This window comes from Adiantum capillus-veneris, chromosome 30, assembly GCF_014529385.1.
Source record: "Adiantum capillus-veneris isolate H3 chromosome 30, ASM1452938v2, whole genome shotgun sequence".
NCBI lineage: Eukaryota > Viridiplantae > Streptophyta > Polypodiopsida > Polypodiales > Pteridaceae > Adiantum > Adiantum capillus-veneris.
In genome coordinates, this window is record NC_140960.1 from 52,965,754 (window position 1) to 53,109,932 (window position 144,179).

At 42.4% G+C, this 144,179-nt stretch overlaps 3 protein-coding genes across 4 annotated transcripts; 1 reads left to right on the forward strand and 2 right to left on the reverse strand.

Moving 5' to 3' along the window:
• The first annotated feature begins 39,698 nt into the window (after positions 1 to 39,698).
• Positions 39,699 to 93,748, forward strand: FIP2 (potassium channel tetramerization domain-containing protein / pentapeptide repeat-containing protein). Of its 2 annotated transcripts, none has more exons than XR_015187253.1 (11): positions 39,699 to 39,875; positions 42,842 to 42,948; positions 43,181 to 43,315; positions 43,493 to 43,645; positions 57,121 to 57,204; positions 57,316 to 57,358; positions 90,927 to 91,000; positions 92,337 to 92,395; positions 92,569 to 92,628; positions 92,873 to 92,953; positions 93,288 to 93,344. XR_015187253.1 is itself a non-coding variant. In XM_086506658.1 (11 exons), exons 1-11 carry the CDS (start codon positions 39,827 to 39,829, stop codon positions 93,339 to 93,341), a joined length of 903 nt encoding a protein of 300 aa, XP_086362784.1. In that variant the 5' UTR covers positions 39,701 to 39,826; the 3' UTR covers positions 93,342 to 93,748. The 2 variants fall into 2 exon arrangements, 1 of the variants encoding a protein (XP_086362784.1); XM_086506658.1 differs by having other exon boundaries at positions 39,701 to 39,875; positions 57,316 to 57,362; positions 93,288 to 93,748.
• A 3,259-nt stretch (positions 93,749 to 97,007) lies between these two features.
• Positions 97,008 to 98,818, reverse strand: LOC147417962 (large ribosomal subunit protein eL38z/eL38y). Its single transcript, XM_086507246.1, has 3 exons — positions 98,664 to 98,818; positions 98,389 to 98,572; positions 97,008 to 97,315 (listed from the first exon to the last, which is right to left on the reverse strand). Exons 1-3 carry the CDS (start codon positions 98,664 to 98,666, stop codon positions 97,293 to 97,295), a joined length of 210 nt encoding a protein of 69 aa, XP_086363372.1. The 5' UTR covers positions 98,667 to 98,818; the 3' UTR covers positions 97,008 to 97,292.
• Positions 98,819 to 137,771: 38,953 nt separating this feature from the next.
• Positions 137,772 to 141,660, reverse strand: LOC147417963 (pentatricopeptide repeat-containing protein At3g53360, mitochondrial-like). Its single transcript, XM_086507209.1, has 2 exons — positions 140,535 to 141,660; positions 137,772 to 140,399 (listed from the first exon to the last, which is right to left on the reverse strand). The coding sequence occupies exons 1-2, from the start codon at positions 141,031 to 141,033 to the stop codon at positions 138,679 to 138,681; spliced, it is 2,220 nt and encodes a 739-aa protein (XP_086363335.1). The 5' UTR covers positions 141,034 to 141,660; the 3' UTR covers positions 137,772 to 138,678.
• Between the last annotated feature and the right edge of the window lie 2,519 nt (positions 141,661 to 144,179).

Below are 144,179 nucleotides of genomic sequence, written 5' to 3' on the forward strand. Positions count from 1 at the left end.
ACTCTCCTCTAGTCCGCATCCAGAGCGGCTAGGCTCCGCAATGTCTCCTCAAAAATTTGGCTTTGACGGCTCTCCCATTTTCCTACTGCATCCACACACTGACGCATACGGCTCCAATGGACCATTTTGGAGCGGATTTCCCAAGCGAGCTCAGATTGGGCTCACTTAGTTTAGTATTTTGTTTATGCTTGCAAATTGTTGAGCTATTTTACGCATATACTAACATCGGCTTGATGCAGTTGATCATGGTTTTCATGATTGTGTAGTGGTTGAATAATTTCCCACTTTGTTGCCATTTTGACACAGTTTATGGTTGAGATTTCTCCCAGGATTCCTTGCCATAGTTTGGTTTCTTGGCATCCATATAGCAGACATGTGTGATAGTTCAGAGTTGACAATGATGACTCGTGAGAGATGGTGGTCTTGTAGTTGCTGATATATGCAATGTTTGCATTGTGGTCACACAGGCACATTAGGTGTCATTGCTTTCAATGTATGAGGTAGTGACTGTGATTTACGCAAGATGTAGAGACAGTTTCGACAAATGCTAGAGCAATGGTTTCATATACCACTGATGATGATGGCACGTTTACCATTACATGTCTTCGAGAGGTGACACTTCTCCCCATTGGTTGCTAGATGTGGATGCAATGTTCCACATCACATTACATTGTGAGTGGTTTAGCACTTTCTTTAGTGGGAGCTTTGGTCATGTACACTTGGTCGATGGTTCGGTGTATGACATTGCGTGTGTAGGAGATGTTTGCTTGTCATTGTCCAGTGGTGCATCCTATACACTACAACATGTGTGCTATGTTCCTCGGGTGCAACAGAGTTTGATCTCAATGGGACAATTAGCAGATTGTGGGTGTCAGATACTTCTCAGAGAGCAATATTTCTAGATGCATTGCAAGTCACTAGTGATTACCAGAGGAGCCAGCAGTGGCTTGGTCTACCCTATGCATGTATCTAAGGTATGAGATGACATAGTCTCGGATTTGTTGCTAGCATGTGGAGAGAGAGAGAGAGAGAGAGAGAGAGAGAGAGAGAGAGAGAGAGAGAGAGAGAGATGTGTCTCCTTTACTATTGAGCTCTAGTATGCTTAGGAGACAGAATGTAGATGTGTAGGACATGTCGGTAGAATTTGTAGAGATAGAGGTAGAGCGAAAATGCTCTATTGAGACATAAGAGGTGTTGTCAGAGTCCGTGCAGATAGAGGTAGAGTGGATCTGCTCCCTAGAGACACGGGCAAAGATGATAGACATGGAGTTCTTTGATATTCTCATGCCAGATATTGATGAGTTGACAACAGAACACATAGTTCCACCTATGGATGAGAGGGATGTAGCCATCCTAGTGTAGACGATGACACATCCATATGTGATGAGTAGTTTTGATGATGTAGTGCATGCAGATAGTGCTCAAGAGGCTAGTACAACCAGATTTGCATAGATTTTGTCAGTGTTCGGACGTCTCATGTACGACTACTAGTGTCGAGTCCTAACCTAGCAGCTATTGTGGGAACATTTGCAGTAGGGATTGTTAGTTGTATGGAGAGTGACACTAACATGATGTATTTTGGAGCTATGCACACTATACAGAGTTGTCTATAGGATCTACATGTAGGCTCTAGTGTGGATATGCATGCTTGTCTATCACTAGAGTCGGTACAACTGCATGTAGATCGACTAAATGATCCATTGGGTGTAGGTTGAGAGAGTCTCTCACTTGTTTTCTTGTACATGCTAGGAGTTTAGCTAGTACGACCCACTTATTGGCACATTCGCCTTTAAGTGGTAGGTTGTTGGGGTAAAGGCAACGTGCCTTTGCCAGGGGTCGGACATCTGGTGTCCGGCCACCCATTGACCACTACACAAGAAGCTGCTTTGGTCTACCCCTGAGTTGTTGGAGCTCTAGGAATGCATGATGCAACCCGCTTGAGCTTTTTAGGTGAGAGTGCTCATCCGCCTTGTTCGAAAGTGCTACATGAATTTTTTAGTGGTGGAGAGAGATAAAGTGAGAGGGTTGATTTTTCATGAGCACCCTTGCCCATCTAGTAATTTAGTGTAATATGGAAATGTTAGCAGCGGCTAACACAGGCTACATTGATTATGCATCAAGTGGGAGATATGCTGTGGATGTGCAGAATGTTTCCTACTCACTTTGTATAAGTCTTTGGCTCATTGGGAGTTCCAAAGATGTATATGCTAGATAGAGGGCTCAAACTTAAACCCATAGTAGAAGGGATTGTGGTGAAAGCCTTTAAAAGGAAGCCTTTATGCAAGGAGGCTTCATTCTTGAGGATCCACTTTTGAGAGCTCTCTCTCTCTCGAGTGTTCACTCTATGGTGGATGGCCTAGCCTTGAGTTTAATGCCCATGCTTAAGAGGCTAGTACTAATCCATTGTAATTAGAGAATCTTGATTAATCTAATCCCTATTTTACTCATTAGTCTTATCTTCTCTACATTTCATTATGTCATGAAGTAGTTTTACACTCTCATTATTCTAGATTTGAGAGAGGTAAGTACTTCTTGCTTTGATCTTAACTCTCTTCTTCCATAAGTATTTTAATTAGTTGATTACTTCTCTAATTCTCTTGATTAATGTAGTGTGTGTGCACTCTTGGTCATCTCATTAGAGTTTGTGCCTAATTTTGTGCTTCAGTGTGTGAAGGTTTAAGAGCGTTGAGCTCAATGCTACTTGTGTGTGATGTGATTAGAGTACCTTGGTTGGCATGTGATGTTTGGGAAAGCCAACTTCAATGCAATTAGTGTGTGCTTTGATCATGGATGCTTGTGTTGGTTGTGTTCTTGTGACTCCAGAAGATTGGCAAGTCGAACTTCGGTGGGCTTGATGTGTGTAGGAGTTGATTGATTAGTGATTAGAGTATGATTAGAGTTAGTCTTGCATGGATAATCTCTACTTGCATTGGTGAGGTATTCTCTTGAATCCTCTATTTCTATTCATCTAATGCTCATGCTTCCATGCCCTAGCTGGGTTGCTGATCCACGGATTTCATAATTTTGTGTGGGTTGCGATTAGGTCATTGCTACAACGCCTCCCTACATTTTTGGTGCCGTTTTTGGGGATCGATAACCTAAGCTAGTGAGTATAGGACGTTTACAATAGAGTAATTTCATTACTAATTTCATTGGTTTTGAGTGTGTGTAAGCCAATTTTGGTTTGATTTGATGATGTTGTGTAAGTAATTGAAGCTAATTTTTGAGTTATGAATACCGCAAACCCCCAATTCCACCCGCAATTTCACTAACTTCTTACTAACCATTGTTAATTTCGCTTCATTTCCATGCTAATAGTACTAATTCCATGCTAATTTTTACTAATATTTTACTAACTTTGCTAACCTAACCGCTAACATTTGATGTGTAATGTATGACTAATCCCCTCATAAGAGGTGGAATCATCACTCTAATCAAGTTAATTGTGCTAATTTATGCCTAATTTGATTATTTGAGTGTTTGATGTTTGACCTACAATGGTCAATTTTGGAGCCGATTTGATGGTGCACACACTTGTGTGTGCAATGATGCGTCTTCATGTGGAGCAAAGGAATAGCGATGTAAGTGCACTCACTTGCTCATGTCAATTCTTGATTGATTAATGTGGTTCAATGTGTGCTAATTATTTGCTAAAATTAGGTGTGTAAATCAATTGACCTACACTTTGCACCTAATTTGATTCACTTGGAATGGAATTGATGGTCAAATTTTGACTAATGAACTTTGTGTGTGTCAAGATAATGCTTAATTCTCATCAAGAATTCATGTGTGTGCATAAAAATCATTGTGTTTGAAATGGACCAAAGAGTGAAAAAACTGTCAAAAAATTCAAGTGTGTGTGCACCTAATCTTGAGTGTGTGCATGCATAGAAATTCATGGAATTGATGGTACATGAGTATGCAATCATGTAATTGATGTGTATTTTAGACTAATTCAAATATTGGATAAGCCTAAATGCCAAAAAAATTGAGCAAAGATTGAGTTTGTACGCCCATCCAGGACCACTTGATTTTTCAATGATGGATGGTCAATTGGGGCACCCAAATGATTTTTTATTATGGAATGTTCATAAAAAGTGTGCAATCATTAGGTATAAGCCTAAATGCATTGCTAGTTGAGCCAAATTTGAATTTTTGTGCTTAATTTTTGAGTGTGTGCATTGTTTGGTTGTGTCAAAATAGTGTTAATTTTTTAGAAATTGAGCATGCATGCATTCAATTATGCTTGATCGAGCTTGCAATTTGTGCATTACAATGTGAAATTGATGGATTCATTGCATAAATTTTTGGTCTAAAATTGGGTGTGTGTGTGTCTACCCAATGGCATTTGATGTCCAAATTGAAGATGAATGATTGGCCTTGATTGCCAATTGTGATGATTAAGACCTAAATTTTGGTACATGTATGATTTATTGATTTGAAATGACTCAATTGCACAATATTGAAATGCACTACCGTTGCATTGAAGCCAAATTGATTGGAATTTTATTGAATGTGTGCCTATGTATGATGTAATGGAATGTGTATGGCTATGCAAACCATAAATGACAATCCTAATTGGGTTTGAATGATTGTGGATACTGGATATGAGCAACTCCTAAGTTTCAATAATTGAAAATTTGGTTATGCAAATGAGAGAATCGGTATACTATGTAATGTGCGTATGTAATGCTTGAGCCACGACCACCTTTGATGTCATTGGAACTTGCATTATGATTTGATTGGAGATGTTGATTGGAGATATGTAGGTTCTAATTAAGTTGCTTGTGCACCATGCATCAAATTGAAATTGAGTGACAAGTGCTTCATTAAGGTTAAAATGAAGGAGCTATTGTGTGTTTCCGTTGTGATTCTTGCTAATGTCAATTGAATATGGAAATACATAGGAAATGTTTCATTTGTATGCTCGATGTTGTGTGTCAATCTTTTGGCTCATGGGTTTTGTGCATGCACAAATAAACATCGTCAAGATGACATTATAAAGTTGAAAATAAGCACCAATGTTGAGTATGTATTTCAATTGAAGAAGAATAGCAATAAATTGAGCAATATCCCGCATACTTTTAAGGATGTGAGTCAAAATGTATCATGAGTGCAATCACGAACTTTAAAATGGACTATATCCAATTACTCACTAATGTGCAAGGAAGAAAAATTTCAAATTGTGGTTACTTTGAGTAATGATTTGGCTTTTTTTGAGGACGTTGTGTTCAAATTGGGTCGCACGAACACACGAGCACATACACTGGGTTCCTCGCAACTGCCAATGGGCTTTGACTGTTAGTGTAGTAGTGTTGGCAGTGTCCTGTCCAACACCCAAATCAGCCATAAGGCATCTGAGCCATACACACTCAACCGTAGCTATAAAGACTGCCCTGTACTCAGCCTCACAACTAGAAGTGGCCACAATAGGTTTCTTCTTGCTCAACCATGATATACATGAACTTCCAAGCATGAAACAAAAACCACTTGTGGACACTCGCATTTCAAAACAACCAGCCCAATCTAAGTCCAAAAAAGCATGTAAGTCTGGCGTCAATGATCCCCCCTTGGAATAAAACAATCGAAGAGATGTAAATTGCCACTCAAGTAGCGAAAAATCCTCTTCACGATCTGCCAATGCTTAGACCCTGGGCTATGCATAAATTTGCTGACCTACAAGACTACAACTGAATATTCGGCCTCTATTGCATACATAAATGAGGCACCCAATAGCAGTTTGGTAAAGAGTGACATTTGCAGGATCACCAGCATCATGAAGACTCAATTTTAAATATGTTTCCATGGGAGTGACAATAGTTTTGCAATCCTCGAGTCCAAACTTACATAGCAATGTCTCTATGTAACTTTTTTGACACAAGGCAATACCACCATCACACTGCTTGAACTGTATGCCCAAGTAATGATGCAACAACCCCAAATCTTTCATCTTGAAAGTAGCATTCAAATCAGTCTTAAATTCAACAATATGTCTCTCATTTGGTCCAGTGATCAGCAAATCATCTACATAAAGAACCACAATGAGAAGTACATCACCCTCACGCTTTACATACAATGTGTGTCATAATAACTAATATCTAATTTTCCTAAATGATTTTCTCATGTTAAACTGATCATTTAATATGGGGAAGTACAAGGGGAGAAAAAGCTAGAATATTGGTTAAGCTAGCAGACCGGCCACACTAGGGATCCAAAGGGGGGCCATCTGCAAAAGACCAATGTGCAACAATGGGCTCCAAAGACCTTAGGGTTCAGCCCATTAAGACTTCCAAAATGCTAAGGTTCCAAAATTCAAAGGTAAGTCCAAATGGTCAAGCTTAGTGGATTTGGATGCTTTGTGAGCTTCAAGACTCCTACATAGGAGGGGGCGAGCCATGTACGTAGGGGATGAGAGAGAAACACACACACACACACACACACACACACACACACACACAGGCTCCCTTTACACAAAGAGAATAGGGGACACTTGTCAGCTCCTTAGCCCAGTTGCCCACAAGGTGCACTCAAATCCTATTGGATGGCCATAGAGGTGGACCAATGAGGATTAGGTTAGAGTAAATCAAATTTTTTAATTTCTTTAAAAACACTGAAAAAAGAACCAATAAGAATTAAGCTCTCTAGAAGACTGTTGGACGGTCTCGCAAGGTGGGGTCCAATGAGCATTCATCAGCCCAATGGCTTGCCTGCTTCATATTGGCCAGAAGACAAAGGGGTCCAATGAGAGTTTAGTTGCATTATTTAATTACCTAAAGCTCTCGCAAAAGGGGAAAGGGGGACACATGTCACAAGACTATCACTTATGCTTCTTAAACCCTATTGGCTAAGCTTGGAGAGGTCCTATGGGAAGCCAGCAAGAGGATTTAAAAAGAGGGTCGACCAAGAGAGAGAGGGGGCCGATTTTTCAAATGCATTATCACACACACAATCTCATGTGTGGAGCAAGAAGACTCTCTCTCTCTCTCCTTCTCAAGCTCCAATGGAAAGCTCATCAGCTACTCCAAGCTTGTGAGAAGGGAGGCCTACACCAACAACTCTTGGCATTGTGATGCAAATCCAACCAAGAGCCAAGTTTCAATGCATGCTCATCTCCTCTACCATGATAATTACTAAGCTATGCTAAGATTTTATGAGTGATTATATGAAGAGATATACTTTTTTATCGTAAGACTACTCCTTCCTCTCAATCTACTCTCATACCCCGCTAGCTCTCACCATCTTTGAAGGTGTGTGAGGTCTTGGGTATGAGACCGTGAGGGAATTAATGTTGTGTTTTATAAGTGTTTGCTTAGTGCTTGAACCTTCCATCTTCATTGCACTAGCTATTTATTGAAGGAACACAAAGAATTGTATTGTAAAATGTCTCCCTTGATGGGGGAAACCTATAATACAAAGCCTTTTGGAGGGGGGACCAGCTCCATGTAAATCCGGTCCTCAAGTGTTGTCAATAGCTTAATTTCTCTCTCTTTTGAAGTATTGTTCATGCCTATCTAACTAGGTGTTATGCTTTTTGTTGCTCTCTCCATCCAAGCACTCTTGCTATGCTCATTAGGAATCTATTCTAATGAAATGCTCACTATGTTCATGTTATTTTCCAATACACACAAGTTACTAGGCCATTAAATGTTACATTGATATCAGAGCACAAGGTTTCTCTTTTCTTGCTCAAGAAGGGAGGTCCTCAAGCTAGCTATAAATGGTTGGTATTATTAATTGCAATAGAGTAAGTAGAATAGGGATTTTTCAGCCTTGCAGTGTGCCTGCCTTCGTGTAAATAATGGGGCATCACCGTCGAGAGCTATGGTCATAATAGTGGAGTCCTACGGGGATTGCCTACGGCTTAACCACTATTGAGCTATTAGAAGCTTGATAAGAGCCGATGTTGTTTTGGTGTTGAAAGACCCTCTCTTCTATTCCTTGCAATGATGATATTCGAGCCACGGGTCCAGTAGCCTGTGTCCTTTTCTAAACGGGTAAAGGAGCAGGAACTAGGGCTTGAAGTGCCAAAGTACACCTAAAAATTATTAGATTGGCTGACAAGAGTAAAGAGAGTAAAATTAATGCTGATAGATTTGATTTTGCTAATGAGCAGGCTACTAATGATGCCCCTGTCCTTGTTAACTACCTTGTTTCTAGGCTTCAACAAGCCATGGGCAATCCATCCCTCCAAAGTGAAGTGCAATGGCAGCTTTGTGTTAATGGGATTCTCCAAGCTCCCCACCATGACAAGAGACTACCTAGGAATCCTCCTTGCGAGACTTCCAAAAGAGGCCTCTCTCCGATTCAGGAAGAAGAAGAGGATGCATACGAAGGGCTCAAAAAATTGCTTCTTGATGAATCTCCTTCCCAAAGGAGAAATCAAGAGCCCCCACCAAAGGAACGAGAAAGAAGTGAGTCTCCTACCACCTCGGCGGAGATGGCTCCACGAAGACAGCGGGCAAAAAGCTCTCCATCACCTCCTAAACGGAGCACTTCTCCACACCATAATTCAAAAAGGGATGACAGAAAACAAGAGAAGAAAAAGGCAAGAAAGAGGTCACCCTCTTCTCCATCTTCCTCAAATTCTTCATCTTCTGAAGAAAGCGATGGTGCAACTTTTGAACCATCAAAATGAAGATCCTGTGCCATGTGGAAGAGATCGTCCAAGCTCAAGAAGTTCAAAGAGGGAGGAAAGAGCATCTCTTTCCTTACCTACGATGGCACCTTTGGTGCTACGGACAAAGTCTTGGCTTTCAGATGAGGGCTTCACGGAGTCCTCTAAGCTACACCATGTAGCTATGCATTTTCAAAAGTCCACCGGGCAATGGTGGTCTAGCCCACGGGCCAACAGTGAAGCTCCACGAACATGGAAAGCTTTAAGAGCTTCCATTATGAAGCAGTTTTTGGCCACTCATGCCAAAGACAAAGTACTCACCAAATGGCGAAGCTTGAAGCTCTCTCCCTACGAATCCATTCACAAATATGTATACAAGTTTTGGGACTTACATCTCAAATCCACTGTCTTCAAAAAGATGGATTTTGGAGAGAGAAAACAACAATTGTGTGCGGTCTTAACTGAAGAAATGGCGGAGTATGTCAACTCCCAAAGGCCACGCACCATATCTGCGGTCATACACCATACTATGGTGGCTTCTTGAATCAATTTCCAAACAGGGGCTAAGAGAAATCTTAAGCCCACGAAAAACAAGGGTTCCAATGAGCCTAAGGGGAAGGACAATTTCCAAACAGGGGCTAAGAGAAATCTTAAGCCCACGGAAAACAAGGGTTCCAATGAGCCTAAGGGGAAGGACAATGTCCCAAAGTCTCCTAAGAGCAATTCCAATAACAACAAAGCTAAGGAGAAGGGAGTTTACAACAACAAAAACAAACTCTCTCCTGAAGAGCTTGAGTGTTATGACAAGGATAACCGTTGTTTTAAATGTGGCAAGCAAGGGCATGTGTACCGTGTTTGCCCCAAAAGAACACCCGCCATGAGCCTCCTAGAGCTACCTTGGTCAAAATCCAAGAAGAGGAAGTTCAGCACAAAAGATCTCCTCTATGACATGCTTGGGGAAAGGTAAGAGAACAAGATGCTTTTATTCTCTTTGACCCTATTTCTACTCACAATTTCATATCCACAGAGTTGGCCACCAAGCTAGGCATCCAAGCCTATGAGATGGGAGATGTCCTACCTGCAGATGGTGCTTTCAAGGGGCAAGAAGCTTCAGTCACTCCCTTAATTGGGAAATTGAGGCTCCATGTCCAAAGCTATGTGGACAAAGAGGACTTCTTTATCTCTCCTCTCAAGCACCACGATGTAATCCTAGGGGCATCATGGTTTGATCTCATGGCTGCCAATGTTAAATTCCTTGAAAGGAAAATCTACTTTAAGTACAGGGAAAAAGATATGTACATAGATGCCAAAGAGATGGGTAATACAATACCCATTGTACATACGCAAGCTTTCAATATGTCAATAAAGAGCTCTATTTCTGTGTACATGATTTTAGTTAAAGATTCTCAAAATGAACCTAATGCTTTAGCAAAAGAAAATATAAACAATCACAAAGAATTAGGGCTATCCAATTTTTTCTCAAGGGATTTCAAGATGTTTTTATTGACGTCATCCCTTGTGAACTACCTCCTAAACAAGGCAATGATGACCATGCAATTGAACCTCTTCCAGGAAGTTCACCGTCGAATAAACCTCCTTATAGAGTTTCTCAAGCTCAACAAGGAGGAGATTATGCGGCAAGTGCATGAGTTAGTTGAGAAGGGCATGGTTAGGCCTAGCTCATCTCCATTTTTCTCACCCGTGTTATTAGTGCAAAAGAAAGACGGCACATATCGTATGTGTGTCGATAGGATCACTATCAAAAATACGCTTTCAGCTCCATGGGTAGAAGACCTATTTGATAAGCTACAAGGGTCGACCTACTTAAGTAGGATTGACCTAAAACGTTGCTACCATCACATAAGGATAGTTGATCAAGACATTGTAAAGACCGCATTTCGCACTACATTTGGTCTTTACGAATACATTGTCATGCCTTTTGGTTTGACCAATGCACTAGCCACATTCAACCGCTTGATGAAGAAGCTATTCAGGCATCAACAAACCTTTCCTGGAGTGTTCTTTGATGATATTATCATCTACTCTAATTCACTAGACAAAGACAAGCAACACCTCCAAGTAATATTTCAAGTCTTAAGAGAGAAAACTTTACGTTAATCGAACGAAAAGTGAGTTTTTCTTACAAGAGATTCAATATTTAGGTCACATTATCTCTCAAGATGGCATCCAAATGGATCCATCAAAGCTAGATGTAATAAAAGGATGGCCTAATCAAAGGAATCTTCATGAACTAAGAAGCGTTATAGGTATGTGTGCATACTATAGATGCTTCATAGAAAAGTTCTCACTAATAGCAGGACCATTACATGACCTAACAAAGAAAAACGTTACGTATACATGGTCTGCCAAGGAGAACAATCCTTTTGAAAGCTTAAAGAAAATCTTATCTCTTTCTCAACCTGTGCTTACACACAGTGCCGGATCTCTCAAAGCCATTTGAGGTCCAATGTGATGCTTGTGGTGATTGCCTTGGAGCTATTTTTGCTCCAAGAAGGGCATGCCATAGCCTATGAAAGTCAAAGGCTTGACCCTGTTGAGCAAGCTTTAGGCATATATGAAAAGAAACTCCTCGCAGTTCTACATACCTTAGACTTGTGGAAGCACTATTTATTGGGGACTCCTTTCATTCTGTAGACGGATCACCAAAGCCTTAAGTTCTTTATGACGCAAACCAAGCTCTCCGACAAACAAATGAGGTGGGTAAATTTTCTTTCACAATTTCATTTTCATATTGCTCACATAGCTGGCAAGCATAATCAAGTAGTCAATGCACTCTCAAGACGGCTGAGAGTGAATGTGGTTCCATAGCAACTCACAATGATCTATCTTCTATGATAGATGAGTATGCTATTGATCCCAATTTTAGAGATGTGATTTCAGCCCTTGCACTAGGGAAGAAAGAGGAACCATTACTTTACAAGATGGTTATCTTCTCTATGGCAATAGAATATGTGTTACTAACTCACTACGTGAGAAAGTAATGTATGAATCTCATGCTCCTCCTTATGCGGAGCATATAGGGATTTAGTCTACCCTAAAAGGGATTGAAACATATTTCTATTGGCCTACCATGAACGCAAACATACAAGAGTATGTTTCTAAATGTGTGGTATGCCAAAAGACTAAGTCTGATAGAGGGAAGCAACCTAGATTGCTTCAACCTTTGCCAATCCCTAATTCATTATGGGAGAGCATATCCATGGATTTTATCTTTGGATTGCTTAAGTCTATCCATGGGAATACGAGAATATGGAGGATAGTAGACAGGCTTAGCAAACAAGCTCATTTTATACCTGTCAAAAAGACTATCAAAGCCCATCAAATGACAACCCTCTTCATATCATAAATCTTCAAGTACCATGGCTTGCTAATGTCCATAGTGTCGGATAAAGATCCTAGAATGACCAGTAATTTTTGGAAGGGTCTCTTTGAGAATTTAGGGACAAGGCTAAACTTCTCTTTGGCCTATCACCCACAAACGGATGGCCAAAGTGAAATAGCTAGCCTAACAATTCTTGATCTACTAAAAGCCTATGTAACGGAAGTAGATCAAAGGTCCCAATGGGAGAAGTACTTACCCTTAGTGGAGTATGCTTACAATAACACTGTACATACTTCCACGGTAAAAGCACCTTTTGAGGTAATTGAGGGAAGATCCAAAAGTCCCCTGCTACTTAAGGTACACAGGAAGATCTTTACTGCTGCACATGAGTATAGCTGAGACCTACAAGGATCTTTCCAAAAGATTAAGGATGATATCTCTATCTCACAGCAAAGGCAAAAGGTTGTTGTTGATAAGCACAGAAGATTCCAAACCTTTAAAGAAAATGATTGGGTCTTGCTTAAATTTCCCAAGGCTCAATTAAGGCACACGATGAGCAAGAATCCTACGGGACACCAAAGTACTATGCTAAGTTAGCAAAAAGGTACTATGGTCCCTTCCAGATTCTTAGACCAATAAATGAGATGGCCTATCAACTCAAGTTACCCAGTCATTGGCTCATACACAATGCTTTTCATGTGAGCCTACGAAAACCTTACAAAGGAGATCCACCTCAAGAACCAACTATTGAAGACCCATCGGAGATCGAGGACCAAGAAGAGGTGATGCAGCCCGAGTCCATTCTCCGACATGAAGAAAAGGTATTAAGAGGCGGTAAGACTATCCGACGGTATCTTATTAAGTTTAAGAGTTATCCTTTTGAAGATGCTAGATGGATGCAAGGCATACAGTTAAAGGATAACCTAAACCTTTTCAATTCTTACAATGCTTCCCTAGAGTAAGAAAATGTACAAATGTTTAAAATGAACAAATTTTTTGTCTTATAAGACTCTCTTTTTCTTTATTGTGCACAACTGTTAAGTAGTATGCATGCTTAGAATCAATTTTGTGGAGACGACGTCTTCCAAACACCAAGTAGAGCTTGTCACTCTACTATGGGTCCATTCTCCGACATAAAGAAAAGGTATAGAGGCGGTAAAACTATCCGATGGTATCTTATTAAGTTTAAGAATTATCCTTTTGAAGATGCTAGATGGATGCAAGGCGTACAATTAAAGGATAACATAAACCTTGTCAATGCTTCCCTAGAGTAAGCAAATGTACAAATGTTTAAAATGAACAAAGTTTTTGTCTTATAAGACTCTTTTTCTTTATTGTGCACAAATGTTAAGTAGTATGCATGCTTAGAATCAAGTTTGTGGAGACGACGTCTTCCAAACACCAAGTAGATCTTGTCACTCTACTATGGAAGATTGATAGGACTAATGTGCAGACATGCTTGCGGCAACTTAGGCTTTCAAGCACCAAATTGATTAGTCATCCATTCTGGAACGATGTCGTAGGGTAAGATAGGGATCCTCTACCCGCTAGAAAAAGGACTAATGAATAGGCTTTATCTTCTCTATCCCATAGTCGAGGACGACTATCATTTCAAGAGAGAGGTAATGTCATAATAACTAATATCTAATTCTCCTAAATTATTTTCTCATGTTAAACTGATCATTTAATATGGGGAAGTACCAGGGGAGAAAAAGCTAGAATATTGGTTAAGCTGGCAGACCGACCACAATAGGGATCCAAAGGAGGGAAAATAGGGATCCAAAGAGGGGGCCATTTGCAAAAGAGTAATGTGCAACAATGGTCTCCAAAGACCTTAAGGTTCAACCCATTAAGACTTCCAAAATGCTAAGGTTTCAAAATTCGAAGGTAAGTCCAAATGGTCAAGCTTAGTGGAATTGGATGCTTTGTGAGTGTACAAAAAAGTCTTCAAGATCCTCCTACATAGGAGGGGGCGAGCCCTATAAGTAGGGGATGAGAGAGAAATAGACACACACACAGGATCCCTTTACACAAAGGGAATAGGGGACACATGTCAGCTCCCTAGCCCAATTGCCCACGAGGTGCACTCGAATCCTATTAGTTGGCCATAGAGGTGGACCAATGAGAAATAGGCTAGAGTAAATCTAGTTTAATTCATTTAAAAACACTGAAAAAAGAACCAATAAGAATTAAGCTGTCTAGAAGACTATTGGATAGTCTCCCAAGGGGTCCAATGAGGATTCAACAGCCCAATGGCTTGCCTGCTTCCTATTGGCCAGAAGACAAAGGGGTCCAATGAGAGTTTAGTTGCATTATTTAAATTACCTAAAGCTCTCACAAAAGGGGAAAGGGGGACACATGTCACAAGACTATCACTTATGCTTCTTAAACCCTATTGGCTAATCTTGGAGAGGTCCAATGGGAAGCCAGCAAGAGGGATCGACCAAGAGAGAGAGGGGGCCGATTTTTCAAAGGCATTATCACACACAAAATCTCATGTGTGGAGCAAGAAGACTCTCTCTCTCCTTCTCAAGCTTTAATGGAACGCTCATCATTTACTCCAAGCTTGTGAGAAGGGAGGCCTACACCAACAACTCTTGGCTTTGTGATGCAAATCCAACCAAGAGCCAAGTTTCAATGCATGCTCATCTCCTCTACCATGCTAATTACTAAGCTATGCTAAGCTTTTATGAGTGATTATATGAAGAGATATACTTTTTTCTCGTAAGACTACTTCTTCCTCTCAATCTACTCTCATACCGCACTAGCTCTCACCATCTTTGAAGGTGTGTGAGGTCTTGGGTATGAGACCATGAGGGAATTAATGTTGTGTTTTATAAGTGTTTGCTTAGTGCTTGAACCTTCCATCTTCATTGCACTAGCTAGTTATTGAAGGAACACAAAGAATTGTATTGTAAAATGTCTCCCTTGATGGGGGAAACCTATAATACAAAGCCTTTTGGAGGGGGGACTCGCTCCATGTAAATCCGGTCCTCAATTGTTGCCAATATCTTAATTTCTCTCTCTTTTGAAGTATTGTTCATTCCTATCTAACTAGGTGTTATGCTTTTTTTTGCTCTCTCCATCCAAGCACTCTTGCTATGCTCATTAGGAATCTATTCTAATGAAATGCTCACTATGTTCATGTTATTTTCCGCTACACACAAGTTACTAGGCCACTAAATGTTACATTGTGCTTTTTGTTGGACTGTTACGAAATCTCGTTCGACCAAATGAGTGTCACTTTTCTCATACCGAGCACGAGGAGATTGCTTCAACCCATACAAAGCCTTCTTACAATCTGCACACTTTGTCCTCTTGTCCTTTCTTGACAAAACTGCGAGGTTGCGTTACACATAAACTTCCTCAAATATGTCACCATTCAAGGAAGAAGTAACAATGTCTAATTGATGTAGATCCCAACTAAAATGAGCTGCCAATGCACATAGAAAATGCACAGTAGTCATACGACAAGTGGGAGCAAAAGTCTCTTCATAATCAATGCCTTTTGGTTGTGCATAACCCTTTGCAACAAGTCGAGCCTTATGGTCATTGATCTCACCATCCAGCTTGCGTTTCAACTTGTAAACCCACTTCATACCAATGGCATTTTTGCCAGGAGGCAAATCACATAAAGTCCATATGTCATTTTCTATAAGTGCATCATATTCTGATTACATGGCGACCATCCAATTTTTTGAATTCTATGCTTCATCAAAAGACAGAGGTTCGTCAACATCGTGTAAGCTAGACACATCCAAAGCATAACAATCTTAGGCATAAGATGCATGGCTAGAGCCTGAACGAGTACGAGTAGACAAAGGTGCATCCAATTTACTGTCATGCAATGTATGCACCAGCCATTTTGGCATACCTCTAGCCTGCTCATTTTTCCTCATCAAGTACATCATGTACATATGCATCAGTAATAGCAGGCTGATCTGTAACATTTTCTGAAACTCCCATAGGCTATACATTTTCCTCATTGGAATTTACATTCGAACTTCCACCAGTGAAAAGGGGCAACAAAGTGTCATAAATGTCCTATGAGCTTACATTACTGTCTCTAGTACATGACAGCAAGGGCTGAACAGAATCTTCCACAAACATTGCATCCCGTGAAACCAAAATACGCTTTGTTTGCGGATGATACAACCTATAACCTTTGCTTTCAGCACTATAGCCAACAAAAATACATTTGACAGCCTTATCATCCAATTTTTTGTGTTGTGCTTGTGGCACCAAAGCATATGCCAAACAGCCAAAAACACGCATGTGCTCAATAGAAGGCTTTCTCTCATGCCATGCTTCATATGGAGTAATAGACTGCAAAGCTTTTGTAGGACACCTGTTTAGTACATAAGTGGCACACCTAATGGCCTCAAGCCAAAAAGGATGCGGAAAAGCTTGACTTTTGACCATACATCGTGCCATTTTCGTAAGTGACATGTTTTCCCTCTCAGCAACACCATTTTGTTGAGGTGTATAAGGCAATGTACATTGGTGTTTTATCCCATGACTAGCCAGAAAAGCATTAAATTCATGAGACATATACTCCCCCTCTTGATCGGAACGGAGGGTGCCCATAGTACATTTCGATACATTTTCAGCCATAGCTAGAAATTGTTTGAAGCACATAAAAACTTCTAACTTCCCTTTAAGCGGAAATACCCATGCATGCCTGGAGTAATCATCAATGAAAGTCACGAAGTAAAGGTAATTGCCCAAGGATAGAGTTTGCATAGGCCCAGAAACATCACTATGCACAAACATGTTCGACAGGTGCTTCAAGAGGTGGCAACAAAGCAACCATATCAGATTTCTGCAAACACAGCAAACTGGCAAAATTCAGATGCCCAAAACATGCATGCCACATTTTTGCATCTGAAACAACCCTTGAATCTGCAACTGCATTTGCAAAAAAATTTCCACACTTGTCATATAAAGTGAGCTTATACAATCCACATCACAAAAGGCCCGATGCAACAATTTCATCACCAAAACTGAGATCATGAACTGTACATCTATCAACCAACAATTTTTAATACAAGTCAAAGTGTAGCAAGTGCAGATACAGACAAAAGATTCTTCTTGATCCCAGGCACATAAAGTGCGTCAGCAAGTTTGAAAGAACTGCCATTTGCAGCAGTAAGCACAATCTTTCCAACCCCCTGAACCGGATAAGAGGCATTTTTGGCACAAGTGACTAAATTCCCATGAGGGACAGACTTAAGAGAGGTGAAAAATTCACGATGTGAGGTAATGTGCTTTGTAGCACCACTATTGAAATACCACACATGTGAATCTGCAGAGCAGAAACTGACATGCATGCATCATGGATAGCAGGATTGTAAGTGCACTCTACACTAAAAGCCCATTCTGCATCAACATCAACATCACAGTCTCCTTTCACAGAAGACTCAACATGGCTGCATTTGTAGTGGAACCAGCATTTGCAGTGGAACTACCCTCTTTCTTCTTTGCCTCTTTGGCCTTCAACTTAGGACACTGCTTGATCAAGTGATCATTAGCTTTACAATAATGGAAATGCATCTTCTTTTTGCCCTTATCACCAGAATATCCAGACAAATTGCTGCCAGCAGAAGCATTAGAACATAATTTTCGCCACTCGCAGCAGAACCATAAGAAGTGGCTGCATTGCTGTTACCACCCTTTCTTTGAGAAGCAATAAAAGCCTCTTTAACTGCACGCTGCCTAGTCCTGTTTTTTTTTGGAAAGTGACTCTTGCAACAGCAATGTGCATAATGCATCAAACTTGACAACTTTAAGATTTCCTTGGGTCATAAGTCTCCAAGTACTAGCAAAAGTCTGGTAAGAATCTGGTAAGGCATCAAGAACAGTGTGCACAAGGGAGAGTGAGAAGATTGTGAACTTTTTAGTTAATGGTTTTCTACCCAAAAAGCTTCGTAAAGATATAGCTCAAAAACTATTAAAAGAATATGAACCTTATTCTCTAATTGCAGGAACTCTCTACAAGCTAGGGAAGGATGATATTCTTAGACGTTGTGCTCATGACGATGAGTATTTATACATACTGCAAGAAGCCCACACGGTATAGCTGGAGGACATTTCTCAGGGGAATTAGATGCTAGAGAGGTGTTGCAATCAGGCTATTGGTGGCCTACCTTATTCAAGGATGCATCACTTTTTGCAAAAGGGTGTGATGAATGCCAACACTACAAGATCACACAACGGAAGGATAAGATGTCTTTATATCCTATTAAAGTGACTCAACCATTTGAAAAATGGGGTTTAGACTTTGTAGGCCCAATTAGTCTCGCAGCTCGTAACACTCAATCTCGATATATTATTGTTGCCGCTGACTATGTGACAAAGTGGGAAAAAGCCAAGGCGACACACAAGGTTGATGCAAGGTCAGCTACTAAGTTTCTCTTTGAGAACATTATTACAAGATTTGGTTGTCCCTTTGAGACTGTGAGGGACAATGGTACTCGTTTTATAAATGGGGTGATAAAGGAACTCGCGACAAACTTCATGATAGCCCACCATAAGTCCACGCCTTATTATCCTACAAGAAAATGACCAAGCTGAGAGCACTAACAAGACCTTAATTTCTATCTTGACCAAAATAATGGAAGCTCATCGCACAGATTGGGATTTGAAGCTGACATCAACTCTATGGGCTTATCATACCGCTTACAAAGTGGCTATTAATTGTACACCATTCAAAATGGTATATAGCCAAGAAGCAGTTATGCCATGAGAGTTTGTAATTCTTAGTTTGTGGGTAGCTTCACAAGAAGGTTGGGATGGTAACCCTTTAGTTGAACATTTATATATATCCTTGAGAGGTTAGACGGAGAAAGGCAATTAGCTGTACAAAATGCACTTGTGGAGAAAGATAGGAGAAAGAAATGGTTTGACCATCATTTAAAGAACAAGGATATCAAGGTTGGGGATAAAGTCCTTACGTACGGAGCGCGTAACGAGAAGAAAAAGTTGAAATATACGAAAAAGGACCATATAGAGTATGCAAAATCACCCCACAAGGTACCATTTGTGTGGAAACCCTTGATGGAGTTGAAACCATTAGATTCCTCAATTGGAGTAAAATTAAAAGATATTATGATCCTTTAAGCCAAGAGGAGCTATGTGCCATCCATATAAAAAAAGCAACCAAGGCACAAGAAGAATTGAAAAAGATACAAGCTAAAGGTGAGGCTAAGGAGCGACAACAACTTATAATATGCCAATGAGAGGCCAACCTTGGAGTTACACATGTATTTCACGTTGAAACAGAGGATGATTGGTTGGACTCTGACACACCTCTATGATACTCTATTGGGCTAAATAGTGCCTATGGGAAAGTGCTATATAACGCCTTATTGGACATGGGTGCTAAATATAATTTGCTATCATATGGAGTGTGGTGTCAGTTAGGAAAGCCATCTCTATCTGAGAGTACTATCCAAGTCAAGGGTATCAACAAGAAAAAGACTACGGTTTTTGGAATCTTACACACTTTTGTCAGTTATAACAACGGGGTTGTAGCTCAAGAATTTTTGGTCATGCCTGTTGGGACTATGAAAGGTAATATAAACCTAGGATGCACGTGGATGATAGCGACCAAACGCACTATTGATTGGGGGACTGGGAGTGTCACAACATAAAACCCAACTCTTAGTCCTGCCACTCAAACAATAGCCCCTAAGATATCACCTCTTGAGGAAATAAAACCAAAAAAATTGCATGTCCAAGAAGTTGAACCATCTGTACCTATAGCCCAACCCTCTAGAACTTCAACTTCTGTTGATGAAGCAAAATATGAGACACACAAGACTCAGTGTAATATAACAAAGAAAACATACAAATGGGTCCATAAAGCTTCTGTAGCGACCATTTCTGATGCAAAAAAATAGGAGCGTTTTAAGAGACGCCCTACTCACTCCAAGAAATGTAAGAAAACGTTGTGTTCGATTCCTAAACGACTATTGGAATCCCAACTCTACTATGAAGAGAAAGATCATATAACACTATACACCTCATCCGGAGCTAGTTTGGGTACCCAAGTGAGAATAACTTGTTTTGCTCGGCTCAATTATAAGAAAAACAAATGAAGCTTCTTGCTCTTCATGTAGTTCATATACAAAAATACAAGCTTCGACATAACCTCCACCTACCATTGAAAATATCCATACAAACAAGAAAGAATTTGCACCTCCCGTTGTAAGTTCACCACCTACAACAACGTTGCAAGTAAAATCATGGGAGAGTACCTTACCACCCTTGCAACTAGATGAAACACCTAAAGCCATCAAAAACTATTGGTCAAAGTCTTCACCCATAACAACTTGGAACAATTGGTTTCAAAAGGTGACGACATCGTTCCAAAAGGTATGATCTACCCAAGGAAGGGGGGAGTGTTTGCTGACCTCCATCATTCACTTGCTCCCCTCTCAATGTTCCTCCCTAACCTCTCAATCTCCCAATTTTAGGGAATGTATATATATATAGCCCTATACACAAGAATACAAAAAATAAAAAAGTAAAAGAGCAAGAGCCACCAAACAAAAATCTGGAAACCTACAAATTCTAGTACAGGACCCAAAAATCATAAAAACACATTATGCACAAGCACACGACCTTTTGATACAACCCTTATAATATTTGAACACTAACCAAAATCTATCTGTGTGTATAGATATGGTTAGTACGCTAGAGTCATCCACTCCTACCTTGGGAGAAAGGTACCCTCTTTACTTTTCACAAGTGTTTCATATAGTCTACCCAGTGCTTGCCTATGAATGGGACTTGGTAGATACGCTAGCGTGTGAGAAGAATTTCGAGGAATTAGAATGGCTGATACGTCTCTTGACCACAATTGATCCCTACTTAGTAAAGAGCGTCTTTCCAATTCCACAAGCTTACCCTCTTGACCAAGATGACTATAGACGTCTAGTGACATTCTTAGTGAACATTTGTGTCTCTAATTATGAGAAAGATTTATATGACTACACGGATGGCACGTATGGTCTCACGGATGATGACTTTGTTTTTCTCGATGATGACGACGATAGGGGTTTAGACCTAGGGCTACCCGCTCATCTATTCAATATCCTGTTGCCTTGACTCTCTAGGGGGGTGCAAATAATTAGGTTAGGGTTCCTTAGGTTGCTTTGATTGTGTTCAATAAAGGTTGGTGCCTCTTCCCACTGATGTGCCTCCTAGAGGTATTCCTTGTGTTTTCTAGTGTGTACACGAATGCGTTGCAGTATTTGAGATTTTGAACTTAATGGAATCTTTGTCTCGTTCACTCTTCAAATCGAGCGCGATCATCAACACAAGCAGGTGTTTCTTGTCCATTAGTATTGCCTCTTGTCCCTTTTTTTTTAGCATCCCAATGTTTGTCTACTTTAACTGTGATTGATAGCACAACATTCATCACATTTTCTTAGTATTAAACATTGACTCAATATAATTTTCTGTCATAGTCCCTTGTCTAGGTTTTCAAGCAGTCTGACTAAGCTAGTTTGACCCAGATAGACATTAGAGATCTTCTCTTAATACCATGGAAAATGCCTTCCTAATTATCAATGGCTACTTTAGGTTCTTATTCTAATTTAGGAAGCATTGTGTGCAATGTACTAGTGCTTTCTAGTGGGTTTAATCCCTCTTGACCTTTATTTTAACTATTATAAAGGGAGTTTACTATTCTGATGAGCTGGGGAGGGTAACAATGTCAATATGACCCCCCAAAGTTACAAAATAAAAAGGCAATAAAACCCAAACAAACAAAATCAAAAGTGCCAACAATGAAGAATCTTAATTTGGTACTTCACTCACATGTATTGCTCATGGTACTAGAGCCCTAGAGGTTCCTAGTGTGGGTGCTTTCCTTGAAAAACAAAAAGCTCAAGGCATACAAAATAAGCACACATATCAAAAATTGAATCAATGTAAAAATACTTTGGAGGGTCAAACAACGGAGCAATTTCTTTTATCGTAGCTTAACTAGATGGTCTTTTAGGTATAGCCTCTAGTGAGTCCTCGAACATAAAATACTTTGCTCTTGCGATTAAATAGCTTAATTAACCAGAGAGAATTGAGAAGCTTGCCCATGGTATTAATAGTTGACCTCTAGTGCCTCTCGACCATTAAATTAGCAACCCCATACTTGTTTACTTTTTGAACTTTACAACTGCTTATGCGTTTGATTATATTACAATTTAATATTTACTGCTGACAAATTGTTGAATATTCTATTGCCAATCAATATGTTTGCCTATTCACTTCATATGTTTTTTAATTGTATATGAGAATGCAATTACTGTGTCAATTTTGGTTGATTTTGCATTGTTTGAAGAAGGTTAAGGACATTCAATCTCAGATGCTCTTCCACCTCCACAAATAGGCTTTATCTCAATAGCTTTCGAGAATGAAATCTACATCAGGAAGGGAGGCATGTTTACCCTCACGGACACCCTATCACCTTCAGCGGACGCCTTATCATTTATTTTATCATTTATTTGAGTCATGGACCGGGCTTGTCGGTCCAATAGGTGTGTAGGTGATCGTTGATGAGAGGGACACCACTTACCTTATTTTACAGTATTTTTACAACGACCGGCCATTGTGGACGTCCCTGTGTGAATGGGTCGGACTCTATTAGAAGGTCTATTTTGACCTAAAATCCTGATTCTTTGAAGTGCATGCTAAGAAGTACTCTTGCTCTACCTCTATCTCCTTCTCCTTCATGTGGTCACGGGTGGGTGTGTGTGTGTGTGTGTATGCTTGAGAGAGAGAGAGAGAGAGAGAGAGAGAGAGAGTGTGTGAGTGTGTGTTGTTAGGAAATAAGACGTAGCTAAATAGATATTTGAGTAGATTACTTAATGGAGAGAGATAGATTTCACACACAAGAGATTATAGAGTAGAGAGAGAGAGAGTACACACACAATATACGTGGTTCACCCAATGTGGGCTATGTCCACGGAAAAGCAACCAATCAATGGCTTTGGTACTTCAAAACAAGAAGTAGTTTACAAAGGAATTATACCCTTAATAGAGCTCCCGCCTTGCTTCACTCTCACCACCTCACACTCACCTTGTTGCATCAACTTCACACTATATCGTGTGTGTAGAAATGGCCTCCTTTTATAGGACAAAAGGATTACCCTCTTTCATGAGAGGCAACCATGTGTAGCCGCCCTTGTGTAGATAAGTCCAAATCGGACCCTCTAATCCACCCATGTGTGGCCGCCCTTGAGAAGACAAGTCCACTTTTGAATTCGGCCACCGGCCACCGGCTATTGACTTCCGACCGGTCGTTTTTTGACCACTTTCCGACTGCCATCCGGCCATATATATTCCGACAAAAAGGAATATTCCGGTGAAGGAAAAAGCCCCTAAAGTTGCCCCTGAATTTTGGCCGTGAAAATTTTGGTTTCCAGCGAGTGATTTTCCTTCACGCACGATGGATTCTCCTCATAATGGGGGCCTTTCAAATGTGCGTTTTTACCACAAAAAATTACAAGGGGTAAATTAAGCTCCATACTTAACATGTGTGTATGCTTGAGAGAGAGAGAGAGAGAGAGAGAGAGTGAGTGATTGATCATTTCAGCGGCATTGGTGGCGGCGGCTCCTTCTTCTTCGCGGCACAGGATCCTTCATGACGGAAGCATTGAGCGGTGAGTGACACACCATTGCCCCTTTGAGCTTGCTAGGACTATCTAGTTGTGTGCTTGCAGCCATTCGTGGCTTGCACACGGTGTTTTGGCAAGTTCATAGCCTTCAACACGTGCGGCAAAGTGCACTGACGGGTTGGAATGTTGAGGCTCTGAACAAGGACTAGACAACTGACCTGATTAAATAACTTCAAAATTTCCACTGAAGATGGGCCAGTGGAGAGTTCAGATTTGTAGACTGATAAAGATTACTACTTGCAGCTTACAGTGCAAGCACCCAAGTTACCTGAGAAGGAACTAGCTAACAAGGCATCCTCTGAACCTTAATTTAAAGAGATGGTTGAAATACTTTTTGAAGCCATAATAAAGTGCAATCAGCCATTACCTCAAGGATGGATACACACCGCCTCCTACTGTCACAAATTGGCTAGAACCCGACTCACAAGGGGCAAGAGAACACTTTATGACCCTGATATAAAAACTTGGAATGCACTTAATCTATATGAATTTAAAATGAAGACAGTCAGAAAGGATCATTTGGAGCAAGAGGCCTTGTACCGGCTTCTTCGGAAAGAGAAAGCTGGTCAGAGTGCCCCAGAGCCATTAAAAGTCGTGCACAAACCTCCAAATTTTGGTATACGCCAAAATTAAAGAAAAGGCGGAAGGAATGTAGATGGCAAGAATGACCACTTAGCAGGTGGCTGGACTAGAAACTTCTAGAGACATTAACTATGGGAAGTTAATATTGGTAACTGGCACAGTGCACAGTCAGCTAGAGTCCAATCGAAGCATATAAATAGGGGCCACTACTTCATTTTGAGGGGATTTGATATGTGACTTAACTTTAGACTATTCCTGATTACAAAGTCCTTGTATCTTGTATCCTGGAGCTTTTACGCTCTTGTAATCTGAATCATACAATGAGCTTGCTTACATCATCATTGTACTTGTTTACTGATCTAGTCTGAATATACAATTTCAGTTCTACTTCCTAGTTCCAGTATCATTCTCTTTTTCAGTTCCAATATTCAATACCATTTCCACTTTAGTCTTGTCTTCTAAGTCCTGTTTTGTCTGACCTAAAGTCTTATAACTGACCTGAATTAACTCTAACCACCAACCTAGAATAGCTGACTAAAAGTGTCTACCTCATTCCACTAAGACTCGCAAACTTGCAAGGGACATAGTGTGCATACTAAAAGGGATTCTTTCCTAGTGCCCAACACCCCATCTCACGTCGAAGGGATTGGGAGCAAAATTAGATCAATCTTATGGTGCGGATTGCAAATATGGGGGATATGATCAAGCATGTATGGTGTGTATGGACTCCTCTTTCAAAGAAGAACATGCATTTGTAATTGGGAGTAATGTGTGTGGTATAATGCACAAAGTGAGGGCATTTGGATTATTTTTTGTTTCATGATACATTGGACTTATAGGAAATCCATATTCATTATAGGGTCTACAGATGCATCATGAAGCAAGTGTGTTGCTTTCTATCTTCCAAACTTCTTCTTGATGTTTTGCATCCATCCTAAGCTCAATAATTAGCTTCTATGAGTCTTTTGAACTTTGTTAAATGCCTCCCATACAATTCTAAGAAGTTGATGTGGTGAGAGAGAGAAAGATGAGAGGGAGATTTTGCCTCGTGCTATAGCATGTACTTGGAAACCATTTTGTCCCTCTACCCTTATCAACTCAATAGGCGGTCATAAAGTCTTAATGATGAAAATTACCAAGAAATGATGATTTTGGTAATTATATAGCGACATCATGGTTATCAACCCAAAAAGAGAGAGTTGCAAGCCTATGGGTAATAAATTGAAGGATGATATGGACCATCACTTAAGATATAAAATTCTCATCAACCTTATTCGATCAAGAGGACTCACCTTAAGAGTTGGGATGCCTCCACCTACGGGTGTTGGGTGTGTCATAAAATCTAATATCCGGGACAATAAACGAGAACAACAGTAAGAATATAGACATATGCTTATGGATCTATCTTAGCATGGGACCAAAGTCAATGGGTCCAAATGAGAGATGGTATGTCAAAGAGAAATGCTAGTTAATGGAGCTTAAAAGACCTTAGGGTTAGCTTCATTAAAGACCTCCAAAGATTAGTGTTAAAAGTCCTTTGACCTAAGACCTTAGGTAAGCTAGGACTAAGCTTGCTATGCTAGCCATCTTCTTCATCTCCATGACTATGATACTATGCTATGCTAAACTCTATGAGTAATGGTATGAGAGGACACTGTTTCTTTCTCATAAGAATACTTCTTCTTCCTCCTCCCTATCCTCATTCCCTGCTAGCTCCCTCCACCTTCGAAGGTGTTTGAGGTCTTGGGACTGAGTCCGAGGACAATTTAATGCTTTTACTTAGCTAAGTTACGGGCATAATAACTATAATACAAAAGCCTTTTGGAGGGGGGACTGACTCCACATAAATCCGGTCCTCAATTGTTGTCAAGTTCTTTAATTCTCCTCTTGCAAAGTATTGTTCGTGCCAAGTTAATTAAATATAATGGTTATGTTGCCACCTCTAATCAAGTTCATCCTCTATTTTCTCAAAGTATTTTCATAAAGATGCTCATACAATTTTATTAATTCCGCTATCCTCAATGTTCATAGTCCATTTCCATTACATTGGTATTAGAGCTATTGGTTTCTCTTTTCTTGCTTAAGAAAAGAGGTTCTTAAGTTGTCCATGAAAGGTTGGACCTATTCATTACAAGAGGGTAAGTGGGAGAGGGATCTATTATCTTGGTTGAAAAGGACTTAGTTCGAGGTACACATTTGGGAACTATAGACTAAATAATGGAGTCTTTCTGTGCTTTCCTTTGGCTTAACCATTATTATGCTCAACCAGAACCATAATCAACGGGCAATGTTAGACCCTCTCTACTACTCTCTGCAATCAACAGTCTCTAAACCACGGGTGTGGCTGCTTGAGAGCCAATTTTCAAAGGTAAAGAAGAGTAGAAACTAAGGTTTTTGAGAGTACCAAAGCACAAAGTAGCATACACATAAGTTTAATTAGCATGGCTCACAATAATCAAGAGAGTAGAATGAATATTGACAACTTTGATTTTGCACATGAAGGTGCTACTGATGATGCCCTAATGTTTGAGAACTATCTTGTTACTAGGTTGCAACAAGCTATGGGCAACCCTGCCTTGCAAGTCAAAGTTATCCACCACCAACAACTTCGTGCTAATGGGATTTCCCTACCTCTCCAAGAAGAGAGAGAGCTTAGGAAGCCTCTTGTTGAGACTTTGAAAAGAAGACTCTCTCCGATAAGAGAAGAGGAGGAATCCAATGAACGATAAAGAAGTGAATCTTTGAATTCTTTTGAAGATGTAGCTCCATGAAGATGGCCGTCTTGATGATCCCCAACTCCTCCCAAGAGGAAAAGATCATCCTATAGTCCTTCTCCTTATCACTCCAAAAGGGAAGAGAGGAAACAAAGGAAGAAAAAGGCAAGAAAGAGGTCACCCTCTTTTCCTTCTTCTTCACCTTCCTCCTCTTCTGACAAAAGCAGTGGTTATTCTCCTAGAGGATACAAGAGGAGAGGACATCACAAATCCTACCCTGCTTGGAAAAGGTCCCAAAAGCTTAAGAAGTTCAAAGAGGGAGGAAAGAGTATCTCTTTTCTCACCTATGATGGCACATTTGGTGCTACTGACAAAGTATTGGCCTTCATCCAGCAATTTGATGCAGCCTTTGGAGACGAGGGCTTCACAGAGTCCTCCAAGCTATGCCATGTAGCTATGCACTTTCAAAAATCTGTTCATCAATGGTGGGCTAGTCTCCGCGGGAATGGCGAAGCCCCAAGGACATGAAAAACTCTACAAGTTTCCATAATAAAGAAATTACTTGCAAGCAATACCAAGGACAAAGTGCTTAGTGAATGGATAACCTTGAAGCTAATATCCACGAGTCTATCCACAAATATGTAGACAGGTTTTGGGATTTTCATCTCAAAGCTACAGCCTTTCAAAAGATAGACTTTACCGAGCAAAAGAAAAAAATTTGTGCGGGATTACCTGAAGAAATGGCCGAGTATGTCAACTCCCAACGGCCCGGTTCTATAACCGAAGTCATCCACCACACTATGGTTGCATCTCGTATCAATTTCCAACAAGGGGCTAAAAGGAATGCCATGCCCATGGAAAACAAAGATCAAAATGATGCAAGGGGGAAGAACAATGCTCAAAATTCTTCCCAAGGCAATTCCAACAACAATAACAACAACAACAAGACAAGGAGAAAGGAGTTTACAAAGGTAAAAACAAACTCTCTCTTGAAGAGCTAGAGGCTTTTTGTAAAGATCACAAATGCTTTAAGAGTGGAGAGCAAGGACATGGCTATCATTCTTGACTCAAAAGAAATGTCCGCAATGAGACTCCTAGAGCTTCCACGGTCGAAGCTCCAAAAGAGGATACTCATTGCAAAGGATCATACCTTTCGTATGCTTGGGGGAAGGTGAGGGAGCATGATGCCTTCATCCTATTTGATCCTGACTCTACTGACAACTTCATATCAATGGAGTTGGCCACAAAGCTGGGCATACAAGCTTTCGAGATGGGAGATACTATAACTACCGATGAGTCTCTCAAGTGAACCCAAGCCTCCGTTTCTCCCTTATTGGAAAGTTGAGGCTTCATGTCCAAAGCTACGTCGACAAAGAAGACTTTTTCATCTCTCCTCTCCAACATGTGGATGTTATCCTAGGGGCACCATGGTCCAACCGCATGGTTAACAACATGAAGCTCCACAAAAGGAGAATCTACTTCACCTATAGAGAAAAGAGCATGTATATAGATGCTAATAAGTCAAAAAATACTATAGATGAAAAGAGCATGTATATAGATGCTAATAACAGCTCCATTTTCTCGCACATGATTTTTATCAAAGAGTCTCTAAATGATGATAATGTTTTAACAAAACAAAGTGGTAGGAATCAAGAAGAATTAGACTTGTCTAATTTTCTAAATAGATTCCAAGATGTATTTATCGATGACATCCCTATGGAGTTACCTCCAAAACGAGGGGATGATGACCATAAGATAGAGCTTCTACCTAGGAGCTCACTGCCAAATAAACCTCCTTATAGAGTTTCTCAAGCTCAACAAGAGGAGATTATGAGGCAAGTGCTCGAGTTGGTGGACAAGGGGATGGTGAGGCCTAGCTCCTCTCCCTTTTATTCTCCAATCCTTTTAGTGCAAAAGAAGGATGGCACATACCGCATGTGTGTGGACTATTGAGCAACAAATCGTATCATTATTAAAAATAGATTTCTCGTACCACGGGTAGAAGGTCTATTTGATAAGCTACAAGGTTCGACCTACTTCAATAGGATTGACCTTAAAAGCGGCTATCATCAAATAAGGATAGTGAATGAAGATATCGTAAAGGCCACGTTCCGTACAACGTTTGGTCTTTATGAATACCTTGTCATGCCTTTTGGTTTGACAAATGCTTCAGCTACGTTCAACCGCCTAATGGAGAAAACCGTTAGACCCTACCGCAAGTTCACTGGAGTGTTCTTCAATGATATTATCATCTACTCCATATCTTTGGAGGAGAATAAGCAACACCTCTAGGTAGTTTTTCAAGCTATGAGGGAGAATAAACTTTTCATTAACCAAATCCAAGAGATCCAATACTTAGGTCATATTATCTCTCAAGATGGTATCCGTATGGATCTAGCCAAGCTTGAGGTAATAAAAGGATGGCCTAATCCAAGGAGTCTACATTGTTGGGTGAAGAAGGAAGTGAGGGAAGCTATAGACGCGAACACACACCCGTAGATGCACACACACACACACACACACACACACACAGCAAGAAGCTTGATAGCTTGAAGCTCCCTCACTTTGTTATGAAGAGTTCAAGTGTGAGTATGAGAGAAAGATACGAGTCTCCCTAAGTATAACGTACCACCACACATGCGTATAGTGTGTATATGTGGTTACATGGGGTAAAAACCTCTAGCCAGCACTAGAGTAAAAAGTGTCCGTGTATAGGGAAACGGTTCACATCAAAACTACCCGAGGGACACGCGAGTGTAACAAACCCCCCTGGAGTGAATGATATGAACATGTACACGGAGGTGACAGATCAGCCCCCGCATGGTAACAAGCCTAAAGCTTTGCGAAAAGCTTCAAACTTTTCCCTTGGACGAGCTTTGGGGAACAAGTCTGCCACATTGTCTTGTGTAGGTACATACGTGAAATCAATATCTCCTGCATGTAGCCGCTCTCTGACATAGTGATAATGCACCTCAATGTGTTTTGTGCGAGCATGAAACACTGGATTCCTTGCAACTGCCAATGCACTCTGACTATCAGTGAAAATGGTCGTAGACTCATGTGGCTTCATGCATAGATCCATCAAGAGACGTCTGAGCCATACACACTCCACCATAGCCGTGAATGTTGCCTTGTACTCAGCCTCACAACTGGATGTGGCCACAGTTGGTTGCTTCTTACTCAACCATGATATGCATGATCCACCAAGAAGAAAGCAATTACCACTAGTGGACACTCGTGTATCATAACAACCAGCCCAATCACTATCTGTAAATGCATGCAAGCATGGCTGATTATCTCTACCATAGAAGAGACCAAAGTTCATAGTGCCTTTGAGGTATCTAAAGACACGCTTCATAGCTTGCCAATGCTTAGTGTTGGGGCTATGCATAAACCTGCTCAACTGGGAAACAACATATTGTATGTTTGGCCGAGTATTGCATACATAAATTAAGCATCCCACAGCTTGTTGGTAGAGAGAAGTGTCAAATGCATCATCAAAATCCTCAATTGAGAACCTGAGGCCTGTCTCAACAGGAGTTGAAATGGACTTGCAATCCTCAAAACCAAAATGATGAAGCAGCTTCTCAATGTATTTTTCTTGATGCATGATAATACCCCCCTCAACGGAAACAAACTGGATACCAAGATAATAGCTCAAATGACCAAGATTTTTTATCTCAGAAGCTTGTTGCAAATCAGCCTTTAGTTCCTCACATGACCCAGTCAAAAGCATATCATCAACATAAAGAACAATCACAATCAAGTCATTGCCATCTTTGCGTACATAAAGTGTGTTCTCAATCGGACTACATTGGAAACCAAGATCAATCAAGTGCCGATGCATCTTCTCATACCATGCACGTGATGCTTGCTTAAGTCCATACAAAGCCTTTCGCAAGCGACATACTTTATGCTCCTGACCTTTAATGGCAAAACCAGGAGGTTGTTTGACATAAATTTCTTCATGTAAGTCACCATTCAAAAATGTAGTTATCACATCCGATTGATGCACTTTCCAACCACGATGAGTAGCCAATGCCACCACAGTACGAATGGTAGTCATGCGTGAAGTAGGCGCAAAAGTCTCCTCATAGTCAATACCATATTGTTGCGCATAACCTTTTGCAACAAGGCGCGCTTTGTAGCGTTCAATACTACCATTAGACTTTTGCTTAACTTTGTAAACCCACTTAGTACCGATTGCATGCTTACCTTTAGGTAAGTCACATAACTCCCAAGTACCATTCTTGGAAATCGAATCCAATTCGGATTGCATAGCAGCCATCCACTCCTCATTTTCAGATTCATCTTCAAAAGATAGTGGTTCTTCATTACATGCTGTTACAATGAGAGCTACATCCACAAAAGCACTCGATACATGGCGAGTAGATGATCTTGTTCTACCACGCAAAGGAGCACTCAACCTACTATCTTGTAAAGTTTGCTTCAGCCACCTTGGCATTGCTTGTGCATCCCTGATAGAAGTGCGTTCCTTATGTAATTCAGACATTGTTGTGAAGGCACAAGAGCATATGCCAAACAACCAAACACACGCATATGGCTCACCATTGGCTTTCGACCATTCCAAGCCTCATAAGGTGTAACAACTCTCAAAGCTTTAGTGGGGCATCTATTCAAAACATAGTTTGCACATATGAGCGCTTCCATCCAAAACTTACCAGGAAGATGCTTTCCTTTAACCATACAACGTGCCATTTCCAAGAGAGTATGATTCTTACGCTCGGAAACACCATTTTGCTAGGTGTATATGGCATAGTACATTGATGCATAATATCTTTGTCACGAAGAAAAACATTAAACTCATGCGACATATATTCCCCACCATGATCTGTGCGAAGAGTAATAAGTTTGTTGCCACTAAAATTTTCAGCCATAGTCACAAAGCTTTTAAAGCATGCAAAAACTTCATTCTTTGCTTTCAATGGATACACCCAAGTATGGCGAGTAGCATTATCTATGAAGATAACAAAATATACATACTTTCCAAAAGATGGAGTCTTCACAGGACCACATACATCACTGTGTACAAGCTGTAATTTTTTTGTAGCATGAACAGAACCATCCTTCGAAAAAGAGGCATGATGCATTTTGCCAAGTATACAACCTTCACAAGCATGCTTCTCAATGGAGCCAAGTGTGGGCAAACCAACAACCATATCACGCTTTTGTAAATAGAGCAAGCTATTGAAGTTTAAATGACGAAAACGTGCATGCCATGACTCCGTTTCAGCCATAGAAGGAGTACGAACAAGCAAGGCATTTGATGCATGTCTCTCATAAGTATCCATGCGATACAAGCCATTGCATAACGTCCCAGACATAACAATAACATCACCATTTCTGAAGTCATGAACCATACATTTGGCATCCACAAAATGTACATGAAGACCCGAAGAGGCAATGGTAGAAAGCAAGTTTTTCGTTATGCCTGGCACATACAAGGAATTCTTGAGAGTCACAACACCCCCATTTGTAGCCGTAAGCTTTATGTTCCCAACTCCAATGATAGGGTAAGAGGCATTATTTGTGCAAACAACATGTCCCCCCTTTGGTGCATCTTGCAAGGACACAAAAAACTTCTTACATGATGTTATGTGCTTGGAAGCGCCACTATCAAAGTACCAATCAAGATCAGCCTCATGCACTGTCATACATGTAGAATGTAATGAAGAATCATATGTGCATGTAACAACACAAGCCCAAACATCTTGAGCAAGATTAGCTTCATCATCCTTTGCATTACTCGTGCTCTCAATGATAGACATGCCTGATTGCTTCTTCTTATCATTACGCTTTGCAAGCTTTCTACATTCCTCAATGGTATATCCCGACTTCCGACAATACTTGCATCTCTTCTTTTTTTGTGAATCACCATCACTAGAAGAATTAGTGGAAGAGGGAGTTTGGGGCTTTGGTTTTGATGTGCCCAAAGCTGGTCTGGACTTGCTTCTACCTCTTTGAGAGGTATCAATTAAGTGCTTGAGTTCCCTCAATCAAACCACTTCTATTTGTTCTAGATTGCTCTTCTTGTAAGAGAAGTGACACAACCTCATCAAAAGTATACATGTTGGGATTTCCTTTTTCAACCAAACGAAGAGTAGTAGCAAAGATTTGAAAAGAATCTGGCAACCCTTTAAGCAAAGTGGAGATGAGAGAATTGTCCGAGATAATCTCATCTATGTTTGCCAATTGCTCTTTCAAATCCTTAATCTTTGTAACATACAAATCAACGGATTCACCTTCATCCATGTGCATTTCCTCAAGTTGCTTCCTCAAGTAAGCCACACGGGTTTCATTGCGCCCGACATTCAAAGAAGCAAGTACATCCCAAGCTTGCTTGGATGAAGTGCAAGACCGAATGTGCGGAACAATATGACGCTTCACGGAAAGAGCAATCAAAGCATGTGCTTGGGCATCCTTTGCATCCCATCTAAGCTGATCCTGTGTAGGTGGAGAAGATGAAGAAACAACTGTTGAAGAGCTACTTGCATCTATAACAACAGAAGTAGAACTGCCAGGTCTCTTGTCTACATCTGCCACAATGTTCCATAGTTGCTTTGCAACAAGCACATGTTTCATCATGTAAGACCACATCGGATAATTGGTCCCATCAAGCTTATCCTCAGCTTGAAGCATGCCAAACAAGTCATTGTTGCTTGCCATAGCACCCACGAACAATAAATTGGCAAGAAATGCACTCCTGACAAAACCTGCAGACCTGTAAATGCTGTTACAGCAAAGCCTTAATGTGTCCAGAAATGCTGATTCGTGATATCGTTGTGTAGCACTCATTCTTATCTTGAGTCCTAGGTTGAGCAAAATGGACACCCAGAGCACCCGTGGCGAGCAAAACAGTGACTAGCTGTCCCGAGGTTGCACCTCCTGCAAAACCTAATATGAGGTATGGAGGAAGGAGAATGATTGTGGGAGCTAAAGAGCCTACTCTGATACCATTGTTGGGTGAAGAAGGGAGTGAGGGAATCTATAGACACGCACACACACACACCCGTAGATGCACACACACACACACACACACAGTAAGAAGCTTGATAGCTTGAAGCTCCCTCACTTTGTTATGAAGAGTTCAAGTGTGAGTATGAGAGAAAGATACGAGTCTCCCTAAGTACAACGTAACACCACACATGCGTATAGTGTGTATATGTGGTTACACGGGATAAAAACCTCTAGCCAGCACTAGAGTAAAAAGTGCCCATGTATAGGGAAACAATTCACATCAAAACTACCCGAGGGACACATGAGTGTAACATACATGAGCTACGAAGATTTATTGGTATGTGTGCATACTATAGACGCTTCATAGCTAAATTCTCCTAAATAGCAAGACCACTACATGACTTGACCAAGAAAAATCTTATGGACCGCTAAAGAGCAAAGTGCTTTTGAAAAACTTTAAAAAAAAGTTTACTTCTCAACCCGTGCTTACAATACTGGATCTCTCAAAACCATTTGAGGTCCAATGTGATGCTTGTGGAGAATTCCTTGGAGCAGTTTTGGTTCAAGAAGGGCATGCCATAGCATATGAGAGTCGAAGACTCAATTCCGACGAGAGAATATCGGGCATCTACAAGAAGGAGCTACTAGCTGTCCTACATGCCCTCGACACTTGGAAGCACTATCTATTGGGGACTCCAATCATCTTACGAACGGACCACCAAAGTCTCAAGTACTTCATGACGCAAACCAAGCTCTCCGACAAACAAATGAGGTGGGCAAATTTTCTTTCACAATTCAATTTTCATATTTATCATATTGCTGGTAAGCATAATCAAGTGTGGTCGATGCACTATCACAACAATGGAGAGCAAATGTTGTGTCTATAGCAACTCACAATGATCTATCTTTTATGATAGATGAGTATGCTACTGACCCTGATTTTAAAGACATAATGTCAGCCCTTGCCTTAGGGAAGAAAGAGGAACCATTCACCTTGCAGGATAGTTATCTTCTCCATGGAAACACGCTATGTGTTATTCAATCCCTTCGTGAGAAAGTGATGTATGAATCCTATGCTCCTCCCTATACGGGGCATAGAGGGATTCAACCTACTCTTTGAGGAGTAGAGATGTATTTTTATTGGCCCACCATGAAAGTGGACATACAAGAGTATGTTTCCAAATGTATGGTATGCCAAAAGACCAAGTATGATAGAGGGAAACAACCTGGATTACTCCAGCCATTACCAAACCCTAACTCGCCATGGGAGAGTATATCCATGGATTACCCAAGTCTATCCATGGAAATACAGGAATATGGACAATAGTCGATAGGTTTAGCAAGCAAGCACACTTTATTCCTGTCAAAAAGACTATTAAGGCACACCAAATGACAACCCTCTTCATATCTCAGATTTTCAAACACCATGGATTGCCGACATCCATCATGTCAAATAGAGATCCTAGAATGACCAATAATATTTGGAAAGGTCACTTTGAAAATCTAGGTACAAGGTTGAATTTCTCTTCGGCCTATCACCCACAAACGGATGGCCAAAGTGAGATAGCCAACCTTACGATTCTCGATCTACTAAAGACTTATGTTAGAGAAGTAGATCAACGCTCACAATGGGAGAAGTATCTACCACTCATAGAGTATGCGTACAATAACATTGTCCATACTACTACTACGGGGAAGGCACCTTTCAAAATCATTGAAGGGAGACCTAAAAGTCCCTCACTACTTAAGGTACATGGGAAGATCTTTGTTGCCGATGGGTATAACTGAGACCTACAAGAATCTTTCCAAAAGATTAAGGAGGCTATGTACATCTCGCAACAAAGACAAAAGGCTGCTTCTAACAAGCACAAAAGGGCCTTAGCTTTCAAGGAAAATGATTGGGTCCTACTCAAATTTTCCAAATCTCGATTGAGGCAGACTGTGGGAAAAAATCCTACGGGCCACCAAAAGTATTATGCTAAATTAGCAAAAAGATACTATGGTCCTTTTTAAATTCTAAAACCAATCAATGAGATGGCCTATCAACTCAAGTTTCCCAACCATTGGCTCATTCACAATGCTTTCCATGTGAGCCTACTTAAGCCTTACAAAGGAGAGCCACCACAAGAACCAATCCTTGAGGACCCGCTTGAGATCGAAGATCAAGAAGAGGTACTTCAACCCAAATGGATTCTTCGACATGAAGACAAGGTACTAAGACATGGTAAGATTATTTGACAGTATCTTATTAAGTTAAATAAATTATCCTTTTGAAGATGCTAGATGGATGCAAGGAACACAACTTAAGGATAGTATGAACCTTGTCAATGCTTGCAATGCTACATTAGAGTAAACAAATGTAAATGTTTCTGTCTTATAGGACTAGTTCTCTTTTTATTGTGCAAAAATTTAATTAGTATGCATGCTTAGAATCATGTTTGTGATGATGACGTCTCTCAAACACTAAGTAGAATTTGTCACTCTACTTTGGGAGAATGAAATGGACTCAAGAGCAGACATGCTTGCAACAGCTAAGTCTCCCAAGCACCAAATGGATTAGTCATCCATTTTGGAATGACGTCGTAGGGTAAAAAGGGATCCTCTACCCGCTAAGAAACATAGACTAATGACTAAGGCTTTATCTTCTCTACCTCATAGTCGAGGACGACTATGATTTCAAGAGAGAGTAATGTCATAAAATCTAATATCTAACTAATCCAAATGATTTTCTCATATTAAACCGATCATTTAATGTGGGAGAATAAACGAGAACAAGAGTTAGAATATAGACATGTGCTTATGGATCTATCTTAGCAAAGGACCAAAGTCAATGGATTCAAACGAGAGATGGTTTGTCAAAGAGCATTACTAGCTAATGGAGCTTGAAAAACCTTAGGGTTAGCTTTCATTAAAGACCTCCAAAGGTTAGTGTTAAAAGTCCTTAGACCTTAGGCAAGCTAGGGCTGAGTTTGAGGTAGAAACCCGGCCCAAGCTTGAGGTGCTTGCTCACTAAGGTGTTTGAGGTGCTTGTCGAGCTTGGTGACTAAGGTGCTTAAGGTTCTTGTCATGCTTGCTGACTAAGGTGCTTGAAGTGCTTAAGGTGCTTGAGATGCTTGAAGTCAAACAAAGGCCTAGAAAGAAGGGGGCGAGCCCCAAAAGGAGGGAATGTGATTGGAAAGTCTCACACTTACCCAAGGGACACCCCTTTCCCTCAAGAGGCTAGTAGGATACATGTCAAGCCCCTAGCTAGGTTGCCCCCATAGTGTGCCTAAAGACTATTGGTTGATCCTTAGAGAGGTCCAATGAGAATTTAGCTAATCAAATTAATTATTTAAGCATTATTCAAGCCCTCTCTATCAAAGGGGTAAGGAGGACACTTTAGCTAGGATGAAGGGTCAATCCAAGTAACAAAGGGGGTTAGCTTGAGGGATATACACCCTCACACACACACACACACACACACACACACACACATACACACACACACACACACACACACACACACACACACACACACACACATTCTCATGTGTGAAGTGCAAAGAACTTCATCTCCTTCTCCAAGTTTGTTGAGAAGTTGAGAGCCTACACCAACACTCTTGGCTATGAAATGCAAATCCAACCAAGAGCCATGCTTCAATGCTATGCTAGCCATCTTCTTCATCTCCATGACTATGATACTATGCTATGCTAAACTCAATGAGTAATGGTAAGAGAGGACAATATTTCTTTCTCGTAAGAATGCTTCTTCTTCCTCTTTCCTATCCTCATTCCCTGCTAGCTCTCTCCACCTTCGAAGGTGTTTGAGGTCTTGCGATTGAGGCGCAGGACAAGTTAATGCTTTCATTTAACTAAGTTACAGGCATAATTGTGGTGCATGAAGCTCTCTATGGTAAGAGAGGACAATATTTCTTTCTCGTAAGAATGCTTCTTCTTCCTCTTCCCTATCCTCATTCCTTGCTAGCTCTCTCCACCTTCGAAGGTGTTTGAGGTCTTAGGACTGAGGCCCGGGACAAGTTAATGCTTTCATTTAACTAAGTTACATGCATAATTGTGGTGCATGAAGCTCTCTATCTTCATTGCACCATCAAGGTCTCAAGTAACACAAAGCTTGTTTTTTTTGTACCAAGTCTCTCTTTATGGGAGAAACTATAATACAAAAGCCTTTTGGAGGGGGGACCGGCTCCACATAGATCCGGTCCTCAACTGTTGTCAAGTTCTCTAATTCTCTCTCTTGCAAAGTATTGTTCATGCCAAGTTAATTAAGTATAATGGCTATGTTGCTACCTCTAATCAAGTTCACCCTCTATTTTCTCAAAGTATTCTCATAAAAATGCTCACTACAATTTTCTTACTTCCGTTATTCTCAATGTTCATAGTCCATTTCCATTACAAGGTGTGTGTGTTGTAATTTCAAAGTTGTAGGTAACTCTCTTTTAAATATAAAGAAAAAATCTCATCAAGGCTTTTGGACACTTGTCTTCCTAAAGAGTGATCCTCATCTCATTCAACCAATCAAAATTTTTATTTTAAAAAAGTAATTGTAGCCAATTCAAACATGTGAAAATTTCGCTGGGCATCACACTACCCTCTTAACAAATCATCATTTCAAGTGCATTATCCTAGTCTTAATGCTCTATAAAAATTGAGATATTTACTACGAAGAAATTATTGTCAATGCTTTATATACTTACTTTCTAGCGAGTGGTTCGTATCTAATTCACCAATTAAAAAAATTGCTAGAGTAGAGGAGCCAATTATAAGATGGGCCTTTGTTTAGGAACCCATCTACCCCCAATATATCTACACATGGTTGAATTAGTTTCACTACTTTTCAGTGGAGTAGTGGTAGCCGTGGCAGCAAGAGTCGCAAGCTCTTGTTGGAGAAATGCTAGATCAAGAACTTTGATTTGCACTCTAGTCTCTCCTCATGACTATTTGACACCCCCTTGTCAGGTGGGATCGACAGTCCACGATCTCTCGATGATGTGGACTGTCCGTTTATTCCCAAGAATAAAAGGATTTCGATCGGTTCTGCCGCGTGACTTGAACCCACCACCTCGCACATAGAAGACAACGACTCTCCCATTCAGCTATCGTGCTCCACTTGGAATGAGGGTGAGAACGTAAAATAATATGTCAAAAGTGACGGGGTGGGGATCATATGGTGTTCCTTGGAGATCACTTTGGAATCGTCGGATCACACAATGATCACTTTGGAATAGGTGGGGTCACAAGGTGATCACATTTCAATTGGGAATTGCACGTGGATCACTTGATGTTCACATCGAGTTTCCTTGGGGTTCACTTCGATCGTGATCACATGATGATCACTTGGGGATTAATTCGCCCATCGGATGGCACAAAACCAATCCCGCCCACCCCCAATTAATAGGGACCATTGATCCCACTTGACGAAAGGGGTATCAAATAATCAGGAGGGCAGTCTCTCCTTTGGCTAAGGATAGTTGAAGTTACGCCTCTAACCCTACAAGGAATTCATTTAAGCCAAGCTCATGCAAAAAAGGGACCCACGCACCAACACCCTTTGGTCTAGAGCGACTGAACTATTTTAAACTCACCCCAAAAGTGTATGGGAGCTATAGCCAATCAGCCAAGTGGTCGCACTAGGCGGAAGGATATCTGTCCCAAAAAGGACTTTCCTTTCGCCGGACGCACCAACACCCTTTGGTCTAGAAAGATTGAACTAATTCAAACTCACCCCAAAAAAGGGACCCACAAATGAGTCGTTAAAGTTTAAAAAGTACATAATAGGCGTATCTAGCCTACTTGTTAAGCAGGACTGAAGGCAGCTTTCGCGTCGCGATCCCGCGACGGTGTGTGTGTGTGTGAGAGAGAGAGAGAGAGAGAGAGATCTTTTTTACCAATTGCATCCGTTCCCTTATTCTACGAGATGGGCAGCGAGGAGAATCACTTCCCTTCTGTGGTCAAGCTGAATGTCGGTATGCCTCGTTTCTGTCTTTTTTTTCTCTTTAAATGCACAACCTGCAGAGAGGCTCCAAAATTCCACTTTTTGATGTCTCTTGGACAGTTTGATTCAATCTTCAGGTTTTCATATGTCTTGTATGAAAAAACTGCTTTTGTTAACTCGTCTTTGAGCTTCCCATGAAGTTCACCATATAGTTTGCCTCAAGGTTCAGGGTTCCACCTTTGTGCTAGGTTGCTAGAACCGTTGCTTGTGCAAGATTTTACTAGGGGTAAAGTAGCATATGGCTAAGTATAGTGGTCTATACGACTTTGCTGGTCACCCTGATCCACAGGTACCTTGCTTACTCATTTTAGGATCACTCGACTTACTGGGTAGACCTCCTCTTTGCACAAAATTGCCCCTATTATCGTTAGTAACATTGTCTGGTTTTTTCAAAATTTTATGCATAATTTTCTTGCAGCTCCTTTAAGTTGGTTTCATCGGTTTATCATTGTCATGTTGTATGTCTATTTGTCTTTTGAGCTGGCATCAGATGGTCCTGCTTATTGGGCACATCCATGATAATCACTATGCCATCTTTGCATTTGTGAGCTTGAGTAGATAAAATCCATGGTAATACTCTCCCAAAGTCTAGTTATATTTGACTTATTTGACAAATAATGTATTTCCAAACAAAAGCTTCTAATTTCCTACCACAAAGAAGGTCAATAGACATAAGCCTCCACAACCTAAATAGTGGCACAAATGCATAATGCCTTGCATATAGTGGAGTGCGACTCTCTATAAGCAGCTTCTTGTGCAAAAGGCGTGTCACATAGAGCTTTCCTTGTTAGGAATTATTGTGGGTAAATTAGGGTTGCATTCAATAAGCATAACTTAATCGAAGCTATTAAAGCACTAATGGGAGTCAGCCCAAATAATGACAACAAGCACGAATTGATTAACTTGTAGTCTAGTACATTTGCTCCTCAAGTTATCACACTATCATAATCCTTTGTTCTTTCCTTGCGTTAATGAACGTAACTTCACGTTATTGATGGTTCCTTTGTGTGTGTGTGTGTGTGTGTGAGAGAGAGAGAGAGAGAGAGAGAGAGAAGAAGAAGAAGAAGAAGAAGAAGAAGAAGAAGAAGAAGACGCACCAATGGGGTCCCAACCAACCCTCTTGATGTGGTATTTTCTTTAAATGGAATGTACACATATGCAATATCTCAATGAAAGACTACTTGATACAATGAAGATGTTGCTGTCAAATAACTCTTGAAATGAAGCATCTCCGGGGCTGAATGGATGATCAATTAGATCCGCTCGATGTGGGTTGCTGTTAGCGGATAGCCACCATGGGATAGATTTGACACATGCAATGTGAGACGAATCAATTAAAATCACGAGTTTGGGTTGGGCAATTCATGTGAGGGGTATTAAGACCCTGTAGGTAACATATAAATACTACCTGCCCCCATTGTAATAATCATCTAATTCATTGCCAAGTTGGTTGGTTTAGACAAACTCTCTCTCTTTTTCTTTCTTTCGTGTATTCTCTCTCTACACTTCTGCATCGTCGACTTTGACATGGTATGCAAGCTTTGCGCTCCGTGATCAAGGGAGAGCGAGAAGGAGCAGTTTGTCATACAAATGACAGGCTACTACTTCCTTTTGAGAACCCCAACAAGAACAAGAAGCCTCGCACTTCAATTGGGCTGAATTCTAACATGATTGTAGCATCATGATTCTTCAGTTGAACCTTGCAAAGATCGGGGTTGTATTATGATCAAGAAGCCTTTATCTTCTTCGATCTCTCCACAATTTTATCTCTTCTCAATTGGCCACCAAACTTTGAACTGATGCATGCGCTAAAAAGCAACAACATGGAAGCAGATATGGCGAATGGCACCTACTCTTCACTTTTGGGCACACGTCGATGTCATGTACAAGGCTTTGTGCATTAAGTTCACTTTCACATCATGAAGCCTAATGTGATTCTTTTGCTTGGCATACCATGGTTAGACAAATATGATGCCTTGCTCTGATGTCATATTCGTGAGATCTTTTTGACTCATAAGAACAAATAGATCAAACTTGATGTTCAATATAAGGGCGAGTCCGTCCCTCTTGTAAATGCTTGTACCATTTCCAAATTTAAAATTTTAAAAAATATCTTTTTGTTTACTTGATCTATGTCCAACCCAAGTCTGACCAAGTATGCCATATTGTGCTTACAATTCTAACTGTTGCCTTTGTAACACCCACGCATTTTGAGGAAGCCTCATATGCCTTGCTTTTCCATCATTCGAACATTTCCTCTTAAGCAATTATTTTTAGATACGTTGCCTTCCAGTTGCTTTGTATAGCAATAGCTACAACTAGGACATGTCCACAATTGAGATTTTCTTTGTGAATATGTGCTAGCATCCATATAATTGGGCACCTTCTATTGAGAACACTGTCAATAATGGTGCATTACACCTTAATTCTTAGGAAAAAATGTTACAAATGGTTCTGGCAAGAAGAGTAGTCTTCTCTTGAAGGATAGGACAAATACTATTTTTCATATTTCTCCAATTCTGACCTCTATCCTCTTTACCGTTTCTCCAAATACCCCATGTATTGCATGCTGCAGATGACCTTTTGAGGTCCATTTATATTGCTTGTCACATCATGCCGATGGGACTTGTATTAAGGAATTTGCATTTGAAATTTGAGACTCCAAAGTTGCTCATATTAAGGGAAAGAGTTTGTAGCTTTGTTGTAAAGCTCTGATATCTGCTACATCTTATCTTGCATCATTCTATACACTATCAAATTATTTGTTTAAACTGTCCTTCACTAGGAGGATGATTTTGTGACACTATAAAGTTTGTGTTTCCATGTGTTACGGTTGTGGAGGCTAAATGAACAGTTATATTCCTGGGGAGGATGTTTGGGGGAGAGGGGAGGGTGGGTTCTTTTAATTGCATTTACATAAATTATTTTTTCTCTCAGGGGGTATGCTTTTTGCAACAACCGTAAATACACTGACACAAAGGGATAACGACTCTATGCTTGCTGCAATGTTTAGCGGACGGCATCGTCTTTGCAAGGATTCAAAGGTATCTTTAACAATATTGAACTGGATTTTCTTGTATGAAGATTTGGTGTCCTTTTTTTTCTAGAAACCGTACCTTGCCATGATCTAGTCAAGAAGGCTTTCTGAGGGCTCATTCCTTTCTTAATTCTCAAGAGGACAGGCATCACTTATCAGTGCAATCTTTATTATTTGTGAATCTGACATGGATTTACCAGCAGCTTTTGCTTCCTGATAATTTTTTCATGTCAATTCAGGGAGTTATATTTATAGACAGAGATGGAACACACTTCCGCCACATACTTAACTGGTTGCGAATGGGTGTTTTGCCAACTTTGGACCTGGCCTCCTACCAAGAGTTATTACGAGAAGCAGAGTACTATCAGTTAATTGTATGCATTACGTACCCCATTACTAACTGATGCAAAGTTAATAGCGTAAACTTAGTCTGATAAACTAATCTTCTTTTGAATGCCTTTGGATAGACAACTTTGGATTTATAAGATGTTCTTAGGTCTGGCGGTGTTGCAATCAGTATAATGAATGTTGGATGGCGTTTGTCTTGTCAGGGATTGATGGAGAGACTCAATGCCATCTTGAATAAAAAAGATGATGAGGAGGAGAAGCCTGAATTAACCAGAAAAGAGATACTAAAATGTATACAATCAGAACATGTTCGTCTTAGAGGAGTCAATTTGTCAGGCCAAGATCTTTCAAAGCTGGTAAGATCATCAATAATTCTATCTCAACGATAGACCTTATTGGCTAGTACATACTTCAAGCTTCCTAAATTAGTCCAGTTTTTAATGAAGTCCCACTTTATGGCATATGAGGATGTAATGGCTAGTGGACATGCATGCACAACCCACTTTTGTGTTTGTGAGAGAGAGAGAGAGAGGGAGTGTCTGTGGGAGAGGGAGAGAGAAAACATTAACCAGTTGCCAAAACCATCCTAGCAAACAAATTGTCACAAACAGGAGTGTATAACAATATCAATGATCTTTTATCACCATGGGAGAAGCCAATGTGAAAGAGAGAGGGCGAGAGAGAGAAATAAGATTGACACCGTACTTGGGACAAAAGATGGGCGGGTCCCCGGGACTCCCCTCCCTTCAAAAAGAGTATCTTTAATTGTTGGGAAAAGTCTCTATACCAGCAGACTCCGTTCAGATCTCATGATTCCAGATGGTCTCAGGATCCGAGGGCAAAAACCTTAATCTCAGAACCCGTGTTCCTTACTTAGAATCCTAATCTCCGAAAAGCTAAATCCAATCTTAGGGTATGGTAACCTTTTAGTCCTATCAAAGGTGCAACCGGAAAGGGTGAATCGGGTGATGGTCTCGTTTGTAACTGCGAGCAAACTTCCTGTCGGGACCTGGCAGCCAATGGATTATGGGTTTATTGTGACAGATCTCCTCGGAAATGTCCTATTGTGTACCACCCACCGAATGGGCACGGCTAGCCAATCTACAAGTCAACCTGCAGTAGAGGGTGGAGAAGCAGAGGAGAGTGCAAGTGCTAGAGAGAGAATGAGATTGCAAGGCAAAAAAGTGAAGAGAGGAAACATTGGAGCAATAAAAAAATTCTAGAGAGAGAAAACGGAAGAGATGCACATGAGAGAAGGCTAGAGAGAGAGTGCGCTCTAGAAGTTATACATAAGACTTCGTTTCGTACAACCTTCGGATTGTATGAGTTTTAGTAATTCCTTTCGGCCTTATTAACGCTCAAGCAACTTCATATCGAATGATGTATCAAATCTTTCGTCCTCGTCGACAATTCATAGGAATTTTCTTTGACGATATTTTGGTCTTCTCTCACGCAGACGAAGAGCATAAACGACACTTGCAGATTGTGTTCGAAGAATTGCAATAAACTTCAAGTTACTGCTAAGAAGAGTGAATTTTTTCTTAACAGAGATTCACTACTTGGGACACAGTCTCCCATAATCAAGTACGCATGGACCCCGCAAAGGTTCAAGCTATTTCAGATTGGCCACAACCTCTTTCAATTCATGATGTCCGAAGTCTGTTCCTACTACAAACGTTTTATTCGCCATTTCGCACATGTCGTTGCACCTCTCCATGATCTCAGACAAAGAAAAAGATATCCTTTGTATGGGGGACTAAAGAGAAGGAAACTTTTGAAAAGCCCAAGTACCTTCTCACTGTAACAAACTTGGACACTCCAAGTCAAGATTCTACCGCGACACAACACAAATTCACTTCAAAACAATTCACAATTGATTCGACACGGCCCGACGGAGTTTCGTGCCAAGAGGTATTGGCCCCAAAGACTGGCGCCCCTTTTGGTATTTCTTTTTATATTAATCTTTGAGCAAAGTACAACTCCCACGGGTGCTCGCTCTCGGATTCTGCGTCCAGATGCTTTGCAGAGGGAGCCCCCCTTGGGTTTATTATAAAGGTTACAAGGGATGCTAAAAGCAGAGCCCCAAAAGCTTCAAAATCAAAAGCTTCTTAAAAAATAAAGCAACTTTTCCCAAAAGCTTCACTAAGCAATTGCATAGGATTTCTCTTGCTTTTTTCCACGTAAATCCAGCTCAAATAACGGGTTTCTGTACAACATGCCACGTCAGCCTGCTTCCGCAGATCTCGGGTTTTGCCGTACGGTGCCACGTCAGCATATCTGCGGGTTTTCTGGGAGCTGCAGCAGGGGTGTGTGTGTGTGTGTGTATCACCGCAAGGGCCAGCCACGTCACCAGTTTGTGACATACCCCCCTCTTGAAAGCATTGTAATCAATCGCCCTCGATTATGCCTGCAAAACAGACAGAGGACATAAACTGTCTTAGCAGACACCGACTGTTAGTACCGACGCACTAGGAAAACACATCTAGCACATGTACCAATCGACAGTCACATCACAGGACCACTTGACATCACATGACAAATCACATTCAAACTTCATTCGGATCTCAGACCATGATTAATCGGCAACGTATTTAGCAATCGCATCTAGATCCAGTCCGGACCTCATAGATGCCCGATTAACTAATCCTTATTGCAACCATGTCTATTGAGATCTTTCAGACCGAAATGTTGCAGTCATTTCATCTATCGGTTCCTGCACTTAGACAAGTCAAGAACAAATCAGTATCGTATTATTGGGAATTCGAGTTCATAAAGTCATACATCAGAACACTGTAAGCTCACAGTATCCCTAAAACTCAAAAGAGACATCAGTGACTTCAGTATAAAAAATCGGGGCAATCTGTTGACAAAGGAGTGGAGCGACTCCCCTCTTGTGCATACCCATTGCACCAAATTCCGCCCAGTTGAGTTTGCGGTTCTGTTTGGAATAGACTATGCTAAACCAAATGCAAAAAATTAAAGGTTCACAATCTGAGGAGTATCTGCTAGGTCCTCCTGCTCCATCCACTTCGCATCCAATGCGGGATAGTTCTCAAATTTAACCAAGAACCGCCTTATCATTTTACCTTTTACCTTTCTATCTTTATGTGCCAAAATCTGTTTTGGAACAAGTATCTCCTCGTTTTCCTCCACTTCGGGTTGCTCATCAGGCTCCCCATCATCGGGCACATCACCTTTAAAAGGTTTCAAGAGACTCACATGAAAAGCATTGTGAATTCTCGAAGCATCGGGAAGCTTCAGTCTAAAGGAGACATCATCATCTTTTCGGAAATCTGGAAAGGTCCATAGTATCTCATGCTAAGCTTTAGAAAAAGCCGCTCCTTTCCCTTTTTCTTTCTCAGGCGTGCTTTCTCAAAACGTAAGAGCACCCAATCTTTCTCCTATCAAATCGTGACCATGTCGATCTGCTGCCTTTTTTTATCTTTCCTGAGATTTCTCCAAAGCCTTCCAGACCAAGTCAAAGTCCCTCGTGAACTGGTCGGCTTCAAAAGAAAATCTCATCTTTCGTGCTAAGGAAGGTTGGAACCTTCGTAGCAAATTCAATAATCTCAAATGGCACCTTCCCCATCAAAGAGTTGATCGTGTTATTGTAGGCATATTCCACCAAAGGTAAAAAAAAACCTTTTCCCACGTAGTCTTTTGATCCAAAGAAGAAGACTGCAACAAATCCAGTACGATTGAATTTGCAATCTCAGATTGCTCATCTGTCTGCAGGTGGAAAGATGACGAGAACTGCAACCGCGTGCCAATGTTCTCCCAAATAGCCTTCCAAAACAAACTCGTGAAGGGTCTCTGTCGGAGACAATTGTCTCAGGCATGCCATGTAATCTGAAGATCTAGGCAACAAACAGTCTCGCTAAGTGATCCGGCTTGATTGTTTTTTTCACTGGAATGAAATGAGCTTGCTTGCTAAATCTGTCAATAACAGTCCAGATGCCATCGTGCCCTCGGGAGATCCAAAATGAAATCCATTGCAATACTTTCCAAGAGGCGGGTGGGTATGGGTAAAAACTGTAACAATCCCTGTGCTTTATGCCTGTCAAACTTGACTTTTTGGCATACCAAGCAACTGCGTACAAAATCGTCCACGTCCTTCTTGAGTCTCGGCCAAAAGAAGTATCTCTCTACACCTTTCAAGGTGGTAGCAATGCCGCGGTGACCCGTAAAAGGTGGATAGTGGCATTCGCTTAAAACCTTTTCCCTCAACGGCTGTGTAACGCACAACATTTCTTCATCAAGTAGCTATCCCGAATGGAATATCCCGCTACTACCTCCCCATTCCGTATTCGAGTGAAAATATCTGCAAAATCTGTATTTGTGGCATACTGATCGATCATATCCTCGAAGTTCCTATGATGTATCGTGGAAATAGCCAGAACCAACGGCTTCCGGGACAAAACATTCGCCACCAAGTACATGGACAATTTGGAAGTGAAACTGTGACAAGATGTTCGCCCACCACATCTGCTTTTCCGATAGCTGCTTCTGTGACAAGAAGTAGCGTAAACTCTGGTGATCTATGAAGACCGTAAAATCGGCTCTGAGTAGGTAATGCCGCCACCGAGTAAGAGCATGGATAACTGCCAAAATCTGTTTCTCATATATCTGTGCTGTCAATTCCGGCCTTGAGATTAATCGGCTCTCGTAGGCAATGACATGGCCTTCTTGCATTAAGACCGGACCTAGACTACGACCACAAGCATCACAATATACTTCGAATGACTTTTGCAAATACGGCAAAGTCAAAACTGGTCTTGTAGTCAATTTCTCTTTCAATGTCTGAAAGGCAGTCACCTCTCTGGGTCCCCACGAGAAAGGGACTCCTTTCTGTGTCAAAATATGCAAAGGGGAAGCAACCTTTGCAAACTTTCTAATGAACCGCCGGTAGTACGAACATCATGGACATTCTTCAAATCGGACCAATCATGAATAGTCTCTATCTTGGCCGGATCCATCTGCACTCCTACTGCTGAGACGATGTGTCCCAAAAATTGCATCTCGGGTATAAAAAATTCACTTTTCTTTGCATCAATCACCAACTTGTGATCTCGTAATGCCTGAAAGACCTGCAGCAGACGTTCTCTATGTTCTATCTCATCCTTGGAGAAGACAATAATGTCATCAAAGAAAGTGCCCACAAAAGATCTGTACTCTCTGAAAATCTTGTCCTTCATTCGGTTAAAGGTCGTTGGAGCATTGGTAAGCCCAAAAGGCATCACCAAAAACTCGAATAAACCGAAGGTCGTTCGAAAAGCTGTCTTGTAGACATCTCTCGGCGCGATTCGGATTTGATGATATCCGCTCTTCAAATCGATTCTTTTGAAACAAGAGGATCCCTGTAGTCGGTCGAGAATATCATCGATCCTAGGAATCGGAATCTGTTCTTGATGGTGATTTTGTTGAGAGCTCTATAGTCGATGCACATTCTCCAAGATCCGTCTTTCTTCAAAACCAACAATTGGAGAGCAGTAAGGTGAAGTACTCGGCTAGATAAAACCCTTTTCCAAGAGGTCTTTCACTTGGTTCATAATCTCTTCATTCTGGGCTTGGTTCACATAGTAAGGTGGCCGGTTCGGTGGTGTGCTTCCAGGTATCAGATCAATGGTATGATCCTCAGGACGAGCTGGTGGCAACTCGCCTGGCAAGCCCTCAGAAAAGCAATCCACATGAGTGTGGAGAAAATCTTGGCGTTCTTTTTTCTAGGTCAAAACATATTCGACCTTCAATCATCATTCAATTCTCTCTAGAAAATCGAGGAAAGAAGCTAAATTTCATCAAGTACAATCTTTGTGCCCTTCATTTGTCAAAGTCGCTTTCTCAGCCTGAGAGTCAACCACGGCATTGTTCGTATAATACCAAGGGATTTCGAGGAGGACGGGACGATCTCCCAAGGGCATTACGTAGAAGTCCTCGTGCCCTAAACACCCCTGAACATTGCAAACAAAGTTTGCCAATGATCGGTGTAATGGCATCATCCCGTCCGGGTGCCACTAGAACTGCCTCCGCCTGTGGCCTCAGCCTGTCGGGCATAATCCCAAATCGAGCCGCCAATTCAAGTGAAAGAAGTTGGCCTTGGCTCCTCCATCAAAGAAAATGAGGGCTTCTTGTTCTTTCACTTTGCCCTAGGAGCGGCAAAGTTTGTACTTTCGTTCATCTGATTCGGTTCAGGCCCCGCGCAATGTGGTACCAGTTCTATTTTCATCTACCTTTTCTGCCACATTCCTCTGCTGCTCTAGAACTCTTTGGCCTATCTGCAGGCTGTTCTTGCTGTGCCTTTTTGGGGCACTTTGCGGAGATGTGCCCATGTTCCCCACATCCAAAACACTTCCCCTCTTTGAGATAGTTAACCCTTTCTCTAAGAGTTTGTCGGGGACGTATATCATTCTTTTCTTTGTTCTAGGAACTCTTTTCTCTTTCTACTTTCATTGTGAAAGGTCTGTTGGGTTCTCTGAGTCAAGATCTCATCCGTGGGGTAAGTCAAAGTTCCCGACTGTACCACAAAAACCCCGTTTCACATGACCCATGAATTCTTCAAAAGAATGTAACTTCTGTTCCAAGCAGTAGTCTCGGATCTCTGTAGGAAGTCCGCAGCAAAACCGCTCAATCTGTTCCTTAAACAAGACCTTCGTAAATGAAGAGGCTGGTAGAAAAGAGTTTCAAAATCTCTCACAATGAGCGTCCAAAGAATCTCCCTTGGTCATCCGAAGATGATTCCAAGCAGTTCGTATATCTCTTTCGTACTCTTGAGTCAGCCAAGAAGAAATAAAAAGCCTTTCAACCATTCAACCGGAGCTTCATTTCTCAGTAGAAGAGTGAACCACCATGTTCGAGCATCTCGGAAAGGATTCAAATCGAGTGTCCATCTATAAATTCTTTACTTTCTTGCTTTTATCTTCGAGAAAGTCATATTGGTTGGCTTTATAGAAACGTTTCTTCTTTGCATAAAACATGTGATCGTTGGAGTCCAAAGTATCTGAGGATGAGTCCTCGGTAGAATTGTCAGAAATTGGGCAAAATCTAGGCTTCTTTGCCTTTCTCTTGCCCTTTCCGAAGCTTTGCTTTTTTGCTTCGCTTGTCCATGTTTTTCAGCGAGTACAGGTTTTGCTTTTCTGCACTCGTTTGTCTTTTCGGCTTTACTCCCTATCTGAGAGGAGAAGCAATGGCCACACGCCGTCTCGAATAAATCTTATCAATCTGGTAATTCTTCATGTGTATCACCAATCTCGGGTCCTTGGAGTACTTAATCAATCTGTTCACACATGCCAATCTGCAGTTGACGTTTGTACTCCTTTTCTGGCAAACTTGTCTGATTTTTTTTTTGTCCAAATCTTCATTCTTTTCTTCAGTACCCATGCCGGATCTTCAACTTTTCTTTGCCTTCCCACTGAGAGGTGTCATCTCTGTCAGATTCTTCACGAGAACCCATGTGTAATCTTGGATTTTTAATGGCTTTATGCCTTGTAAGACAGAGCGATGAAGACGGGAGCGCGCCCGATGCGCGATGTATGAAGGGTGGGAGTGGCTAATAAGTCCGGGGTCGTGACGCGGAGATTCTTTCCCAAAAGCTGTGTGCACTGAAAAAAGAATCGGATCCTCCGTAGAAGAAGAATCTTTCTGCGCTCTGATACCATTGTAACAAACTTGGACACTCCAAGTCAAGATTCTACCGCGACACAACACAAATTCACTTCAAAACAGTTCACAATAAATTCGACGGAGTTCCGTGCCAAGAGGTATTGGCCCCAAAGACTTGCGCCCCTTTCGGTATTTCTTTTTATATTAATCTTCGAGCAAAGTACAACTCTTGCGGGGGTGCTCGCTCTCAGACTCTGCGTCCAGATGCTCTGCAGAGGGAGCCTCCCTTGGGTTTATTATAAATGTTACAAAGGATGCTAAAAGCAGAGCCCCAAAAGCTTCTTAAAAATCAACTTAAAAATAAAGCAACTTTTCCCAAAAGCTTCACTAAGCAATTGCGTAGGATTTCTCTTGCTTTTTCCCACACAAATCCAGCGCAAATCACGGGTTTCCGTACAACATGCCACGTCAGCATGCTTTCGCAAATCACGTCTCAAATCTTGGGTTCTTCTGTACGGTGCCACATCAGCATATCTGCTGGTTTTCTGGGCTGCAGCTGGGGTGTGTGTGTGTACCACCGCAAGGACCAGCCACGTCACCAGTTTGTGACATCTCACTCATGGACCAATCCTCATCATACCTGATCTTCGAAAGTTATTTGAAGTACAGTGTGATGCTTCAGGCGATTGCATTGGTCCAGTTTTTAATCAAGAAGGCCACGCAATAGCTCATAAAAGTAGACGACTTTGTGATGCGGACCTTCATGCTTCCATCTATGAGAAGGAACTCATGGTAGTTATTCATGCTCTTTGAGTTTGGAAGCACTATCTTCTGGCAGCAAATTTTATAATCAAGATGGATCTTCGATATTTTCTCATCCAACATAAGTTGTCTAAGAAACAAATGAGATGGGCTAATTTACTCTCCATGTTTCACTGCTAAATACTACACACTTTGGGAAGCAAGAACGTAGTTGCTATTGCTCTTTCTTGATAGCCCCAGTAAATTCTATAACGCTACATGAGATGTATCTCGGCAACTTCGACTTCAGTGACATATAGCAACAACTACAATGACATATAGCAACAGCTACAAACTGGTACTGAAACTTTTCCCTACTCTATTAAGGATGGTTATCTTTATTTTCACTAGACTCTTTGAGTGGCACGACCACTTAGAACAAAGGTGATGGATGAAGCCCATGCTTCTCCTTACGTAGGACATAGAGGCATAATGTCCACAACACAAGCCTTAGAAAGATACTTTTATGGCCAACACTACGAGCTGACGTACATAAATACGTTAGAATGTGTACCATGCCAAAAAGCTAAGTATGATCCCCTTAAAACTCATGGCTTACTTCAACCCCTACCCTCAGGTACCCTGGGAAAGTATTGCCATGGATCTTATAATGGATATACCATGAACTCCAAATGGAAAAGATGCAATTTGGACCAGTATAGACAATTTCATTAAGCAAGGGTACTTTTACGGTTTGAAAAGGCAAGGTTAAAGAAGATGAAGGGCAAGGAAAGGTTGTTTCCGAAGCTCAGCATGCGTTACTATGGGCCTTTTAAGTTTTCAGGTACTTGAGAAGATGAGCGATGTTGCTTATAAGCTGAAATTGCCTGATACTTGGAAGATTCATAATGCATTTCACGGGAGTCTTTTAAGACCCTTCGTGGGTGATGTGCTAGAAGATCTGCAAGATGAGGATCAACTAGAAAGACCCTTCGTGGGTGATGTGCTAGAAGATCTGCAAGATGAGGATCAACTAGAAGTTGAGGAACTTGATGAGATCGTGGTACCTGAGCAGGTTTTGGCACATAAGGAAAGAAAAGTTAAGGGAAAAGTTGCATGATGGTGTTTGGTGAAGTTCAAGAACTATCCACCTATGGATGCAAAGTGGATGGAAGAGTGTGAACTCCTAGAGTCACCAAATGTATTGCAGCTTTACCTGGAGGCCTTTGGGTCACAGCCTACGTATGCCCCAACTCGACGTGCTCAAAGGAGGCGTAATGATGGAGCTAGCATATCAAATGTACATACGGATTCAAGGCAATAGAAGTGGACACTGCTCTACAAATGCTAAAGGTATTATGCTCTTCTATCGTAGATGAAATGACAAAAGTAAGTCATTTGTATCTATGTTTCATGACCTTTCCTGCGGATACAAAAGAGTGCTAATCACACTAAATCATCTATGGCATGTATATCTGGCATGCAATCGAGGACGTTTGCGATTTCAAGAGGGGGGTATGGCACGAGGCTGTGGCAACCACTAACCTTAGTTGTTGGTTTCTTTCCCTTTGAAACGAACGAGGAGGATGGATCTCCCGGCCACACGGACCGCCTACAGATGCGCGTCGGACGAACCACCCGACCATAGCCACCATCCCGCAGCTTCCCTTGTGCTGGGCCAGCATCCGAGGACGTAGGCGTGCACCTGTAAGACCAGCCGTCCCATACCACCCGGCCTCACCTCCTCGAGGTGACCTCGCGCACTCCTAGCCTCACGGGCTAACCACTCATAGTCACAAGGGACGCATTCCGGGACGGGGGACGGGGCTGAAATGGATTTTTAGTGTAAAAAAGAGAGCGGGACGGCAAGTGGGGACGGGAAGCCCGAAAAAGGGCGTCCCCTGTTACTATGTTTAAACCACTGGCACTCTGCGAGTGGGGTCAATCCCTGCAAATGAGGCCTTGGCCTCCCTTTTATAATAATGGCCGGCCACACTGGCCGTGTCCACACTACGTCCACCCGGACAGTGGACGCCCATCCCGATGGCATCTGGGCTAGATCCCCTCTCTTGTGAGCGGGACATAACATACTTCCCCCCTTAAGAACCATTGATGTCCTCATCAATGAAGTGGGGATACTGAGCCTTCAAAGCTCTAACAGGTTCCCAAGTAGCAAACCTTTCAGATTGACCCTTCCATTTAATTAAGTACTCGTCATAAGCCTTTTGGCGCGAATGACGGGTACGATGATCTAAAACTGCTTCTGGTTCTCGAGGAATATACTCAGTTTGCATATCTTGCCATACATTTTCCTCGATAGGCACAACAACGTCGGCTTCGCCCAATTTCTCTTTAAGGCGGCTGAGATGACCATGTACAATTTTGGGGGGTTTATGCGTGTTTGCCAAGGCTCTTAAGAGCCTTCTGAAGAACAGGTACCAGATTAGCTAACTGCTAATCCCCCACAGGTACGCATAGTTCCATCGTAAAGGATTGCGAAAACGGAGAGATTTCTCGCGTGAAAACTCGTTCATTTCAAAGGGGAATTGTGCCATTGCGTGCGGGGAGCACCTAAGGAACGCGTGGACGTGCTCGCTCCGCCCAAAACGATCCAAAACAAAAAATTACAGCATGCTGTATTTTTCTGCAGGTTTAGGGTTTCGCACCTAAACTGCAGGACATCACCAGGGGAGCCTTGGGAAAGCCTTGGGATGCTTAACTAGGGCTTTGGGCACCTGACAGTGACAAAACAGGGAATTACAGCACGCTGAAATTGACTTGCAGCTCACTGGAAAGCTTTCAAATCGCAAGGGAAAGTGTCCTTGACGTGTACTTTTGACCTACAGGGGTTTTTGCACCGCTATGTTGGCATAATTGGGTCAAAAACCCGCAATTACAGCTATGGATAGGTTTGGACAGCTTGGTGAGAGTTAGGTATGAGTGTTCGGATTGTCTATTTGCAATAAGAGTAAAGAAATACCGAAAGGGGTGCCAGTTTTTGGGCCTACAAGGTGTCACTGTCAGCTTGGTAGCTCTCTAGTTACTTGGCCGCGGTTTGTTTGAAGTGTTAATTCCAGTCATAGGTTTATTCGTTAAGTTCCTCTGTGTCGTAAAGTTCAAGTAAAGAATCGGGTGAAAGTTAAAGTCTACCACCCTACGGGCCTCGGTGTGTCGATAGAGCTGCTAAGGGGCTAGAGCATAGAAACAAGGGACTCGGGGACGTGGCCCTTTTTGGTAGGGACGGAACGGGGGACGCCGGACGGGACCGCGGGACGCGACGGGGACGGGTCCCTCACATGGAACACAGAGGGGACGCGTCCCAGGACGCGGACAAGGGACCCCACACCTTTTTTCTCAGCTTTTCAGAGTCTTGAGCTATATGCCAATGTTTCCCACTAGACTCTACTAATCCACTCTTCACTTGTACATCCTTACTTTTTCCCCTTTGAGTATGATGATTGATCATCATGTCAACATGTGTAGCGTGTGCTCACCACGTTCTTACCACGTGTTATATTTTGGTATTTATGAGTGCAAACCCCACTTTTTCTTTGCAATCTTGTGCTCTTAGTGTTGTCTAGTATAGAACAAGTGTTTTTTAACACGCGTCCCCTGACCCATCCCCCGTCCCTTGTTTTGCCACGTCCCCGTCCCTTGTTTTGCCCCGTCCCCGGGACCCGTCACGTCCCGAGACCCGTCCCCATCCCCATGTGACTATGGCCTAGAGCTTGAGTGTGGTGATCACACAAGACGTCTCACAAAATGAGACGTGAGTCCTATTTATAGGGGTTCTTACTTAACCTCTATTCAACTAAGGGTGCGTTCACACATAGGGTCGGTTCATAGTGCACACTGGCCGGACTTAGCTCAGGTGCCCATCCTAATGTCTGGGGATGTAACACATGTGCCAGGAAGCACCACTATTAAGAATTCAAGCTCTACCATCTTGAACCACAAAAGTTGTCTCAACCTCTGATGTCCCTAGAGAATCTACCGCCGCCGTAGAAGTCGAAACATTGCCAACTTATTTTGGACCACTTCTGCCAATAATGGCCTTTGTCCCACAATGATTGCAATGCCAATCCGCTTTCAAAGCCTCTTTTTCAACATCGCTCTTCTTTCAATTGTTGTTACTTTTCTTCTTACCCTTTTGTTTCTTGTTGTAGTTGTTGGAAGAACCGGACCAAGGCTTCAAAGCGTGGCGAAAAACCGACCAAGTTGCTTTTTTGGCATCTAACGACATTAACAAAGTAGCTTAGGAATAAGAGAATACATTGTTGCAGTCTGTGCTAGCCAAAACCAAGCACTGGACATGTGCGAGCATGTGCATGCGTAAAACCTGTGTTTTAGCATTGTGTAGCTGTCATGAATTGGGGACAATTTATAAGGATTTTACTCTTTCAAGTGAGATGTTGAAACTTGAGGTCAGATTCATCAGTATAGACGACAAGATTTGGGGGATATTCATTGCAGAGAAGCAAGAAAAAGCAATCTTCATGTGCGTTTGGTGCAGCCAGTAATCAGCCATCAGATCTGCAGATTTCAGTCCATAGATGGAGAAGAAAAGAAGCTGGAAGCAGCCCTAGAAGCGTATTAAATCAAATCTGTCCGATAGATCTGTGTTTTCAACTCTGCAGCCATCATTGTCAGCCAAGAAATCCGTAGGTCTAGCCTCTCTGATCAAGTAGGCAGCAGCCCCAAGAGGAGCCTCTTGCGAGGAATCGTTTGAAGGCTGAAGCCACTACTGGACAACAAAGAGAGCAGACAGCCAATGCATTCGGTGAGATCTCCATCAAAGGTACCATCACCTTTACATGAGCATCAAGGTACGGATACCATTCCAGAGGCAGGAAATCACCATTAACACAAAGGTACGTCTGTAAATGCAAAGAACTAAGTAGTGGCCCAAATGAGCAAGGTGTGATTGTTTTAGTGTAATAGCTGATCTATGTATCAGATGGGCCTAACAAGAACATACATACATAGCCAGAGTAGAGTGAAGAGCGCACGCAAGACAGCTTGAGGATCTAAGTAGATGTTGGTCTAATTTTTTGGATCTAAGTAGATGTTTGTCTCAAGTCGTCGGCTGCTGCCAGGAACGGCTAGGCAAGGGTGTCAGGCATTACAGAAAGAAAATGATGTGAAAGAATGCTTGACAACCTTAATTTTATTATGGTTCCTGGACTTTGAGAGTGTTCCAAATTCCTTCACCCTTACAAGAGTAGTGAAAGGAGAGATGAGGGAGAGAGAAAGAGAAAGAAGAAAGTGCACTACCATGGGGTGCCAATCAATCCTGTCACGGGGCCCCCACGGCATTGTTGGAGTGGTATTTTGCTTATGTATCGCATAAAGGGAATGTACAATTTAGTTTTAAAATCTTCCAAAGTGCAAAAAAAGTTTACATTGCTAATGAATGAAGCAGCAAAACTTGCAAATCAGTAGGTTTAATGTTATAAGCACCTTCATTTTGAGATACTTCACACTTTCTTTTCAGCATTTGGTTCAAGCAGATTTCAGCTGTGCTAGATTAATCAATACATTCTTCTCAAGAGCCAACCTTCGATTAGCAGATTTCAGTGTAAGCATTCACGGGCTTGTGAATGGTGAATTATGCATTTTTATGTATGTAAGAGTTAGAAATTAAAAGGGTCATGCTTGTTTTGTTGTCATGTACGATCTACTGATGCAGTTTGCAGAAGCTGATGGATCCAACTTCCACAATGCAATCCTTCGTGAGTAAGACTGCTTCAGCATACATTGTTGTTCTTTATTCTCAAAAAGTTATTTTGTGACAAGTTGCATTAGTGATGCTAAGCAGCAATACGCAAGGCATTTTGTAAACTGATAATTAGAGATGACTGGATAGTTTTAAATCTCTCTCTCTCTCTCTCTCTCTCTCTCTCTCTCTCTCTCTCTCTCAGAAACATAGTGTTCCGATAGGATCTCTGACAGGTATGTATTAGACAGACTTGGATCACATCTCCCCTTCAGCCGAAGATGTCACACTACAAAGATCATTTCCTAACCATACTCGAGGATGGGTTCATATAGCGACCACGCTATATGGATACCTACATGTCACACTAGCTCACGGGTGGCAATTGTCACAAAGTGATGACGTGGCGGATAGCAAAAACCCTAATTTCTGCCAAAAACCCAAAATTCCTGCAAACCCTAATTTCTGCCAGAAACCCTAATTTCCGAAAATCGCGGAGGCAGGGTTTTTTTTAATAATAATTTTACTTAATGATGAGCAACGCAATTCCTAGCTTTTTGCTACGCAAGGATTTTGGATGAGAGAAAGAGTTGAATTGCTTTATTTTAACTCTCATTGAGAGAGAGAGAGAGAGAGAGAGAATTTGCTTTCAAGCTTTTGGGCATCCCTTGTAACCTTTAAATTAGTGGTGAGGGCCTCACTTCTCAGAGCATCTGGACGCAGAGTCTTGAGAGTGAACCCCGAGCCATTCTCTTGTACTTTGAACTGATTAATACAAAAGAAATACCGGAAGGGGCGCCAGTCTTTGGGGCCAATATCTCTAGGCACGGAACTCCGCCGGGCCAGTGCAAATCTGTTGTGATCTGTGAATTGTTTGAAGTGGTTATTTGGTGCTGTCGCGACTGATTCTTGACTTGGAGTGTCCAAGTCTGTTGCAATGGTATCAGAGCACGGCCGATTTCTCTTCTACGGGAAATCCGATCCCCAATTTTTTTTCCGCGGCACTTATGGCTTCAGGCAAGGATCAGTCGACTCCCTCTGCATCTGGAGATGCGGGCAGGGATCACAACGAAGATTCTGACAGAGTATGGCCCGCCTTGGCCTACTCAGGCGGAGCAAAGAGAGATGAAGCGTCGTCAATTGATCAGCGATGCAACAAAGATGATGCTCAGTTTTGCGAAGGATCCGAAATTGGCAAAATATATGAGCGAGACTTCTTTTCAGGAAGTGCATGAACAGTGGCAGAAAACCACACCACCACCATTGAAACCCGCTCTCAAGAAAACTTCTGATCACAAACAGTATTCAGAGAAGGAATTACAAGAGGTGGTTGATGCACGAATTGCGCAGCTTTTTGACGCGCAAAAGAAAGCCAAAAAGCACGGCAAAAAGCAGAAGAAAGGCACTGACTTCCCGGGATATTTCGGTCGTCAGTCGACATTCGACAAGGCAAAGAAACAGAAGATGCGTGTTCGATTTGAAGGAGTACCCAGTTCTTCTTCTTCTTCTTCTTCTTCTTCTTCTTCTGCCAGTTCTTCTAGCTCTTCAGATTCGAGCGAAGAAGACAGAAAAGGTAAAAAGCGAAGCAAGAAACAAAGCTTCGGAAAGGGAAAGAAAAAGGCAAAGAAGGCTAAATCTCGCCCAGAGACTGACTGTTCTACTGAGGACTCGTCTACAGACAGCTCAGATTCTGATGATGGAAACTTCTATGCGAACAAGAAGAATTTTTACAAAGCCAACCAGTATGACTTTCTCGAAGATAAAAGCAAGAAAGTCCGAGAGTTTAAGGAAGGTGGCCACTCGATCAAGTTTGATACTTTTTCAGGATACTCAGATGCTTCGAAGGCTTTGTCTTTTATACAGCAGTTTGACATTGCTTTCGCGGGAGGACGCTATTCAGAGCACTCCAAGATTCGAAGAGCTACCTCTTACCTTAAGGGGAATGCTCGTACTCGGTGGTCCACGCTTCTTTTAAACAAGACTGTGCCAGTTAAATGGCTGAAATTTAAAAAGCTTTTTTTTTCTTCTTGGTTGACCCAAGAATATGAACGAGATATACGAGCTGCTTGGAACCATCTTCGGATGACCAAGAAAGATACAATCAATGCTTATTGTGAAAGATTCTGGAGCTCTTTTCTACCCGCCTCTTCATTCAAGAAGATCTCGTTCAGAGAACAGATGGGAGCGGTTCACCTTGGGTCTACCTACAGAGATCCGAGATCACTGCTTGGAACAGAAGTCAGCTCCTATTCAGGAGTTGATGAGGCATGCGAAGCGGGGCTTTGCCATTCACTCTGGCAGTCTGACCTACCCCATAGATGAGGCCATGACACAACGAGCCGAACAGACTTCTGGGAGTGAAAGTAGAAAGAAAAAGAGCAACCCATAGGAAAAGGATGCACGACCCAAGCTTACTCCTGAGGAGAGAGCTCGCTTCATAAGAGAGGGGAAGTGCTTTGGATGCGGGGAACATGGACATATCTCCGTGAAGTGCCCTAAAAGGCACAGAAAGGACATAATGATAAAGACGATGACAGGCCTGAGAGTTCGAGAGCAGCTGAGGAACGTGGCAGAAAAGGCAGATAGAAAAGCAGAACTAGTACCACATGGCGTGGAACCTACACCGAATCTAATGAATGAAAGTACAAACTTTGCCGCTTTTGGGGCAAAGTGAAGGATCAGGAAGCTCTTTTGAAGGAGCTAAGGCAAACTTCTTTTCACTTGGAATTGGCGGCTCGATTTGGAAATTATGCCCGATAGACTGACGCCGCAGGCGGAGGTAGTTCGACTGGCACCTGGATGGGATGTTGCCATTACACCGAGCATTGGCAAACTTCGTTTTCAATGGCAGGGGTGTTCAGGGCACGCGAGTGACGTTCTACTCAGGATCCCTTGGTTCCACAAGAACTACGCCGTGGTTGACTATCGGGCCAAGAAAGCGACTTTGACAAATGAAGGGCTCAGAGATTGTACTTGATGAACTTCAGTTTTCTTTACTCGTTCTTATGGGAGAGACCTGAACGATGGATAAAGGTTGAATATGTTTTGACTTGAACAAAAGAACGCCAAGATTTTTCTCCACACTCATGCCGATTGCTTCTTAGAGGGCCTGAAGATCATACCATTGACCTGATACGTGGAAGCACGCCACCGAACCGGCCACCTTACCGTGTGAGCCGAGTACAGAATGAAAAGATTATGAACCGAGTGAAAGACCTCTTGGAAAAGGGTCTTGTCCAGCATAGTACTTCACCGTATTGCTCTCCACTGTTGTTGGATTTGAAGAAAGACGGATCTTGGAGAATGTGCATCGATTATAGAGCTCTCAACAAAATCACCATCAAGAACAGATTTCCGATTCCTAGGATCAATGATATACTCGACAGGTTACAGGGATTCTCGTGCTTTAGCAAGATTGACTTGAAGAGTGGACATCATCAGATCCGAATCGCGCCGGGAGACGTCTACAAGACAGCCTTTCGGACGACTTTTGGGTTATTCGAGTTTTTGGTGATGCCTTTTAGCTTAACCAATGCTCCTGCGACATTTAACTGGATGATGGACATGATTTTTCAAGAGTACAGGCTATTTGTTGGAACTTTCTTTGATGATATCATTGTTTTCTCCAAGAATGAAGCAGAGATCATTTTTTTTGGGACACTTTGTCTCAGAAATAGGAGTGCAAATGGATCCGGCCAAGATAGACACTATTCGTGATTGGCCCAATTTGAAGAATGTCCATGGAGTTGGAAGCTTCTTTGGACTGTGTTCGTACTACAGACGGTTCATTCGAAAGCTTGCAGAGGTTGCTTCCCCTTTGCATATCTTGATACAGAAAGGAGTCCCTTTCTCGTGGGGATCCACAGAGGTGACTGCCTTTCAGACATTGAAAGAGAAATTGACTACAGGACCAGATTTGACTTTGCCGGACTTGCAGAAGTCATTTGAAGTATTTTGTGATGCTTATGGTCGTAGTCTAGGTGCGGTCTTGATGCAAGAAGGCCATGTCATTGCTTACGAGAGCCGATTGTTCTCTAGGCTGGAGATGACAGCACATATTTATGAGAAAGAGCTTTTGGTGATTATCCATGCTCTTACTCTGTGGCGGCATTACCTACTTGGAGCAGATTTTACTGTCTTTACAGACCATCAGAGTTTGTGCTACTTCTTGTCACAGAAGCAGCTTTCGGAAAAGCAAATGCGGTGGGCGAACATCTTGTCACAGTTTCACTTCCAGATTGTCCATGTGCAGGGACAGAAGAATGTGGTGGTAGATGCTTTGTCTCGGAAGCAGTTGGTTCTGGCTATTTCCGCGATACATCATAAGAGCTTTGAGGATATGGTCGATCAGTATGCCACAGATCAGATTTTGCAGATATTTTCACACAGATACGGGATGGGGAGACAGTAGCTGGATACTCCCTTCGGGAAGGCTACTTGATGAGAAAGACTATGTTGTGCATTACACAGCCGTTGTGGGAAAAGGTTATGACTGAATGCCACTGTCCACCTTTTACGGGTCACCGCGGCATTGCTACCACCATGAAGGGGTAGAGAGATACTTCTTTTGGCCAAGACTCAAAAAGGATGTGGAAGAGTTTGTGCACAGTATGCCAAAAGGTCAAGTTTGACAGGCATAAGGCACATGAAGTGTTACAGTCTTTACCCATACCCACCCGCCCCTGGGAAAATATTGAAATGGATTTCATTTTTGATCTCCCGAGAACAGAGAATGATCACGATGATTTTCCGATTACATGGCATGTCTGAGACGATTGTCTCCGACAAAGACCCCAGATTTATGAGTTTGTTTTGGAAGGCAATTTGGGAGAACATTGGCACGCAGTTGCAGTTCTCGTCATCGTTCCACTTGCAGACTGACGGGCAATCTGAGATTGCCAATTCAGTGGTTTTAGATTTATTGAAGTCTTGTATCTCGGATCAGAAGACTCAATGGGAAAAGAACTTACCTTTGGTGGAATTTGCCTACAATAACACGATACACTCTTCGACGAGGAAGACGCCATTTGAGATTGTTGAAAGTGCTGCGAAGGTTCCATCCTTCCTGTGCACGAAAGATTAGATATTTGAAGCGGATGAATATTCGCGAGATTTAGATACGGCTTTTGCCAAGGTTCGCGAGACTTTGCAAAAGTCTCAAGAACGATAGAAAAAGGCAGCGAATCGCCATCCTCGCGACTTGAAATTGAAGGAGATGATTGGGTGCTCTTACGTTTTGAGAAGGCACGCCTAAGAAAGAAAAAGGGAAAGGAGAGGCTTTTTCCAAAGCTTAGTATGCGATACTACGAACCTTTCCAGATTACTGAAAAGATAAATGATGTCTCCTTTCGATTGAAACTTCCAAATACTTGGAGGATTCACAGTGCATTGCATGTGAGTCTCTTGAAACTTGTTAAGGGTGATGTGCGTGATGATGGGGAGCCTGATGAGCAACCCGCAGTGGAAGAAAACGAGGAGACCCTTGTTCCTGAACAGATTTTGGCACATACGGATACGAAGAAAGGTAAAGTCCGAAGGCGGTTCTTGGTTAAGTTCAAGAACTTTCCTGCATTTGATGCGAAGTGGATGGAGGAGGAGGACCTAGCAGATACTCCTCGGATTGTAAAACTTTACCTCGATGTTTTGGTTTAGCATAGTCTACTCCAAACGGAACCCAGAATTCAGCTTGGCCGGAGATCTGGTGCAGTGGGATGCACAAGAGGGGAGTTACTCCACTCCTTTGTCAACAGATGCCTTGATTTTGATACTAAAGTCACTGATGTCTCTTTGAGCTTCAGGGATACTGAGAGCTGACAGTATTCTACTGGATGACTTTATGAAATGGAATTCCTGATAATGATACTGATTTGTTCTTGACTTCTTTTGAGTGCAGGAACTGATAGACGAAATGACTGTAGCATTTTGGTCTGATTGATCTCGAATAGACATGGTTGCAATAGGGGTTAGTCAATCGGACATCGATGAGGTCCCGATTGGACCTAGATGTGATTGCTAGCTACATTGCCAATAAATCTTGGTCTAAGATCCGAATGAATGTTGAATGTCATGTGATTTCCTGTGATGTGACTGTCGATTTTGTACATGTGCTAGATCTGTGTTCGTAGTACGTAGGTACTAACAGTCAGTGTCTGCTAAGACGGTTTATGGCTTTTGTCGGTTTTGCAGGCGTAATCGTGGTTGATTACAATGCTTTCAAGAGGGGGGTATGTCACAAAGTGATGACGTGGCGGACAACGAAAACCCTAATTTATGCCAGAAACCCTAAAATTCCTGCAAACCCTAATTTTTGAAAATCGCGGAGGCGGGGATTTTTGTTTTTCTAATTTTATTTTATGATGAGCGACGCAAATCCCAGCTTTTTGCTACGCAAGGATTTTGGATGAGAGAAAGAGTTGAATTGCTTTATTTTAACTCTCATTGAGAGAGAGAGAGAGAGAGAGAATTTGCTTTTGCTTTCAAGCTTTTGGGGCTCTGCTTTTGGGCATCCCTTGTAACCTTTAAACCAGTGGTGAGGGCCTCACTTCTCAGAGCATCTGGACGCACTGTCTGAGAGTGAACCCCGAGCCATTCTCTTGTACTTTGAACTGATTAATACAAAAAGAAATACCGAAAGGGGCGCCAATCTTTGGGGCCAATATCTCTAGGCACGGAACTCCGCCGGGCCAGTGCAAATCTATTGTGATCTGTGAATTGTTTGAAGTGGTTATTTGGTGCTGTCGCAATTGATTCTTGACTTGGAGTGTCCAAGTCTGTTACCGCAATTGGTCAGCTCAAAGTAGCATCACACAGACTAGAGGTCGAGGTGGGGCGAGCTCATGACATTTCCAGGGAGGAGAGAGTCTATCGAGTATGCAGAGAAGAGGTGGAGAGTGAGGAGCATTTTCTCACAACTTACAGATAATTTCTAGAGGAACACACCCCCTCCACTCCGAGATCCACCGAGGGGAGTGACTCTCCAACAGGCTAAGACAAGCCAGGCCAGACGACACCCTGGTGTTACTGATGCCTGGCCCCATGACTCCACCGTAGATAGATCGAGGAGATCCAAACCCGAGAGTGTCAAGCTGCTGAGGAGAGACGAGCCCAAATGATTGCTGACCTATATGAGCAACCCTCGTTCTCGATCCTCGCATGTACCACATTTTATACCCCCCTATTAGCACAAGATGGAGCTAGCTAGCTTGGTGCATCTGCATGATTCTATTGCCTTGAGCACATAGACATGCATGTATCCCTAGTACTAGAGCTCCATCCCCCCCCCCCCTCCCCCCCTAGATCCCATCCTACACCAGTGTTTTTTTTAAAATTTATTTCTGTGCTAGTTTGAATTGGTTTGTCTTTTCCGATGGATGGAGGACATACACACATGTATACTTGATTTGTCTCATGGGCCGACTTCGGCCTCATATAGACATTGAAAATCTCTCTCTCTCTCTCTCTTTCTCTCTCTCCGGTAGAAATCTGCAAGTCTTCTTCTATAGAGTCGCACTCTTCATGCCCCAAGTGTGTGCCCTGCGTGTATAAATTGCCTACTCTACAGACTCTTTTATAGATCCTAAGTCAAAATCAAGTGCCACAACCCTATGCCCTCCAACAAAAAACAGTCCCCCCTCCCCCCCAAAAAAAAGAACAATCGCAATCTCAATCGAGAGAGGGAAAAAATTCACTTTTTAGAGAGAGAACCATTAATTTCAAGTTTAGAGAGAGAGAGAGATATCTTTTTACATCTATCAAAGGCCGAAGTCAGCCTGTGAGACATATCAAGTGTACATGTCACGTGCACATCTAACCCTATGTGCATGTGGACAAACTAACTCCTACTTCTAGGGTTTAGGACAACCTAGGAAGTGTCGTGGCACCACTCATGTGAGCCTGTACGCAAGACGTGCATGTCTAGGCACTTTAGATTGGTTGCATACCTTCTGATTGATTGCACATAAGCACATCCAGTGTTTGCTAGGTGTAGGCATTGGGGAGTGTTCCCATACAAAAGCATCAGTACCAGGCCTAGGTAGTTTAGCATGTGAAGCACCTCTTTTTAAACTTGCTAATAAGTGACATGCACAAGTAGAAGTCCTGGGGTTTTTAAAGCCTTGCCCAACCCAGAAATCACTACCTATATAATTGACCCTAGGGTTCACCATTCTCATCATCAATCAGTCCACCGATGGGCAGCCAATCTGAGCCCTCTCTCCACAGCACCCTGGCGCTTCTGTGCAACATCAGCCTACAATAGTAGATCAGACCCACAGGGCCACAGTGTCAGATGAACTCTAGCATTAGCGGTTTTTAGCCATCACCTCGTCATACTGTCGCAAATCTACTGAGTCACATCAGGGTTTTCAGTTTTCAGCCCATCCTCGACATCAGCCATAGCGGATCAGCCCATGGCCTCATCGTCAGTTGCAGATCCCATCAGTTCCACTAGCATTTCCTATTTTCAGCCCTTAGCCTCGCAAATCCAAGCACCTATACCAAGATCGCATCAGCATCTAGGATCATTGTATTAGCATTTGTGCAATCTAAGAAAATCTCTCTCTAGCAATAGACGAAGGGGGCCTTGGAGGGAGTTTGGGACCCCATCCGGTGTTAGTATCCTGTCTCTTCACTCACAGTATCTCTCTCTTTGTTACCGGCTTGGTCAACAGCTAGAGAAATCGATAGCAATACACGAACAGAAATTGCAAACAATTGAACTGAACTTGAAGAAAGAGAGAGAGAGAGAGAGAGAGAGAGAGAGAGAGAGAGAGAGAGAGAGAGAGAGAGAGAGTCGACACGGAACGACAAAGTTCTGTCCCCAGATGCACTGACCCAAAGATTGGCGCCCTTAGAGTATTTCTTTATTATTGCTTCACAAAGGTACAGCTCCCCGAGGGTCCAGCTCTCCGAGATTTTGCATCGAGATGCTCTCCAGAGATTGGCCCTTTGGGCACTTTTAATCAGTACAAGGGATGCCCAATAGCAAAGCCCCAAAATCTCTCATCCAAAAGCACCTGCTACCAAGAGCTTCATGCAAGCCTGCCCTGCAACAGCACAAAACACCGAAATCCATACAGCCTGCCATTTCAACATCATGTGAGTGCAAAATCCGAAATCTACCGTATAGGTACCACCTCAGCAGGAGATGCGCAATTTCAGATTTTTGGGATCGGGGCCCCTCGGCCAGTGCTCTTTAAGTTGGCAGGGTTAGGTTTCAAAACTCTCCCTTAAGGCCCCTCGGCCACATCTTCTACAGTTCTGTTGGGTTAGAGTCTTAAACCCCTTTAGACCCCTCGGCCACATCTTTCTACAGTTCTGTTGGGTTAGAGTCTTAAACCCCTTTAGGCCCCTCAGCCACATCTTCTGCAGTTCTTCTGGGTGAGTTTTAAACTCTAACCCCTTGTCCTCTTGGCCAATCCCTCAAGTTGGTCATGCCACATCACAACTTGTTGTGAGAGTGCACGTGTGCGGAAGAGAGAGAGAGAGAGAGAGAGAGAGAGAGAGAGAGAGAGAGAGAGAGAGAGAGAGAGAGAGAGAGAGAGAGAGAGAGAAATGAAATGAAATGTAATATTAACGGCTTCAAAAGGCCAAAATGACCGATGAGACCAAAAGGTTACATGTGGTAAATCTAATACCAGGTCTGAGTACAAAAAGTACAAAGAAAAAAAAATAGTGGATAGGGGTGGGGCGAAAGCTGATACAAAGGAAATAGGAAGTACAAAGGGTGGGCTGATACAATGCAATGGAGCTCTCTGACAGTTGAGGCATCATATACATGGACATCATATCCAGGAGGGCTCCTATGTCGCGCCAATATGGTATGGATCCTCTGTTGCAATTTGCGTTGATATATATATATATATATTAGAGAGAGAGAGAGAGAGAGAGAGAGAGAGAGAGAGAGAGAGAGAGAGAGAGAGAACACAAACGCTAGATGTGGAAGAGGGGGTGATCAGTCCCCCCCACTAACCATAGACAGAAAATGCCAATGAATGGCTGTGTATAGATGATATGTGGGTACCCCCCTGGCTCCATATATAGGTGCCCAAGGAGGGGGTCGAGCAGTGCCAGAAAATGCTCCATGACCCAGCATAACAAAAAAGGAATACAAGGGTGCCCGGACAAAGTGGGCGGCGGCCCAGACGATGGGCGGCCGACGATGCAATTTGTATGCATATGCAAAGGGTGGCCAGCCCGGAGGCATACTAGCCATACATGTATGCCCTAGATGTCACGAGGACGTGGCAACTGCTAACCTTAGTTGTTGGTTTCTTTCGGATGATTTTCGTTTAATTTTTGAGATCCTCTTTTTGAAGTTGCAAATGGCCGGACATTGTATGGCCAATGTGAAACAGTAGTTTCACCCGCAGATGGGAAGGTGGTTGGCACTGGAATTCCAGTAGTAAAAGGGTGTCTAGCATAGTAACAGGGAACGGGTGGAATGGGGGTTAACCATATTGAAACGGTGTCAGGAATGGAACGTAACACTGGAATGGGCAGAATAGGCAGCCAAAATGGCCGGGCGGAACAGGCAGCAAATTTCAAAAAAAGTAGAGAGAGAGAGAGAGAGAGAGAGAGAGAGAGAGAGAGAGAGAGAGAGAGAGGTGGCTGTTTGGGAGAGGTTTGAAACCTCTCAAGACTCACACATGGGGGGGGGGGGGGGGGGGGGGGGGGGGGGGGGGGGGTCTTTTTTCTTTAAAAGCTATCAATATGGCTCAAGCAGAATAGGCAGCCATCAATATGGCTCAAGCCTCAAGCGCCATCTATATGGCACAACTTACAAGCTTCATTGGGGGCGAAGATGGGTATCCTTCCCATCCTCTCTAGATAATCCAAACCCTCAGTCTCTCAAGAGTCAAAAACAGGCCCCCCCATGGCACATTTTAGGTTCCCGATCCGGCCCTCGTTCTCGTTCTGCTGTTCCAATGTCACAAACGGGAGCGCATAACAATATAAAATATACTCGGATAAATAGAATTTATCACTTAATACTGAAGCCAAAGGATATATAGAGAAATAAATAGAGAGAGAGAGAGAGAAGATCGACACAGTACTGGGACCAGAAAATGGGCTGGTCCCCCCCTTAAAGAGAATCCTTTATTAGGGAGAATCTTTTTACAAGCACAAGAACCAGAGAAAACCCCTCTGTTCTAAATCTCTGACTCGATGGTCGTTCCTTCCCGTAAGGGAAATCCGATAGACGAGCTCTCAATCCTTTTTCCGTCTGTACTCGGAGTCGAGACTCCGCAGACAATTTCCGAATTCCGTTCCCGGAATTCCCAAGCGTAGGCCAAAGCCTTCTCGCTTTTTAAGAAAAGCTTCTCAGAACCCATCTTTATTCTTGTGCTTGCGTCTTTACGCGTATTCCTCTTTTCCAGTTCGGATTTCCTCTCGACTATGGATATCCCCTTTCCGATGCACCCGTCACCCACCTTGTGACGCATCAGGAATACCCATCACCTAGTCCTTTCCTACTGAAACTTACGGTACAATCCTCTTCACGATGCTCTATGTCACCCATCCTATGACGCATCAGAGATGTCCATTCCCGGATGGTCGGATACTTCTTACTGATGCTCCCTGTCACCCATCCGATGTGACGCATCGGAAGTATCCGTTCCTGGTGGCCTTACAGGTATTCCCTTTCACAGTGCTCCTGTCATTACTTTGAATGACGCACTAGGGACACTCTGTACTCGGATGTCTCCAGTGAGAAAAACCCTCTCACTTAAAATTCCAATAATTCATTTAGAATTATTTTTCTTGGTGTTCCAAGCGAGAAAACCCTCTCACTTATAAATCCAATAATTCATTTAGAATTATTTTCCTGTCAAATAAAGCCAATTTAGCAACATCCCTCTCACTTATCAACAGTTGTCCTCAACTGTAGAGATCCAACTGAATTGCCCGGAGAGAAACCGGAAAAATTTCAAATCTTGCTCAATGGTGAGTTGAGCTAGTCCTTTCTCAAAAGAGAACTTAGAAATTAAATTAAACAAAAATTCAATAATTCAATACTTACCTTACCGGTTCATGTCCTTCCTCTAGTACCTCGAGGATATCCTTCACCAATCATCAAACTTACGAGCCATGTAAGAACTCGTCATTCGCGTCTTTCCAACAGATCGGAAGTTTCCTCATCCAAGAATCTGTTGACTCAATTCCACCTTCTCAATTCCGAGAAGAATAATCCTCCTAGAAATGAATCTAGGTCTATGTCCTTGCGCTATTAGTCCCGAGGATATTAAACCTCTTATGTCCTCGCACATAGGGAATGCCCAAGTCATAGGGCATTAAGCTCGATGTCTTTCTTTCACAAATAGGGTTCGCTAAAGAAGGTTCTTGTTTTGGGCCGTCGCTCAACGTAGACAGACGGTTCTAATCCGAAGATTCCTTGTGCACGGCGGCACTTTCTTCTAATCTTTTTCTCCTGCGAGTTATTACCACCAGCAGTGTTTTCTCGACGCCCATTAGCATCTCTTCCTTACAAAATCATCAAAAATGATTTCACCTTGCAAGCATCAATGACGACTTGCAAAATCTCAAGCAGATAGGATTCTAGCCATAGCATTTTCTGAACATACATTCAAACCCGGTTCACAATAGAGCGAACCCTCTTTGATTCTTAGGGATGTTCTCCCATATGTAATTCTTACCATTTTGAAACGGTTGGCGAATTATATTCTTACGAACAGAATAGTTCGAATTTATTCCAGGAGCGTGTAAATGCTACTTGACCTGCTCATGGAGAAACATATACCGCAACCAAAAGTTGCTACCGTAATGGTAAAAGCACATAGCGTACTCAATGATCAACGACCATTAGAAAACCTCTTCTCCGTAGAGAAACTCAAATTCCTTCTACCGAACACATCCCAAATAGAGATTCTCGTTTCGGAATATCCTTGGCGCAAAAAGGCGCTCAAGAGAGTATAACAAACTCCCGTCCAGTTCCTTAGCATAGGTCTGCATCTTCGTGTGTTATCCATGTACTCAAAAGTGTACATAATTCCTAAGCTGTGTTAAAGTTTCGGTGAACCTGGGAGATTACATTCCCTTCGTAAGATCCTTAGAGCAAAGACGCTCAACTTGATGATCACTTGGCTCGATCTCAGAGCAAAACCCACTCATCAAATAATCTAGGATTTTAATCCTTGGATTCCTCCAACACAGGCCGTAGTCGTCACTTGTTCCTTCCCTCGTAAAGAGAGTGTTCATTCACTTGTGCAAAAAGCACTACCATATCTTCCCTTACCGGGCAGGGGGTGTGGGCTTAAAGAGTATTCAAGCTTAATGAAAGCTTTTCTTTTCTTGAAAGCTCAGAATGGTTCCTTCATAATTTCCTATCCGCAGTAGCAAGTAATCCGTTTGAGAATTACCGGATACCAGATCAATAGTTGACCTTCCGGCTAGTTAAGCAAACCATTTCATCTCAGAAAACAATGTTTCAATTTGATCCTGCTCTCATAAACACTCAAGAGTGGTAGTCCCGGTTAGACATAACCATATCTTGTGCAAAAGAGCAAACAAGCACAATGCACTTTATGATTTCCTCAAAGATGTAACTTTGATTGAAAACTTGCCCTCTCACTTAAAGTTCGAGGGTCTTCTATTTAAAAACTCAGGAGTTAGATTGAATTCCCTTACTCCAAACCTTCTCCGGATAGCAACGTATCCTTCGAGGAGAGGTAACAAAATTCGACGTTTCTGTGTTCAATGGTTCTCATCCCACTGTGGGGATTAGATTCTATGTATAATGAGGTGTACACTTTCAGCTTGTATTGCTGACTCCACCATCCGCTGCAAAGTATCTTGCGGATGCATCTACAAAATTCGGGCAAAAAGTCCTTCGTTAAATTTTTTCATCTTTCCTTCCTCAGAGAGGATCAAGAATGGAGCTACCTTGGCAAGAGTGAACCACTACTTGCTTTGACTCACTCGTGTTCCTATTGGGCAAACCAATCCGAATCTTCTTGAATGTCTTCCTCAAAGCGTAGAGGAAAAAAATTTGTCCGAAAATTCAGCCTTGAATTGAATCCAAGTCTTGTTGTAAGTTCCTTGCAAAGCTTTGGTACACCACCAAGTACTTGCAATCCCCCTTGAGGTGTTTGGTCACATGCCTCACCTTCGACGCTTCTCAGAAATGTTTGCAAAGGCAACTTCAAACTGTTGAATGAAAGTTGTAGCTTTCGGGACATCTTCCCTTCCGTCAAAAGTATCAAACTTAATCGGAGTGTTCTGAGGTCTAAAGACCTTCTTCATATCCTTCCCGGAATGACGGGATTTCATGGCTATGGTTCTGGATTGATGTTCATGTATATTTTCTAGATTCTGAAGGATCTCGAGCATTCCGCTCCTTGGATTCTCTAGGTTCTTGACCATCATGCTCTTGTCGCCCTCTCAGAGAATCCCAAGTCTTGTGTCGACTTCTTGGAGAGAGGAAAAAAAAATTCCCAACTCTGCAAGCTTTTCCTGCAGGACTTAGGTTTCCGCCTGCTTACTTCTCTCTTGGCTTGTCATGGCTTCTTCCCGTATCTTCCCAGAGTCGTCCTCCTTTACAGAGAAAGAGAGGAGACCATGCTCTGATATCACTGTCACAAACGGGAGCGCATAACAATATAAAATATACTCTAATAAATAGAATTTATCACTTAATACTGAAGCCAAAGGATATAGAGAGAAATAAATAGAGAGAGAGAGAGAGAGAGAGAGAGAGAGAGAGAGAGAGAGAGAGAGAGAGAGAAGATTGACACAGTACTGGGGACAGAAGATGGGCTGGTCCCCCCCCTTAAAGAGAATCCTTTATTAGGGAGAATCTTTTTACAAGCACGAGAACAGGAGAAAACCCCTCCATTCTAAATCTCTGACTCGATGGTCGTTCCTTCCCATAAGGGAAATCCGAGAGATGAGCTCTCGATCCTTTTTTCGTCTGTACTCGGAGTCGAGACTCCGCAGACAATTTCCGAATTCCGTTCCCGGAATTCCCAAGCGTAGGCCGAAGCCTTCTCGCTTCTCCTTCGCGATGAAGTACCTGTAAACACACACGCAAACACGCGACAACAATTCGTACGATGAATCCACAATAGATACCTGTCGCTCTTTCGCGGGAAAAGCGACTTCCGTGCTTCGTAGTCTCGCGATCTCTTGCGTTATCTGGCGGCAGAGTCTTCTCTTGCTGGCGTTGGTAACTCCTTTTCTGTGAGGGCATGTGGTGCTTTTATAACTCCTTGTCCACGGCAGGAATAGCTACTCGCGTAGAGATCGCGGCCGTTTTATTTATTTTTTTCGTTTTTTTTTTTTGTTCTACCCGAAATAGGGAGAGAGAATTCGTTGGCTGATGTGTTGCCTTATTTATCAGATGGCTGCCCACTTATTAAATGGACGGCCGGCGTATTTTAAAAATAGTCTGAATCTCCCAAAAACTCAATAAAACCTTATAAGTTAAAAACAATGCTTTCACAGTACTTCCCAGGCGTCCCTGGATGCAATCACATGCACGAATGCAATGCAAACATAGATTCCTCGCAGGAAAGCGTTTGCTCTTCCTGGAAAACTCGTTAAAATTTTCCGCTTTTTAAGAAAAGCTTCTCAGAACCCATCTTTATTCTTGTGCTTGCGTCTTTACGCGTATTCCTCTTTTCCAGTTCGGATTTCCTCTCGACTATGGATATCCCCTTTCCGATGCACCCGTCACCCACCTTGTGACGCATCAGGAATACCCATCACCTAGTCCTTTCCTACCGAAACTTACGGTACAATCCCCTTCACGATGCTCTATGTCACCCATCCTATGACGCATCAGAGATGTCCGTTCCCGGATGGTCGGATACTTCGTACTGATGCTCCCTGTCACCCATCCGATGTGACGCATCAGAAGTATCCGTTCCTAGTGGCCTTACAGGTATTCCCTTTCACAGTGCTCCTATCATTACTTTGAATGACGCACTAGGGATACTCTGTACTCGGATGTCTCCAGTGAGAAAAACCCTCTCGCTTAAAATTCCAATAATTCATTTAGAATTATTTTTCTTGGTGTTCCAAGCGAGAAAACCCTCTCACTTATAAATCCAATAATTCATTTAGAATTATTTTCCTGTCAGATAAAGCCAATTTAGCAACATCCGAGGCCCCCCCGTTCCTGTTCCGTGTAACTATGGTGTCTAGGCTCACTTCAAAGTCATCCAAGTCCCCTCGCCGCACTCAATAAATGGGTGGATACTAGGAAACTAACTCGATGGAGGCAGAGTGCCAAGGTGCAAGAAGAGATCCAAGATCCTCTCCCCAAGTCCATGGAGATGCTCTTGTGTAAGCAAGTGATCTGCGTGTCGAGGTCAAGTGGTAGGTGTCTGTCCATGCAATATGGTGTTGTCCTCTCTAGGAATGTCGGAATCCCATATGCCATGAGCATGGCCATATCTTGCGTGAACTCTTGTGATGAGTGCATCGGTGTGTCCATAGCAAACCACAAGTCACCACCCCCTCTGGAGTGCACAACCGCCGAATGATGGCTGGAATGAATGGATCATCAAGCCGATGTCGAAGATACCATGTACTACAACAGTCACTGAGAGACTACACGGACCACCACCGGATGGTGTCTTGTAACTCCATCCTCTGTGAAAAACATAAGCCATGTGGCTGCTGTCCACTCAAAAATACAACTGCGAGGTGATGAAAACGCTGCTGTCCAGCGATTTTCAGCGTGCTCGTGCGCTCCCGGCAGGGTCCGGAGCGGTGCAGAGGGTCAAGGGAGGGTGGGTAATCAATGTAACAACCCTTGGTGGGCTGAAAACAGAGAAAAAACAGCAGGTGTAAATGGCTGAAATCTGTAGATCTGAAGAGGAACTGCACCGGCAATGCACCGGATGCAAGGCCGTGTGTCGTAAACAAGATCTATAGAGGGTTGATGCTGGTGCTGCCCCTTATGCAAAAACGCTGCAACCTGCCAAAAACGCAGCTGCTCCCCAAAAATGCAAATAGGTTGGGCTGGTTTTCCGTGACAAAAGAGCCCAAAAAGTGGGGCGCTTGCTGCCAAAAGCAAAAACGCTGGCTTGATCTGCAAAAAACGCAAGTGGAGGGAGGTCCTATGTGATGAAAAACTCCAAATTTCGCCGCTTGCCTGGCTTTTTGCAAAACGCTGGCAGATTTTGCTCCAATTGCAGAAACGTTGGCTGTTGCTGATCTTGGGAGAAGTTCCTGATGCGGAGATGCGCCTTGGATCATCGAGAGCCTGAAGCTGCCGATACCATGTGATGCCTGAGCTCTGATACCATGTGAGAGTGCACGTGTGCGGAAGAGAGAGAGAGAGAGAGAGAGAGAGAGAGAGAGAGAGAGAGAGAGAGAGAGAGAGAGAGAGAGAGAGCACAAACGCTAGATGTGAAAGAGGGGGCGATCAGCCCCCCCACTGACCATAGACAGAAAACGCCAATGAATGGCTGTGTACAGATGATATGTGGGTACCCCCCCATGGCTCCATATATAGGTGCCCAAGGAGGGGGTCGATCAGCGCCAGAAAATGCTCCACGACCCAGCATAACAAAAAAGGAATATAAGGGCGCCCGGACAAAGTGGGCGGCCGGTCCAGACGATAGGTGGCCGGACGATGCAGTCTGTATGCATATGCAAAGGGTGGCCAGCCTGGAGGCACACTAGCCATACACGTATGCCCTAGACCTGTGTGTGAAGCAGCAGAGTGGTGTAAATCTAACACTTGTGACGTACCCCTCTCTTGAAAGAATTGTAATCGCCCTTGATTACACATGCAAAAACAGCCAAAGGACAGAAACTAACTCAATAGACACTAAGTACGCAGGTACCAACTCCACAAATCCAACACTTTTACAAAGACATCAATCATTGATCAGGTTCAGATCACGTTTCTGCCGAGGGTCTCAGATACAAATGATGATTATTGTAACTATTTAGCAATCATATCCAGACTGCGCTTATCTTTTCATGGATGTTGTCACAAGTTGGTGATGTGGCATGCACAATGTGAGGAAATGGCAGAGAGGACAAGGGGTTAAGAGTTTTTTTAACACTTACCCAGAAGATCTAAACCCAGAGATGTGGCCAAGGGGCCCAAGGGATTATGTTTAAAACCTAACCCCTGCCAACTTGAAGAGCACCGGCGGAGGGGCCTAAACCCTAAAGAATAAAAAATGTAGATGTTGCTGCAAATTTTTGAAATTTGCGTTGACATGTTGACGTGGCAAGTTTTATGGAATTCCGCGAATTGCTTTGGCTGATCTGGGCAGGTTTTGCACATGCTTTTGGGGTTGAGTGCTTTTGGAAGAGCTTGTGGGGGCTCTGGTTAGGGCCATCCTTTAGGAGAGCATCTAGACGCAGAGTCTCAGAGAGAGCTAGACCCTCGGGGAGCTGTAACTTTGCAAAGCAATAATAAAGAAATATCGAGAGGGGCGCAGTCTTTGGGGACAGAACTCTGTTGTTCTGTGACGACTCTCCTTCTCTCTCTCTACATATATATATTCAAGTTCAGTTATTTGTAGATTTTGTTCGTGTGTTGCTATTGATTTTGTCACAAATTGATGACGTGGCATGCTATAGCGGAACAGAGGATTTATAAATTGTTCCAACTTATAGGATCCCATCTGATGGGGCCCTAGGGACACTAAAAGACATGCGGGCTGTTGTCGTACAAAATTCCCGAAAAAATGCGCTGCTAAGCTGACATGGCAATCTGTACGGAAATCTCTACAATTTGCGTTGTTGTGTTGACGTGGCAGTTCGTACATATTTCCGCAAGTAGCGCTGGTTGCTTTTGGGCCAACTGCTTTTGAGTTTGTAGCTTTTGGATATAACTGCTTTTCCATGGCCAAGGGCCTTTAAATAAGTCCCTTGGGCTCTCTGACTCATATAGTGCTCACGAGCTGGTGAGCAGAGGAGACCCACGGGCATCTATATCAGCTCATTTATTAAGAAAAAAAGAAATACCGAAAGGGGCGCCAATCTTTGGGGCCAATCTCTCTTGGCGCAAAACTACGCCAGGCCATGTCGACTCAAATTAACTGTGAATACGTTTGTGGGTTATTTTTAAGTGATTCTCTCGTGTGTCGCGACAGTTTCTCGACTTGGGGTGTCCAAGTTTGTTTCAGTGGTATGAGAACTCAATCGATTTCTTTTCCATCAGGAAATGTGATCCCTTTTCACACGACACACTTGGATTCTGGCAAGAAACAAACGAACCCTCCCTACACTTCTGGGACGGGGGACAGTACGGGAAATTCGAATGGATCAGAAAAAGGGCCACCTTGGTCTACAAAGTATCAATTTATGGAGAAGCAACGTCAATAGCAAGTTGATGATTGTGCAAAGCAGATGCTCCAGTTTGCAAAGGATCCAAGTATGCCAAATTTTTGACCTGACACCCGATTGATGAAGTGCATACACACCGGCAGGAAGCCAATCACACACCAATCAAATCAGCCCTCAAGACCCCTCCTACTCCAAGGATGTTTACTGAAGAAGATCTTGATGATGTTGTCGAAAGATGAGTCAGCTAGCTTTTGGGGGTGAAGAAAGAAATGAAGAAGCACAATAATGGGATTGACTACCTCAGTTATTTGGACCGTCAATCTTCTGTTGCAAATGCAAGAAAGCAGAAGAAGCATGTTCGCTTCACAGAACTGTCTAGTTCATCTTCTTCTAATAGTTCAGATAGCTCTTCCTCTTCGGACGAGGACAAGAAGGGCAAGAAACGAGGAAAGAATCAGAGATTTGGAAAGAACAAGAAGAAGAACAGATCACACTGCAAATCTCGACATGTTTCTGACAATATTGATGAGGATTCGTCCTCTTCTGAGAGTTCGGACTCCAATGGCCACGATCTTTTGTGGGCACTTTCTTTGACGACATAATAGTCTTCTCCAAGAATGAAGCGGACATTATCTGCTACAATTCTTTCAAGCACTGTGGAAGCATAAATTGGTCATCAATGCAAAAAAGAGCTACATTTCTTGGGACACATTGTCTCAGCAGAAGGAGTGGAGATGGACCCAGCCAAAATTGACACTATCCGTGATTGGCCTAACCTAAAGAATGTTCACGAAGTTGGAAGCTTTTTGGGCTTGTGCTCTTACTACCGACGGTTCATTTGGAAGTTTGCAGAGATAGGTTCACCTTTGTATTTACTAACTTAAAAAGGAGTCCCTTTTACGTGGGGACTGACAGAGGTGACTACTTTTTACACTTTGAAAGAAGGTAAGAGGCACAGTTGGCCGAGCATCTTGAGCATGCCACAGATGGCGAACCGCTGTCTTGCAGCTGGGTCAACTTCCAAGACAAGCTCAAGGCGCGTTTCATGCCATTGCAATACCTTGATCGGTTGACGATACCTTAAGGTATTTTGCAGATTGGTGTGCAATTGTGTAAGTCAGATGACGATAGCAAGGAGGCTCTCCTCGTTGGTTTGGACGAGTACATCAAATACGATGTAGAAGTCTTAGACCCTAGTGACTACAGTGCCGCTTTAAGGATAGCTCTTAAGCAAGAAATGAAGCACAACAACGGTAAGCCGAAGGAGAACAAGTCAAGTACCTCGCAGAACCAACAGAATCAATGGTAAGGACCACACTACCTCTTCTTCTACACCTAGAGTTCAGAACTCTTCACCTAACAGTGATAATACAGGAAATGCTAAAACTCAAGAAACCCCTAAGTTGACACCTTATGAAAAATCTGCTCAAGGAATAGTAAGAGGTTGGTTGTAAGTCTTGAAGAACAAACCGAGTATGGAAAGGAAGAAGGGAGATGTTTTAAGTGCCACACTAAGGTCACTTGGAAAGAGATTGTCCTAAGAAAGAACCCACAAAAGGATCCACAGATCCCACATCTTCTGGTATTGTCTCATGAAGTGTGTTATGTCACAAAGTGATGACGTGGCGGACAGCAGAAACCCTAAAATTCTTGCAAACCCTAATTTTTGCCGGAAACCCTAATTTCCGGAAATCGCGGAGGCGGATTATTATAAAAAAAAAAAAAGGAAAATGATGAGCGACGCAAATTTCGCTTTTTCTCTACTTAAATGAGAAAGAGAGAGAGAATGCTTTTGCTTTCATGTTTTGACTCTCTGTGAGAGTGAGAGAGAGAGAGAGCAATTGCTTTTGATTTGAAGCTTTTGGGGCTCTGCTTTTGGGCATCCCTTGTAACCTTTAAATTAGTGGTGAGGGCCTCACTTCTCAGAGCATCTGGACACAGAGTCTGAGAGTGAATCCCAACCCACTCTCTTGTACTTTGAACTGATTAATATAAAAAGAAATACCGAAAGGGGCGCCAGTCTTTGGGGCCAATATCTCTAGGCATGGAACTCCGCCGGGCCAGTGCAAATCTATTGTGATCTGTGAATTGTTTTGAAGTGGTTATTTGGTGCTGTCGCGGTTGATTCTTGACTTGGAGTGTCCAAGTTGGTTACAGTGGTATCAGAGCACGGCAGATTTCTCTTCTACGGGAAATCCGATCCCCGAATTTTTTTTTTCCGCGGCACCTATGGCTTCAGGCAATGATCAGTCGACTCCCTCTGCATCTGGAGATGCGGGCAAGGATCACAACGAAGATTCCGGCACGGAGTATGGCCCGCCTAGGCCTACTCCAGCGGAGCAGCGAGAGATGGAGCGTCGAAAATTGATCGATGATGCAACAAAGATGATGCTCAATTTTGCCAAGGACCCGAAGATGGCAAAATATATGAACCAGACCTCTTTGGAAGAGGTACAGACGGAGTGGCAGAGAACCACAACACCACTCCCGAAACCCACTCTCAAGAAACCTTCTGCCTCCAAGAAATATACGGAGAAGGAACTGGAGAACGTGGTTGATGCACGGATTGCTTAGCTTTTCGACGTGCAAAAGAAAGGCAAAAAGCACGGCAAAAAGCAGAATAAAGGTACTGACTTCCCGAGATATTTGGGTCGTCAGTCGACATTCGACAAAGCAAAGAAAGTGAAGAAGTGCGTCAAGTTTGAAGGCCTACCCAGTTCTTCTTCTTCTTCTGATAGTTCTTCTAGCTCTTCAGACTCGAGCGAAGAAGACAGGAAAAGCAAAAAGTGAAGCAAGAAACAACGCTTCGGAAAGGGCAAGAAAAAGGCAAGGAAATCTAAGTCTCGCCCAGTGAGTGACACTTCTACAGAGGACTCGTCTACGGACAGTTCAGACTCTGACAACGGAAACTTTTATGCGAACAAGAGGAATTTTTACAAAGCCAACCAGTATGACTTTCTCGAAGATAAAAGCAAGAAAGTCCGAGAGTTTAAGGAAGGTGGCCACTCGATCAAGTTTGATACTTTTTCAGGATACTCGGATGCTTCGAAGGCTGTGTCTTTTTTCAGCAGTTTGACATCGCTTTCGCGGGAGGACGCTATTCAGAGCACTCCAAGATTCAGAGAGCTGCCTCTTACTTTAAGAGGAATGCTCGTACTTGGTGGTCCACGCTTCTTTTAAACAAGACTGCGCCAGTTAAATGGCTGAAATTTAAGAAGCTTTTTATTTCTTCTCGGTTGACGCAAGAATATGAACGAGATATACGAGCTGCTTGGAACCATCTTCGGATGACCAAGAAAGATACAATCAATGCTTATTGTGAAAGATTCTGGAGCTCTTCATTCAAGAAGATCTCATTCAGAGAACAGATTGAGCGGTTTACCTTGGGTCTACCTACAGAGATCCGAGATCACTGCTTGGAACAGAAGTCAGCTTCTATTCAGGAGTTGATGAGTCATGCGAAGCGGGGCTTTGCCATTCACTCTGGCAGTCTGACCTACCCCACAGATGAGGCCATGACACAACGCACCGGACAGACTTCTGGGAATGAAAGTAGAAAAAGAAAGAGCAACCCAGAGAAAAAGTATGCACGACCCAGACTTACTCCTCAGGAGCGGACTCGCTACATCAGGGAGGGGAAGTGCTTTGGATGCGGGGAAACTGGACATATCTCCGCGAAGTGCCCTAAAAAGGCACAGAAAGAACAGAATGACAAGGACGACGAAAGGCCTGAGAGTTCGAGAGCAGCTGAGGACCGTGTACGAAAAGGCAAGATGAAAACAGGACTGGTTCCAGATTGTGTGGGTACTGATCCCGACACCATGGATGAGAGTACAGAACTTTGCCGAGCTTGGGGCAAAGTGAAAGATCAAGAGGCCCTGATTTTCTTTGATGGAGGAGCCAAGGCCAACTTCATTTCACCGGAATTGGCGGCGCGGCTCGAGATTACTCCCGATCGGATGGGACCACTTGCAGAGGCAGTTCTAGCGGCACCCGGCAGGGACGTAGCCATTACACCTGTCATTGGCAAACTTCGGTTGCATTGTCAGGGGTATTTGGGGCATGAGGACTTCTTCATAATGCCTTTGGAGGGTTGTGATGTTCTCTTAGGGATTCCCTGGTACCACAAGAACAACGTCGTGGTCGATTATCGGGCGAGAAAAGCGACTTTGACTACAGAAAAGGGCAGAACAATTGTACTTTATTAAACTGAAGGGCGAGTCTGTCCCTATTATATCAGCTTCGGCCATTTCAAAATTAATGAAATCCAATCTGTTTGTTTACTCGATCTTTATGAAAGAGTTGAGTGATGATGATAGGACAAATATGTCTAAACTTGATAAAGAACGCCAAGATTTTCTACACTCTCACGCCGATTGCTTCTCAGAAGGCCTGCCAGGAGAGTTACCACCTGCTCGTCCTGAAGATCATACCATTGATCTGATACCTGGTAGTACACCACCGAACCGGCCACCCTACCGTGTGAGCCGAGCACAGAATGAAGAGATTATGAACCAAGTGAAAGACCTCTTGGAAAAGGGTCTTGTCCAGCCTAGTACTTCACCGTATTGCTCTCCAGTGTTGTTGGTTTTGAAGAAAGACGGATCTTGGAGAATGTACATCGATTATAGATCTCTCAACAAAATCACCATCAAGAAGAGATTTCCGATTCCTAGGATCGATGATATACTCGACAGGTTACAGGGATCCTCATGCTTTAGCAGGATTGACTTGAAGAGTGGATATCATCAGATCAGAATAGCGCCGGGAAACATCTACAAGACAGCTTTTCGAACGACTTTTGGGTTATTCGAGTTTTTGGTGATGCCTTTTGGCTTAACCAATGCTCCTGCGACATTTAACCGGATGATGGATAGGATTTTTCGAGAGTACAGGCTATTTGTTGGCACTTTCTTTGACGACATCATTGTTTTCTCCAAGAATGAGGCAGAACACAGAGATCATCTGCTTCAGGTCTTTCAGGCATTACGAGATCACAAGTTAGTGATTAATGCAAACAAAAGTGAATTTTTCCTACCAAAGATACACTTTTTGGGACACATTGTGTCAGCCGCAGGAGTGCAAATGGATCCGGCCAAGATAGAGACTATCCGTAATTGGCCCGACCTGAAGAATGTCGATGAAGTTAGAAGCTTCTTGGGACTGTGTTCGTACTACAGGCGGTTCATACAAAAGTTTGCAGAGGTTGCTTCCCCTCTGCATATCTTGACACAGAAAAGAGTACCTTTTTCGTGGGGACCCACAGAGGTGACTGCCTTTCAGACGTTGAAAGAGAAATTGACTACGGGACCTATTTTGACTTTGCCGGACTTGCAGAAGTCATTCGAAGGATATTGTGATGCTTGTGGTCGTAGTCTGGGTGCGGTCTTGATGCAAGAAGGCCATGTCATAGCTTACGAGAACCGTTTGTTCTCTAGGCCGGAGATGACAGCACAGATTTATGAGAAAGAGCTTTTGGCGGTTATCCATGCTCTTACTCAGTGGCGGCATTACCTACTCGGAGCGGATTTTACTGTCTTTACAGACCATCAGAGTTTGCGCTACTTCTTGTCACAGAAGCAGCTTTCGGAAAAATAGATGCGGTGGGTGAACATCTTGTCACAGTTCCACTTCCAGATTGTCCATGTGCAGGGACAGAAGAATGTGGTGGCAGATGCTTTGTCTCGGAAACCGTTGGTTCTGGCTATTTCCGCGATACATCATAGGAGCTTCGAGGATATGGTCGATCAGTATGCCACAGATACAGATTTTGCAGATATTTTCACACGGATACGGGATGGGGAGATAGTAGGTGGATACTCCCTTCGGGAAGGCTACTTGATGAAAAAGACTATGTTGTGCGTTACACAGCCGTTGAGGGAAAAGGTTATAACTGAATGCCATTGTCCACCTTTTACGGGTGACCGCGGCATTGCTACCACCATGAAAGGGGTAGAGAGATATTTCTTTTGGCCGAGACTCAAGAAAGATGTGGAAGAGTTTGTGCGCAGTTGCTTGGTATGCCAGAAGGTCAAGTTTAACAGGCATAAAGCACAGGGATTGTTACAGCCTTTACCCATACCCACCCGCCCTTGGGAAAGTATAGCGATGGATTTCATTTTTGATCTCCCGAGAACACAAAGTGGTCACGATGGTATCTGGACTGTTATTGACAAATTTAGCAAACAGGCTCATTTCATTCCAGTGAAGAAAACAGTCGAGCCGGATCACTTAGCGAGACTGTTTGTGGCCCAGATTTTCAGATTACATGGCATGCCTGAGACAATTGTCTCCGACAGAGACCCCAGATTTACGAGTTTGTTTTGGAAGGCAATTTGGGAGAACATTGGCACGCGGTTGCAATTCTCGTCATCGTTCCACCCGCAGACTGATGGGCAATCCGAGATTGCCAATTCAGTGGTTCTAGATTTATTGAAGTCTCATATCTCAGATCAGAAGACTCAATGGGAAAGATATTTACCTTGGGTGGAATTTGCCTACAATAACACGATACAGTCGTCGACGGGGAAGGCGCCATTTGAGATTGTTGAAGGTGCTGCAAAGGTTCCACCCTTCCTGAGCACGAAGATAAGATCTTTGAAGCAGATGAATATACGCGAGATCTGGATACGGCTTTTGCCAAGGTTCGCGAGACTTTGCAGAAGTCTCAAGAACGACAGAAAAAGGCAGCGGATCGCCATCGTCGCGACATGAAATTGAAGGAGGATGATTGGGTGCTCTTACGTTTTGAGAAGGCACGCCTACGAAAGAACAAGGGAAAGGAGAGGCTTTTTCCAAAGCTTAGTATGCGATACTACGGCCCTTTCCAGATTATTGAAAAGATAAATGAAGTCTCCTTCCGACTGAAACTGCCAGATACTTGGAGGATTCATAATGCATTGCATGTGAGTCTCTTGAACCTTGTTAAGGGTGATGTGCCTGATGATGGGGAGCCTGATGAGCAACCCGAAGTGGAAGAAAACGAGGAGATCCTTGTTCCTGAACAGATTTTGGCACATAATGATACGAAGAAAGGTAAAGTCCGAAGGCGGTTCTTGGTTAAGTTCAAGAACTTTCCTGCATTTGATGCGAAGTGGATGGAGGAGGAGGACCTAGCAGATACTCCTCGGATTGTGAAACTTTACCTCGATGTTTTGGTTTAGCATAGTCTACTCCAAACGGAACCCAGAAACTCAGCTTGGCCGAAGATCTGGTGCAGTGGGATGCACAAGAGGGGAGTTACTCCGCTCCTTTGTCAACAGATGCCTCGATTTTGATACTAAAGTCACTGATGTCTCTTTGAGCTTCAGGGATACTGAGAGCTGACAGTATTCTAGTGGATGACTTTATGAAATGGAATTCCTGATTATGATACTGATTTGTTCTTGACTTTTTGTAAGTGCAGAAACTGATAGACGAAATGACTGCAGCATTTTGGTCTACTTGATCTCGAATAGACATGGTTGCAATAGGGGTTAGTCAATCGGACATCGATGAGGTCCCGATTGGACCTAGATGTGATTGCTAGCTACATTGCCGATAAATCATGGTCTAAGATCCGAATGAATGTTGAATGTCATGTGATGTCCTGTGATGTCTAGTGATGTCGTGTGATGTGACTGTCGATTTTGTACATGTGCTAGATGTGTGTTCCTAGTACGTAGGTACTAACAGTCAGTGTCTGCTAAGACGGTTTATGGCTTTTGTCGGTTTGGCAGGCGTAATAGCGGTCGATTACAATGCTTTCAAGAGGGGGGTATGTCACAAAGTGATGACGTGGCGGACAGCAGAAACCCTAAAATTCCTGCAAACCCTAATTTTTGCCAGAAACCCTAATTTCCGAAAATCGCGGAGGCGGATTATTATTAAAAAATAAATAAAAAATGGAAAATGATGAGCGACGCAAATTTCGCTTTTTCTCTACTTAAATGAGAAAGAGAGAGAGAATGCTTTTGCTTTCATGTTTTGACTCTCTGTGAGAGAGAGAGAGAGCAATTGCTTTTGATTTGAAGCTTTTGGGGCTCTGCTTTTGGGCATCCCTTGTAACCTTTAAATTAGTGGTGAGGGCCTCACTTCTCAGAGCATCTGGATGCAGAGTCTGAGAGTGAATCCCGACCCACTCTCTTGTACTTTGAACTGATTAATATAAAAAGAAATACCGAAAGGGGCGCCAGTCTTTGGGGCCAATATCTCTAGGCACGGAACTCCGCCGGGCCAGTGCAAATCTATTGTGATCTGTGAATTGTTTTGAAGTGGTTATTTGGTGTTGTCGCGGTTGATTCTTGACTTGGAGTGTCCAAGTTGGTTACATGTTATGGTCATGTGAATGATCAGCACATTGCGATCTTGTTTAATCTTGGCAGTATGCATAATGTTTAGTGACTCTCTTGTGAGGAGCGCATGTTTAGAAGCTATTCTAGTGGACTCCATAGTGGTTTTTGGATTTGCTCCCGCTTCCATCACGCACGAATGTTCTAAAAGTACAAGTCTCAGTTCAAGACGTAGGTTTTCGTCGTAAGTTTGTTGTTTCTCCTCTCTCTGTGGATGTGATATGATTTTAGGAATTAAGTGGTTTCGTGAGCTTAAGCCCCAAGTTGATTGGGAAGAAAACATGCTCACTCTCTCTATCGAAGGTGACTCTCCCGTAGTCATTCGTTGTGAGAAGAGTATTCCTTCTGTCATTAATCTCTCACTCTCATGTTTGGAAAGGGGATAATACACACAGTCTAGTAGCATCTCTCAGTACACAATCAAATAGTTCAAAAAAGAGTCATTCATTGCATGATAAGGAACCTCTCTCTATCATTCATTCTCTAAAGCATGAGAAGCATTTTGTATATGGTAGAGATTTTATTTTCAATATTTATCATCAAGCCCTCAAGTGGCTCTAATCTATGCCTAGTGCATGTAGGAGCGATTGTCAAGCTAGATGGTCCCAGACTTTTGAGCAATTTGGTGGTTTGATTGATTATGTTTATAGTAAAGCTAACCCAATTGCAGATACGTTCAGCTGGAGAGGACATATATCACAAACTGTTGATGCCACAAAGTGGTGACGTGGCATGTCCAATTGGACAAACCCTAGTGAAACTGACAGATTTAAAAGTTATAATTTGTTCCAACTTATGGGGTCTCGTCCAGGGGACACACGAACATTAAAACAAAGGTTGGGCCCAATTTTGCATTTTAAAACCTGCTGATGTGGCAACTCTATACGGACAGCTCCGCGATTTGTGTTGGCTGTTGATGTTGCATCTGTACGGATTTCCGTGATTTGCGTTGTAAGCTTTTGGTGCTAGGGAATTGAGACCATGTGCTTTTGGAAGTCCAAGAGCCTTTATAAGGATTGCGAGGGCCTCATTCTCTCTCAGATTAGCTTGGGAGCACTAAGCAGAGAGAGAGAGGACCCTCGGACATTTTACTTTGCTAAGATTAATATAAAAGAAATACCGAAAGGGGCGCGACACTTTGGGCCCAATTTATCTAAGCATGGAAAAACGTCAGGCAGTATCGTCTCTTTCAGTTGTGATTTAAGTTATTTTCAATTTCTCTCACATGTGTTGTGTCAGTTTTTTCGATTTGGTGCATAAAGTTGTTCGGTCTGTTCTTTTCCATTGGCACATGGTGCCATTCCGTTATAGTGGTATTAGAGCTTTAGGCGTGTGCTTTTCTAAAAGCATACCGGTCCTTCAAGAGCAAACATAGCAAGTTATCAAAGAAAATTTGTGTCCGTGTCCCAAACTTACTAGCCACTCCTACCCTTAGTTCATCGCACGTCGGGCGCGCTCCCGTCTTCATCACTCTATCTTTAGGTTTATAAGCCATAAAGAATCCAAGACTACATGGCGTTTGTGGATTTGGCAAAGTACCTGCAGTTTCTCCTCGACGAGCTTCGCAACATTCTTTCACGACACCCACAGCAGAATTTCCCGGTGTTGTAGGGTTTCCAATAGTTGTTGAATTACATGTTACCTCCTCCAACTTTCCCAGCCGTTTGTTCCGATTGAGGGAGTCTTCAAGAATATGGTGCAGCCATGTGACCCTGATCCAATGCAACCACCTTTGCCACCGGCGTTACCCCCGCCATCAGGCTACAATGGGTGGAGCCCATATGGATACCCTTACTATCCATACCCAGGGTATGCGCCTAACCAACCAAAGGATTTCAAAGATGGTGGTACAACAATCAAATTTTTCACCTTTTTTGGGGTGAAAGATCGGAAGAAAGCATTGCAATTCCTACAACAATTCGACAACATCTATGCGTTGGGGAACTGTACAAAAGAATCCAAGATTTCTCGAGCAGCGGGCTTTCTTAAAGATAATGCTATGCAGTGGTAGAGTTCAATCGATTGCATGCTCCAAGGACCTGCCAAGCTTTCAAGACAATTTTTGCAAGTAGTTTCAATGATTGGTGATTTACTCTCAAGAGGAGTACTAAAGAGAATTGATGTTTGAGAATGCTTGCACATACTCATGGCTTGGACCCTTGTGGTGATTTGCGGAGGGAGTATTGAATGTTTGAAAAATGTTGTTTTTCTACTAATAGTCCGGACCCTTGTTGGTTATTTACGAGGGGAGTATTGTTGTTGTTACTCATGGCCCGGACCCTTGTGGTTATTTTTACAGGAGGATTATTGTTGTTGTTACAAATGGCCCGGACCCTTGTGGTTATTCACGGGGGAAGTAGTAAGAAGTCTGAGCAGTGGTTACTCTCAGCACCTCCAAGCGACAAAGGCTGCGGTCTGAGGAGCGTTTGGTTGTAAAAGGCCTCTATATCTCATGGCCCTGACCTCTTTAGGTTATTTGCAGGGGGAGTGTTCATCGGTAGCTATATGTTTTATGTCTTGTAACATGCATATGTGAGCATTCATGTTGCATTGTGATGTGCCAACCACTGAATATTCCTAAATAGGTGAGATCGCCTGGGTTTGTAATTATTAGTGCATCAAGACACCCGTTACAGATTAGCGTGTTCTGGGTGTGATGGCTAATTTTGTTACACTAGAATATCAAGAGCTCCGATCTGGAATAAGAAAATTGAATGACCCTCGGAATGTCCCTCGAAATGACCCTTGAAAATTTTGAGCTATAACTTAGTTGTCTTGCAGATATACTATAATCGCGGACGATTACTCTTCTTTCAAGAAGGGGGGATGTCACAAATTGCTGACGTGTCAAGCCACTGAAGACCCGAGCCAACGTGCAAATCCCGGCAAATGGGCCTAAACCCTAGAAGCATTAGAAGAAGCAGAAGTTTTTACTAACTTACAGATCCTCATGAAGAAGGGCCAAATAATAATAAAGTGGTACTAACTCATGCTACCCCATTCGATGAGGACCGAGTTGACTAAAGATGAAGCAGGACCCAACGCACACAAAATACTAGCATACTTATTGTTGACGTGGCAATTGTTGTACGAATAGACCAAAGATTGCGTTGACATGCTGACTCGCAATTTGTATGGACAGTCCCGCAAATCGCGTTGACTGTGCCACGTGGCAGTTGTACGTATTTCCGCAAAACACGCTAGTTGATTTTGAGCGCTGGCTTTTGGGGAGAACAGATACTCTTAGTTTGTATGCTTTTTATGTAAACGGCTTTTGGGTCTAGGGTCTTTAGATAAGACCCATGGGCTCTTTCTCTGGCAGACTACTCAGGGGAGATGTAGAGCAGAGCCAGGGGAGCTGTATTGAGTTGAAGCAATTTAAAGAAATACCGAAAGGGGTGCCAAGGTTTGGGGCCAGTGCTCTCTTGGGGTGGAAATCCACCATTCCCCGTCTCGTGTGTCGTGCATCTCTTTCAGTTCAGTTGTTATTTGAAGTGCATAAAGTTGTTGAGTCTGTTCTTTTCCATTGGCACATGGTGCCATACCGTTACAACAAATCTTGGCTTTCGAGTCGAGGTCCACAGTACCCATCCAGGAAGTATCTCTTGATAGCATGAAAGGTCAATATGCATATTTCAAGTCTCTCATTTGTGACGGTCTCTTGTATTTTCATCATTGTCTTTGTGTGTTACCTTCTCATAGGGAAGCCAAATTGCAAGATGCACATGAACCACTTGCAGGTGAGGACTTAAGCATGAATTCCACTTCAAAAAAGGTAGAACGTTTGCATTCAAAGAATACACAGTGTTTCACCATTATAGAACTTGTCAAGAAGTTTTGCATGCTCATTCCTTGGCAGGACACAGTCACAGCACAAGCATCAGCATGATTGTACATCAAGCATCGGCATTTCCTCAGTAGTTTGCCATAGTCTATAGTTTTAGGTAGAAAAGTAAAGTTTAGATCACATTTTGGTCAAGCACTTTTTGTATAGTGTGGCACTCCGTTACATTTTTCATGTACCTTCCATCCACAGTTTTTTAGGAAGCATAGTCGATTTCCAATCGTGAAAAGGGTAAAAGATGTGTCTATGAATTTGTAGTTACCTAACTCATGGTCAATGCACACCATTTTCCATGTTTTTTGGTTGATGTTGTTTCATGGAGATCCCCCAAAGGAGAGTCTTGAAGAGGATGAACCGGAGGCCGTAGATGAAGTTAAAGACATGGAACCAAAGCAATTTATCCTGCATCGCTTTCAGCGCAGCTCTAAGAAGAAAGCACTATAGTCCTTTTGAAGTTCAAGTACCGCGACATCCACGTAGCACAGTGGGTCAACGAAGATTTCTTCACAGATTTCCCAGAGTTGTTGGTAGACTACGAGGAAGCCCTGCAGCTCAATATTAGTACCTCACCTCGAAAAGGAGGGATGTCACATGCACATCTAACCCTATGTGCATGCGGAAAAAGCTAACTCCTACTTCTAGGGTTTAGGACAACCTAGGAAGTGTTCTAGCACCCTTGTGAGCGTGTACGCAAGACGTGCATGTCCATGCACTTTAGATCAGTTGCATACCCTCTGATTGCACATGAGCACAGCTAGTGTCTGCTAGGTGTAGGCACTGGGGAGTGTTTGCATACAAAAGCCTTAGGACCAGGCCTAGATAGTTTAGCATGTGAAGCGCCTCTTATGAATTGGGTTTTTAAACTTATTAAAGTGACCTGCACAAGTAGAAGTCATGGGGTTTTTAAAACCTTGCCTGACCAGCAATCATTACCTATATAAGTTACCCTAGGGGTCACCATTCTCATCATCAATCAGTACACCGATGGGCAGCCAATCTCAGCCCTCTAGCGTTTTCGCTAGCAATACCCTCCACAGCACCTGCCCAACATCAGCCTACAATAGCAGAACAGTATCAGCAGATCAACCCTAGCGTTAGCAGTTTTCAGCCATCACCTCGCCATACTGTCGCAAATCTACCCACTCGTTTTCAGCTTTCACCCATCCTCACCATCAGCCATAGTAGATCAGCCTCGTCATTAGTTGTAGACCACATCAGTTCCACTGGCCTTTTTTATTTCACCCCTTAGCCTCGCAGATCCAAGCACCTACAGCAAGATCCCATCAACACCTAAGACCATTGTATCATCATTTGTGCAATCCAAGCAAATACCTCTATAGCAATAGAGAGGGGGTCCCTTGGAGGGGAGTTTGGGACCCCATCCGGTGTTAGTCTTCTACATTCACAAAATCTTTACTCACAGTAGAGAGAAGAGAGAAGGTTTTTTTGTGTGTGCGCGCGTTTGGGGGGGAGGTGTTTACAAAGCTCCAAAAAATAGATGCAAGGAAAGAATTGGGAGTGGCATGAGTGATGTGAAGGAGACAGCAAGAGTACAGAGCACAAGAAGAGGAGGTTCAGGACAGGGCATGGTGACTGGATCTTCTAAATGGAGACGCTTAGTCTCTTTTTATGGACCTATATGTCAAAAATGGAGAGCTTAGAGGGCTTGTTTGAAGCGAGACTTTTTTGAGGGACCAAGAGACATGGAGACCGTTTTGGGAGCCTAGTCCTCTTATTCCTGCAAGCATTTTGTGCCAATTGCCCAGTTTCGCATCCCTCTGACTAAACCATTTCGCCTTCTTTAAGAGAGGCATGGTGTGTCAGGCAATGGACATACTTGAGCATTTGATATCTGAGTGAGGTCCTGTAGCCTTACCTGATACCAAGAGAGTTGTGTGTGAAGAGTTGTCAGGCAATGGACATACTTGAGCATTTTGATATCTGAGTGAGGTACTGTAGCCTCACCTGATACCAAGAGAGTTGTGTGTGAAGAATTCTTGCGTACTTGATACATCATGTTGCCATCTTGAAGACTTTGGATGTCATGAAGTTAGCAGTTATCATGACATCGCTCATGATGCTGTGTACAACATTGAAATTTTTCTCATGTTTAACTGAACCTTGTTGTCATGCAGATGTGTTTTCACAAAAGCCAGTCTCCGAGGATCATTGCTGGCAGGGGCAAATTTGCAGAGTGCAAATCTTCAAGGTGCGTGCTTCAAAGAACCTTAATATTCTAATGAAGTATTCAGATGTGTGTGGCAAATTTCCCCCACTTTGAACCACAGTAATGGGCTGCGTTAGAAACCAGTATAGAAGTGAGGAAAAAAAGAGAAAGAGAGCTAACATAAACACAGAAACAAATGCCAAGTCCAAGTAGATTTTCATTGTAAATCTCATTTCTTTTCCACTGGATTTTTGTTAAAGGAGCTATAGCAATGACTTGCTCTCAGCTGAGCAGCATTGTTTGAATGGAGGTTCATCATTTTCCGGGCAAGCTTGTTGAATACCTTCCAGAAGGCAGAAGAAGAAGAGAGGTCAAGTTTTAACGTCATAGGAACAATCTCAAGGGACCTCAAAGAACTATCTGACAGATCTTGAACTCAAGACCTGATGCTCAAGAGGGAATTGGGATAACCAATCTACCAGTTTTAACGTTGTAGGAACAATCCCAAGAGACCTCAAAGACCTATCCGACAAGTCTTTAACTGAAGACCTGATACTCAAGAGGGAACTGGGATAACCAATCTACCAGTTTTAACGTTGTAGGAACAATCCCAAGAGACCTCAAAGATCTATCCGACGAGTCTTGAACTGAAGACCTGATACTCAAGAAGGAACTGGGATAACCAATCTACCACACTTGGGTGACCATCTTTCTTTGTTTGATCCACGTTTACTGTTGAGGTGGCAAAGCCAGTTCATTAATAGCTTTAGTAGCAACTGTGTGTGTAGGACATGCATTACTATCAGTTCTCTATAGGACCACAATCAGTAAAACAGAAAGTGAAATCAGCCCTAAATTTTGTGTACGGTCACATTACAGAGCTAAAGCTTATCCTTGTTTGGTAGAGGACTGTTTTAGGCTAAAGAAAAATGAGGTTTCTAGCTAGACCACTCGCAGCAAGAGATATTTCTGGAAGGCTAGAAAGGAGAGAATGAAACCTAAATGCAAACAAGAATAAGCCATTGCCCACAGCTAAGCTTGCAGAAGCTCATGAGCAAAGGGAAGCTGATCTCCTCAGCTCTGTGTTTATGCATGTTGCATGTAGGTTACTCAATACATTCTTGCCTAACAGAATAGAAATGAGCTCAGAGATGAACCTCAAAAAGGTGTGTTGTTACCACATCAATTGCATACTCCTGAGGCTACGCCTGTTGTACCCATCTTCCTGTTTCATCATACACTCACAGCACTTCAGCACTGCTCCTAAGCCCGATTTGTCCGACTATGCTCAACATGCAAAAGAGAGATTGCGATGGTTGTCGGAATTTTTGTAGCCTAATAATTGATAGGTTAAAACATTCTCCTTTTGGTTTTCCAGATGCATGCTTGGTGTCATGCAGTTTTTGTGAAGCCAATTTACAATCTGCTCATCTCCAGGTAATGTTTGGAATGCAAGTTTCTTTTAATGGGGACTTCTTTAACCCTACTGTAAGAGATTTGAAGTGTTTAAAGAGAGTGGAAGCCATTGCTTCTGCCAATAATTTTTGAGGTGCACATTGGAACCATTCTGAGCTTTGGTTTGTGGGCAATTTTGGTTTGTTTCTTATTAGGGCGCTGACCTTACAAATGCCAACCTTTCTGGTGCAAATCTAGAAGGTGCCAACTTGAAGGTGACAATAATGGCTACAACTTGCATGAGCTAGATCTTTCTGTTTCTTATGGGTACATCAAGCAAGTTGAACCTTAACTTGCTGGCATTACACCTGTGTGCAAAACATTAGCCGTCTTTGCACATTTGGAATGCCATTTTTTGTAGGAAGTGTTCTCATGAACATTTGTGTACCACATGAGGGAAAGCATCATGAACATGGATTCAAAAGACCTGTTGATAACCTCTTACCTGTTATCTGTTAGGGAGCAACACTGGTTGGTGCAAACCTGACTAGGGCAAATCTTCAGCGTGTCTATCTCCGTGATGCCAATCTAAAGGACTCGGTAACAACTCTCTCCTGGGTGCATTTGTGTGTGTGTGTGCGCGCGCGTGCGCGTGCGTGTGTACCTAGATGAATTCCGGATAAAAGCCCAGATTCACATCTGCAGGAAGACAATATCACCATCAGCTCCATCATGCAGAGTATTGACTGTGAGCATGTGTTTGATGTGTATATATGCTTGCACCCCTGCACATACGTGTGTTTTAGTGTGTGTGTGTGTGTGTGTCTCATTTATCTTGATTTCCCTTCAATGTTTAATGGGTGGGCTGGTTACTGCAATATATCGCTACGACTCTTTTAGAAGGTTTGTTCCATTTTGCTCACTGCATGTGCAGAACCTTGAAGGGGCAAATTTAGAAGGAGCCAATCTGCAGAATACAAACAGGTGAAACAAGGCTTGTTCAACATGTGAATGTATCAATAGGCAAATTGGCTGGTCTGGCAGAGTGTTGTGCCTTATTCTAATCTTTTTGGAGGATATTGGGGTGATTTGGCTCGACACACCTAAAGTATCCGACTTCATACTTGCTATGGGTCAAAATGATAGAAGAGGATTACTTGAAGGGCATACAATTGATGAGAAGTGATCGCAAAAGAAGCACAATCAAGCACGATATAACCATGTCAATATGCTTTAATTTGATAGTTTACATCTGTACATTTTAGCTTCTTGGAATGGTATGATATGACTACTTCATGGATTACAATGCCATTTGTTGGCTGCAAAATGAATCCACTTTTTCAAACATATGTAAAGTTTTCTCAAATCAATACAAGAGCTCCAGTTTGAGTGGTCCATTTATAGCGGATAGTTTTTTGCTTCAATCAATTGTAGCTCCTGCGTGGTATTTTGTCCAATTGACCATTTCCTTCATATATTGTCTTTCATTTTCTTGTAAAGAAAGCAAACAGGAATGTTTGAGTAATGACCATGTAGTCTTTCTTCCTTCATATGCTGCCTTTCATTTCCTTGGAAAAAGAGGAAATAGGAGTGTTTGAATAATGCTTTGCCTTTTAATATTGTTTGGAAATGCTATTTTTTCATTGATATTCAAAGATTTTGCTGCACTAAACCTTGTGCAAAGAGAAAAATCTGATCTTTTGTCCCTACTCAAAGTGAAAAGACTCTTTACTATTCAAAGCTCTAGTAATCCCTCCAAAATTTGAGATTAACCTCTGAATTTAAAAGAAGGTGAAAACATACAAAATTTCTCATGTAGGTTTTTCAACTTCTTTTCGAGCACTAATGCCAAGTAAAACATATTTAGCCTCATAAATGGTTTCGCATAAATGTAGCGATTGGTGTCTAACCCTAAACAGTGGGAATCCTGTTTTTTTCCGATATCTTGTGATCCCAGCTTCCTCTATGGCATAAATAGCCAAGTTCCTCCATTGCATGACCTCTATTCCTTGCATCACATAATGGTTGTTTTCTTCACTTCACTTGGTAGTGTTGATCACCACAGACCTTTCCTTTGTGAGATAGTGTTGATCACCACAGACCTTTCCTTTTTAATCTCACAGAAGGTTTTTCCCACCAATAGAAGAAATATCTTAATGGTCATGGGCCAATTGTTGCTTTGCACATATTTGCATACTACCTATTTCAATAGCTAAGCAGTGCAAGACTTCCAATGGATGTGGCTAGAGTATGTGTTGCAAGCTAAAATTCAGGCGGTCCGCAAGGGATTGTTCTGATACAAAATGTCAAAATTTTCCAATGATATATATTCTCACTTTCCTGATATTATTCAGCCACACCTTAATGGCCCAGAGTAATTTTATTATTTTAAGAAATCAAGCAAATCAATTATGATGCAACCATGGAGGGGCTTGTGATCTACCCTACCAAAGCTAGGTTGCCCTCAGCATCTAATTGAGAGGTTCTTGCCATAGCTAGACGACGGACATCTACAATACTTCCCATTCACATCCATCTTTTGCTCTTTAATTTCAGAAATATCCATTTCCCTTGATACTAGCTTACTCCCAAGTTCACCAATAGTCCACATTTAATTATGCACTTGACCTTGATTTACCTAGTCAAACAATTACAAGGTTGAATATGAGAAACTAGATGGGTTCCAGCTGTAACATTTTGGAAGTCTAGCATTGCAATCAGAGGCCCTATTGTGAATTAGGAGGAAGAGTTTGGATAGCCATCTTGAAATAAAACATATGAAAGGTGGGAATAGCCTTTGAAAGAAGATTCAAATGCACGGCTGGGTTGGTTCATGAAGGCCACGTAGTAAGATTAGTGGCAAGGTGCAAGGCAAGTGAATGGTAAGCAAAATGCACATGGTTGTATGTAGACTCCCAACATGTCCCCTTAAATCCCCAAGGGCCAAGTTCACCTCATAATTCGCACTTCTAGCTCCTCATTGTTGATCCCCATTATGGGATCTTCAATAAAGACCGTGGGATTTAGTGTTGAGAGGACAAGACACTTATTGCCCTTTGTTCCATGTGTTCTTCTTCTTCTGGGTGAACGATTAATATAATCCCAGGGATTTAGGCCCTATGGCTGGTGTATGCAAAACATTTGGTCTTACAATCTGGTGTACTAATTCTTTCTATCTTTTGTGGTGCGTATGCCATATCAACTACCTCATTTTTGTGCTAATTTGGTCTTACAATCTGGTGTACTAATTCTTTCTATCTTTAGTGGTGCATATGCCCTGTCAACTACCTCATACTCAGGTATCCCATGCAATTAGCCCTCAATGCTAACTACTATACAGGACCCAGAATGCAAGTGAGTAATTTCAAGCCTCAAGGATTTAGGACTTGCATTAATTTTACAAGCCCCGGCATGAGAGACGAATGTAATATACCTAGATGAATCCAGGGTAAGCCCAGATTCACCCTTGAAGAAAAGTGCAAGGTATAGACCCATGGTAGTCACCCACAAGACAATATAACCATCAGCTCCATTATGCATAGTATTGACTAAATACCACGACATCCCCACTAACGTAGTCAATGCCCCAATAGTGGGTGTAGAACTAGGTACTAACATATGCTCCCCAACACAACACACGCACACACACACGCGCGAGCATACATCAACACAAAGTTCAACGTGCTGAGTTTCTGTCACGACTCCGGAGATCAAGGGCAGACTCAGCCATAATGAAGCCTAGCACTAAAAGAAGCATTAAATCGGAAAAATTAGCACAAAAATGAGGTAGTTGATAGGGCATACGCACCACAAAAGATAGAAAGAATTAGTACACCAGATTGTAAGACCAAATGGTGGCAGTTGCACATGATTGATGTTGCTTAGATCCACCGAACTACTTCACTCTGAACTAGTGAAGAGTCACACGTCGTTAGTACCTTACTTGGAACTTGTGACATGAATTGACAAACCATCACTTACAGAAAAACACATTAAAGGACCCAAGCAGTTGAGAAGAAATGTGAATAAACTACATCCAGCCTTGAATGTTGACAGAGACATTTATTGCTGCTTTAGCTGACAAGTGAGTGCAATGAATGGACTATTTTAATCACTTGCCATGATAAGAACCTACATTAAAATCACAACTACCAACTTTAGTAGACAGCTGAATGAACCCGACTATCCAGATGATACTATTTTATCACTTGCCATAATAAGGACCGGCAATAATTGACACTAAAATCACAACTACCAACATTAGTAGACAACTAAATGAACCCCACTATCCAGAGTGCTTGGGGCAAAATTTTCATTACTTTTGAACTACACGAGGCATACCACCAGCAAGATATAGAATCTGAACTGAGAAACACGTGCCTTTTGCACATGATGGACAAATGATACAGCCAAATAATGCCCTACCCATGTCACTAGGGAGAAAATTTTGAGAACAAAATTTCTGAAGGACAAAACAATTTAGACAGCAAATCATAATACTCCCTAAGAAAGCATATTTAGAATAAGGAGTGAAGCCTTCATAACAAAATCATCCTAACACACTTAACACCTCGAGAATGCACTTGTACAAATCCCTGACCTTACCCTTTGGTTTTCAAGACACCGGCTCCATGCTACTACCTGACGTTAAACATTGGCGAAAAAACTCAGAAGATATCATAAGACAATTAAACATCCATGGTGTTCATGGCAGAGCTTCCTTCACAGATGGAGCACTTAACTGTATATAACTGCAAACTAGCTCTTCACTATTAGAGATCTTTAAACCAAAAACATGAATGGCCGAATGGAATGAATAAGATCAGCATATGTTCTGTGTCATCCAGCTTGTGGCCAATCCAGCATTGCAACAACGATTGTCAAAATGCTACAAAACTGCTGCCAGATGCATCCTTACATGCATGCTGCTCGAGCAAACCTAAACATCTTGGACACTCAAACCTGCACAGAGAAGAGGACAGAATCAGCTACCATTTGAAATTGGGGAGTTCCAAGCTACCATTTGAAATTGGGGAGTTACATTCAAAATATTAAAATGCTAAAGAAATAAGAAATGACAAGAATTCCAGCCAGAAAAACGCTTCAGCCAAAACTCTCTTTTGGAAGGTTGGACTTCACTGAATACTTCCGACTTTCTACTTCAACTCTCAATAGAGTAGCTAGGAAGCAGGTTAAACCAGGCCAGCTAACTTCAATGATTCTGAAATGAAGTGCTTGGAGGATAAGTTTTTATCCAGTGGCATCCCCGGACAAGTATCACTTGAAGCTTACAGTCCTAGGCAAAGAAATTTCTTCATCTATATGCTCATCATAAAAATCGAGGGAATCTCTTCTTGAGCCCCTAATCCAGGAATCCGAGAAATGGCCAATAGAAGAGACACCTATGAGGCATCGACTCCCTCGTGACTTTTTGTCAAACATGCCCATTAATGGATGTAGAGCTAGATTACAATCACCCCCAATTAACACAGCGCACCCACCAGCCTTGATTAGAAGGTATGTAAATTGCTTGGAGGCTGTAAACAAGTAGCCCTATGGGAAAACAGAGCCATATTCAACAGAAGAAAGACTCGATGATATTTCAATCATATGTCTGACTACCGGACATAGAGAGATGTCTAGCCACTTTAGATAAAGAAGTCCATTACCAAAATGTCTTCAATGATCGTTCCTTCATGTGCAATGTTCCCTGTTATTATCTGCTACATTGCAAAACCCTTTAAGTTTCTGGCACCAAATTCACCGTCATAATCAGGGTTTATGAATTAAATCAAAATTGCCAGATAGTTTTTTGAAGAAAAACCAGCAAAAGCAACACTCTGAGATGCCTTTTACCGGTACCATCATCAAATCGCAGACAATATGTAAATCTTCGCAATCGCAAATAATGCGCCAATGACAAGAAGGGAATAAGCACGTCTTAGCAGAGGCAGGCACCATGGCCGATTGTGTGCAGACAAACAATGGCAAACAGTAAAGAGGATCTACATCCCTGCGCAGGAGAAGAAGCTGACCTGGTGGAAGGGACTGCTTGAGCTTGTCCGCCTTCTCAGAGTCGAACACGCAAAGCGTATACAGGTACTTCTTGCAACGAACCTTGAACTTCACGACATCCTTGCTGCGCTTGATTTTGATGGAGCGCGCATCCTTCCTCCGCGCCGTAAGCAAAAAATCCTTGATTTCACTGATTTGCTTCGGCTGCACACATGAAGACAAAGAGGTAAATAGTCAGCTCTCTCTCTCCCTCTCTCTCTCTCTCTCTCTCGGCAGAGCGTCCACTGAAGATTACCATGGCTGCCAATGCCTGTGATGCACAGAGGAAATGAAGCTCAGAAGGAACTTCTCAACTACACTTTCAGAACCCTAAGGTTGCCGGACTCAAATTCTCTTCAAGGTTTCAGACCTGTCCGCCCTCAATGTGCGTGGAGAGAGAGAGAGAGAGAGAGAGAGAGAGAGAGAGAGAAGAGGGGGGGGGAGAAGTTTTAACGTCGTGGAAACAATCCCGAGAGACCTCAAAAATCTATTGCACGAGTCTTGAACTCAAGAAGTGAATTCAAGAGGGAATGAGGAAACCAGTCTACCACACTTGGGTGTGCGAGGAGAATTTTTTACGTCGTGGAACAATTCCCGAAAGACCTGATAGACCTGTTCGACAAGTTTTGAACGCAAGGCCTGTCACTCGAGAATGTGGGATTACTAATTTACCACATTTGCGTGAGTGAGAGAGAGAGAGAGAGAGAGAGAGAGAGGAGGAGGGAGGGAGGATAAGGAGCACTAGTCTTGCTTAGTTTGCCTTATCGTGGAAAGGGTTGGTTTTTGGGTGCATCTCTAGACCATTGGATAAAGCTTGCGGATTAGTGCCACATAGCAAGCTAATATTTATTCAATTATAGACTATTTTGAGGTGTACATGCCTATAGGTCCCCCTCGCGCCCCCCCAACTTCCCCGACCTTACACCTCGTTGCTCACCATGACTGTCACCATCATTTTGCCCAATACCCAATTGTTTTCCTCATATGTCATTTGTGTTTGTCCTTAACCAGTGACACAGAAAAACCAACGGTTGAAATTCCTTTCAACCCTTTGACGAACAAAACTCGAGAAGTGTGGAGAAGCTTGCACTTAATAATGTTGTCTATGACTATCATGTCGATGGCCCTAAAGGATGGAAAAGTGGACATCGATTCAAGAAGAGCTTGGTTCTTCTAGATCCATATATAAACTGGTTGAAGGACAATGTTTCTTTGGAGGAGACACGAGCCAAAAGACATTCAAGTTTCTACGCACAATTGATTTCACACAACATTTTGATTGGGAAAATCGTGATAGTCAACTCTGAATACCTAAAAAAGATCTTGTCATTTATGAGACGAATGTAAGGGCATTTATAGCACATGAATCACCAGGTCTTACTCAAGATCTGCGTGGGACATACTTAGGTATTATAGAAAGATTCCTCATTTTGTTGAGCTAGGTGTATCATGCAGATTCTTCAACTTCTTCTCGCCAATGAGCCGACATGAAAGTGTAGGTGGGGGTCCTATTGCTACGTCAATAGGACTTAGGATGATGGTGAAGGCTCTTCACCAAGCAGGGATTGAGTCCTAGATGTGGTCTACAATCATACTAAGACTTATAGCATTGAAATGTATCATGACCAAGTGAGTCACATATGTTCTCAGTACAGAGGGAGATTACTACTGACCTTTCTCTTTATAAATTCTCTCAACGTCCTTCATGTTTTTGATCACTTTCCTCTTTTTGGTAGTCCTAAACATGTAAAGGTTATTGATGTGCCAATTAAAAAACTCTATTGTATTTGAATGCATCCATATTGGGGACTATGGGTGCCATGTCTCCTCATAACCATATTACTAGTGTTCAAAATTATCCTAGTTTTGGGTTGAAAGAGGGCGGCTACCTTTTTAGGATGAACATTTGTCTTGATGTCCTTTACCACATTCATTTTCGTAGATTAGGAAGCGACATATTATTTTTGTATAACTGGAAATAAAAAACCTGCTAGGTTTTCAAAAATTTATGTTATTATTTATTCATTTGTGCTCAAGAATAATTTTTGTTTTCTTAAATTTTGCTTAATCTAGTTGTCCAGATTGCACAATAGATTATAAAATTTGAGACTAATTTATTTTACTAATTGCTTGAGTGTTAAGCTTCTGTAGTATTGTGGTGTGGATGATAAATAAACAAATCACCTATTTTCTAAGCGAGGTGGCACTTTCTCTCTATAAATTCTCTTGGCGTACTTCTTGTTTATCACTCTTCTCTCTTGCACCGGCTAAACATAAAACATTTATTGATAAACCATTTCAAATTTACCCTTCTATTTTATTATGTCTATATTGAAGACCATGGCTATCCAATCCCGCCTTACAATGCGCACTACTATTGAGAAAAAATATTCTAAATATTGGATGGCTAGTTTATGTAATGAACATTTACCTAACCTTAGCATCTCTCATTATTATCTGCACTTTGTATTGAGCAAGATTTATATATGAGCATTACCATTTTCATTCTTGTGATTTACAACTCATCTCTATCTTCAAATAGTATGTTTGTAGGTGTCTGTAATGCTTTGACTTTCTAATTCTTGTGTAAATAGTCATAAAAACCCCCATGTACAATCGAATTCGATATTTAGTAATTGAGTGCTATATGAAGTTGTATCATGTTACCATATACATGTGGTAGTGATGTGTGTGAATACACTTAGGACCGTCGAGGCATTTTTCTTTCACTAGGAGGTTCCCCCCCCCCCCCCCCCCCCATGCATTGTATATACACCCATCACTCTAGGGCTATCTTATCTTTCCATTTCACACTAAGTAGTACACTCTCTGTTGTGTGCCTTGAGCTTCATTCGTCTTCTCCAAGCTTTGTGTGTTTTCTTACAACCCTAATTCTAGCATTTGGTATCAGAGCAAGTAGCATCTTCATGGGCTTAGTTGTCAGCAGCTCCAGCACACACCTGCTCACTTTCTTTGATTTTTGTGAGCTTTGGTGAGCGTCAACAGGTCGTCAAATACTTTAGGAAAGCTCATAGAGCCAGGTATGCTTAGATTTGTGATTCGGGCTCGTTTCGGCCTCCGTTTCCACTACAAGCATTATTGCGCAAGCTATTTATCATTTTGTACAAAAATTCTGTCAGTGCCATTTTTTCCATAACAGGTCCCTTACAGTTACGGTTTGTGCTATGTAGCACATGTTGTTCTCGCTTCGTCTCTCCTCTTTTCACACAGTTTTTACATCAGGTGCAGCATCGCCATAGCTGACAACAACATAGATGTGTTCAAGATGTTTGCTATTGAGGATAGATTGGACGAGGACAATTACCGCTTATATGATACAACATGTCCTTGTGCCGAAGGACATTTGGAACATTGTGCAAGGCATTGATATATGTTCTGGTTCTGAGGATATAGGAGATGTTGAGGATGTTGTAGGTTTTGGTGGCATTGCTGCTGCCATAGCAGTTTTGCCTATGGCTAAGCAATCTTCTTGGGATGTAAAAGATGCACATACTCATGCATTGGTTGCGTTGTCTGTGAAGCGCACTATTATGCTTCACATTCGTTCAACGAAATCAGCAAAACGGGCTTGGGATATTCTGGCTGGTCTTTATGCAAGTCGCAATGAGGCTAAAATTGCATTGTTGCGTAAAGAGCTGGAGTCAAAGATTATGCATGAGGAAGATGACATGGATACTTTCCTGACTAGTGTCGAGGATATCAATGAGAAACTTATTTTTGCAAGCGAAGTCATTTTTTACAGTTCCCTTTGTGCAAACTGTTCTCGATGCTTTGCCAAATTCTTACCAGAGTTTTGCTAGTACTTGGAAACTCTGACTCAAGGAAATCCAGAAGTTGTCAAGTTTGATGCATTATGCACATTGCTGTTGCAAGAGTCACATTACAGAAAAATAAGACTAGACAGCGTGCAACTGAATAGGCCTTTACAACTGCTCAAAGAAAAGGTGGTAATAACAATGCAACCACTTCTCATTGTTCTTCTGCGAGTGGTAAATCACTTGTTTCTAATGCTTCTGGTGGCAGCAATTCGTATGTGAATTTTGATGATAAGGGGAAAAAGAATATGAGTTGCCATTACTCTAAAGCTAATGATCACTTGATCAAGCAGTGTCCTAAGTTGAAGTCAAAAGAGGCTAAGAAAAAAGAGAATGGTTCCACTACAAATGCTTATTCCACTAGAAATGCAGCTATTGTTGAGTTTTTTGTGAAAGGAGATTGTGATTTGATGTTGATGCAAAATGGGCTTTTAGTGTTGAGTGCACTTATGATCTTATTGTCCATGATGCATGTTTGTCAATTATTACAAATGCTCATGTGTGGTACTTTGATAGTGGTGCTACAAAGCACATTACCTCTCATCGTGACTTGTTTACCTCTCTCGAGGATGTCCCTCATGGAAATGCTATCACTTGTGGCAAAAATGCCTCTTATCCTGTTAAGGGAGTTAGCAAGATTGTGCTTACTACTGCAAATGGCAATTCTTTCACAGTTGTCGATGCACTGTATGTACGTGGGATCAAGAAGAATCTTTTCTTTGTATCTGCACTTGCTAGACGTGGACTTGTAGTCAAATTTGTGGATAGCAGATATACAATACATGATCTCAGTTTTGGTGATGAAATTGTTGCATCTGGCATTTTATGCCATGGGCTGTATAAGCTCACTTTGTATGACAAGTGTTGGCAGAATTTTGCAAATGCAGTTGTGGATTCTAAGGCTATTTTAGATGCAAAAGGCATGCACATTTTGGACATCTGAATTTTGCCAGTTTACTGCGTTTATAGAAATATGATATGGTTGCTTCTTTGCCACCTCTTGAAGCACATGTCAAACATGTTTGTGAAGGCTGCATTTTGGGTAAGATATAGCATTCAAAGTTTCCAAAGGATGGTTCAACTTTAGGGCCACAAGCAGATTGCAGCTTGTGCATAGTGATGTTTGTGGGCCCATGCAAACTTCGTCCTTGGGCAATTACCTTTACTTCGTGAATTTCATTGATGATTATTCTAGGCATGCATGGGTATATCCGCTTAATGCAAATTTTGAAGTATTTATGTGCTTCAAACAATTTTTGGCTATGGCTAAAAATGTCTTGAAATGTACTATGGGCACCCTCCGTTCCAATCTAGGGGAGGAATATACGTCTCATGAATTTAATGCATTTCTAGCTAGTCATGGGATAAAACACCAATGTACAATGCCTGATATGCCTAAGCAAAAATGGTGTTGTTGAGAGGAAAAATAGATCGCTTACAAAAATGGCAGGATGTATGGTCAAAAGTCAAGCTTTGCCGCATTTGTTTTGGCTTGAGGCCATCTTGTGTGCCGCTTATGTACTTAACAGGTGTCCTACAAAAGCTTTGCAGTCTATAACTCCATATGAAGCACGGAATGATAGAAAGCCTTCTATTGAGCACATGCGTGTTTTTGGTTATTTGGCGTATGCTTTGGTGCCACAAACACAACGTAGGAAATTGGATGATAAGGCTGTCAAATGCATTTTTGTTGGTTATAGTGCTAAAAGCAAAGGTTACAAGTTGTATTATCCGCAAACAAAGCGTATCTTGGTCTCATGGGATGTTGTGTTTGTGGAAGATTTTGTTTAGCTCTTATTGTCGTGTACTAGAGACAATAATATAAGCTCATAGGACATTTATGACACTTTGCTGCCTCTTTTTTGTGGTGGAAGTTCTAATGTAAATTCCAATGAGGCAAATGTACAACCTATGGGGGTTTTTGAAAATGTTATAGATCAACCTATTACCGATGCAGATGTACATGATGTACTTGATGAGGAAAGGGCTGAGAATGAGCAGGCTAGAGGTATGCCTAAATGGCTAGTGCATACTTTGCATGACAGTAAATTGGATGCACCTTTGTCTAGTCATACTCGTTCAAGTTCTCACCATGCATCTTATGCATCAAATTGTTATGCTTTGGCTGTGTCTAGCTTATGTGATGTTGAGGAACCTCTGTCTTTTGATGAATCACATAATCCAAAAAATTGGATAGCTTCCATGCAATATAGATATGATGCACTTATAAAAAATTACACATGGACTTTATGTGATTTGACTCTTGCCAAAAAGTCCATTGGTACGAAGTGTGTATACGAGTTGAAATGCAAGCCGGATGATGAGATTGATCGCTATAAGGCTCGACTTGTTGCAACAAAAAGGCATAGATTATGAAGAGAATTTTGCTCCCACTTGTCGTATGACTACTGTGCGTTTTCTATGTGCATTGGCATCTCATTTTAGTTGGGATGTCATCATCAAACATTGTTACTGCTTTCTTTGTAAGACAAGGGGAACCTAGGAGTCCACCACCCAACCACCCACTATATAGCATGGCCCCTGGCCCTTTGCCCTAGTTGGACTCCCTTTCCACATTGCCTAGCCCGGCCTTGCCCTTGTCTAGTCCGGCCTTGCCGGTGTCCTAACATTACTCCCCCCTTAAGAAGAGTTTTCTTCCTCGAAAACAAAAGTGGGGAACTTCTTCTTAAGAACACTAATGTTTTCCCAAGTGGCATCCTTCATGGATCCAGCTGTTTGGTTGCCCAGAACACTCTTCCGCAGGAGGTTCAATAAAACCAAGAGTAACATCTTGATTTTCCACATTGTTGTCCATTTGCAACCATCTAGTGTGTAGACTCCATTTAGAACGCACATGAACATGCTAAACGAGTTATCACGACAAAGATATACCTGAAAGAGTACCGCTTTTCAATTTCTGTGAAAGTAACTTGCTGACCTAACTCATCAGCCAAGTGTAAGTCCTTGACTTGTTCTCAAATTTCATCAGTAAACAACCCCACCCTAACGAGTGTCAAGGTTGAGAACCTGACTTATACATGAAGAGACTACCTAGTCGCAACATGCATTAATTGATAGTAAGTAAACTCCAAGAAGAGCAATAAATGCTTATTGATTGGATTGCTTGGTGCTAATGTACGCACTTTGCATATCCTTTAGCCCAAGATTACACTTTGTAATCTGCCTATCCCCTTGGATACTGACAGTACTGAGGTGTGTTTCCCCCACGATTTACAGACAGTCTTCCCAGGTGACTGGTAAATGAGGATTTACAATAGCGTATAACATTGTCGAGGAATCAACAGTGTCCGGAATAACTATCGTGGTGAACTTGAAAAATCCACAAACACCCAAACTGAGCCATGACCTCTATTGGTGATTGGTAGACCCCAAAAGTAATCTCATAGAGATACTGCACATAGAGTGCAAAATGCTTCATAAGCAATAACTTGAGGAATATGCATGCAGTTCCAAATCAGCCTTTGCTAAACACTAGGGCCCATAATGTTGGAATTAGGGTTGCAGAGAAAAACATACAGCTTGGAGAAGACGAAGGAAGCTCAAGGCACACAATAGAGAGTGTGTTACTTAGTGTGCAATGGAAAGATAGTTAGCCCTAGAGTGATGGGCGTATATACAATGCACGGGGGAAAAAACCTCCTAAAGAGGGAAAAAATGCCCCGGCGGTCCTAGTGTGTTCACACACATCACTACCACATGTATATGGTAACAAATCCCCCCTGGACAGATGCGGTGAACGAGAGCTGGCACATGAGTAAAGGGAAGTGCCATGCCTTGAGGACAGGATCAGTCCACAAAGGGGAGTAAGCCCAAAGCTTTGCGGAAAGCTTCAAGCTTCTCACGAGACAATGCCTTTGTGAAAAGATCTGCAAGGTTGTCCTGTGTTGGCACATAAGCCAAGCTGATCTCTCCTGCTGAGAGCCTCTCCCTGACATAGTGGTAATGCACCTCAATGTGCTTTGTGCGAGCATGAAAAACTGGGTTCCTCGCAACTGCCAATGCGCTCTGACTGTCAGTGTAGATAGTGTTGGCAGTGTCCTGTCCAACACCCAAGTCAGCCATAAGGCGTCTGAGCCATACACACTCAACCGTAGCTGTGAAGACTACCCTGTACTCAGCCACACAACTCGAAGTGGCCACAGTAGGTTGCTTCTTGCTCAACCATGATATACATGAACTGCCAAGCATGAAACAAAAACCACTTGTGGACACTCGCGTGTCAAAACAACCAGCCCAATCTGAGTCCGAAAAAGCATGTAAGTCTGGCGGCAATGATCCCCCCTTGGGATAAAACAAGCCAAGATGTAAAGTGCCACTAAGGTAGCGGAAAATCCTCTTGACAGCCTGCCAATGCTTAGACCCTGGGCTATGCATAAATCTGCTGACCTGCGAGACTGCAAACTGAATATCTGGCCTCGTGTTGCATACATAAATGAGGCAGCCAACAACAGTTTGGTAAAGAGTGACATCAGCAGGATCGCCAGCATCATGTAGACTCAACTTCAAACCTGTTTCCATGGGAGTGGCAATAGGTTTGCAATCCTCAAGTCCAAACTTACATAGCAATGTCTCTATGTAACTTTTCTGACACAAGGCAATACCACCATCACACTGCTTAAACTGTATACCCAAGTAATGATGCAACAGCCCCAAATCTTTCATCTTGAAAGTAGCATTCAAATCAGCCTTAAATTCAGCAATATGTCTCTCATTTGGTCCAGTGATCAGCAAATCATCAACATAAAGAACCACAATGAGAAATACATCATCCTCACGCTTTACATACAATGTGCTTTCTGTTGGACTGTTACGAAAGCCTCGTTTAACCAAATGAGTGTCAGCTTTCTCATACCAAGCACGAGGAGATTGCTTCAACCCATACAAAGCCTTCTTACATTTGCACACTTTGTCCTCTTTTCCTTTTATGACAAAACCGCGAGGCTGCGTTACATAAACTTCCTCAAATATGTCACCATTCAAGAAAGCAGTAACAATGTCTGATTGATGTACATCCCAACCAAAATGAGCTGCCAATGCACATAGAAAACGCACAGTAGTCATACGACAAGTGGGAGCAAAAGTCTCTTCATAATCTATGCCTTTTTGTTGTGCATAACCCTTTGCAACAAGTCGAGCCTTATGGCGATCGATCTCACCATCCGGCTTGCGTTTCAACTTGTAAACCCACTTCGTACCAATGGCCTTTTTGCCAGGAGGCAAATCACATAAAGTCCATGTGTCATTCTCTATAAGTGCATCATATTCTGATTTCATGGCAGCAATCCAATTTTCTGAATTCTGTGCTTCATCAAAAGACAGAGGCTCCTCAACATCATGTAAACTAGACACAGCCAAAGCATAACAATCTGATGCATAAGATGCATGGCGAGAGCCTGAACGAGTACAACTAGATAAAGGTGCATCCAATTTACTGTCACGCAAAGTGTGCACCAGCCATTTTGGCATACCTCTAGCCCGCTCGTTTTCAGCCCTTTCCTCATCAAGTACATCATGTACATCTGCATCAGTAATAGGCTCTTCTAAAACATTTTCAGAAACCCCCATAGGCTGTACATTTGCCTCATTGGAACTTAGATTCGTATTTCCACCACTGAAAAGAGGCAACAAAGTGTCATAAATGTCCTGTGAGCTTACATTACTGTCTCTAGTACATGACAGCAAGGGCTGAACAGAGTCTTCCACAAACACTACATCCCGTGAAACCAGAATACGTTTTGTTTGCGGATGATACAACCTGTAACCTTTGCTTTCAGCACTATAACCAACAAAAATACATTTGACAGCCTTATCATCCAATTTTCTGCGCTGCACTTGTGGCACCAAAGCATATGCCAAACAGCCAAAAACACGCATGTGCTCAATAGAAGGTTTTCTATCATGCCATGCTTCATATGGAGTAATAGACTGCAAAGCTTTCGTAGGACACCTGTTAAGTACATAAGTGGCACACATGATGGCCTCAAGCCAAAAAGAATGCGGCAAAGCTTGACTTTTGACCATACATCGTGCCATTTCCATTAGTGACCTGTTTTTCCTCTCAGCAACACCATTTTGCTGAGGTGTATAAGGCACTGTACATTGGTGTTTTATCCCACGACTAGCCAGAAATGCATTAAATTCATGAGACATATACTCCCCCCCTCGATCGGAACGGAGGGTGCCCATAGTACATTTTGAGACATTTTCAGCCATAGCCAAAAATTGTTTGAAGCACATAAAAACTTCGGACTTCGCTTTAAGCGGAAATACCCATGCATGCCTGGAGTAATCATCAATGAAAGTCACGAAGTACAACTAATTGCCCAAGGACGGAGTTTGCATGGGCCCACAAACATCACTATGCACAAGCTGCAACCTGCATGTGGCCCTAACTGAACCATCCTTTGGAAACTTAGAACGCTGCATTTTACCCAGAATACAGCCTTCACAAACATGTTTGACAGGTGCTTCAAGAGGCGGCAAAGAAGCAACCATATCAGATTTCTGCAAACGCAGCAAACTGGCAAAATTCAGATGACCAAAACGTGCATGCCAAAGTTTTGCATCTGAAATAGCCCTTGAATCTACAACAGTATTTGCAAAATTTTGTCCACACTTGTCATACAAAGTGAGCTTATACAGCCCACGGCACAAAACCCCAGATGCAACAATTTCATCACCAAAACTGAGATCATGAACTGTACATCTGTCATCCACAAATTTGACTACAAGTCCAAGTCTAGCAAGTGCAGATACAGACAAGAGATTCTTCTTGATCCCAGGTACATAAAGTGCATCAACAAGTGTGAAGGAACTACCATTAGCAGCAGTGAGCACAATCTTTCCAACTCCCTGAACTGGATAAGAGGCGTTGTTGGCACAAGTGACTGAATTCCCATGAGGGACAGACTCGAGAGAGGTAAACAATTCACGATGTGAGGTAATGTGCTTTGTAGCACCACTGTCGAAATACCACACATGTGAATCTGCAGCAACTAACAAGCATGCATCATGGACAGCAGGATTGTAAGTGCACTCTGCGCTAAAAGCCCATTCTGCATCAACATCAGCATCACAATCTCCTTTCACAGAAGACTCAACAATGGCTGCATTTGTAGTGGAACCAGCATTTGCAGTGGAACCACCCTCTTTCTTCTTAGCCTCTTTGGCCTTCAACTTAGGACACGACTTGATCAAGTGATCATTGGCTTTACAATAATGGCAACGCATCTTCTTTTTGCCCTTATCACCAGAATTGCCAGACGAAGTGCTGCCAGTAGAAGCATTAGGAACAGAATTTTTGCCACTCGCAGCAGAACCATAAGAAGTGGCTGCATTACTGTTACCACCCTTTCTTTGAGAAGCAATAAAAGCCTGTTCAACTGCACGCTGCCTAGTCCTGTTTTTTCTAGAAAGTGACTCTTGCAACAGCAATGTGCATAATGCATCAAGCTTGACAACTTCAGGATTTCCTTGGGTCATGAGTCTCCAAGTACTAGCAAAAGTCTGGTAGGAATCTGGTAAGGCATCAAGAACAGTCTGCACAAGGGAACTGTCCGAAATGACTTCACCTGCAGAAATGAGTTGCTCATTGATATCCTTGACACTAGCAAGGAAAGTGTCCATATCATCTTCCTCATGCATAATCTTCGACTCTAGCTCTTTACGCAGCAAAGCAATTTTAGCCTCATTGCGGCTTGCATAAAGACCTGCTAGAATATCCCAAGCCTGTTTTGCAGATTTTGCTGAACGGATGTGAGGAATAATGGTGCGCTTCACAGACAACGCAATCAATGCATGAGCCTGCGCATCCTTAACATCCCAACGAGCTTGTTCTGCCGTAGGCAAAACAACTCTAACAGCTGCAATCCTTGCAGCAATACCTGCAACATCCTCAACATCGCCTACATCTTCAGAACCAGGACGTACATCAATGCCCTGCACAATGTTCCAGACACCTTTTGACACAAGAACATGTTGCATCATATAAGCCCACATAGGGTAGTTGTCCCCATCCAACCTGTCCTCAGCAGCAAACATCTTGAACACATCTGTGTTGTTGTTGTCAGCCATGGTAAATGCTGCACCTGATGTGAAAACTGCTCGAAAATAGGAGAAATGGAGCGGGAACAACTTGTGCTATATAGCACAAACCGTAGAAGACTATAAGGCACCTGTTATGCAGAAAACGGCACTGACAGAAAATCTGCACAAAATGACGAAATAGCATGTGCAGTACTGCCCGTAGTGGAAACGGAGGCCGAAATGAGCCCAAATCAAAATTCTGAGCAGACCAAGCTCTTCGAGCTGTCCCAAAATATTTGTCGACCTGCGAACGCTCGCCAAAGCTCACTGAAATCGGAGAAAGTGAGCAGGCGTGTGCTGGAGCAGCTGGCGACTAAGCCCGGGAGGACGTGACCTGCTCTGATACCAATTGTTGGAATTAGGGTTGCAGAGAAAAACACACAGCTTGGAGAAGACGAAGGAAGCTCAAGGCACACAATAGAGAGTGTGTTACTTAGTGTGCAATGGAAAGATAGTTAGCCCTAGAGTGATGGGCGTATATACAATGCACGGGGGAAAAAACCTCCTAAAGAGGGAAAAAATGCCCCGGCGGTCCTAGTGTGTTCACACACATCACTACCACATGTATATGGTAACACATAACACCTAGTGTGCATGCATTTAGCAAAAAACAGATCTGAACCTGTATGTCCATGGTGATCCTTGCCAATACTTAGGGCAAATGTGATGCACCTAGCACACATTAAAAAGGAATGGAAATAGTGCTGAAAGAAAGTAAATACTTTCAGTTGCAATCGTGTGCAAGCCTTGCTGAAATGTCTGGACCATAATAGGAGGTGAAACATTGATCACTTCTAGGTACAAACAATGAAACTTTTTCATTAACAACTTAGAGCTTTGCTATATGTATAAACAACCATCTGTAATGTTGTTTAGCAGTACCTGTTCATGAACAAGTCATTCTAAGTATCCGACTTTTTGGCCATGAAATTGCTCCTGATACGTCGTGCTGAAAAATGGTCTAGAAAACAGATGTGACGGTCGCCTGGATTAGCTCCTTGCACATTTGCAACCTCTCTTTTTGATACCCTAGACGAGAATACATTAGCCATCTATACTCTTGGATTCGATTGAGTTTTAGCATAGCTTCATAGGCCTTCAAAATTTCATCTAAAGGTTCAAAGACTATGTCCACCAAGACTGAACCACTTGAGTCAATCTCTGACTTTTTTGCTCCCTTTGCGTCTTTCTTAATTTCTTGCTCATGTTTAAATTTTTCTTTTTTTATTTAGTTATGTTTCTAAAGCTGTTTTCTCTGTCAGCCTCTTCGCTTTCATTTTGTCCCTTTTGGCTTTCCATGATTTTCTTCCTGTTCTCACCGATAAGTTTTTGATTTTTGTTTGAGGTGACAATGTGGGTTCCTCGGCCGGTTTGTTTTTGACAGCATCTTGAGCTTGAGCTCAAGTCATCACCTTCAAAGGAATTGTGGGTTCTATTTTGGATCCCCTTGGCAAAGGCATCATTCCTACAACATTCATTGTTGCTTTCCCCTTGTAGTATGGATTCTTAGCACAGTGTTGAAGTAGATGTGCTCTCCCACAACCGTCATAGAATAAAAATATTTCTATTTGTCGACCCTTGTTTGGACAACCTTGTGCCCAATGGTTACCTCCACATTCATAGCATGGACCTTCTTGTTTTATAGCGGGTGATCTAGCCAATGGTTGTTCTTGCCTGGTAAGAATATTCTTTGAACCATACTCATGATTCGCTATGAACATGAGCGTATTGCATCCATGGAGTACTGGTTTTTCACAAGTTGTGGCACATGTGTTGGCTAAATGTAGTTGACTAGTACTCTACCATCATTTAAAAGAGGTGTTTGCTACCCTAGCATACATTGTGGTTTTGGTTGAGTGTTACACCATGGAGTAGGGTAATCCCCTCCACAAGTCTCACATCTCCTCATTTGAGGTTGTCACACATTCAGGTTCTGTTTGTAGCTTTGGTTTATTCTTCTAATCGCCTTCTCGTCAATGCTTGGTTCCCAAGGAGTTTGAACATATCTCTTTGTTTTTGATTCGCTCTTCGAAGACGAGACACTACTAGTCACGTTGTCTGTATTTTTAGTCACCTCTCCGTAGGCCTTGCAATTGTCAACTAGATATAGAGCTTCTCTAGTGACTTGCTCGAACGCCGTGCATCCTTTCAAATGCATGTCCTTTTTTAGAGTTTCATTTCTCAAGCCCTCTATAAAATGAATAATCTCTCATCTTGTGGTAGCTCTCTCATAGGACATCTGTCTATGTACTATTTGAAGAAAAGTAGAGCTTCCTTCACTTTTTCATCCTTTTTCTGTTTGAAAGTGTTGTGCTTGATTCTCCTTTTAGAGAACTCCTTTATGAATTCTTGCAAGAGTTGTGCTATGTTGGGAAAATAATCTCTATTTAGTGGTTGTAACCAAGTCAAGGCTATTCCTTCCAATGTCAACCCAAATCCCTCATACTGAGTATGGGAATTTGCAATCTGTTCAGCTCTCAAAACTTGTTTGAAGAGTGATACATGAGCATATGGATCCCCTGACCCATTGTACTTTGTCTCGACACATTGTGCCACTTGATATGGTCTTAATTATTGTGGTTCAGTCACCAATCTAACCAGTTTGTGGTCTCTTGGAAAGACGTCTCTCGTTCTTTTCTCTCGTCTTGGAGAAAATCCCGGTGGCATCCTCTCTCATATGTGCTCTGACATGATTTTTCACTGGAAGTAAATAGAGATCGGAGTACCCTTGTATGTTTATCGTTCTAAGTCAATGGATCAATAAGTATGTACTCACGTCCATACTTATCTACCATCAAAACTTGCACTCCTGGGACATCTGTATATGTAAATGCATAGAGGTTCTTATGGGTGGTCAACTCTCTCGCATTGGGTTCTACACACTTGTAGAAGATATCTGAAACCCCGTTTATGAACCTATACAAGCCCTCATGGGTGTAATCTGTAAGCACTCTCATGGATTTGTTGGTTTTGATGAATTTCATGTTCAGTCTGTTGATCGGAGGATGCCTCTCCTCTAGGTATTCTCCCAATCCCAATGTTGAAGGCATTGCAACGTTTCTTGCATTTTTCATATCTATGAGTGGAGTAGAAAACCTTGGTGGTGGATTTGTCATAATTAAGGCTCACTCAAGACTCTCAAGATAGTACTTAACAAGCCCACTTTGGCTTAGTGCAACTTATCTCTTTTTTGCCCCTGATTAGGTCTCTCAAAAGTCAGGTCTTTGGAAACTGGTCCTCAGGTAACCTAAAAGTTTGGAATTAGGAAACCTAAAAAAATTCAGCTCTAGGTGTGTTATATTGCTTGCAAGCTTTCTCCCTGCCTATACCTGACTTAATTTGGAGTTGTCTATCAAAAATTAGAGCGATTTTAGTGAATTGCACTTGAAACAACACTCAAAACAGTTTCAAGACCAGCACACGGGAACTTTGGTTTGTATCTTAGTCTCCATAAGGTATTTTTAGCCCAAACTTGAGATTTGAGATATACTCAAGTATGTCTACAAGATCATCAAGTGAGCTAACCCCACTATGTTGAGGTACATGGATCGGGACCCATGTTCCTCTATCAAATTTTGACAGTATGTAGACAAGGTCATATGTAGGCTCTGTACCAATTTTCATCAAATTCTGAGGTTGGGGTATATGGATCGCGATCCATGTGCAACCACATCTAGACTTGATCTCTTGGCAGCCTGTTGCACTCTATGTTCACAAGCTAAATCTCAAATCTTTTTGGATTTGGACTTGTTTTGACAGGTCAAATGCTCCATACTTGATCTACACTACGGGTTTCAACCTGTCACATGTTTTGCTCCCTTTTGCTGATTTTTTTCCAAAATTGGACTTGGGGATATGTTCTCTTATGTATGCACTACTGATTTGGAAAATTTTAGGTCAAGCTGTCAATATGGGAACATGGATCGCGCTCCATGTTTGGAGGCCAAATTGACTTTTCTTGGTACCATCAGAATTAGCATGTGACTAGTAGGTCCCATGGCATCAGAAATTTCTAAAAATGGAACTCTGGATTGAAAATCAGGTCAATTGTGGCACTTTGTCAGAATGCTTTATAGTTCTAGGCTTTTGACTTGATTTCTGATATCCAAATTCATTTTTGAAAAGACTACTAGATTCCCTGTGATGTGCTCTTGTGTCAAATGATAATGAAACTTGGCACACAGCTTGTCTTGGGTCTAGTATGGTTTTTGTGTAATTTAGACTTGTTTAGGTCAGGAAAAAGTCAATCCCTAGGTCTAATTTAGGGTTTTCACCTTAAACTATCTTTTTGCCCTTTTGACCCACTTTTTGAACTTTTTTGACAATGCTTCTTTGAGGACTTTTGTTCACAATGGTTTCTGCTATACAAGCTGGAAAAGTCTATGTCCAAAGATTTCTCAGGGGGTCATGGATCGCGATCCATGTTCCACCACTTTTGGATCTGAATTTTGGTGTGTTGATAGCTTATGATCTTTGTAGCTTGCTCATCCACAAATTTTTGAATTTGGATCAGTTTTGCCCAACCAAAAGTGACTTCTACAGTCTGTTGTAGCGATTTTGAGAATGTTCTGTTTTTGGCTCTTTTGACCAATTTTTACAACTTTTTTGCATATGGTTCTTTTGGGAAAAGTCTTTGTTTATGTTTCAACTACCTACTGCTCAAATCTCAGTCAAAAATCTTGAGGAGACGCGATCCATGTTCCATCAAATCTGAACACCAAATTTAGCATGACGATTACCTGCAGTGTCATTAGTCTACTCCACCACTTCTTTTTGAATTTGGACAACTTTTTCTCAGTCAAAAGTGAGTTTTTCAGTCTGCCCTATGGTTTTTGACTAGTTTCTGCTTTTGGCTATTTTGACCAACATTTCGTAGTTTTTTGACATTGTGCCTTTTGGGAAAGTTGTTCCAAATGGTATCAGCTATCTATCGGTCTTTATAGCCAAAGATCATGATGATGTACATGGATCGCAATCCATGTTTGAACTCATTTTGACATGAAACTAGGTCAACTTATAGTTCATGTCATGGTGACATTCTTTCCCAAATCTTTTTAAATTTGAATCATTTTTGCCCAACTGAAAGCAAAATTTTGTGTCTGCTTTGCAGATTTTGGCTATCTGACAAAATTTTGGTGTTTTAATTAAGTTTTTGCAATTTTTTGCTATGGTCCCTTTTGGCATAGTTGTTCCACTAGTTAACAGGGATGTACTTGTCAAATATCAATCCCAAATGTAAAAAAGGTACATGGATTGCGATCCATGTTCCACCACTTCTAAACATGAAATTTGGTCAGCAGTATGTCTGCACTTTGTGGATGTCAGATTTTCACTTCTTTTTTAATTTGGATTCGAAAAAGTTGAAAAATCCCAAATTTTATGTTTAAAATGCCTGTTTTGTTGTTTTTGCCCTATTAGCCATTCTGATATGATTTTTGAGTTTTTCTTTCAAGAAAACCCGATCAGAGCAAGATCCCACTGATGCACAATCTCATTGGTCACTTTTTTGCAAAATTGGTATGTGGGGCTCATGGATTGCGATCCATGTTCCTCCACAGAATCTGGCCAAACTTTTCATGTTGCTTATAGAGAGTCTGCTAATGCCCTTGATCCACAAATTTTTGAATTTGGATCACTTTTCTACCATCAAATTTTAACAATTTCAAAGTTATGGTCATTTCGGCCAAAATAAAGTTTTCACCCCTTTTTCCCTCAATCTTTTAGCCCAAATTTGTTGGGGGTAGTTTCTACTTACTCCACTCCTAAGTACTGAAATGAAACATGGAAGAAAAACAAACAAAACGAAACAAAATAAAGTCGTAACGAAAAACAGTACAACACTCTGAAAGTAACAAGAAAATCAAAGAATGAAATGCTTTTGGCTATCTCACTCATCACAACTCTCTTTACCTCTCGAGAATAGTCCTAGTAAGTCCTCGACTTCTAGACTCTATCAACAAATACTAAACCCCGTGTCTAGCTGCTTCACTGATAATTTGTAAATGGAATGGAAAGACAAATATTCAAAATAGAATGCTCTAGATACGCACTAGGTCACTCACCATCTAAGGATCATATCCCCGACAACGGCGCCAATGTTAATGGGTCACCACAACGGACGTCTATAGCATAGCTATCGACACTGAGATAATGTAAAAACTTCCTTGACTCTTTCAAGTTGTCAATCTCAAGAAGTGAACCTTAACAAGCAATCACACCAACTCAACGAGCAAAACAACACTCAATGATCAGGGAAATCTGTTTATGTCTTTTCTCACCGCTCTAGGTCATCACGCCAGGTCGGCACTCGAACAGACTCTAAATGCAACAAAACTTTAGGAGGAGGTCTAGGACACCTAGGGGCACTATCCTACCAAGTCTAGTTGCAATCTGACAAGGTATCAAAATCACGATCGATCATGAAAAAGGTCTTAAAAATTGCAACAAAACATACCAAAACTATAGCCCTATGGTCTAAGAACACTCTCATATGGTCAAAACATAAAAAAATAGTGATTTAAGCACGCAAATTTTAAGATTAGGCTCAATAACACGTAGTCGTGAACCTCAACAAAACTGACAATGCTTACACTTAATTGAAAGAGCACGAAAATAGGAACACAATGCAAGTTTCAAAATAAAAAACGGATTACCCAATCATTAGAAAAGTTGATTACAAGTTGGAACTTTGTAGTCGCTTGAGCGTGGAACTCATGTGTAAGAGGGAAATTGGACTGTACCATGACTAAGTGCGTGCCTCAAACAAAAAAAATTCTTGAGTGGATGGTTCTCACAAAATGCCTGCCATGTTAGTAGTTGGTTCTTTGATAGTCCTCCCAGACCAATGCTCTTTAAAAAGTTTGATACCTTCTGGCATCTCTTCCCAATTCAATAAGTCAAACACACTTGTGCTAGATGACTCCTCGTATAAAATTTACTTTAATGATCTTGCATGCTATGTAATTCTTCTTGAACTAGAAAGGTAGAATGAGGGGCAATGGAAAAATTCCTTTCCAAAAAGAGGACGTGGCCAAGTTTGTAGTGTTGTGACAGAGCAAAAGCTATTAAAGAGTGCCCTTTTGATGCCAGAGATGAGTTTTTGCAACAATGGAACTGCACTATTGCTTGGGGCAATTTTGGAAAAAGGAGAAATATTCAAGCTCCAATATTGCTGAAGATAACTATACAGGACCACCTGTCCCTACACTCCTTGTGTAGCTAATTGCCATGACACCAAGCTCCCACTCACTATGTAGCTAATTGCCAATACTCACTGTAATACATACAAAAGTAAATGAATGTGGTTTTGGAAAGTTCTCATGTTGGTCTTAAAGCGACTTTCAAGTGGTCTTAAAGTGTTTGTCTTAAGACTGAAAGTGCTTGACAAGTAGTCTTCAAGTGCTTTGCAAGTGGTCCTAGAGTACTTTTCAAGTGACCCTAGAGTACTTTGCAAGTGGTCTTTAAGTGCTTTGCAAGTGGTCATAGAGTACTTTGCAAGTGGCCCTAAAGTTCTTATCAAGTGGCCAAAAAGTGCTTGTCAAGTGAACTGGATGTTATCACTAAGTTCTTGTCAATTCACAGTTCTCTCTAAGTGTCTTGAAAGCACTCATATGTGGTGCAAAGGTGGTGAACATTTCTCTCAAAGAGATGAATTTGTTAGGGGAGTGCTTCAAAGTTAAAAGTTCTCCTCTAGGCGCATGCTATTATAGGTTTGTTCAAATACATCATTTGAAAATTCATATACGGCTCACCTTTCACCAGGCATATCAAAAACCCAATGCATCACAACATGTGGGAGTAGATAAAAGAAGGGGGCTTGTCATCCAAAAAGACGTAGGTATCATCATGCCCATTCACCTTGTTGTAGAAGAGTCCCTCAATGACAAATGAGCTCTTTTGAATACGGTAATGCCATTCATCCCTTTCAAAGTTTATGATCAAGTGCTTGTTGGTGTTAGTGCACTTCAAGAGGTAGAAGTCTTCAAATGGCTCTTTTGCATTTACTGCAAGTTCTGGCCAACCATCAGGGCATCACTCATATCGTGATTGTGGCCATCATACATGGGCTCTCCTGGTAACTCTTCATCACTGGATGCTTCACTATCACTTACATCATTGATAGTGGGTTGTATTCGCAAGTACTCTTACCCCTTGATGTGCATGCATGTCAGTTGCTGCAAATTCACATGTGTGGTATTTTGACAGTGGTGCTACAAAGCACATTACCTCACATTGTGATTTGTTCACCTCTCTTGAGTTTGTCCCTCATGAAAATTCAGTTACTTGTGCCAACAATGCCTCTTATCCGGTTCAGGGAGTTGGAAAGATTGTGCTTACTGCTACAAATGGCAATTCTTTCACACTTGTTGATGCACTTTATGTACCTAGGATCAAGAACGATCTTTTGTCTGTATCTGCACTTGCTAGACTTGGTCTTGTAGTCAAATTTGTGGATGACAGATGTACAATACATAATCTCAATTTTGGTGATGAAATTGTTGCATCTGGCATTTTATGCCGTGGGCTATATAAGATCACTTTGTATGACAAGTGTGGGCAGAATTTTGCAAATGCAGTTGTGGATTCAAAGGCTATTTCAGATGCAAAACTTTCGCATGCACGTTTTGGTCATCTGAATTTTTCCATTTTGCTGCATTTGCAGAAATCTGATATGGTTGCTTCCTTGCCACTTCTTGAAGCACCTGTCAAACATGCTTATGAACGCTATTTTTGGGTAAGATGCAGTGTTCTAAGTTTCCAAAGGAAGGTTCAATTAGGGCCACATGCAGGTTGAAGCTTGTGCATAGTGATGTGTGTGGGCCCATGCAAACTCCGTCTTTGGGCAATTATAACCTTTAATTTGTGACTTTTATTGGTGATTACTTGAGGCATGCATGGGTGTATCCGTTGAAGGCAAAGTCAAAGTATTTATGTGCTTCAAACAATTTCTGGCTATGGTTGAAAATGTCTCGAAATGTACTATGGGCACCCTTTGTTCCGATTGAGGGGGATAGTATATGTCTCATGAATTTAATGCATTTTTGGCTATTCGTGGGTTAAAACCCAATGTAAAGTGCCTTACACGCCTCAACAAAATGGTGTTGTGAGAGGAAAAACAGGTCACTTACGAAAATGGCACAATGTATGGTTAAAAGTTAAGCTTTTCCGCATTCGTTTTGGCTTGAGGCCATCATGTGTGCCACTTATGTACTAAGCAGATGTCCTACAAAAGCTTTGCAGTCTATGGCTCCATATGAAGCATGGCATGATAGAAAGTCTACTATTGAGCACATGCGTGTTTTTGGTTGTTTGGCATACACTTTGGTGCCACAAACACAATGCAAAAAATTGGATGATAAGACTGTCAAACTATTTTGTTGGTTATAGTGCTGAAAACAAAGGTTATAGGTTGTATCATCCACAAACAAAGCGTATTCTAGTTTCACGGGATGTTGTCTTTGTGGAAGATTATGTTCAACCCTTGCTGACATGTACTAGAGACAGTAATGTAAGCTCACATGACATTTATGACACTTTGTTGCCTCTTTCAGTGGTGGAAGTTCGAATGTAAATTACAATGAGGCAAATGTACAACCTATGGGGTTTCTGAAAATGTTACAGGTCAGCCTATTACTGATGCAGATGTACATGATGTACTTGATGAGGAAAGGGCTGAGAATGAGCATGCTAGAGGTATGCCAAAATGCCTCGTGTTGCATACTTTGCATGACAATAAATTGGATGCACCTTTGTCTAGTCGTACTCTTTCAGGTTCTCGCCATGCATCTTATGCATGAGATTGTTATGCTTTGGCTGTGTCTAGCTTACATATGATGTTGAGGAACCTCTATCTTTGATAAAGCAAAAAATTCAAAAAATTGGATGGCTGCCATGCAATCAAAATATGATGCACTTATAGAAAATGACACACGGACTTTATGTGATTTTCCTCCTAGCAAAAAGGCCATTAATACAGAGTGGATTTACAAGTTGAAACGCAAGCCGACCCATACAAAGATTTGTAACATTTGCACACCTTATCCTCTTGTCCTTTCTTGACAATACCGCGAGGTTGCAGTACATATATGTCACCATTTTAGAAAGCAGTAACAATGTATGATTGATTTACATCCCAACGAAAATGAGCTGCCAATGCACATAGAAAATGCACAGTAGTCATACAACAAGTGGGAGCAAAAGTCTCTTCATAATCTATGCCTTTTTGCAAAGCATAACCCTTTGCAACAAGTTGAGCCTTATGGCGATCAATGTCACCATCCAGTTTGCAAACCGACTTCGTACCAATGGCCTTTTTGCTAGGAGGCAAATGACATAAAGTCCATGTGTCATTTTCTATAAGTGGATCATATTTTGATTGCATGGCAGCCATCCAATTTTCTGAATTTTGTGCTTCATAAAAAAACAGAGGTTCCTCAACATCATGTAAGCTAGACACAGCCAAAGCATAACAATTTGATGCATAAGATGGGCTAGAGCCTGAACGAGTACGAGTAGACAAAGGTGCATCCAATTTACTATCATGCAATGTATGCACCAGCCATTTTGGCATACCTCTAGCCTACTCATTTTCAGCCCTTTCCTCATCAAGTACATCATATATATCTGCATCAGTAATAGGCTGTACATTTGCCTCATTGGAATTTACATTCGAACTTCCACCACTAAAAAGGGGCAACAAAGTGTCATAAATGTCCTATGAGCTTACATTACTGTCTCTAGAACATGAGAGCAAGGGCTGAATAGAATCTTCCACAAACACTACATCTCATGAAACCAAAATACGCTTTGTTTGCGGATGATACAACCTGTAGCCTTTGCTTTCAGCACTATAACCAACAAAAATACATTTAAGAGCCTTATCATCCAAATTTTTGCGTTGTGTTTGTGGCACCAAAGCATATGCCAAACAACCAAAAACACGCATGTGCTCAATAGAAGGCTTTCTATCATGCCTTGATTCATATGGAGTAATAGACTGCAAAGCTTTCGTAGGACACCTGTTAAGTACATAAGTGGAACATATGATGGCCTAAAGCCAAAAAGAATGCGGTAAAGCTTGACTTTTGACCATACATTGTGCCATTTTTGTAAGTGACACCATTTTTCTGAGGTGTATAAGGCATTGTATATTGGTGTTTTATCCCACGACTAGCCAGGAATGCATTAAATTCATGAGACATATCCCCCCCTTGATTAGAACAGAGGGTGCCCATAGTACATTTCGATACATTTTCAGCCATAGCCAGAAATTGTTTGAAGCACATAAAAACTTCTGACTTCTCTTTAAGCGGAAATACCCATGCATGCCTGGAGTAATCATCAATGAAAGTCACGCAGTATTGGTAATTGCCCAAGGACGGAGTTTGCATGGGTCCACAAACATCACTATGTACAAGATTCAATCTGCATGTGGCCCTAACTGAACCATCCTTTGGAAACTTAGAACGCTGCATTTTACCCAAAATACAACCTTCACAAACATGTTTGACAGGTGCTTCAAGAGGCGGCAAAGAAGCAACCATATCAGATTTTTGCAAGCGTAGCAAACTTGAAAAATTCAGATGCCCAAAACGTGCATGCCACAATTTTGCATCTGAAACAGCCCTTGAATCTGCAATTGCAAACTTTTGTCCACACTTGTCATACAAAGTGACCTTATACAGCCCAAGGCACAAAAGGCCAGATGCAACAATTTCATCACCAAAACTGAGATCATGAACTGTACATCTGTCATCCACAAATTTGACTACAAGTCCAAGTCTAGCAAGTGCAGATACAGACAAAAGATTCTTTTTTATCCCAGGTATATAAAGTGCATCAACAAGTGTGAAAGAACTGCCATTTGCAGTAGTAAGCACAATCTTTCCAACTCCTTGAACCGGATAAGAGGCATCGTTGGCACAAGTGACTGAATTTCCATGAGGGACAGACTCAAGAGAGGTGAACAATTCATGATGTGATATAATGTGCTTTGTAGAACCACTGTCAAAATACCACACATGTGAATCTGCAGCAATTGACATGCATGCATCATGAACAACAGGATTGTAAGTGCAATCTTCACTAAAAGCCCATTCTGCATCAACATCAGCATCACAGTCTCCTTTCACAAAAGACTCAACATGGCTGCATTTGTAGTGGAACCAGCATTTGCAGTGGAACTACCCTCTTTCTTCTTTGCCTCTTTGGCCTTGAACTTAGGACACTGCTTGATCAAGTGATCATTAGCTTTACAATAATGGAAATGCATCTTCTTTTTGCCCTTATCACCAGAATTTCCAGACAAATTGCTGCCAGCAGAAGCATTAGAACATAATTTTTGCCACTCGCAGCAGAACCATAAGAAGTGGCTGCATTGCTGTTACCACCCTTTCTTTGAGAAGCAATAAAAGCCCGTTCAACTGCATAATGCTGCCTAGTCTTGTTTTTTTTGGAAAGTGACTCTTGCAATAGCAATGTGCATAATGCATCAAACTTGACAACTTCAGGATTTCCTTGGGTCATAATTCTCCAAGTACTAGCAAAAGTCTAGTAAGAATCTGGTAAAGCATCAAGAACAGTCTGCACAAAGGAACTGTCTGAAATGATTCACCCGCAGAAATAAATTGCTCATTGTTATCCTTGACACCAGCAAGGAAAGTGTCCATATCATCTTCCTCATGCATGATCTTCGATTCCAGCTTTTTACACAGCAAATCAATTTTAGCCTCATTGCGGCTTGCATAAAGACCTGCTAGAATATCGCAAGCCTGTTTTGCAAATTTTGCTGAACGAATGTGAGGAGTAATGGAGCGCTTCACAGACAATGCAATCAATGCATGAGCCTATGCATCTTTACATCCCAACAAGCTTGTTCTGTCGTAGGCAAAACAAATCTAATGGCAACAATTCTTGCAGCAAGACCTGCAACGCCCTCAACATCGCCTAATCCTCAGAACTAGGACGTACATCAATGCCCTGCACAATATTCCAGACACCTTTAACATCATGTAAGCCCACATAGGGTAATTGTCCCCATCCAACCTGTCCTCAGCAACAAACATCTTGAACACATCTGTGTTGTTGTCAGCCATAGAAAATGTCTGCACCTGATGTGAAAACTGTCCGAAATGAGGAGAAACTTAGTGAGACTAACACGTGCTATATAACAAAACCCACAGTAGACTGTATAGGATCTGTTATGCAGAAAACGGCACTGACAAAAATTCTGTACAAAATGACGATATTGCCTGTGCAGACCTGCCTGTAGTGGAAATGGAGGCCGAAATGAGCTTGTGAACGCTCGCCAAAGCTCACAGAAATCGAAGAAAGTCAGCAGGCGTGTGATGGAGTTGCTGGCGACTAAGGCCGGGAGGATGGCACCTACTCTGATACCAATTGTTGGAATTAGGGTTGCAAAGAAACGCACACAGCTTGGAGAAGACGAAGGAAGCTCAAGGCACACAATAGAGAGTGTATTACTTAGTGTGCAATTGAAAAGATAGATAGCCATAGAGTGATGGGCGTATATACAAATGCATGGGGGAAAGACCTCCTAAAGAGGAAAAAAAAAGCCCCAGCAGTCTTAGTGTGTTCACACACATCACTACCACATGTATATGGTAACAATTCATTTGTTGTAGGTTGTTTAGTGATGTTGATGCAATATTTTTGCTCGTTGTTGCTAGGTGTAAGCTTTGTTTGCAAATGAATGTGCGTGGTAGATTTGTTAGACAATGCATTATAAGAGAAAGAAGGAGATAAATAGAGAGAGAGAGAGAGAGAGAGAGAGAGAGAGAGAGAGAGAGAGGGAAAGAGAAAGAGATAGATAGAGGGAGAGGGATAGAGATAGAGAGATAGGGAAAGAGGAAAAAAGAGAGAGAAAGAGAGAGAGATAGATAGAGGGAGAGAGGAAAAGAGATAGAGATAGAGAGAGAGAGAGAGAGAGAGAGAGAGAGAGAGAGAGAGAGAGAGAGGGAAAGAGAGAGAGATATAGATGGAGAGAGGGAAAGAGAGAGAGAGAAATAGAGAAGGAGGAAAAGAGGGAAAGAGGGAAAGAGGGAGAGAAATAAAGAAGGAGGGAGAGAGAGAGAGAGAGAGAGAGAGGGAGGGGGGAGAGAGAGAGAGAGAGAGAGAGAGAGAGAGAGATGGATAGAGGGAGAGAAAGATAGATAGAGGGAGGGGAAGAGGGAGATAGAGAAATAGAGATATCCGTGGGGAGAAAGAGATAGATAGAGAGAGCAAGATAAAGAAATAGAAAAATAAGGAGCAGTGGTTGTAGGCAAAACAACCATTTTGTGGTGTGCGCAGTGTGGGTATGCTTCTACTTCTGTAGAGTGCTATGAAAAAGCCAATGGAATTCAGAAATTGCTTTCTACTCTCTTCTCCTTAACTTCTCTATCTTTCTCTCTCTCTCTTTCTCCCCACGGAATAGGCATTAGGTTGGAGAGCTTTCAACGATACTGTATCTCAGACTGTAGGCAGGCATGCAATGTGTAAAGTAAAGAGATGCTGCGCAAGAAGCACAATAAAGAAGCTCTTCTTCATAGCACTCTACAGAAGCAAGAGCACTCTCGCACTGCGCACAACACAAAACGATGGCTACATTTACAGCCATAACTCTTTATCTCTAATCAGAATGATGGCTACATTATGTAATTGTATATATATTTGTGTGTACATATATATTTGTTTATGCATGTATGTAAGCACTAAGGACAGGAACAAAGCACCCGAAGGTTAAATGCTTCCTCTTGGGTAAAGTCCTTTTTTAATCATGGCGTTGCGGTCATTGATCCACTCATGCATGGATTACCGCAACGTACCTTTGGTTTTACCACGGTTGAAACTGTGATGATATCTAAAGAGGTGCCACTTGACCTTTAGCACTACTAGCCTAGGTCTACTAGATGTATATGTATCTACGTGCTTGTGTGCTAATATACTTGTGTACGTATTTTTAGATGAGTGAGTAGGGGGGAAAGCTAAATCTCATATTGCTCTTTGTAATGTAGATGTCAGACGAGAGACCACCTGGTGGGGAGCAACCATCTGGCTCGTCTTTTGGTTGGTTCACATCCATGTGGGCTCCCACCCGGGATGGACATCGCCTCTAGTGGACCTGAGTCTTGAGGCGGTGAGAACAAGCAAGAATTAAATATAATTTTTGGCTAGTTTAAACCATGAGTTACATAGGTTTATTTTTGTTATTTGCAGGCATGGCCATCCTACACCTACTCTACTCAGGTTCCTCCACTGGTCGTAGATCCAGACCTACAGCGGGCTCTCTCTTTACGAGACCAGTACCTCCGTTTGACGGAGGGATTGTTTGGCCGCTACACTCTACAGCAGCTTGCGACCTACGGTCTTTCTCCATAGTCCACACCATGGGGGAGTCAGGGAGGTACTCCTTACATCCAGAGCCTTGCATTGAGGCACCTCAGTCTACGGCCCCTTCTTATCATCCTAGTCCTCTTCCATCGTAGGGTCCCACTCCCATGGCATCACACGGTCCTATGCCACTCCATTCCACTCCTGCTTTGCCAGAACACCATCGACGTACTTCCTCTAGCGGTGAGCGTGGATGCTCGTCTCAAGGCAGGGAGCGTCTAGAGAGACAAAGCGACGGCAGATCTTGTGGCTTTGCTTGTTTTGGTAGTGGCCGGGGAACAGAGTCCCCTATTTCAGAGCGTGCCGTCCCTGACGTAGAGGACGAGGATACTAACGCACTCATACCAGACACGCATGGACGCTACTACAGGGTAAAATATGGCGGAGAGGTGGACTTTGGTACAACACACGGCAAGGAATTCCGATGCCATCTTCAAATTCTTATACATTCGACGTATAAGAACTGTTTTGTAAAGTTTAGAGACCAACTGCCCGATCATGCATGCTACATTGAGGACGCGCTGCATGCTAGATTTTTAAATGCCCCCAATCAATGTTTTTCACAACAGTGGTTGGAGGGCTATATAAAAACATTTTTAAAAAACAAGCAGTCCAGTGTACAGCGTGCATCGACCAACCATGTTAGAGATCCAGACAGGAGCTATGGCAGTGGCAACATGGTAGATACGGAGTGGGAGTGGGCAATGCAAGAAAAGAACGATTAGGCTACGAGATTGGCTCATCCTACAGACAATAACGCGAAGCTCGCGCCAGACAAAGTCCCACGCACTATGGCTCGGGAGGCAAGGTAGTCTAGAAGGATAAATATGTAAGATTGATTAAATTACAACCTAAATCGGTGATTATAAAGATTATAGTTGATGATTTGTTATTGTTATTACTAAGTTCTAGCTTAGGAAAATTCACTCTTACTCGACCAACTAGAGAGATGGTCAAGTATTGAGAGCGACATACATAATTTGATACTTGGCGGTGGTTGTTCGAGAACAACCACATCTCTCGCGAGCAATTCGACGCAGTGGTTGGATCATTACAAGCAGTAAGTTTAAACAAATAATTTTTATATGAATTGTTTTGAGCCGTTGATAATTATTTAATTTGATTTAGATTTATGTAGAGTTAAGGTGATCAAATGTATGTGCCTTTGGACGACAACGAGAACAAGGAGGATTAGATAGAAAAATATTTGTCCAAACTTTCATAAAGTCCCAATGTGGCACAATGTATATACAACTATCTACATTTTATTTGTAACTTTTTTATATACTTGATCTTGTGCACATTAAATTGTCAAGGTAAAGTAAATTCAATTTCAATTCTTTGATTTTTTTGTATACTCTTTCAAAAAACAATTGATGTTTCATTGTTTTATGCAGGTCAAACATAAAAGTGCTCATTTGGGTTGGGTGGCCCAAATGAGTACCTATATTTTTGAATGGACGTTTAGCGATAATTAGCGCGGTAATATCAGCGACAATTGAGCGGTAGTAAGAGCGAGTATATTACCGTAGATATTATCACGATTTTGAGCCGCGGATAAGTCGCACACACAATTTTTTCTCTCTCCATCTTCTTTTGTTTTTTCGCGGCACTACTCCTCTTATAGTGAATACCATACATATACACATACATATGGTGTGGAATGGACATTGCTCTCCAAACTTACAATAATATTGTAAGAAGCATGCCTTTCCCCTATCTCTTTTTATCCCCTTTAGAGTTGAAGGAAGACTTATAATTCACCTTTAGTGTTGGAAAGACTTTCTTATTATAGAAATATTGCACTTGTAAAAATAATAATTCATTTACCATTGTTTCTATGTAGATTTGTGGTATTCTAAATTACCATGCCATGGTGTACTCTCTTTGTGTCCGGACACCATAAAAGATTCTCGATCTTTGTTACCTTCATCTAGAGTCTTTTCAATAAATATTATGTAAATTTATTGCTTTAATACATACATGATGGAATCTAATCTATATACTTTTGAGATATAAGTGTACCTTTGTTATTGGTGGTATGCATCAAAGCACAACCTTGGATAGATAAACTTGTAAACTTCCTTTTCTTTTTCCACCACCTTGCCATCAAAGCACAAACTTTAATTTATTGACTCAAAACTTTCCATTCACCTTTACACCCCCTGCCCAATAGTTTGTGGTGATACCTCTTCTTCTAGGTTATAAAGCTATTCTTATATCTAATCTTAAGCTAAACAAGAACTTCATTCTCACTCAAGTTTAAAATTTTCAGAACTCCAAGTGTGCGTGCTCAACAAATGGTTTAATAGAACGACAAAAGATCTTAGCATTCCAAAAAGATTAGTGTACCCTTGTTGGTAACATTTCACTCCCATGATAACATTTTCATCATAGCTTACACACTAATGAATGTAATGAGTGATTACTACCTCCTTCAACAAATGAAAATTTCTCTCAAAAATCCATATTCCTCTGTATCGTATTTTTAACTTTAAAAAAAAAGAGAGAAGGCATCTTTATGGCTTTTGCCTTATGAGCAAGCCAAAAAATGATACATGCATGAAACAATTGCATCTTGTAAGTAGTTACTATGAAAATGTGCCAATACTCAAATGCGTGCCTCTCATTGTGGGGAGAGTAAGGCTATGGTCACGCGAGGCTTAGTTATTCATTCATCCTCCCAACTAAGCCTTGGACTTCACAACTATGCCAAAATCAGCTTAGTTACAATGGTTGGGCATAGCTATTCATTTAATGCTGCTTTTTGCGTGTGACAAAAAATGAGGCTTAGTTATTTGTTCAAATAACTGATAACTAAGCCTCCCGTGACCATAGCCTAAGCAGCAACATTACCTAAGCAGCAACAGTAGGACGAGGCTCGAACACATCTTTTGTGTTCAATTTCAAAGTTCAACTACCCTCAAGAAAAGAAAAGAAAAAAACCAGCAGGACTAGGCAAGAAGTCAGGAAGTAGGCAAGCAAGTGCATGGAGCCTGCTTTTTCTGCATCCAAATCCGCCAGCACCTCCTTCAAGGCAGGGCACTTCAATATGGCAAAGCGCTCCATGCCCTTCATCGGTCCTTGCAATATGGCCCTCAATGCCGGACAATTCCACACCGCCCACGACTCCGCCGCCCACAACATATCATCTCCGTCTCTGCACTCAGTCAGCTCTTGCAATGGCACGAGGCAAGTGCCTAGCAGTAGGCTTCTTAAGTTGGGACAGCCCATGATGAGCTTGGGCAGTATCACCTCCACATTTATCAATTCCACTTCCAACTCCACGCTCTCTAGTAACGGACAGCTCAAGTGCAAACTGCCCATGCTGTCGCACCCGATCAGGCTCAAGAACAGCTTCAATGGCACATCCACATCGTCCTCTGTCGTGTAATTCAGCCAACCTACCAACGGCACAAGTAGTTGCTCTTCAAACAGGCAAGTAACCCAATCTCCTTCATTGGCACCCATGTCATCACCGCTGAAGGCAAACCAGCTCCTTCGTTGCACCTCCTCATGCACTCCATTAGGAACCTCCTTCAACCTCGCCAACTTTGAAGTTAGGCTGTGAATCGCCTGAGCTGCACAAGGTTCGCAGGAGCATATTGGCCCTGTATTACGGGCCAGTAATAGTAATATCCTTTCAGAGTTGACGACGTGTCTTGTTCACTGTGCATGAGCGCTCTCTCTCTCTCTGTGCACGGCAGCAGAGGATGAGATGCTACTCTCTCAACCGATAGTGCCACTCATCCTGTGGACGCCTTGTTTCATTACTTTGTTTTCTACATATCAAAGATACATCTCAAGGGATTTTTCAAAGATTTTTGGGCTTGCTCGAAAAATATTTGACCTTCGTTTGAGACTAAATTTTGTGTGTTATGACAAATTAGTCCCTAGAGATGGCCATGGAAGCATGCTTTTAGTCCTTGCTTTATTTTCTTACTATTTTTTAATCAACTAGTAGAATGCATTGTGCATATTGCGCTGAAAGGGGGGTTATTCTATTTATTCATTCGTCAAGATTCCTCAGAATCCAACCTTATCTTAGCAACTCATACCCCTCAATAGAGGGTCACCCTCTAAAAACTGGGATTGGAGAGTCGAACATGGGCGCGCAGAGCTATGACGTACTGTGAATTGTTGTAGACCACAAACACAACCGCCCTCGGATGTCAAAGCTTTGCATATTAAAATTTAAAAAATATCTACAGCCCACCCCTCCTCCGCAGGTGTGCAGAGGTTCAACTGCAAGCTTGCGAGGCGAAAGGCCTCTCCGTCTTCTGTGTGCCCCTTGCTCCTCTATCTGCCAGCTCGCCCACACACCCTTCTGATCTGACTACCGCATCACTCGACAAAGTCCCTATTCCACCCTCGTCCGTATCTGCTTTGATTCCTTCTATTTTTTGATTTGATTGGATTGGGTAACCCCTACTACTTCGAGAGCTCTTAAGAATTGCTTGAATTTTTTTAATAGAAGTCTCTTTGAGCGGCCGATGTGGCTTTCTTTCTACAATAGTAGTGTTAAGGTTTGAGCCTAAATCAAGGAATTTTATTGTTAAATAAGTTGGCTCCAACTTTAAGCTCCATGTCTAAGTTCCATCTTAGAAGAACCTACTGGTTTAAGATCAGAACAAAGATTTTCACAATGTTCTAAAACTTAGACCTGACTAGGTTAATCCCTTGGAAATTTTGACTTGAGGCCATCATTATTAAGCATTGCTTACAACAGCGCTGCAACTTGGCGCACCACCGCAACGCCTTGCTTGCAACAGCGCTACAGCTTGGTACACCACTGCTACTTGGCGCACCACCGCCACGCTGCCTAGCGACCTCGCTTCCCCGCACTGGCGGGAATCCTCTCTGAAGCACCAACCTGCGGGCCTCTGCAAAAAAGGCCTACACCTCCACACCTTCCCGCAGTACACATGCGCACTCACTCCAACTTCAAGCAACGACGTCGGCAGCTAACTCCCGTCACATAGCGCCTTTGGAGAATATCCTCCCACACAAGTCAAACTCTGCCCGCAGCGGTATTCAGGTAACTACGGAGACGACGCGGCTGTGACTGCTTAGCGACAACCAAAAGGCTACGTCGATTTCACGACTGTGTCTACATCAGCACTGCATCGACGTCTGCATCAACATCTACTCTACGTCTTCTGTAACTACTAGGTGATAAAGTATGTACGGTAACTTATCTCTGTTGTGGTTTTTTCTTTAAAAACAGCAGGTGTTAACGTCCTTACAAAGCATACTGCCTACGGCAGCGCCGACGCACTGTAGCTGCAACAACAGCGGCTTTCTTGCTTGGCGTCTAAAGCTGCGGCTACAGCATTCCTTCTGGGCGTCGAAAACTGCGGCTATAGCAATAACATTCTCTCTGGGCGTCTAAAGTTGCGGCTACAGCAACGGCAAAAGAAATCACCAAGATGGCCGACAGGGCGCAAAAAACCCCCCCTCACTCAGTGGACGGTTGCTGATAAACAACTGGCCTTTCGCACGGCTCCCTGCTCACTCTGTGAATGGCGGCTAAGAAAGTAACCACAGCAACACCGGCGGCGGGTACAAGCTTACACTCCTGCAAGCAACACTGGCGGCGGCTCCTGAAAGCTTACACTCCTGAAAGCTTACAAGCTTACACTCCTACAAGCAGCGATTGCTAGCGAAATAGCGACTGCAGCCAGTCGGAAAACGGGCCTGCAACATCGTCGGAAAACGGGTCTGCAACAGTCGGAGGCGACGGAGGTGACTTGGAATCTTCTGGCGGAACCCTCGCCCTCTTCCGGCTTTAACAGAGTTTGTTTTTTTGTCAAAAAAAATTGTTTAAGGGCCTCTTTTACCCGGAATGACTACCCCCACCCCCTCCACCTCTTCCTTAACTCTCGTTCCCACGGCAGTGGCCATGGACGATACCCCCAGGGTTCCACCCACCGTTCCACCCTTGGGTATCGGGATGGCAACCTCTTCAAACCTTGTTACACCCTCCCCCTTTGCGGCTTTCCAATCCCTTAACACCCTACCCGTGAACGCGGCGGCCTTTCCCGGCTTCGTCTCGACGGCTAGCCTCATCTACCCTCCCCCTTCTAGCCCAAGCACTCCAATGCTAACCGCTTCTCCTTCCATGACCTCTTCCAAAAAAACTTTGTTTAGCTTGGAAGAAATCTTGGGACTCACCGCTAATTTGCCAATTGAGGATCTCGACCAACTCTCTATCCCCTCTACCAACAACCACGGCCAAAACAACCCCTTCCCTTTTGCCGGTTTGGCTAGCTCTTCCAAACATGACTCTACGAGTCTTCCCTATCCAAACCAAGGCGGTATTTTTGTCAATTCTTCTCAAAATGGCATCCTCACTAACCCTCCCCTTACCTTCCCCTCTTCCTTCGGGTCTCTTTCCGCTAACTCTTCAAGGCTCTCTCCACCAACCCTCCCCATCCTACCCACCATAGAGAAACCTATGGAATTTAACAAAATTGTATCCCTTTCCTTGGAAGAATTTAAAGCCCTTAATTTCAAGCTTAACAAAGCCAAATCCCACCTCACACATCTTCAAAACCTTCACGCTAACCAAAAGGCTCCTCATAGTCTTTGTATGAAAACACCTCGACTTGCCTTGGAGGACATGCATGCACAAGCGCTTTTAAGCGCTAAGCTAGAAGCACTCAACATACAATTTCAACTTGATTGCACTAAGGCATACATCCAAGCACAAACTTTGCTCATTAAGAATCTTCAAAAAAGCTTTGATGACTACCACGATATAGTGGAGGAGAGGCTTCTAGAGCTCACCAAAAAACTTGCACCCATCTCCTTCCCTAGAGTGCTACCTTTGGCTTGGCACAACCAACTCCTTGGTTGGAAACAAACTTCCCTCATCGAGTTCGATACACTCTTACAAAATGAAATTCTTCTTTGAGCATAGCGGCTCATGGTGCTAGGAAGAGATCACAAATCTCCCTTCTAGAAGAGGTGGAATCCCTACCCAAAGAGGAAACGGTGGGTGTATTGGTACAACATGAGGTCACCGCCCAAATGAAGAAGCTCCTCTCACCCCCTCCCAAAACCTCTTTCCCCAAACGCTCTCACCACCACATCACCCACCCAAAACCCTCCTCCTTCCAAGCCAATCCTTTCAAACCAATCCCTCCCTTAGCTAAAAACTCCCATGAAGAATTCATTCGACAACCATTTAAGAAACCTAAAACCTCCCCTCCTACCTTTTACCCCCGCCACTCCTCCCCCCCTTGTAATCTTCCCATTTTAAACACTCCAAATAAACCCTCTCCTAGCAACCCGTCTCCTTTACCCTCTCTCCTCCAAACGCCCAACTACCCTCTCATTTCTCCGTCCCCTAAACCATCCCCTAAACCCTCCGCTTACCCCATACCAAGCCTTTACATCCCAAGTTTAGCCTACCCAAAGGCTCAAAAAACTTGCAATGGAAGAGGACAAACTAGGGTTGGAGCACTCTACCTCTTGGGTCCACTTGCTCTTCCCTAAACCCCCCCTTTTTCCTCACCTTTGGACCCCTCCTCCATGTACTTTCTCTCTCCTCCCTCATCCCTCCCACTCCGGAAAAAAGCGTCATAAACTTTTGCTTCCTCTAACTAATCCTCATCTCTTTAAAATTTTGGTGCTTAGTAATCTTTCTACCTTCACACTTGAAAACAAAGTTACCAACCTCTCTTCACATAACCTCTCTAGTCACCCTCTCTCTTCCTCCGAGCATAAACTCTTAGGACTTGGGCTGAATTACATCCCTCCCTCTCCTCCACCCCCTCCAAACTCCATTCTTAAAGCGTACTCTAATTTGCAAAGGAACCTCCATCTTAAAATGTTCTTTAAAAACTCTTCCCCTCCCTCCAACCTCTCTCTTTCTATTCCCAATCCCGCTTGGAATCCACCCTCTCTTTCCTCCTCTCTTAACTTTGCCTTTTTACAGGTGGTCACCCTTCTCAATTCCCTTCTCTCCTTTATTCCTCCTTTTAGTACCAAACCTTCTTTCATTAAAGCTCTTTTCTCCTTAAAAATTAACCAAAACATTATCATCAAACCCGCGGATAAAAACCTTGGACCCGTTGTCCTCTCCAAGGATTGGTATGATAAAGAAGCCCTTCGCCACCTCATGGACCCCATTATCTACTCTAAGATCTCTTCCCCTCCTCTAGCCTTTGTTACCTCCCTACTCACCTCCATGATCTTGGACTACCCCTTTCTCTCTAGCAATGAGAAGGACTTCATCCTCTCCTCTTCTCAAACTAAACCCAAGCCTTGCCCATTTTATCTCCTACCCAAAATCCATAAACCCTTACTTGTAGGCCGCCCCATTTGTTCCTACAAGGGTTATGTATTAGAAAATGCCTCAAAATGGCTCCACGTACAACTTTACCCTATCCTCTTATCCAAAAAACAACACTTGAAAGATTCCCACTCCCTTATTTTGGACCTCATCTCCACCCCTTTTCCTCCCCATATTATTCTCTTCTCCTTTGATGTAGAGTCCCTCTATCCTAGCATCCCTATTATAGAGGGGCTCTTAGCTCTTAAGAATTCCATCCAGGATGTTTTTCCCTCTCCAAAAGTACATTTCATTATGTCCCTAGCTTCTCTCATCCTCAATCATCACTATCTCTCTTTCAAAGGAGAAGTTTGACATCAAATCAAAGGCACGGCAATGGGATCAAATTTTGCAGTAGTTTACGCTTGCCTCTTCCTTTGTTCCTTGGAATAAAGCATGAAGCTACTCACCTCCCCTTTCCTTCTTTATTTCAAAAGATTCATCGACGATGCCTTCGGCATTTGGGATGGTCCTGCTTCCGGCTTAAAAAAGATTCTTCTAAGCTATGGACATCCCGTACAAGAACATATAAAAATCTCCTCCTCCATCTCTTCCCATGAAGCTTTTATCCTGGATATCCACTTCTACAAAGGATCCTCATTCGCCACCTACGGTTTATTGGATTCACACTGTCACCAAAAAAACCTCAATGCATACAACTACATACCTTGGCAGTCTTGGCATCCCACACATCAAAAAATTGCCTTCATCCTTTCAGAACTCAAAAGGTACATTATCCGGGAAAGCTCTCTTTTGGGCTTTATCACTATTCGCAACCTTTTTTATGCAAAGCTTAGAGCCAAAGGTTATCCCTCCTCCCTTTTGGAAGCTTGTTTTCTCTATGTTTCTTATGAAATCAGACCATCCCTACTTCGCAAAATGCATAAAACCAAGCTTTCACCAACTATTGTTAAAATTCCCTTCTCTCCCCTTCCCCGCACTCTAAACCTCTCCCGCACCATCAACAAACCACTTGCAAAGCTTCTCAAAAATGATCCCGAGCTCGAGCACCTTCCTAAACCTATTGTATGCTGGCTCAATGCTCCAAACCTTGGCACCCTCCTCTCCCTCAAACCCAACCATACCAAACCCAACCCTTCCTAACTATGCTACCCTCTCCACCCTGCTACCATCTCCTCCATAAAATCCCTCCTATATCCTCTTCCTAAACCTTTTCTCTTTTTTTTAGGCTCATTTAAACTTTATTGACTAGCCTCTCCTTCAAGGCCATCAATAAACTTTAAATAGCCCCTTAAACACTTGTACTCCCTTCTTATGCCTCCCACCTAAAAAGCTTTTTTCACCCTTCTTTTTTGTACCCCCAACATTCAAAGAAGAATTACTCACCTTCCAGACTTGCCTATCCTCCATTACTATGGTACTCTGTACAGGTTTTTGAACCACTGCCTTCCAAACTTGCCTATCCTCCATTACTATGGTACTCTGTATAGTTTTCTGAACCACTAAACTCCTACTTATACCCCTCCCTCCCTCTCTTTTTTGTATATACCACTGATGAGCTAATATAGCAAAACGCGTTTGGTGTATACACATGAGTTATTTCCTCTTACTCTTGCTCCCCCCCCCCCCCCATGTCCACTTTTGCTTGTTGTACTTGTCTTAAGCAAGTTTCGCTCGCCATGAAGTAATTTACTATGAAAATGTGCCAATACTCAAATGCGCGCCTCTCATTATGGGGAGAGTAAGGCTATGGTCACGCGAGGCTTAGTTATTCATTCATCCTCCCAACTAAGCCTTGAACTTCACAACTATGCCAAAATCGGCTTAGTTACAATGGTTGGGCATAGCTATTCATTTAATGCTACTTTTCGCGTGTGACAAAAAATGAGGCTTAGTTATTTGTTCAAATAACTGATAACTAAGCCTCCCGTGACCATAGCCTAAGCAGCAACAGTAGGACGAGGCTCGAACGCATCTTTCGTGTTCAATTTCAAAGTTCAACTACCCTCAAGAAAAGAAAAGAAAAAAAACCCAACAGGACTAGGCAAGAAGTCGGGAAGTAGGCAAGCAAGTGCATGGAGCCTACTTTTTCTGCATCCAAATCCGCCAGCACCTCCTTCAAGGCAGGGCACTTCAATATGGCAAAGCGCTCCATGCCCTTCATCGGTCCTTGCAATATGGCCCTCAATGCCGGACAATTCCACACCGCCCACGACTCCGCCGCCCACAATATATCATCTCCGTCTCTGCACTCAGTCAGCTCTTGCAATGGCACGAGGCAAGTGCCTAGCAGCAGGCTTCTTAAGTTGGGACAGCCCGTGATGAGCTTGGGCAGTATCACCTCCACATTTCTCAATTCCACTTCCAACTCCACGCTCTTTGGTAACGGACAGCTCAAGTGCAAGCTGCCCATGCTGTCGCACCCGATCAGGCTCAAGAACAGCTTCAATGGCACATCCACATCGTCCTCTGTCGTGTAATTCAGCCAACCTACCAATGGCACAAGTAGTTGCTCTTCAAACAGGCAAGTAACCCAATCTCCTTCATTGGCACCCATGTCATCACCGCTGAAGGCAAACCAGCTCCTTCGTTGCACCTCCTCATGCACTCCCTTAGGAACCTCCTTCAACCTCGCCAACTTTGAAGTTAGGCTGTGAATCGCCTGAGCTGCACAAGGTTCGCAGGAGCATATTGGCCCTGTATTACGGGCCAGTAATAGTAATATCCTTTTTAGAGTTGACGACGTGCCTTGTTCACTATGCGTGAGCGCTCTCTCTCTCTATGCACGACAGCAGAGGATGAGATGCTACTCTCTCAACCGATAGTGCCACTCATCCTGTGGACGCCTTGTTTCATTACTTTGTTTTCTACATATCAAAGATACATCTCAAGGGATTTTTCAAAGATTTTTGGGCTTGCTCGAAAAATATTTGACCTTCGTTTGAGACTAAATTTTGTGTGTTATGACAAATTAGTCCCTAGAGATGGCCATGGAAGCATGCTTTTAGTCCTTGCTTTATTTTCTTACTATTTTTTAATCAACTAGTAGCATGCATTGTGCATATTGTCCTGAAAGGGGGGTTATTCTATTTATTCATTCGTCAAGATTCCTCAGAATCCAACCTTATCTTAGCAACTCATACCCCTCAATAGAGGGTCGCCCTCTAAAAACTGGGATTGGAGAGTCGAACATGGGCGCACAGAGCTATGACGTACTGTGAATTGTTGTAGACCACAAACACAGCCGCCCTCGGATGTCAAAGCTTTGCATATTAAATTTTAAAAAATATCTACAGCCCACCCCTCCTCCGCAGGTGCGCAGAGGTTCAACTGCAAGCTTGCGAGGCGAAAGGCCTCTCCGTCTTCTGTGTGCCCCTTGCTCCTCTATCCGCCAGCTTGCCCACACACGCTTCTGATCTGACTACCGCATCACTCGACAAAGTCCCTATTCCACCCTCGTCCGTATCTGCTTTGATTCCTTCTATTTTTTGATTTGATTGGATTGGGTAACCCCTACTACTTCGAGAGCTCTTAAGAATTGCTTGAATTTTTTTAATATAAGTCTCTTTGAGTGGCCGATGTGGCTTTCTTTCTACAATAGTAGTGTTAAGGTTTGAGCCTAAATCAAGGAATTTTATTGTTAAATAAGTTGGCTCCAACTTTAAGCTCCATGTCTAAGTTCCATCTTAGAAGAACCTACTAGTTTAAGATCAGAACAAAGATTTTCACAATGTTCTAAAACTTAGACCTGATTAGGTTAATCCCTTGGAAATTTTGACTTGAGGCCATCATTATTAAGCCTTGCAGACCCAAACTTTAGCTCGAGTCTACATCCAAAAAAGGAGTGTAGAATCAACACTGGAGACAAATGTTTTATCATTGAGAGGGTCTTGAGAAAAGCCTGATATGGGCACATGTGAAAAAACCTTGCTCTTTTACTCACCTGTGACTGTAAGCAACTCTCCTTTCTGTTATTGTCATTTAGGCATCCCAAGTGACCCACATACCTTTTCATCTCCCTGTCGGCCTGGTGGCCTTCTAACCAAAATTGAATATTCTAGTCGAACTTTTCAGAAACTAAGAGGTAATCCTTTGTATTCCCCTTCTTTACAATCTGCTCATCTGTGGGAGGTTAATCGTTGATGCTATTGTATGACTCATAGGTTACATTTGCAATTGTCTGACTCATAGATTACTTCTGCTGGCAAGCTGGTTGTCTCAGCAGTTTGGAATGCCCCAAAACAATTGGTGATTTCACAACGATGGGGATCCGCATCCTCCTCTAAGCCCAGCCCCCATTGCTTGGGAGAGTTGCTATTTTCTTACAGAATTGTACAGCAGCGATCCTTGTTTGACCAATGGATATGTATCAAAGTCACCACTAGTGTCTTGAGAAATGCGCGCTTTTTGCATGTCCCTTATCAAGGCACGGGGCAAACGTGAAAGATCCTTGCACTTATGTTTGCAGGAACAGACAATCCCAACACGGAACAGGGACGGAAACAAGTATAAATTGCCATTCCCTGTTGCGGATACTGACGCCTAAAACAGGGAATGTGGATTCGGAATGGGAAGTTGGAACAAGAAAGGACCGAACTGCACCAAATAAAAATCAGCTGCCACATTTGTGCTTTTGACAATCAGAAACCCAAAAGCATTGGGTCTAACTCCACCACATGCTTTGCTAGAAATTCCCCCTGCTCCACATCAAGGAAATCTCTACATACAGTGAATATTGTGATCCACGACAATCCCCTGGGCTGGAGTGGCAACACATCAATCATCCTTTGGACCCTGCCTACTTGATTTGCCCTCCCAAGCAAGTCCACAATGCAATCATAGTGCTCCAAAGTTGGCAAGGCGTCACAGTTATCAAGACGCAAGGTGTGCATATAATCAAAGGCCGCCTCCACTAAACCTGCACGGCTACATGCAGAGAGATAGGTCACCGATGTAACTTTGTCCGGAACCAGCCCTGCCAGCTGCAAATGGTGTAGAAGCTGATATGATTTTGTCACATTTCCATGCTGGGCATAGATACCAATTATAGTGTTCCATGTTTCCAAATTACGAGCTGACGCCCTGTTGAAAATGGTTAGGGCAGCACTTGTGTAGCCACATTTGCCATACATGTTAATGAGTGCATTGACAACAAATTGTTCCATCTCAAGCAGAGAAAGCTTTACATAAACATGCATAATTTCACCTTCCTTGACAGAGCCTAGGCTTGTACTTGCGTTGATTGTGGTCAAAAAGGTAACTCTGTCAGGGAGAGCTCCTTGTTGTAGCATGTGCTTGAACATCTGAAGTGCCTTTATGTCATCTCCATGCAGAGAATATGATGCGATCATCGTGGTCCATGAGATGACATTAGGCTCTAGTATGAGATCAAAAATATCACGGGCACCAACCAAACGATCACCCTTTGCATATGCATTAACAAGAGCAGTGCCCACAGCAACGTCTGAACAAAAACCACTATGTCGAAGAAGAACTTGGAACCATGGTGCCTCGAGTACATCTGCTTGACTTGTATAAGAATCCACTATGCATATAAATGTAACGTCATTTGGAAGCATGCCTGTCTGTTGCATTTCACAAAGAAATTCAACAACCTCCTTCCTATGCTCGTTTTGAGAGTGTGCTGCTATGATTGCATTCCACGTAACCACATCCCTTTGTGCCATCTTGTCGAAAACCATCTCCGCATCTTCTAGACTGCGGCACTTGCCATACATGCTAATCAGAGAATTCCCTGCAACAATATTTGTCTCATACCCACTTCTTTCAATTAATGAATGCACCTCTTTGCCTTCAGCAAGGGCTTTTGCACCTTGATTCCCACACATTTCGAGCAATTGGATGTAGTTGACGATTTCAATTACAGCACCTTCATCCTGCATTTTGCGTAAAAGCTTAATTGCATTGTTTAAGTGACCATGGCGGATGAAGGCTTCCACCATGGCTTTTGCGGCGACCGTGCTCGTAGTTGACAAAACGTCGAACAAACCTTGAGCTTCCAACAAGCTGCCGGATTGACTGTACATGCGAACAAGTGCATTAGACACAACAAAGTCAGACTCATAACCAGCCTGTTTTGAATATACATGCATACGTTTTCCTTGAAAAATTGATGATTCTGTTGCGCAGGCAGAAAGTGTGCATGCAAAGGTGGCTCTCGAAGGGAATATGTTTTCGACAAGCATTTGCTCAAAAATCTGTAATACCTCTTTGCATTGCTTATTTTGCTTGTAGCCTGACATCAAGGTATTCCACGCGATAGTGCCACACTGAGGCATCAAATCAAACAATTGTAGGGCATGATTCTGATCTCCACATTTGCCATAAAAGTTGACAAGTGCTGCCATAATGAAATTGTGAGCCTGATATGTGGTACTAGAAAGGCGAGTATGCATGCGTTTGCCCTCTACAAGAAAAATCAAGCCAGTGCAGGCAGAAACAGAGCTGAGGTAGGTGACCATGTCAGGGATCATACCTTGTTGCAGCATTTGATTGAAGAGATGCAATGCTTCTATTCTCCACCCATGTCGCATGTACAAACCCATCATATAATTCCAAGGTGAGGCATCGTAGCAGGGCACTTCCTCAAACCAGGCAGCAGCATCTTGGACAGCTCCACATTTCCCGTACATCTCGAGGATGAGAAACCCCAAAGAAGTATGTACTCCATTCCCATGGGCCATGATGTGGCGGTGTACGTCGCGACCTTGCGAAAGTGCATTTGAAGATGCACAGGCATTGAGGAGAGAAGCATATGTGTGCACATCTATGTGGTCGATTGTATCCAGCTGATTCAGAGCTTCTTGCAACTCTGTATTGTTTGGCTTCTGAGGAATCATAAAAATGGTGGACTCCTGCAGATGCAAAGCATAGCTTGCAAAATGTCTACAGATCTTCTGCTTAAGCTTCCATGGAGCTTTATCAAGTTTTGCAAATCGGTCTTTTCTACAGATCCTCTTCAGAGAAGAACGCATGCCCAGGCTGCATAGATGATGCAAAAGAGAACCCACGATTCTATTCAATTGGAAGATCCTCTCTCTTTAGCTGTTCCGCTGCGTTCTACTTTGTGCAAATGCTTTGAAATAGTGAGCAGATTGATGGTTGAAGAGTAGCTGCCTGCTTGAAGAAGCCGTTATCGACATCTCAACCACAGTGCCACAGAAATATGTGCGTGCGCACGTCCAACCTCAAGAAACACGCACGAGGTTTAGCGATGGCAAGCTCTGTAGCTTGATGCTCTTCCACTCTTACGCCATCGCTTTAACACATTCCTCGCTCCTCTGCAACTTGAAAGCTGCTCTGGAGTCTGTTATATGAGCTTTCTATATCAACTGTCAGCCAATGTAGAGACGTAGAGGGGCAAGGAACTGCAGCACATAGACATTCCCTCGTGGTCCCGCGTATATAACTGAGCCTACTCTCAGGTAGCCCTTTGGCAAATTTTGCATGAAGATCCTGGATGGAGGCGATGAAAAGGTGAAGGAACTGGTTCGGCAAGTGTTTGCAGCGCAGCAAGGAACCTCTGGAAGCGCCGTGGGACACCAACTTTTCAGCGCATTGGAGACAATGAACCCCTGCAACCACTTGGCTCTAAGCCCACCCTTTTGTAACTATGCCAAAATCAGCATATTTGCTCAAGTTAAGGATTGTTCCTTAAATGCTAGAAAGCCATTTGTTGTGATCAAAGTGTGCACTACATGTATGTGATCATGGTGTGATGTTGTTGTGGTCACCATGTACTTTTAATGTGAGCTTTATAAGGTCTGTGAACACATTGTGATCTTATGCGAACTATGCGTGAGCCATGTGTGAATTGTGGTGATGAGGAAGCTCAAAGTTTACTTTTATCTTCTGAAGTTGCCTCTTCATCCATCAAGTTGCGAGCGTTGGCGTAATTGTAAGGCATTGACCTAGCAAGGCATATGTTGTAATCTGCTACAAAATCCAAAACTCAAGTGTCACATGAGAGAACTTAGTGTTATTTGACTATTTCTAAAACGTGTAGCAAAGCAATGCATTTCCCTTCAAGGCAGTGCCAACAAACTCGCGATAGCTTCTTGATATCAAGATGTGGATTGTAGGGGGTGCAAGGTATTGTTCCTGTATTGTTGTCACTTTGAAAAGTGATCAACAGTCCATGTAAGGACTCGGGTACTACCACATGCTCATCTCCACCCAGCCGTACTCCTTTTATAGGCCCTTGGCTCTCCTACATGAGACCCCTTAACGTGTATGTGTAGTTTAGGGCCTTGCCCTCCATGGTCCTACCATAGGCGTGAAATAACCCCCCCCCTTTGGAGAAGCATTTTCGTCCTCAAAAACAAAAGTGGAAAAGTTTCTTAAAGACACTAATGTTTTCCACAGTGGCACCTCCCTCGGGGCCAGCTATCCACTTGACCGATACCATCATAGTCAAGAATATGTATAGCTTCATACGGTTTAAAAGGAGGCTGCCTTTGGCTATCCAGTACTGGTCTCTTAGACTAGGGTAAGTTGATGATGAAGTCTTGTTGCTTTCGGGTTAGCCATTAGGCCGCCGTCTCTACTTGTAGGTCTCTACCGCTCGCTTTGTGTGTGACCCCTACGCTAGTTTTCGTGACCTAATGACAAACATGCGCGAAAAGCTCAAGGTGGTGAGCCTACCTCTCATGTATGGAGCTCGTCGGGTAGTCGTGCGCGTCGTAGAAGCTGCTGGAAGGTCGATCCGCTCTAGGTGGCAGAAGCTCTCTCCACAAAGTCAATAGTGAGAATGAGCTAAAAATGGGGTGAAAATTTCTTATAATGGAGGTTCCCGAACCACTTTTCATGAAATTTGACATGTGCTCCTATCTTCTTGCGAGATGCGGTTTAGGCTCAAAAATTTCTTGATTTGGACTCCATTTGCTCTATTTACCAAGAATTTGGCGTTTCGGTCAAAACCTGGCCAAAACACGCTTTCCGCTCCAGTCTCATAATTGCACCCCCATTGTACCATAGGTTGTTCTATAGTCACTGATTATCGCTATATTTTTTATTTTTCATTACGACTGTTTTTCACCTGCTTTTTGTATTTTTGAAGTTTTTCTGACAAAAATTAGCAAAATTAAAAGGAAAATAGCAAATCAAACCCAAAAATCCCCAAAAATCATAATAAATCACAAACATCACCGCAACACATTATATACACTTACATGCAACTTTTATGGCCGGATTTCTCCGTTTTACCAATATTTTACCTGAAAAATGGCTATTTCTACTTATATACACACACACCTAAGGGCTTGATTTGGCGTTTGGCCCCATATACCTGTAGCTTCATGCTGTATAAGGGCATATGTACATGGGTTACTCCAGAAAATTTTGCAATCAAACAACAACCCTTAAAACAGTCAAAAATCATGCCCTTTTTTGTTGTTTCTGTCATAGGTTCCGCATTTGAGAGTGCCTCTGGAATGCCTCCCCCCCTCCTAGCCGAAGTCCTCCCGGACGACAAGGTATCGCCTCGGAGTATGTCCCATGCATAGGTTGAAACAATTGTGCTAATGCCTGGCCGATTAATGTGGCCCTACTTTATGCATACTCGGTCAATGCATGGAAAAATTTATGATGTGCAAGAGAAGAGAATAAGCAAGTTGCTTATTGGCATTCGTTGTCGAGGTTTCCTACTTTCTTTGCAAGTAACAGTTGTAACTCTACTGCTCTCTTTTTAATTGTCTTTTTTGCAAAAGGCAATTGCTTTGCTGACACTGTTGATGGAGTCGTAGCTGTTTCTAAGGATAGAATTGGTTGGGCCGTAATGGCTATGGGTCGTATTGCTTTTGCTTTCCATTGGTATTTTGTTGTTGTCGATCTTTGTAGATGGTTTGGCACTTTCGTGTTTGCCACTGGGTTGTCTTTCATTGGCATCCACATATGTCGGTTTTCCTTTTTGAAATGCATCTGTCTGCTTTTCGTTGTTGCTTGTACTGAAGGGAGTTCCTTTTGTTTTTGCTTTGGTATCCAAATGTGAGTGGCATTTGGGTTATGGCTAAGCATTTTCTTTGGGATCCATATCTGTTTTATGACCCTGGGTTGTGGTTGAACCTTCTGCTTTGGTGGAATCTTTTTGTTGCAATGTTGTGTGTCTGCCATGTCATTTCTA

Coding starts and splice junctions, on each gene's coding strand:
- LOC147417962 (XM_086507246.1), bottom strand. Junction 97,316..98,388: donor CAAGCAGTCCCTTCCACCAG/GTCAGCTTCTTC, acceptor TTCTCTGTGCAG/GTTTGAGTGTCCAAGATGTT.
- LOC147417963 (XM_086507209.1), bottom strand. CDS start 141,033: ATGCGTTCTTCTCTGAAGAGGATCTGTAGAAAAGACCGATTTGCAAAA. Junction 140,400..140,534: donor CAATCAAATGCTGCAACAAG/GTATGATCCCTG, acceptor TCATTATGGCAG/CACTTGTCAACTTTTATGGC.
- FIP2 (XM_086506658.1), top strand. CDS start 39,827: ATGGGCAGCGAGGAGAATCACTTCCCTTCTGTGGTCAAGCTGAATGTC. Junction 57,205..57,315: donor TTCGATTAGCAGATTTCAGT/GTAAGCATTCAC, acceptor CTACTGATGCAG/TTTGCAGAAGCTGATGGATC. Junction 92,629..92,872: donor TAGAAGGTGCCAACTTGAAG/GTGACAATAATG, acceptor GTTATCTGTTAG/GGAGCAACACTGGTTGGTGC.